General features: G+C 41.5%; 1 protein-coding gene, 1 long non-coding RNA gene and 1 pseudogene across 2 annotated transcripts; 1 reads left to right on the forward strand and 2 right to left on the reverse strand.

The window, feature by feature from the left end:
* Positions 1-18,369: 18,369 nt before the first annotated feature.
* Positions 18,370-22,641, reverse strand: LOC139435048 (uncharacterized). Its single transcript, XR_011644331.1, has 3 exons — positions 22,306-22,641; positions 19,130-19,220; positions 18,370-18,446 (listed from the first exon to the last, which is right to left on the reverse strand). It is a non-coding gene; the product is annotated as an uncharacterized lncRNA (long non-coding RNA).
* A 5,351-nt stretch (positions 22,642-27,992) lies between these two features.
* LOC117458672 (reticulon-4 receptor-like 1) lies at positions 27,993-117,115 on the forward strand. Its single transcript, XM_034099281.1, has 3 exons — positions 27,993-28,497; positions 112,349-112,803; positions 113,603-117,115. The coding sequence occupies exons 1-3, from the start codon at positions 28,485-28,487 to the stop codon at positions 114,500-114,502; spliced, it is 1,368 nt and encodes a 455-aa protein (XP_033955172.1). The 5' UTR covers positions 27,993-28,484; the 3' UTR covers positions 114,503-117,115.
* Positions 48,088-48,686, reverse strand: LOC117458673 (claudin-4-like; annotated as a pseudogene).
* Positions 117,116-126,112: the final 8,997 nt, after the last annotated feature.

Here is a 126,112-nt window from a genome sequence, read left to right on the forward strand (position 1 = left end):
GCAAAGCAGAGGGAGTAGCCGGCGAGCGCCCGTCGACCGAAATGGTTATATTTGGGTTCAGTCTGTGGACCGTTAAGCTTGTCCGGCTACTATAGAGATGTGCTCTGAAGCGAGAAGAGGTGTTTGAATGACGCATGCGTCGTGGCGCAAGCTACTTATAGGGGGTGAATTCCGGAATTCAGGATTGGCGTAATGAGATTGATGCTTCTGTTTGCTCCGCGATGAGGCGCATCCCATAGTGAGACATCGAACGGAGTGTTATGAATGAGAACAGAGGAGCGCTCTATCCACACAACTGCGCCGAGCACTTGACTTTATGCAGGAAGCCAGACAGTGGGACATTGTACGAAAAGTCAGCACACTCAGCACGGATAGTGCGCAACATGATTGCAGCGTCCAGGCAGCTCCCGTTCGAGCATATGCCTTGAGTTGCACATAGCTCCAACGATCCAACACACACACGCACACGCACACGCACACACACTTTGTATTGTATGAGAGGTTCCAGGTTGAATTGAGGCGAATATTTGTAATGTTCAGAGGTTGTTGTGTTTAATATTCATGAGAATATTTGTCATTGTTCAAATGATAATACACATTAGCATAAAGCATATTTGTCGACTCATATGTTAAGAGTATTAAAAACTTGAAAAATATTCCTCTAAGGTACATTTTAGAACAGATACAAAAATGTGCGATTAATCGCGATTAACTATGGACAATCATGCGATTAATCGCGATTACATATTTTAATCGACTGACTGCCCTAATACGAACACATCGATGTGAAGGAAAGTGTACCTGGTTTGAGTGTCTCGAGTCTACACATTATGGATGTTTGAGCCATTTTGAAAGCATAAACATAGGTTGCTTGTAATTACATAGCATGTCATGGGAACAAAACACAAATATTGACTGGTGCTGACTAATCAATACTTTTCTATTAATATTGAAGGGAATGAGGCGGCAGCATCAGAATTTGGAGCAAATGCCCTCAAACAATATGTGTGCAAATGTAGTAATTATGACTTCTGTCTATTGGATCAAGGTTGGCTTATGTTTTTTTGTAGAGACAGAGTCAGAGGAGGTTGATAAACAGATAAGCAAACATTATACTCTAGTTTCCAGTTTCAGACAGATTTTCAATGTTGTTGTTCACACCATAATGACAACAGTCCCCTTACTCTTTAAAAGGTTGTTTTATTTCTCTAAATGTGCCTAAGTATTTATTAACAAAAAACCGAAACTCTCCCTATTCCTAACCAAACAACTTTGAGTGTGTGGCTAACATTAACCACACCTGAACCATGGCGTTGTTAGATCTTTAATGAGACTTTCTTTTCAGGACTGATTTATAAATGATGCCATTCTGTATATTTCAGAAAACGTTTAATTGTAAGGATCCGTTGAAACATTATTAACATACAGTGTTTTTCAGAAGTTTGTTTGGGTTTGACTTCCCAGACAGAAACAGTTAGCTACTAGCTGGTAAGTAAAGTCATTGCATCATTTACCAAACTGAATGGTTGAAGCCGCACTGGATCTAAAAGAAGAGTGTCACATTGCTAGATACAAAAATGGATGACAGGATAATGAATGGGATGATAATGTTGCTTAATGTCTGCTAAATGGGGAATGATTTGCCAACAAGTCAGCCATAAGCTTCTGGAGTATTTCTGCCCCCTAGTAACAACAACAATAGTCATCAACAGAGCTTTAACTTAGCCACAACAAGCTAGTTTGACGTCTTTTCAATCTAATATTTTCGCTGTTGTGAAATGCATGGGAACCAATGGCTAGAATAATAGCAGCTGGTATGATTTGGAAAACTGTCATTCTGGCTGAGAGATACAGAAACACAGTAATGGCTGTCGTTAAGGCGCTGTAGAAAATCATCGAAGTGCCATAATCCCTTTTTTACCCATTTCCTGTGTCCCTTGTCAAAAGCCTTCAAATGCTCATATTAAATAGTTGATGCTTGAATGTTTAAAGGCAGATATTACTGACGGCTGGTAACAGGTAACCAGAGTGAGTTTCTTCCTGTTACCAGAGAGCCCAGCTGTGCCCTGGTTGCTAGGCAGAATTGACACCAACTGTTTAATAGATGTGGTTTCTGGACCTCCTCCAAAGCTATGCAGCTCCCTGAAGTGTTTCCTCTCAGTGATTGTTTTCTTTTTGTATTTTTCATCCTTAAAGATGTGACGCAGGTTTCAGAGAGGTGTCACATATTGGCCGTACTAGTTGAGTTTATTAAAGGTCTTTTGTTGCTGTGAAAGCACACACAGGCCTACTGTGGTGTCGTGGTGCACATGCCAATTAGGGAGAGTTAAAAAAACACACCCGGGGGACAAAGCTGCTGTTGATGTTCTCCCGCACTGATGAGGAGCCATGTGTCGATCCCCGAGGGAGGCAGAGAGGGAGAGACTGCTAATAGGAGACGGTGTCTTAAAAAGGTTGGTGGGAAGTTCCTATACTCAGGTGTAATGTGGCCCTCTCCTGTCACCGTGATTAATGAGGAACAAAGCTATTGTAATAATACTGCTGTAAGTCCGAGGAATGGGATAGAGAGGGAAGTACGGAAGTTTAAAATGTGTACGTGTTTAAGTCAAACAGGTCGAGACAATATTCCTATCAGTTTTGGAACTATTTCATAACAATAAGTGCAAACTCATGCTGATCCAGATCTATAATCTGCATCTACAAACTTTTATATGCAGAATATATGTTAACTGCACACACACACACACACACACACACACACACACACACACACACACACACACACACACACACACACACACACACACACACACACACACACACACACACACACACACACACACACACACACACACACACACACACACACACACACACACACACACACACACACACACACACACACACACACACACACACACACACACACACCAAGAAGTAAGTACCAAGATGTTTAGATGCATGTTTTGCCTTTTCTCTGCTCCTTAACTGTAGAGGTGGGCGTCATGCTAATGGATTTTTAGAGCTGTGATTCAACTTGGTGTCCTTTGGCATTTGAGCACCATTCACTTCATAGGTCAGACACCACGTAGAGTAAAAATGAAAACTATATTTGAGACTTCTTTTTCACTTTTGACTGAGAACCTTCTCTGTGGGATTTCCCTGTTTTATTGAGTTTTTGCTTCCCATGCATTGATACAGTCCTGTGTACACGTATATTTTGCTCATTAGGTGGCTTTAATTGACCTTATCACTGCAGAACATGCACAGAGAGAACGGGAGGACAGCATGAAAAGACTGATAACCTTGAGAGAAGGTTTCCCGATGTGACTCTCCACGCTTTTCCTTCTTTGAAGTATTGCTGTGCGTCCCGTCTCTCACACTCTTATCACATGCATTCATGCACCAGCACATGTCTCACCTAACAACCCCACACATACACTCCAATGTGATTATGTACTGCATAACCCGCTTGGTTTGCTTTAAACATTACGGCCCGTCTACACGCAGGCATCGGAAAATGCTTTCAACGCTTTGCCCATTCATTTGAATGGGGTGACGTAGAAGATTTTTAAACTTCGCCGAACTGCATTGTGGGGAGCATGGCATGGCTTTGCAAGCATCACGAGCATCTATCGGCATCAAAAGTTGAACAATGTTCGGGAGGGAGATTCCTGATTGGTTGTTGGTCGCCTTGGGCGCGAGAAATCGCCAAGCCTCAGACACGCCCAGCTTCAAGATTTTTTGATGCCTGTAGTGTAGACGGGCCGTTAGTGTCATGAACAGTAGTTATGAGCTTTCCACACAGGAGCTTGAGGCATTTTTAAGATTTTAATTAACATAACATTATAATAATAATTTCAAAAAATAAATTGATATTACTTTACACCAATGGGACTCTACTACTGACCTCAAGTAATGAGAATACCAAGCACAGTGAGATCCAGCAATCTTTCACTTTAGCAGAACATTTACATTTTTAGCTTACATAACTTCATACCATTTCTATTACCCAGGCTGCTCTGGGGATCTCCAGTCAGCACCACCTTTTAGCCTTCATTTTGAAAACATCATCAAAATGTTGTGCCAACAAACTGTAATGTAATTTCAAATCTGAACTATGTGTCCTAAAGACTTGTTTGCAGTTTGGCCAGAAAAAGATAATACTGACCCTGAAAAGAAACACAAACTTCCCTTTCGGTTTGATTAAAAGTGAACGTTTCAACAATGTGAAACATCACTATTGATGCCATGGTGGTAGGACAAAGTGTCATCAACAGGTCAGCCAGCCTAACTCCCACTTAGATTTGGTTCATGTGCAGCACCCCCATTAAAACAAAAGCAGACCATTATGAAACTTCCTGATGCAACACACACAAACTAATTCCACTTCAAGTAGAACATTTACAACATTGCCTCCTGTCATTAGTGATGGATAATAGGTGATGAGGACAGAGGCCAATCTTAATCATAATGGCATGCAAAGTCAGAAAGCTGAGAGATTTGTGGAGTGATGCAGGAGGAGCGAGTGAGATGAAATGAAAGGGGGCAGAGGGGGGGATTAGCTACAGCTATTAGCAGCTTCTAAAGTAATCACACTCATTAGTTGCTATCAGATTGGGTTAGATGGTTATAAAACAAAAGAGAGAGAGCGAGAAACGCGCAAAGCATATTCCTACCCACTGTTTCTTTCACATACAGAACACAACGGCAGGTTTGTCCAGATCTCAAACCAGAGCTGCACACTGTCACCCACATTTCAGAAAAACTACTACTATTACTGTCTCTGTTCATAAGTTATACATTCTTCCATCTTCTGACTCCCATATTTTAAAACATAAATCATGTAGCGTCCATCACATGTTGAGCTTTATTCCCTTTGAAAATGTGTAAGAAGCTGTTATAAATTGTATTCCTTTGAGGATGTATTTTGTCCATGAGGGAAACGTTTCCCTAAGTGTCTTGGCTTCAGAAAACAGTCACAGTTCACAGATTCGTTCACTAGTATTTTTTTATTCTGGCTCTGCTGTTGCAGGACAGTTAGAAGTGCTCATGCAGTTTATGACTGCATACAATAGAGATGCTGCATGGTTCTCATCAACACATCCTCACTCCCAGGTCGGCCTATGTTGACGTTATGTCAAGTCCCCTGCCGGCTTTTTCCAACGCAAGGGGGGGGGCCTTAGCGTCCATTTTCAACGCAAGGGGGGGGGCCTTAGCGTCCATTTTCAACTCAAGGGGGGGGGCCTTAGCGTCCATTTTCAACGCAAGGGGGGGGGCCTTAGCGTCCATTTTCAGCTTTCCGGGATGTCCATGTGCTTCTATGGACGCTCATGGAAGCACGGCATTCGTTTGTGTCGACTGCCCTTAAAGGCAATGTGAGCGTCCATTCTCATTGGATAGCGGAGAATTGTACACCCGGAAGTAAATATTCCCCTTACTGACGATTGATTTTACAGTGATATCTGCACTACTCATCGACTAAAAAACACCAGATTATCCTTGTTAATTACACAACATTGATTGGTTTAAATTGTGTGCAATACTTTTGTATTTTTCCCCTTCGATTCGGAGAAACAAATCTTTTTTCGGAGTAAAGGATGGCAGAAGACACTACACTACCCAGAATCCCCAGCTATCATTTCTCCCTGCAGAAAAAGAAAACATGGCCGAACTTCGTTTTATTCTGGGTGTAAAATGCCTATTTTAAAGTTAGTTTGGCCATTAAAATGCGTTTTGATGTCATTTGATGCGAGAAATATGAGTTGTTATTTCAGATTATGTGTGCAGTGGATGTACATGATCTTTAGTTTGCTAGTTATTACGAAGATTACTTCAGGAAATTGCGTCCAACGTTTTCATTGTTACCAAGGTGGTTGCTAGGGACGCTGCTATCGATATTATTTCTGTTATGTTGTGTAACTGTTTAATGGTGTTATCTTTATTGCTACCCCCTTCCCCGTCAATGTATAGTGTTGGTCCACAGCGCAAACATATTAGTTTAACAAAATCCGCATCTAAAGATACGTTATTTCCCCCTCTGCAATTCCAGTCTCACATCTCATTAACAAATACCGGAAACAGACCGAAAACATTTAAAACAAATAAAATAATACCTTATTCCGAGTGTGCTTGCTTTTCTCTTTGAAAGTCATCACATAACGGCATTGTAATACACGGTTCGGCTGCATTAAATAGTACATATCTGCCGTAGTTCTGTATTTATAGCCCTGATGAGAAGACAAACATGAGGAACTGAAAACGTGACGTGGATCATAAATATATCAGCCATTAAACAACATCTTACATTTCTTTTCACACAATACGTCTCCTTGCCGTATCAACACTAATTCGGCTCACTTTTATATTCGATCCAATTGGTAGATAGGCTGTATTTACACCATAAAGGTGCACAGATGATATAAAGAGACACCTGGTGGTTAAAGCATGTTATTGAATTTCATTATTTTTATTATTAGATATTAATAGGATCCCTATAAAGTATATTCATTACTCGTTATTCTCTACTAATAGTTAATTAAAGACTGTATATAATGACTATTTTGCACATCCCGTTCAAGATTTCAAGATGTTCTAAGGTTTATTGACATATCATATAGGCCTACACAACTATGGTGTAGTTCTGCACTGAATGAAAAACTTGGGTCGCAGGTTCCTCAACAGTGCATTACAAGACATCTATCAATATGTGTGCATACCTCCAGCAATGTTAACTATGTTGAAGCACTTATTTTAACTGATATTATACATAATGTATTATACTCTTATGATGTATGCAGATATTTCATCTCCGGCCTTGTCAGGTATTGAACAATCAATAAATAAAGAACACAGAATTGTTAAATATAAAACACAGAATTTGTGTGATTATACTAAATGATTTTCAAATAAACACCACTGCATATTTAACTGTTACACATGCTGATGTAACGCAAATGTTCCAACTTGGGATCAATAAAGTATATCTTATCTTAAGCTGATCGATGGCTACTGCCATATTTGCAAAATGTGCCTCTGAACCTTGACAAGTGCATGTTTCAGGCTTATCAATTAATGTAATGTTATCAATTAACAACAGGAGGGGTCACAAACATAAGTCCAGCTGTTAAATAAAGCTCTTCTGACCTTAGCTGGCGTGTGGGTATATATATTAATACTGCCCATTATGGGCACCAGCAATTTTCACCCATTTATTAATTATATGTTTTAAATGTGAGTGTTTCCTGTCCCCTAAACCTCCAGGGATGTACACAGTTTAATACTGGCAACTTCTTATTATGGAAAATACGAAAACGTCTTTTAAAACTACAACTCCCAGTAGAGACGTGCCATAGAACATGTTGCGAAACAGAATAGCCAGCATGTGTAGTTCTGGGTACGGGGTGGGGGAGGGGGGGGGACGCGGTGGACCCGTTCAAATCCAGTTTTGAACAGTCTGCCGTGGTTCCATTCCATTTCAAGTGCTGTTCGAGGCTCGGTAACCCTCGGAGCACACTCTCCAATCACAGAGCTTGAGGACTATCACGGGGTTTGTCAAACAGAGCACATGGTGTAGTCCAAACGATAGCTGGGGATTCTGGGTAGTGTAGTGTCTTCATTGCCTTTAAGGGCAGTTGACACAAACGAATGCCGTGCTTCCATGAGCGTCCATAGAAGCACATGGACATCCCGGAAAGCTGAAAATGGACGCTAAGGCCCCCCCCCCTTGCGTTGAAAATGGACGCTAAGGCCCCCCCCCCCCCTTGCGTTGAAAATGGACGCTAAGGCCCCCCCCCTTGCGTTGGAAAAAGCCGGCAGGGGACTTGACATAACGTCAACATAGGCTGACCTGGGAGTGAGGATGTGTTGTTCTCATCAGTGTTGTAGTCAAGTCACCAATTCACGAGTCCAAGTCACCCTCGAGTCACCACTCTTCAAGTCCGAGTCCAAGTCCGAGTCACCAAGGGAGAGTTATAGTCGAGTCCGAGTCCAAGTCCGAGTCACCCAAGGAGTGTCCGAGTCCGAGTCATCATTACCTGTGTCCGAGTCCAATTCCGAGTCACTTAAGAAGAGTCCAAGTCAAGTCCGAGTCACAAGTCTTCATGTAATAATCTTCGTGGATATATGTTTTGAAATGTAGCTGCTCCTCTACATTGCTGTTATCCTGTGTCTATTGAACTGCTGTGAAGCGAGTTTGGCTACAATTCTTGTAATAGGTGCTATACAAATATAAAGCTTATTTCTAATATTAATATTATTATTATATATAAATAAACTATATTTAAAATGAGTTACCTTTTTAGAGAAGTGATTTATATTTGTATGCCAATATTTTCCTATGGTAAAGTTTTCGTTTTGCACTTTTATTTTGATAGTAATAAGATCGGGACTCTTATTTTGAAGGAACTTTTACGGGTTAAATCAGTTTACGGATAAAGATTTATCCTCAGAAAGCACATGGCTACTTAGCATGCAAAATGACGTCATTCTGCATGTTACGTATGTGCTTTCGTTATCGGCTGAATCTTTATTTATTGATTAGATCACGTTACTCTGATGATAGTGTTCAAGACAGCCTATATGTCTGAACTCGATCCTTAGAGTAATGTGTTACGGAGCCTTCTCTTCTATATTGTTTCCACATAACGAGCATTTTGCGCTGCTCTTTTCCAATGTGGAAGCAGAATGTGTGAAAGCATGCAGAATGTGTGAAAGCATACAGCATGATGCGGGGTGTGTCTGTAGACATCTCTAGACTGGAATAGCGGGGCCCAGTAGGTGAACTCGCCATACAGGATAGAGGACATCAGACTCCAGAGAAATGTGCTCGAGTCCGAGTCCAAGTCGGAGCGTCAATGTACGAGTCGAGTCCGAGTCATCGTGGGGGGGGGGGGGAATTCACGAGTCCGAGTCCAAGTCATCCTGTGCGAGAATTCACGAGTCCAAGTCCGAGTCGCGTCAATCAGTGCGCGAGTCCGAGTCGAGTCCCGAAAATCGGCACTCAAGTCCGACTCGAGTCCGAGTCCAGGACTCGAGTACTCCATCTCTGGTTCTCATCATGAATAATTTTCACTTCATCCAACAGTGCAGAAAATATATTGAGACCGGGTGAGACAAGTAGAGAGTAAGTCAAGAAAGAAGGGAGTACATTAGAGCTACAGAGGACATAATGAGCTTTCAGCGACGGAAGCTCAGCTTCTCTTGTATTTGTCGGTAGTTACACATTTCTATTCCCACATAACTCACCTGACTTGGCTTCCAGGCACATTGGCTGACCCAGCTGTTTTTAGTTTGGCTGCAGAGTAGGTGTTTGTATCGATGAGCTGCCTGACTTCATGAAAGATGTGGGAGCTGGCCAATGTTGTCAATGATTATCATGAATTAGTACAATAACAATGTATCAGGAGAGGTGGCGAGCAGCAGTCAGTAGTGATAAGTGTGTTTCCAAGTAGAATTTCATATGGCAGGGATTATGTGCATATCATATTGACAGTATACCCCTCAAGAAATAAAATGACTTGGAGATTAATAATAATAAAGAAATATTCTGCATAATGAGTATTCTTTTTGTTCAACCTTTTTTTGATAACTCTTCACTTGGCCTACATTTTCAGTGTAGAAATGTTAGTATGGATGCACTGTCCTCAACTTTTGTAAGTGCAGTCCAATTTGATTATTTCTTCTTCTTTCCTAGTCAATACTTATTACTTGATTTGACTTGAAATGAGCTGGCCTCAAGTACTTCCAACAAGCTCAGTTTAAAGAAGAGTCCAATGTCTTTTTTGAGTAGAACCAATGAATCAACAGTTTGAATCTGCAACAAACAATGCTCCCCACAGGCAGAGTGAACTACAATTGCCTGATCGTATTCTTTCACGAGAAACAATGCAGTTCACTAAAAGACAGTAATAACAAAGAGGAGAGGGAACAGTAAGGAATGCTCCGTGGTCAGAGGGGAGATGTATAATTGCACAGCTACAGGTTTAAAACACGACTTTACACCTTCTCTGTACTCCACTAGGAGCGATTCTGGCATCTATCAGTGCACACAGAAAACACAGCGTTGATTACATTAAATGTGATATGGATCTGAAGCCGTTGCCACTGGGTCAATACAAATGGCAAAAGAGTATGCTAAAGAGTGTTTTTAGCACACTCGGTACACCTGTCAGATGTAGTCATCACACTTCTTTTTCTCACTGCCACTCTGTCTAACCCTAATTTGATCCTCTCCCTATTGATTGATTATATACGATTTTGCCTACAGCTCTACCACACATTGCCATTTGTTTTTCTCGACTTGTGCTCAGCAGTGTACACATAGACATACTGTATGTTGAAATTGATTGCTGGTCCTTATACAGAGAGGGATCAGAGACAAAAATGATATTCTCTTGGTAGCCAAGGATATTATAAATCAAGTTAAATGAAAAGGCTTAGACATTTAAAGAAATATGCTTAGTTGGTTTCTGGCTGAGAGTGATATGAGAAGATACCCCTCTCACCTGTGCCTGTTAAATATGAAGCTACAGCGAGGAAAGTGCTAGCTTAGCATTAAGACAGAAAGCAGGAGGAAGCTTCTCGCCCAGCCCTATACAAAGAGGAAAAAGTCCTAGTAATAAGTAAAGTAATAATCCAGTCTTCCACTCTTTATGCTAAGCTGATGTAATCGACTGGTGGCTGAATCTCTATATCCAATGTACAGACATGAGTGCTATGAATCCTCTTATCTAACTACCTAATGCATGTGTTTGTGTATCACTATCCTATCAAATGCCTCACCCCTTTAACAACAATCAAGTAATACATGTCGAACAAAGCACTGCTTTTAACACCAAAAACAACAGTGCATTTTTTAACAGTTTATGGTAATTAAAAATTCACAATTTAATGTGCTACTGCTAGTTCTTGTACTAAAAATGTTTGTTGCACAACCAAGACATTGTTGTTTTGGGAATAGATTTTCAATATAATATTCTCTTTAAAAAACAGCCAATTTTGTGTATCAACATTTATCAATTAATCAAGCAGCAATTCACAAGTAGTTGGTTCTTTAGCTAAAACATACAAATTAGTAAAAATAATGGAATGGAAAAGGAAGGTTATCAGGTAGGTGTTTTGTTAAGTATTGTTGGCTTGGAATGTCCCTGTATTTAAATAAACAATATTTGGAAATATCTTTGCTTTTGCATTAATCATGAAGCTCATTATTTGAATGACGAAAATTATCTTTTTAAGTAGGACGTTTTACATTTAAAAAAACTCTAAAATGGTATGGATGATTTTCACTGCTTAAAACCAATTGTGAAACCGCACTCGATCTGGAAATGTTATGTAGGCCTATTGCAGAGGATAAAATGGCGAGGGAGGCTAATTACAGGAGGGAGATGGGATTTATGTGAATTATAGATGTTTGCTCTGGTCTGTGATATTTTCATGTTTATGAGTAGTATAAATGTGTTGAGCGGTGAGAGGCCGAGCGGTCCCATGGCAGAGAAAGCTCTGTGGTGGGCGGTGTTCTCAGTTTCCTCTCAGTTTTCATATCAGTTAGATAATTGCGTCGTCAAGCACTTTCCCCCCCACTTTCTCTTCAATAGTGACACAGTTGGAAGCAGTGTTATTAAGTGCTACAGAAGTCCTGAAACTAAATTGGGGCTATTATAAAATACTTGAATTATTCAAATGATATCACTTATTAACCGTAAGAAAACCTGTAGTTTATTTTAATTCAATCCTGCACACCGTTCTGCTGCTGAAAATTATCTTGAGTGCAATGAACATGCATTAATCCAAAGCAAAAAATAGTACCTTAAATGTTTCATTGTCGTTTGCAAAAGACGAATGAGAAAACTTTTATTTTTATAAAATTACTAATCCTAAAAGAAATTAACTAATTGTTATCATTTTTGAATGGCTAACATTTTCAGTAGGAAAAGCCACCTTTTGAACTCCGATATTCTCTCTCTTTATGCTCCGTTTGGGTCTCCACCAACTCCTGAAAGAAATTGTTATTGTGTCAGATTAACACTGATTTGTCGGTGCACTGAAAAAACGGAAACATTTACTTGAATCATCTTAGATACAGGAAGTGCTTAAACGTTTGTGTGAGTTTATCTAATTTAGCAGTGATTCCATGTCAGCCACAGCTTGTTACAAAAAACCTGACTGATAGTATGTTTAACAAACTTAAACGAGCTTTATTAAATGTCAGGTCTTCGGCAGGAAAAACATTTTTAATCAATGATTTTATCACTGAGCACAATCTCGATTTTATGTTTTTAACAGAAACTTGGATTGAACAAAATAACAGTGCAGCTGTTCTTATCGAATTAACCCCTCCCAACTTTAGTTTTATGAGTCAGGAAAGAATGCATAAGAAAGGGGGTGGAGTTGCTATTCTGTTCAATGATTCCCTTCAATGCAGGAAGACATTGTATGGAAACTTTGATTCTTTTGAATATGTGGCCCTTCAGCTGAAATGCTCCTCTCGAGCTCTGTTCCTAAATATCTATAGACCACCCAAATACTGTGCAAGCTTTTTTGATGACTTTACTGAACTGCTGTCTATAGTGTGTATTGACTTTGACCGTCTAGTCATTGTTGGTGATTTTAACATCCATGTTGACAACCCCCAGGACAGAGGGGCAAAAGAACTGTTTTGTGTTCTTGATAGCTACAGTATGGACTGACTCAGCATGTGACGGAGCCCACGCACAATAAGGGGCACACTCTGGACTTAATTATCTCAAAGGGTCTGAATATCTCTAAGGTTGTGGTGACTGATGTTGCACTCTCTGACCATTCCTGTGTTTTCTTTGAGAGCTCTATTTTTGTTCACAAAAATGTTCAAAAAGAGATAACCACAAAGCGATATTTAACTGAAAACACTCGGGAAATCTTTACTCAGAATTTTTCTTCCACACTTGCCCCTGCTAACATCTCAGTAAATGAGCTAGTAGATCATTTTAATTCAAAAAATAAAAATGTTATAGATGCCATTGCTCCAACTAAGGTAAAGGAAGTAACTAGGAAGAAAATATCTCCATGGAGAAAGGCCATGACCGTGAAAACAGAAAAAAGAGAATGTCGAAAAGCTGAACGCAGGTGGCGAAAAACAAATCTCCAGGTTCACTTTGAAATCTATAAAGAGAGACTTGGCCTTTATAATTTGGAATTGAAAAACGCACGACAATCGTTCTTCTCTGACATCATTACCAAAAACAAAAACAACGCACGTGCCTTGTTTGCTACCGTCGACAGACTAACTAACCCCCCAGTGTCAGTAGCCTCTGAATTTCTATCCACCAGGGCGTGCAATGATTTTGCCTCCTTTTTCACTGACAACATTCAGAAAATCAGACAAGCAGTCAGTGCCTCTGCATCAGGTACAGCAAATGTGTTGTCTCTGTGTCCACTTAACATCAATTCAAGCACCATGACACAATTCCATCAGATTAATGATAAAAACCTAGAGGACATTATACAACTTCTGAAATCCTCCTCCTACTGCCTTGATATTATTCCAACAGGATTTTTCAAAGATGTTTTGCCTTGCATGGCCTCAGATCTACTTCATATAGTAAACACATCTCTTCACTCAGGTATTTTTCCACAGGCCCTGAAAACTGCATTCATTAAACCGCTCTTAAAAAAGAATAATCTAGATGCTTCAGTAATGAACAATTACAGGCCCATATCAAACCTCCCATTTCTAGGTAAAATCATTGAAAAAGTGGTTTTTCAACAGTTGAGTAATTTCTTGCATTTAAATAACTGTTTCGATGTGTTCCAGTCAGGCTTTCGTCCAAACCACAGCACTGAGACTGCTCTTGTAAAGGTCTTTAACACTAGAACCGCCAACGGGTACATTTTACCCGCAGCTGTTTTTTTATTGTATGTAACTTTTTTTCAATAAAATATTAACGTCTCCCAGTCCGTGACTTTTCCTGAAAGTGTGTTATGTAACACCCTGTGTTGTTAAAAATGGTCAATATGAAGTCAGATTGAAAAAATTGCCAAAAAAATGGATATTTATACCTATTTCCGCCAGCGGGTAATATTTACCTCATAGAAATGCAGCGCTCCTCGCGCTATTGATTTTGCGATCAAAATACTATGGAGGGAAGATATTTTCATTTGGAGGGGAAGCTCACGAGTGTGTGTATGTGTATACGTGTGTGTGTTTGTGTATTTTTGCGTTTGTGTGTATTGTGTTTGTTTCCCAGAGAAAACCCTCACGAGAAACACCGGCTGTTGTTGTGCCTGCTGCTGCCTGCTGTCAAGTTACTACGTTCTCCGCTTGTAATTATGCCGAAGCTTCAAAGTTATATTTATCATCTGAATTTGCCGAAACAAGTTTAATATTCTGAAAGCCAAGACTTTGTTTAATTTAAATCAGATGAAAACAAACTGTAACGGACCCTGCCATGTTATCTATGATTACTTTACTCTTACGTTCATAATTTCAGCCGGAGGGAGGGGGGGCGGCGCTGCTGGAAGAGCAGATTGCGAGTGAGAGGTGCCTGTCTTCGTCCCTTTACAAGCTTCAAAAATGTATTTATCGTGTGATTTTGGAAATAAAAGTTTCATATTCTGAAAGCCAAGACTTTGTTTGTTTAAAATCAAACAAAACACCCGAACCCTGAAAAAAATAGTTGTTTACGTAAATCCACGTTTACTCTGAAATGAGCCGTTGCAACTTCCGACTGATTTTGATAGAGCGGGTCACATAATATGAAAAGCTGAGAGTCCACAGATTATATTGGTATACATGTCATCCCTGTGCGATCAAAACTCACCGTTCTGTATGGTACATTGTGCATTGTGGATCTGGAAAAGTCACGGACTGGGAGACGTTAATATTTTATTGAAAAAAAGTTACATACAATAAAAAAAACAGCTGCGGGTAAAATGTACCCGTTGGCGGTTCTAGTGTTAAACACAGACAGTGGCAGAACTTCAGTGTTAGTATTATTAGATCTCAGTGCTGCGTTTGACACTGTTGACCACAGCATATTACTAGACCGACTGGAAACATGGGTGGGACTTTCGGAAACAGTTCTAAATTGGTTTGAATCCTACCTAAAGGACAGAAACAACTTTGTTTCTATAGGTACATACACATCTGAGTTGACAAGTATGACATGTGGGGTTCCTCAAGGCTCCATCTTGGGGCCTCTTCTCTTTAACGTCTACATGCTACCACTGGCTCAGATAATGAAAAACAACAAAATAAGTTACCATAGGTATGCATATGACACACAAATCTACGTAACAATTTCACCAGGAGACTATGCTCCAATTCAAACACTGAGTAAGTGCATTGAACAAATCAATGACTGGATGTGTCAGAACTTTCTCCAATTAAACAAAGATAAAACTGAGGTAATGGTTTTTGGAGCAAAGTCAGAACGTATAAAAGTGAGCGCTGAGCTTCTGTCTGCAATGTTCAAACCAACAGATAAAGCCAGAAATCTAGGTGTAGTCATGGACTCTGACCTGAGTTTCAACAGTCACATTAAAACAGTTACTAAATCAGCCGACTATCACCTAAAGAATATATCTAGGATTAAAAGACTAATGTCACAGCAGGATTTGGAAAAACTTGTCCATGCTTTTATCTTCAGTAGACTCGACTACTGCAATAGTGTCTTCACAGGTCTCACAAAAAAATCTATTAGGAAGCTGCAGCTGATTCAGAACGCCGCTGCTCGAGTCCTCACTAACACTAAGAAAGTGGATCACATCACTCCTGTTCTGAAGTCTTTACACTGGCTTCCTGTGTGTCAAAGAATAGATTTCAAAAATACTGCTGTTGGTTTATAAAGCACTGAATGGTTTAGGCCCAAATTACATTTCTGACCTCCTGCTAAATTATGAACCATCCAGAACTCTCAGGTCTTCAGGGACTGGTCGGCTTTCTGTCCCTAGAGTCAGAACTAAACATGGTAAAGCAGCGTTCAGTTATTATGCTCCAAATATCTGGAACAAACTCCCAGAAACCTGCAGGTCCGCTGTAACTCTGACTACTTTTAAATCCAGGCTGAAGACTTTTCTTTTTGTCGCTGCTTTTAATTGAACTATTCATATCTTAGACTGCACTGTAACTTTTATCCATGTATTTTTTCTTTTAATGTTTTAAATTTAAACGTAATTAATTTCTCCATGACATTTATGAGAGGGACTGCTCGAAAGTAGGATATTTGGGATATCCATCGTAGCCAGGGTTTACGATCAGTTTTTAGGTGAGTTGTACTGAGGAACAAGTATCACAGCACCGACGGGTGAAAAATAGTGTTTTGGTAACACGGGGTGTTCAGGTAACACTTAAAGACTTTGTTATGGAACGCAAAGCAGAGTAGGGGGCTCGTACACCCTCCTGAGGGTCCAATTGTGGATGTCATGCGAGCAAAACATGGTGAAAACCGTCTGAAACTCCATGACATTTATGAGAGGGACTGCTCGAAAGTAGGATATTTGAGATATCCATTGTAGCCAGGGTTTACGATCAGTTTTTGGGTGATTTGTACTGAGGAACAAGTATCACATCACCGACGGGTGAAAAATAGTGTTTTGGTAACACGGGGTGTTCAGGTAACACTTAAAGACTTTGTTATGGAACGCAAAGCAGAGTAGGGGGCTAGTACACCCTCCTGAGGGTCCGATTGTGGATGTCATGCGAGCATAACATGGTGAAAACAATCAGTCTGAATTAACAATCGGGATGGAAATGTTCGGATTTCCAAAGGGAGGTTCTGTGAATAAATAAAAAATCAACAACCGAAATAATTGAACTATTCATAGCTTAGACTGCACTGTAACTTTTATCTTTTAATGTTTATTTTATTAGCTTTTCTTTTTAATGACTGATTTTAAATGCCATTTTCTTAATGTCTTTCATTTTTTGTTTTTCTTTTAATGTTCCTTTTATTATCTTTTACTGTTTTTAAATGCCTTTGTCTGAATGTCTTTCATTTTTGTAAAGCACCTTGAATTGCCTGGTGCTGAAAGGTGCTATATAAATAAACTTGCCTTGCCTTAATTCAATGTATTATTTCAACAAATGTCACATAATTGTATTAGGTTAGTTGAAAGCAATACTATTAAAGGTGGGGTAGGTAAGTTTGAGAAACCGGCTCGAGATACACTTTTTGTTATATTCCATGGAATGCTCTTAACATCCCGATAGCAATGAATATCTTAAGTGCTTTGACAAAAAATCCATAAAAAAAATGTCATCTGTGGAAGCCGTAGCACTGTAAAAAGCACGACCAACCATTTTAGCCGGCCCGGCTAAAATAACTGGATGGCCTACCTGCCTGTCAGCCTTCCATGTGCGTGTTCGTGTGTGTTGGAGGAGGGGCTCTGTAAGGAAGTGGCAGCTTTTTTCCGGCTGTGTATTTTCAAATTCTAGCGTACTCGAGCTGGTTTCTCCAAAATTACCTACCCACACCTTTAAGTTAAACCTAATATTTGTTTATTTAAACTTAATTGTATTGCTTTCTACTAACCAAATACAATTAAGTGAAATTTGTTCACATTGAATTAAAGTTGTTCAGTGTGTCAATCTGGTGAACATTGTGGGTTTTAGAGCTTTTTTTCTGAAAACAGCTGCTAAAGAAATGATTAGATCAGTGAAAATTAACAAAACAGTAAAGTTGTGTCTGTACACCAAACAATGACCTGAAACTCGCTATAAATCCATAAAGCTAGGGGAGCAGTATATAAAGGTCATATGTTCTTAAACCTATTAAGCCCCAAGGACCCCCTCGGCGGGTCCTTTTATTTTTTTGTTCACGGTACTGTGTCTCAGGGCATCTTAATATTTAAGAACCTATTAATGTGTTTTACCAGATTAACGGGAATAATCTCAGCTAACTGACGATACAAACCATTTTTACCAAAACAAAACACAAGTCTCATAAGAAGCATCTAAATGACCCCTGAGCAAAAAATGCTTACGCACTTTGGCACAGAACTCAAGATAAAAGATACCCTTATTACTTATCGTAGCTGCACATACAATATATCCGATTAAAGCTGAGGTTCCACAGATCATTTAGGTGTATATATATCATCACTAAGTGATCCGAACTCACGACAGGGGAAGCAAACTCAGACATCACAACATGTACCTTTACGTAGCTTTTACGGGAGATCCTCTCACCGTAGCTGTCAATCTGATCAAAAGACTTGTTCAATGGCATTAAAACGAGAAAAAACGCAGCTGAATCGATTAATCCATAGGTTGATAATGTTTATGGGTAATAATTTGTTTTATTTATAATCCATAATTCCATTTTAATATAAAAATCGGAGAGTAAAAGTTAGCTGCTAATGGTAGCCACCAGAGTTATCGCAGCTTCCGGTCTTGGCTAAGCGGCAGTCTCACACACACACATTACCAAATAAGGAGTATGTGGGAGTTCCCCTCGATTCCATTGGCTCTGATGGTTAGAAAGAGATGTCAATCAGCAAAATCGAACAAGGGAGGCCAGAGATAGGTCAAATCCACCCAAATGACCCCAGAAGTGTTTTCTTTTTGCTAAATCTCTCTAAAAAGGTCACATTTCACTTGTTTTGCATCAATCTTGATACAGGGTACTTATATGTTGTAGTTTGGATTCCTAAAGCTTTTAGACCATCCCATCATTCAAGGGTGGTTTTCAATATAAGTAATTTATTTATTTTGGACGGACACAATAATTTACATGTTTTTACTGTGTTCAATCTGAATTTACTTTAAAAATAAAAACATCTATATTGATTCTGACACTTCTACATACAACTCACAGGTGTAACCTTGCTTTGAGAAAAAAGATTATTAATTTAACCCTTTTAGAAAGGAAGATATGGTCATTTGTTCTGGGAATGTCATTTTCGAGCCTGATACCTGAAAAACAGGCTTGGGGTTTAACAGGTTCATCAACAGGAACTACCCCTTTCACACGTTGCTTTGATACTTAAAGTAACAACTCAATGTTAATTAGATAAAAACACATTAACTTTGATGAACCTTTTTGATTAAGGTGCACACTGTTAATGTCTGTTTTAGACTCACTTAAACCACGTGTGCATGTTTCTGTGTATGTCAGTGTTTTAGTAGCAGCGTGTTTGTCTGCATGCACACCTCAAGGTGAAGCCAACAGGCTTACCCACAGGGACGGACACACTCCACACATCACTCCTCTCTCCCTCCCTGTATCTCATTACTCCAAACCCTGTAAAACAATAAAGACAGCGATAAAATACAACAGCGAGAGAAAGATAAACAATAGCACAAGTGAAAGATATGGATTGGGGAGATAAAATAACTTCATTTGGGGTGAGTCTCAGAGGAATACATGCAGTGTGTGGGTGGGCAGGCAATGGTGGCGGTTCACAATCCAGCTATATACTATACTGCTTTATATAATCTATGGAACATTTCCTTTGCAGCCGTGCCATTGTTCCCACTGAAATGAAGTCCAACTGGGCTGTCGATTGAGAGGAGGAAGTTGTATTGTGGGCTATATGGAGGGTCTTTTAATATGGTCTGACCAACCTTTCTTTTTATCTGCTTGATAAAAATGCCCTTTCCGTTTCCCACTGATTACCTTCCGAAGTGACTCACTGTCTCTTTGTGTTTTCCTGCGATTACAGGATTTATAATGTAACTTGAATAGTGATTTTCACGATTGAGCAATATAAAAGAAGCAAAAAAATAAGTACTGTAAAAAAAAAAGCGTGTAGGTATGGAGAGGACTCTGTGAAGACACTTTGAAATGCAGGAGAACGAAACTAGAAATTTGCTGTGGTTAACAATACAGTGGTCGATAAGCATCATCATGTTACCCTTCAGAAGCAAAAAGAGGAGATAGGAGATGGGCTGCTTGAGGTGGAGTGTTTGTGTGTGTGTGTGTGTGTGTGTGTGTGTGTGTGTGTGTGTGTGTGTGTGTGTGTGTGTGTGTGTGTGTGTGTGTGTGTGTGTGTGTGTGTGTGTGTGTGTGTGTGTGTGTGTGTGTGTGTGTGTGTGTGTGTGTGTGTGTGTGTGTGTGTGTGTGTGTGTGTGTGTGTGTGTGTGTGTGTGTGTGTGTGTGTGTGTGTGTGTGTGTGTGTGTGTGTGTGAGAATTGCTGCAATTGAAGGCGGTGAAAAATAAGTCTGGGTAAGAAGAGGGAAAGCAGAGTAGCGAGTGGACCTTTCCGCTGAAAAGGTCGTCCAAATAAGTCCAATTTCCAGGCTAATCAGAACGGGACAGGCAGGACACTAATCGGCTGGTCAGAAGGTCGTGAAAGATCACTAAAAGGTTATAGAGGTCACAGCAGCCCGGCACAGAACACCTGTCCATCATCTCTGCGAATGACCTATCCTTGCAAGGTGAGCACGAGAACGAGACGGAGAGGAGTTATTAAAGTCTCGGTGTTGCATTAATTTAGCCTAGGTGAGACCAACACAACATTTACTGAGAACAGAAACAGTCCACCTGGAAATAAAAAAATTAGCCTCACAAGAACAGATAACAAGAGGGGAAGCAAGTCATTGAGAGAGCGATGCTGATGAGACAGAGGGGCAAAGTAACAACTGGAGCAGAAGACTAAAATATATGTATAATATATATTTCTCAAGAAAGATGCAGTGGAGAATAACAAACTGCCTGTTTGGATGGAAGGAGTCTAATGGGAAATGGACCATTTCAGACGATCGATTTAAATCTAAAACAAGATCCCTGGTGACCTGTTTGACCTCTACAATACCGTACTGTATTGATACAGGCAACGGCTAAAGTTCATGAGGAAAAAAAGACAAGGAGGATATAAAACAAGCCTTGTATGATCAGGACGTGTGACAGAATCTGATCATTCCGGGTGTGTACTAAACATTTCGACTGTTTACCAACCAACATTGAGTACAATCCCCAGACAATGGCTGGTTACCTGCCAGAGCTACCGGTAAGTAGATAATACTAAACAACATTTGGCAGAGGAGGGGCTGGATGTACAGATGGTTGCCGACCGTGGTTGACATCAAAACTAGAAAGAAGAAGACCATATTCCGGCGATATATTTCACACAGAGAACACACTTAGTTATACAATATAATGTATTCACTTTATAATGTTGCATAACTGCAGATCTTATTTTGATTGAAAGTAGCAGACGCCATGAGATGTGGATGGCATGAATAAATGGATGAGATGATCTGTTGTGCTTTTCATATGAGAAGCACTTTCTTTGAGTTACTCATGCTCCACTGTCAGATACCAATACTTGTAAAATCCCCTCCAGGTATGTTTTTAAGACGTTTAAAAATATGCATTGAATGCTTTGAATAACAATTAGTGTCTGATATTCTTACATATAGTTGAAAAATACACATCTTATGAATATGCAAATATTGTTTATTTCAGAGGTTTTATCACTGCACTCGAGATCTCTCCTACTTCACTGAAAAGTCTGTTGAAATGTAAGTGCACTGGAAGTTTCAACATCACACTTGTGTAAGTTGCATGTAGGAGAAGGATTGGCTTAAAAAACGAGTAATGATGTTACGCAATAATGCTTTTATGTGAAGCTCAGACATCCAAGTGAAAATGTGGAGTCTTCAGGGGTCTGGTAAACTCACTTCTTTCTACAAACCTCCAGATTTCTTTCATTTTCTAACATCCAACAGATACTGTTTCATGACACAACATGCTTCATACAATGTGTTTCACTTATGTAAGATCTTTTCAGATTCTCCCTTCACTATCCATATTCAATATTAGATTGAAACATTCTAAATATATTATATGACTCATACACTACATTTATGATGTTCCAAAACCTCAGATGTATCCTACCCCCATATATCAAACATCAAAATGATATAACTCATCGATTCAAATATAAAGAACTGATGAAAATAGAATTGATTAAATAATAAACTACTCACAGCAACTGTGGGGGTTTGTTTATACAAAAACAAGAACAAACTGCAAGATAGTCAAAACTGGGGGGTAAAATAACTGGGATACCAATGTGCAGTATATAGTAACATTACAAACCAGAAGGAAATGAATATAAACATGTTGTTTACATGATGGAGCATGCTCAGGATGCATACAAAACGAGGCATCATATCCTTTGTATCACACAACATTCAAGCTGCTTTATGTATTATATTTAGGGCTGTCAAGTTAACGCGTTAATAACGCGTTAATAACGCGTTAATAACGCGTTAACGCAAAAAAAAATTAACGCCACTAATTATTTTAACGCGATTAACGCATGTGTATTTTTTTTCCTCGGCCGCCCCGTAGTTTCAGAGCGCATCGAGTTTAACATACCATCTACAAGCTGATGCTGACAGCCCCGCTCCTGCCGCCCGCTTGTGGCAGACCACACTTCCACGCTCACCGGCAGGCACCGACTGGCCATCGGGAGGACCGGGAGGGTGTGGGTGGCCCGAGCGAGCGAGAGAGAGACCTTACGTGCATTACCGTACCGCAGTGTGAACGCGGCTATTGTTGTTGTTAGCATCTGGTGCTAGCTAGCTGCGCTAACGGATATAAGGAGCTGTTTAAATGAAAACAGAGGAGCGCTCTATCCACACAACTGCGCCGAGCACTTGACTTGATGCAGGAAGCCAGACAGCGGGACATTGTAGGAGAAGTCAGCACACTCATGATTGCAGCAACATGATTGCAGCGTCCAGGCAGCTCCCGTTCGAGCATATGCCTTGAGTTGCACATAGCTCCAACGATCACACACACACACACACACACACACACACACACACACACACACACACACACACACACACACACACACACACACACACACACACACACACACACACACACACACACACACACACACACACACACACACACACACACACACACACACCATTTGTATTGAATGAGAGAGATTCCAGGTTGTTGTGTTTAATATTCATGAGAATATTTATCATTGTTCAAATGATAATAAACATTAGCATAAAGCATATTTGTCCACTCATATGTTGATAAGAGTATTAAAAACTTGAAAAATATTCCTTTAAGGTACATTTAGAACAGATAAAAAATGTGCGATTAATTTGCGATTAATCGCGATTAACTATGGACAATCATGTGATTAATCGCGATTAAATATTTTAATCGACTGACAGCCCTAATTATATTATGTGTTGTCATGTGTTGCTGTTGATGTTTAGATATTTTTAAATGCTATTTGTGCAAGGCATATTCCCCTTGAGGCCATAAAGGTTTCATTCATTAAATTCAACCTGGTTTTTAGACGTAAAATGCTTTTTAGTAAATCTTCAAATCCATAATCTTCTTAATTTCATGAAAATATGCACACTTAGTCTAATAGGGCCCAAAAGCACATTACTTTCAAGTTTAACATTGATGTATTCGACCAAGTATCCCGTACCCATACAAATCATGTTCTCTTCCCCATTTGTCCTGATGAGCTGCTGAACTTGTATAACATTACAACCTGGACCCAGGAGAAATGGATTTTCCTTTTTTATTACTCCTTAATGCTTTGAATTATTCCAGGGAAGAATTATAATCATGGAAGAACACAGCAGATATTTTATTAAGACACTCATACCATCGCTTCACATATTTATCTCAATGTAGCATAATGCAAAGCAATGCAGCATGATTTATGCTTTATAGATAGGCCATGCTTTACTTTAGATACAACAATTCATCAGATGTTTTGAACTGCTGTTTAAAGAAGATTCAAATTTAAAATATTCAAAGAAACAACAAATAATGGGAGCTTTTAAATAAACAGGGCCACACATTAATGTTATGCTTGTTTAATTCATTTTGCAGAAAGCTCAATTAAGTACAGAACAAAACGTCCTTCAAAACAACACATTTGCTAGTATTTGTTTTCCTTAACAATAATTTGATGTAGATTGGAGAGCTGTTTGTCCATTTGGAGCTGATTTGCTTCTAGGGCAGCTATTCATGAAGTATGTAAAAGTTAAACTAACTGATGCCATGGACTGATATAACCACTGCTGATATTTTCATTTTTACATAATTTGCATTTAGGGGCAGATAATGCTCCTCTTCCCAGTTCATACTGAGTTGAAGATGGATTTCGAAGATCTGCAAGGTCTCACTCAGTGGCATCTCACCGGGGCCCAGAGCCAGCAAGGGGCCCATGCAACAACAACAAAAAAAAAGAAAAAAAAATGTTTATACATTTTTTTATTTATAATGTACAGCAAACCAAAGCATAAGAGCAGCGCTCAAAAGAGAAAGGACCAGAGAGAACAAGGAGACGTAACAGCTAAACTGACAAATCTAGACTGTTTTTTTTGTCATACATCGTCCTCGAAATCGAGCGCTAACGTTAGCAATGTTGACGTGCAGCAGCAGTCGGAACCGGAGGCTAACGATAGCTCACCACCATCATTGCCATCTAGCTCCACATGTGAAGCTGTATCCGTGGCCGTGGCTGTGCGACCTTCTTCTCCAGCCAGCCAGGAGGAGAGGCTGGATTTGGCTGTGCCCGACGGTGGTCCAACAGTTCTCCCAAGGGCCCCAAGCGATAGGAGACTCTATGGCGATATTGAGACCCCCGACGCCAAGATCAAAAGCTATATTATAGCAACCGGTCCATGTAGGCCTACCGGCCCATTCCCCAGAGACAAATATCAAGGTGTAATCCTCTTCTTAGTTCGCTGTGCCGTTGTCAGGCTGTGGTGGTCTGAGGCCAGGGCAGGCTGTTGTTGATAGCCTACATGTGGCGCTTCTGAGTGGTTGTGTATGTCCGTGCATGTGTGAACGCATCAGCGTGCGCTTATGTTTGGGCCGGGGGGGGCAAACAATATTTGCACCGGGGCCAATCACAACCTTGTTACGCCACTGGTCTCACTACTGTATCATACATTGTATAAACAGTATGTTACTGTATATTAAGGAACCTTTATCAGCTCAATATCTTCTCTTCTGAATACTCAATTTTATTTGTATGGCTTTATCTTAAATAATGGTATTAGTTTCAACCACTCAAAAGTCATGTTATCTTGTCTATATACATTCCTGGATCTTTATTGTATCATGTTTAATAGTAAAACACTTTTTTATTTAGTTTTTGAAAGAAATCCAACTTCCACCTGCAGGAAAGTTATTTCCAAATTAATTTAAGGTCTGAAAAAGAGGTAGGTGGGAAATTGAAAGAAAGATAAGATATAGACAGACAGATACAAATCAAGAGATGGGAAGAAAGAGAGGGCCCTTCAGGCAGCAACATGTTGTGAACTTCATGTCCTTCATTAGCATCATTATCCTCCCCACACAACTGCAGTGAACCTTCACAGATCTTTATGATGCCTCTTGTAAAGACTGCGTGGGAATGCAGTTGATTGACATCCTGCTTGTTGCACCTGCTTGAGTGGGAAACCTCACTCCTCTTATAGTCCCTTGAAGCAAAATCGTGATTTGTGATACTGAGCTGTAGTATAACGATTGGCTTGAGTTGATTTTTAGTACACAGAGTTTACAGAAATCAGAATTAGGAGTTGAGCTTTAATCCCAATTTAGGATTGAAGGGTCTCTAATCAGACAGAGAGCCTTCAAGAAAGAGTGTGCAAAGTCAATATAAATGGGAGGAGGAAATCCCTTTCAACAAATATATTCTGACCAATTATTAGCTACAGCGGGTATTGCTAGTGGAGCCTCGCAGCGGCGAAATAAGCGCATATACGGTAAAGGTGCGCCGCATTTGCGCTTCAGATGCGCCCCCCTCTGCGAGGTGAGGCCACACGCAGTCTGCGTGATCTGCCAACACGTTCTCACTCCCAACCCGTCACATGTTGACGGTCGGTCAGGGCCCCTCCCCGTTACTCTATTACGGACAGAGTACCCCTTGAGTCAGTTTTCAACGGGCAGGGCGTCCCATAGACCTTCATAGACCTCCCATAGCGTTGATAATAGACACCATGAGAACGCTCCCCGGTCGTCGGTTATTATTGTCAATATTAATATAATAATTTTTATTTTTTTTTAAATTAGAGTGATAGAATAGAGTGACGGGGAGGGGCCCTGACCGACCGTCAACATGTGACGGGTTGGGAGTGAGAACGTGTTGGATCTGCGTGTATAGGGAGGGGCGGCCCTGGGCAGGACTGATACAGGGAGATAGACATGTTGCTTATTATACTCACATTGTTTTGAATCTAAAGCTTCATCCTCTGGGGACAATGAACTTCGGTACCCAAAGTCATGGAAATCCATCGTTTAGATATTTCAATCGGGACCATTGTGGATGACAAAACAGCATATAGGCCTAGCGAAAGTGTGGATAAAATGCTTATAAGAGTGTGGATGTTGAAAACAGAATAAACAGAGGGAGAAAGAATATATTTCAGATTCTAAAACCTTAATTGACACATTTAGACAGAACAAAACACACAGCAACACCAGAGACAAATCAAAGTGAGAGCGGGCAGACGCGGGACATAAAAACTGAACGATATACCAAAAGCCATAAACCTGGCGGCAGATAGAAGACAGGATGCGTCAGTTCTCCCCTTTAAAATGGGATGACAGACAAACATTTTCTTCTCCGCTGTAACAAATGTGATGCAGAAAGAGACCACGTTTTACCCATATTAATTGAAATTTCAAGAGAACGATGCCTCTTCTAACCAAATTAAATTGAAATGCCTCCTGGAAGAGAAAAGCTCTCCAGAGATAGCTAAATATATCAACCGACGAGAAACACAGTTGAGACAAACATAAAAAGGTAATTACTGTGATCAACAACGTTTTCATTATTAAAATGGTAGAAAATACTTTGTTATAAGGTTCTGTTACACATGCAACAAACCCTAACCCCCAGACACAAGAGAACACAATACAAAAAATACAGCATAAGTTTGAAAACAAAGTTTGTTTTTGTTTGCAATCTGGACCAACCAAATTAAAGCCAAAGATAAAAGAAAGGTATATCAGCCATTGGGTATTTACTTCAAAAACTCAAAGTAAACTTCACAGCAAGTGAAGCACTGAACAGACAACAGAGAGTTGCAGAACAATACCATCTGGCACATGCAGTGAGCGAGGACAAACAGAGAGAGAGAGATTGAGTGACCAACCTGGACATTGAGACTGGTGGACTCAGACAAACCTGGCAACCCAGAGAAAAAAGACTGACGGTTCTGTCAACAATAATCTACTACCAGTAGACTATTGTGTGTTGTTATAGCCAGTGGTGTTAAGTAAGTACAATTACTCAAATACTTAAGTACAATTTTGAGAGACTTGGGTTTTACTTGAGTATTTCCATTGTTACTTTGTCTACTCTACTACAATTCAGAGGTAAATATTGTATTTTTACTCCACTACATGAATTTAAGATAAGCTAAAATGGAGCTTTATTAATCCCTGTGGAGAAATTCAGTAGTTTAACTGCAACAGGGTAAGAATGAAAAACAGGACAGCACAGATTCACACAGATTAATACAATTAAAGATAAAATCAAGGATACAAATTAGAAATGATAAAATAACTATAAAATAAGAAATGAATTAAAATGAACATATATTGGGTCATTTAATAAATGTGTTTACTTTGCAGATCAGGTAATTGATAAACAAAATACACAAACATTATACATGATTGTGAAAAGGGTTTATCTGCATAATGAGTACTTTCACTTTTGGTACTTTACGTATTTTGACATTTTATATTGTGTACTTTTACTTAAGTAACATTTTGAATACAGGACCTTTACTTAACTATACACAGTATTTCTAATTTTACTTAAGCACTTCTTCCACCTTTGGTTATAGCATACCTTAAAACATTTTTTATTTAGACTAAAATGTATACTTTTTAAACACATTTACAATTATTTGTATTTTCCAGGCAGTGTGAGCCGTTCTCTGTGGGCCCCCCGGTGGAGCCCAGGCTGGGTGTAGCTGCGGCCCTGGGCTCGTAGTGGGAGGGGTTGAAGCGGCTGCTCCGAGCTTCACGGAGACAGTAGACGGCACTGACTCACTGACGATCCACACAGCGCCTTTTAGACCTGACCTGCAGCCTGACGTGAGGAACACCATCCATACACAAAGGAACTTTCCTCTTGTTTTTTGGGTTGTTTTCAATCCGCTCTTAGCAAAATATATATATATTTTTTTATTCGGGCATGAAATAAAGTCACGTTATTATTCGTATACAGCAGATGGCGGTGAGTTGAAGTGTGTTGGGACAGGACGAGGTGTTTTTCTTCACCTTTATTCACAGCAATTGCGGACGAGAAAACTTCATTACCGGTGGCGGAGCTTCTATTTTCATCTTTCATTTAGTCAAACATCATCCTTCCACCTAACAGTCCTCAAACAACAGCCAACGCGGAGACAAGACTACAGCCTGCCTGCCAACGGTCAAAGGGAATCAAAATAACAATTTAGCACCCAGCAGCTCCGGATTGGACCCTCACAAGGATGCTACTCCGGTACAGACACCAATAGACGCTCCAAACAGCCGCTGCCAACATGTTCAGGCGAGGTAAGACAATTAGGAATTCACTTGTTTTTGTTGCTGATGGTGAGCATGGGTGGCGGTGCCGTTTATCGATGTGTGTGTTTCTGTGAGTAGGTACACATTATTTGGGAGTGTTTCTCCCCCCCCCCCTAACATTTTGGCTAAAAAGAGTCCCAGAACAGCCACTCGGTGTTGCCTTAAAAAACAACAACTTACCAGCCATGCTTTATACGCGCTGCCAGCCGGGTAAGGAATGGGAATTCAATATTTATCTACTTCATATAATAATTATTCCTAAAATAGCGAACCGCTGCCGCACTGCAGTTTGTAGGACTTGCCTGCAGAGGAGGGCTGGAGCTGTTTCTGCACGCGCCAGTGTGCGTGAGAGAGAAACAGAAAGAGAGCGCTTGAGAAATAAGAGTGTAAGGGAAAAGTTCACAAGTGAGCCTTTCGTCCTAAAAAGTTTCACCCTTTTGGGCACTTTATGAGAGAGCATGCACCCATGGCGCGCGTGCGTGCGTGTGTGTGCATGCGCATGGTGTCTTTGGTGACCAACCTATAAACAACATTATATTTTGACTTGTGACAGCACTGAGGGAGAGGAAGGCTCTCCCGGTGGACGAGTAGACAAGAGAACAACATCACCTGTTTACATCACACTGACAAGCGGGCACTGTTTTGTGGTGAGAAAAGGTATTAAGTTTTACCACGATGACCTTGCCTGTGTATGTGTTGACAGGGAGGATACACCGTCAGCCTGCTTTTCTGTGCATTCATCACACACTTTTGACAAATCTTAAAAAGCCATTTCACAAATGGATGTTTCCATGTAAAAGGAGGTCATACATGTACATTTAAAATACAGAAGAACACACACCAAACACTCAGTAAGATACATTTTACAGAGTATTTGTGGATTGGTGACTCATGTATCAACCCACCCTCACAAAATAAAATAATTACATGGGCTGCCATGAAAGGCATTGTCAAGATACTGCTTTGTGATGAGTGTAGCGCTGACTGAACCCTGAGAACATAATATAAACATTTTTTAATAGAGACACTGGAGGTCTGTCATTTGTCATATCAATGCAGCACAACGCAGAGGAGGGAAAAACATGCATACATCCATGCACATCATCATCTATTAGCTCAATTGGTTAGTCCGAGTCGGGCACAAGCTGGGCGACCTCCTCATTAAGGGTGGGGCCTAATGGGCTTGACAGAGGGCTGATTAGTGCTGTCATTGTATGTATGACAGAACAAAAGAAAAAGACAGAGAGAGCTCGCTGGCTAGAGGCAGACAAGCTTTAATTTTAATCTTCCTGTAATTTCAGATGGGTAACACCCACACACGCATGTCACACAGCGATGATGGCTGATGCTTTGTATCTCCTCCTACAAATATGTGGCTGTCAGTAACAATAATACAATTCAGAGTAATTGTGCAGTCTGCCTGAGATAGGCTACAGTTATCTGTGTCTCTCACCTTTACCCACACTATCTCTCCGCGGTATGATACAACAAGAGAGGGAGACAGTGAGGAAAAGGAGGAGAAGTGTTTTGTGTAATGAAAACTCTCCCTCTCTTTGTCTGTCTTTGGTTCTTTCTCCATCTCTCTGCTTGGCCAGTTCCTGCTGCCAGCCTCAGTCTGAGAGGAGAGGGGCCTGGCAGGCTGATTGGCTGCTAGCCGCTGGTTTGGGTAGCTGCCGAAGCTTTGTTTCCCAGCTTGTTTGAAGCTGGATTTGTTTCCCTTACTTGACTTTGCCTTCGTCTTCAAGTTTCTCTCTTTATCCTTTTACAGTCACATACACACTTGACAATGTGTGAACAAAACACACTGTAAACCCTTAGAATTAGTTATGAAAAGAAAAGCTCTTTGATTAATCTAATTGGCTATACAATTTCAGAAGATCTTCACATTACAAAAACTGAAAAAAACAAGTATTTGGCCCTTTACTTGGAAAAGAGTAACTCAAATGAATAATCAATAATTAAAATACCTGCAAATAAATGTTGCAGCCACTAAGCCCATGCTTTTTTGACAGGTGCTTTTGCCAACGCTTAGCTGGTTTTGTTTTTGTTTTAGACATTATGCAGATTTGCAGCTTTTTGACATTAATAAACAATTACCCTCATAAGGCACAGCTGAGCCCATGATATCATGCTGAAAGAAACGTCTTTCTGTGCAGGGTGCAAACACTAACAAGCTGAGCAGCAGTCAGACTGTGGATGAATTGAAGTGTAAACATGACACTGGTGGATCTGACAAACAACTGGGATTGATTAAATACCTCAAAGGGTGTTGAAAGCATTTAATGGGTGGGCTTTTCTTTCAAGAATTGGAAAATGGAACAGTATCATCACACTCTCCACCATAAGCCCCATTATTCTACTTTCAAACAAGACAATAATGTAAAGCCGTTATGGAATGCCAGTCTAGACTATAATTTGCAGTAATGATGATCATTTTGAGCCAGTCTGGGGGTCTTTTGAGAGTATTTGTTAATCAGCAAACGGCTATCTTTTGCTTTATGTGTTTTAAAATAGATTCAGAACCTGTAGTGTGCAAACATTTGCAAAATGGTCTGTGATTACAAATATAGTGATAAATACCCAGATTTTAAAGACACTGGTGGTTGAATGCAGGTTGAGTTAAAGCAATGACAAGGTAAGCTTTGGTATGTTCAGATAGAGCTGTGCAGTCTGGGAACTGAAACTGTGAGCAATTGATAAAAAAAGAATGATCTTTTTCGAAATATTGTTTGTAATATCACTTCATAGTGTAATGTGTTGTTGTATCGAAAACAATTTGGAGCCTTTAGTTGTTTACATTTTGGCACATTTGCACAATTAAAAGTAATTCAACTGTTTGCAATAGTCCCTTGGTTTTAGAGAACACTCGCTGACTCACTAGATTGTTACTGAAGAAAACAATACGTAACTGCATAACTGTATAGTATTCTTGTATATTTGTGTGTAAGACACACCAGTTGTATATAAATGAAAGACAGCTTCATGTTAAAGCTTGAAAAGGAGTGTGAGTTTGACCAATAGTTCCAAATCCTTTGAGGCAAAAAGTCATGAAACTCTTGTAATTCCTTTCCATTTGAATTGGAAACTAAAACTTCTACAAGGCACGACACCATCTCCTCTTCTCCTTCTTATCATTACTTGTTAATGTGATTTCATCCTCTCGCCTACACTCTCCGTCTCACCAATGACTGTAATCCACGAAAAAATGTGCAATATCTGAAAAATGGTCTGTGATATTACCTTCAGCCATGATAATATATAACTAACTTTAGCTCAGTACTGAAATTCCATTGATCAATATCAATATAAACGATGGTAAAATTGCAAGTCACTGTTCATTCAGAGTTTTAGCCTCAACCTTGCTCGAGGCTGGACCTAAATGAATAAAGTCAGGCTTGATTATGAAACTTTTCCAGAAATATGTAGGAGCCAAACTGATCCTAAACTATTGAGAACGCTGTCCTCAGTCAACCCAACACTTTCAAACTTTATCCTAATGTAGGGAGTGTTGATCTGTTTATAAGTAATTCATGCTAATAAAGTTAAAATAATTTGTATTTTTTAAACATGCTTTCACATTGGATGCATTTCTTTGATCTGATGGCATTGTGACAAAGAGTAATGTCACAATATAACTTGTCTCACTGAGCTGACAGTTGCGTTGGCACACATACATTTTGCCTGCAGGCCATTGTCAAGTCTACAGTCAAAACAATTAGAGGCTGATGTTGCTGTTTTGTGTTGCTGCGCGTTTATATGCATTGATGATAGCCTTGCCGGAAGATAACAACATATGACAAAATGTTTATACGGGTCGTGAATCACCAAATGGCGGGGTAATTGAGTGCTTAGATTGCTCCAAATGTGTGCATTCAGTACCGTCCAGGGGCAGTGGACAGATCTGACCGATTAGGCAGAGGTACACAACATGGGGAATGTGGTTCTCTGTGTGGATATATGATATTAGAGAACTAAATCATCTTGGGATTTAACGACTGGAATGGAACTCATAATATAATCAATTAGGGTTTTTAATGAAAGTCAGAGAGTAGAAGAGGATGAAACGCATCGCCACACACACAGCGAGCGTCCGTGCGATGGTCATGCATATCAATGACCTTTGCAACCGCTCCTCCTGCCTAATCTCAAGGTCACTACAGACTCCTTCTTTCTTCTGCCGTTTCCTGAGCTCAGTGTGGTTTGCCTGCTGAATTCTATTTTATCATTAAGTTGCACAACCATTTTCTGGAACAAGCAACGTTCACAGGCGTGTTTAAATGCGTTAAAATAATTACAGAGGGGCTGTAATGTTTTACATATATATAAAACGCTGAATTCTCGCAAACAATAGGAAATAAACATTTAATGAGCAGGAGATGTTTTGATGCTAACAAACCCCAAGTGCTTCAAATTGTACTTTCCGGAGCATGAAATGGCATTTCCCCCGTGGCCCTGTGGCGTGCTATTCCAACTTTCTTTCGAAACAAAGCTTTATCCCACATTTATCATAATGTACAAACATACAATTATAATTGCTTTAACTAGATCATGGCGCAAGATAATGGAACCAGCCATAACAAAGAAAACATTACCCTTCACAACTTGAGAGTGTTCTAACAAAGTAAGAGACACAAACCATAAGGCCAGCACAGCGAAATGACATGGTTTATGACTCATACTACTTGCTGCGGCAGTAAAGTGGCTGCTGAATTGTTGGTAAATATGGCGCACTAATTGGCTTATGAATCACCTCGCTTCACCTTGACACACACACACACACACACACCCCCCCCACACACACACACACACACACACACACACACACACACACACACACACACACACACACACACACACACACACACACACACACACACACACACACACACACACACACACACACACACACACACACACACACACACACACACACACACACACACACACACACACACACACACACACACACACACACACACAGCTGGAAAGTCCTTTGTGAACCGTGTGCCAAGGCTACTCCCTATCAGGAGCCCTGCGGAGGCCTCAGATGCAGGCTCACCTAGCAACATGGCTTGTTATGTATGTACTGTGAGTTTGTGTGTGTGAGAACGTTTTCGGCTAAATGGGATACAAATGTGTGTGATCACAGAGCAACAACACAAGGATCATAAGGATTTTGTGAGGGTGTGTGTGTGTGTGTGTGTGTGTGTGTGTGTGTGTGTGTGTGTGTGTGTGTGTGTGTGTGTGTGAGCCTCAGGAATCGTTAGTGTAAATGTTAGGAGCATCCTTGTTTGCTGCGCTGAAGTGCATCAGCCACAATAACTCATGTTAACACTGGCGTGTCTGATCTTATAATGTGATTTTAAATAAGATAAGCCTTCATTGATCCCTAGAGGGGAATTGTGGGTTGTTGCCACAGCACAACAACAGAAATAAATACAGATAAATATAGACAGTACGAATAAAAATAGAAGCTAAACGAGAGCAATTAAAGACAACATGTGAGGTGTCATGCGATAAGTAGCAGCACATTTCAGCCAAATATATAACATAATTAGTAATGACATTTAGGTCGTGTCTGTTAATATTATTACATGTCACTTGTTAGACGCTTTTATCCAAAGCGACTTACATACATTCAGTACTGTGGACAATCCCCACAGGAGCACATTTGGGGTGAAGTGTCTCGCCCAGGGACACAACGACATGCTGACTGCAGTGGGACTCGAACTTGCTATCCCCTGATTCGAAGTCCAGCACACTAGCCACTGAGCCACAGCCTCCGGTAGATATAACATTCTAATCTAGTACACATTTAATAACACAGTATAACATAGTATAATACAAAAGGGGGATATAAGAGGATAGGTTGGGGCTGGTGGGGGAAGTGTGGGATGCATTGAGTTGTACAAATCCAGCAGTGGCAGTTGGCATTTTAAGATATAAACTGAAAATGTCAGTGAAATGAGAAGATGGATATGAATCTCATGTCTTTGCTTAAAGGCCCTGTCACACTGTCCCGAAATTGACACCCGATGGACACGATAAAGGAAATGTTCAAATTCGGCTGTGATCGTAGCAACATCGGGCCATTCGTAAGCCATCGTATGACCGCCGGTGGAGTTTCTCAGGCTCCGGCAGCAACTTCGTGAGCGGCAACTTCGTAAGGCACTCGTGAGGGCATCTTGTCAAATCGTGTCATCTTCGTGTTATCATCGGTGCATTCACATTCACTCTGATCGGGGTGAATGCCCGATGGCACCGAGGATAACAACATGCCCTCACGATGGCCTTACGAAGGGCAAAATTGACACACGAATTCAACACGAAAATGAACCTTCGCAAGGTCCTTCGGCAATTTTTTGGCATGCCAAAGATTTTGCCTCCGCTCACGAAGTTGCTGCCGGAGCCTGAGAAACTCCGCCAGCGGTCATACGATGGCTTAAGATGCCCTCACGAATGGCCCGATGTTGCTACGATCACAGCCGAATTTGAACATTTCCTTTATCGTGTGTCCATCGGGTTGTTTTATTGCACAACAAAATCATGTAAATATATTATGTAAATAACCCAATTTGTGTTCTGTGAAACTAAAAAGGATATAATATATTATTTTGAAGGACAGTTGACAGGAAATTGTTGTTGTTATGGAAACAACATTACGGAGAAAACGTAATATTTTCTACATATAAAGACGGAGAAAGTAAAGAACAAAGTCTGAAGATATCAGTACAGTATCATAGTACTGTAACATAATTGTTTTTGGTACTTTCATTGCAGTTGTATGTCTTAAATGTAATGTAAATGTTGCCTTCGTGTGTGGTTCGGGGCCATCTTCGTGCGAAATTCACAATTCCATATTCGTGTGTCCATCGGGTGTCAATTTCGGGACAGTGTGACAGGGCCTTAAAGCACAGAGCTAGAGTAGTGGAGCTTAGCATCTAAGCTGAAGAGAGGGGAAACATCTAACCTCCGTCCAAGGAACAACATATGCCTAAAAGCTCTAAAGCTTAGAAAAAAACTTTAGTAGCCTGCTAAATCTGTACATGCATAGAAATGTCAACATGTTTGCTTGCATGGGGAGTAAAATGTTTGCGCAGCTCATCCATCCGGCTATAACGCAGGTTGCCAGATGGAGAGCACTTTAGTCTCCGTGCAGGCACATTGATAACCTCTCAAGTTCTCTACTACAAGACTAAACCCAGGCTTTGTTTATCAAGAAAAATACCCAAGATGCAACTCCTCCTGAAAGCACAAGCTGTTTTCTCTTTACATTTCTCACCATGCAGCAGAGGTGTTGCAATGCTCAATTGTTCCCTTGGTTCATAAAGTCTACAGCTAGCCTTATTCTGAATAATACATATTTATAAATATTTCCATCCTGTTCAGAAAGCAATGAAGTGAACTTCCTCAAAATATTGTAATATTGCTTTAAACTAAAGCTTTTAATATCAACTAACTGACACAAAGCCCCAAGTCCCATGTAACACCTCACAGCACGTTATCGAACAGATTTACAAAGAGAAGCAGAAACTCAAACCTGTGTCTAACCTCCATGACTCCCATGCAGGATTTATCTCCTCCATCCCCCCTCTCCCCTCAAATCTCCTCTCCTCCCATGTCTTCTCCTCTGTAGCTGGTTCACTCTGTACCTGTTGAATAATTGATAGCTGTTTTGGTTTCGATAAGGCGTTTGGGTCTACAGCTCTCAGCAGTATGGGCTGCTTTCCTCACGGCAGATCACATAGCTCAGTCCATCCTTTCTCTCCCGTCTCTCCTCCCCTTCCTCGCTCTGCATCCCTCATGTTTTTATCTCATCTTCTCCTAGTCCACATTATTCTGACATATGCCACTCACTATCTATGTTACCTGTTTGCATGCATGTACAATGTAGTGAATTATTCCAGGTTATATTCTAGATAATCTCTTCATATCCATCTTCTCCGAGGGCGGTGGTGGCGAAGTCGATAGGGACTTGGCTTGGCAACTGGAAGTGCCACCGAGGTGTCCCTCAGCAAGGCACCGCTCCCCGGGCGCCGTTCAAAATGGCAGCACACTGCTCCTAACACTAGGATGAGTCAAATGCAGAGAAACAATTTTCCCCACGAGGGATTAATAAAAGTCCATCTTATCTACTTTTGACCAACAGCCCTGCAAACATAAATACAAATATTTATTTCTTGATATAAAAAAATCGTAGAGACTGAAATATAAGTAAAAAGGATAAGGTATACTTATAAAAAACAACATCTGCAATGCAACAATTATATCCCTGTTGGATACTTTTAACCTTTTACATTCTTAACTCAAGGGCATTATCTTGGGACTGTCCTCGAGACAAAATGACTGCATCACTTGTCTGTTCATATGCCAAAGGCTCCTGGCTCCTGTATTGGCCTTCAAATTCACTGATCTTTTACACGATTCAGGCTTCATTGAACATATGTTGTTACACAAAAACAATACGGCCCTACCAACATAGCCCCTTGCATTTTTCTTTTTAAAGCAGAGCTGTTTTTGATCTTAATGTCAACTTTTGTGGCCTATTTGTAAGCTTACTGGCAAGAAGCTCTAGTGGCCTTACAAACTGTTTTCTATCAGAAATCCTTTGTTTTGCATGTGTGGCTTTGTGGTAGCAGTGCAACACATTTTAGGGAGGAGGTAAGGTTGTTTGGCAGCGTCAAAGTGTGACTTTGACACAGGAGACTGCTTATCATTTCCTAACAAGCGGTTCTTATTATAAACAGGTTGTTTTTGTCCCTCGCCGTGTCTTAACTATTGTGGTGGCAGATGTTTATTGAAGTGATCTGGATTGCAATGACAATGATGTTGTCCCGTTAGTGGCGTCACATCGGGGAATGCAAACATGGGTCTTTGTGAAAGGCAACGCTTTTGTCTAATGTTGTTATGAATTCTGAATCTAGCAGTGTTATCTTTGACTGACGGAACTGCATTTTGGGGAGGACTTTCCCTCCATGGAGTTGTTATCATCATTCTTTTGCATTCAAAACTCTGATCCCTGTTCCTTCTTTTCTACAGTTTACAAACTCAAATGATCCATTCACATTGAGCAGTGTCTGTACATCAGTTACTTTATAGTTAAATAAATTGTCCATGTATTGTATATGTTGTTTTGTCTACACCCCTGCAAGAATTTGCAATGGGAACACTTTGATTATCCTAAAATGCATTGCTGTATTAATATGCATGTACAAAAACTGCCCTACAACCTTCCTTCTTTATTTGTTTTGCCTTGGCCTCTCAGGCTTTTTGTCTCTCTCTCCAGATCTGTGCAGTAAAGTGTTTAGAGCCCTGTACTGGCTGTTACCCAGCATGTGGGGAATTAAGGGGATGGGTTAAAGAAGGAGAAGGGTTCATCTAACTCAGGACAACAAGTCAATTCTTCCTGATTTACCACATAAATCCCCACCCGTCCTGCTGTGTTCCTACACACACGTGTGAGTGTGTCTGCACATCCAGGATTGCTAAAACAGACATGCTTTAAAAAAAAACATTTTCTCTCTCTCTCTCTCTGCTGCAGTACAGACAGACAGGAGCTTACATAACTACATCACTGCATTAACGAGCCCATCTGCCTCTGACTGGTGATTTATCTTAGAGTTAGAGCTCTGTTAAAATGATACGCACTTATAAAAGTGCACAAGATATGAGACTGTATACCTGAACTGTCCCACATCTGTATTGATTAAAAAGAGATATACCCCTCAACAAATTATGGATAAATTCACCAGATTTGTAGTTTAACTGCTTTTTAAAAATGTTACATTATAATCCAGACAAAATCTGTTACCATACAATCAGTTGCCAGTTTATAGTTACAGCTATTGCAATCCTTCAATAAATGTTACCTTTTTAAATGTTACACAATGATTTGGAATATTTAGTGTGTTAAAGATGGACAAAATAAAAGTAACATCTTTCAGTACAACCCATAGACTGACGCACAAAAGATAGCTGCTAAAATGTGAGGCAAAAACATCATGATGGCCCCCTGGTGGCACATGTTCCAAACAAACAAAGGTTTATAATAAGTGTTTTTTGTCCTTTTAAGTTATTCCTATCAAGCTGGTAAATGTTCAAATGTTGATTTCTCTGTTTGTTAGTTAGTCTGGCTCGTTGACGCCACGGCCAGCTGGTCACTGCTGGCATACTCTGGCTCCAAATGACGTCAACATCTTAAGATGGCAGCTCGGTGTCAGAGATACTTTAGCTTCACTTTATATATATAGATATTGGGCGGAAGTGGAGAGACGTCTTTCATCTATATATACACAGTATGTGTTTCAATACAATACAATTCAACTTTACCTACAAAACAATTTCAATTCAAATTAAGATATTTACCTTCATGAAGGCAGAATTAATTGCAGGACTGTTTTATAAACTGTTCAGTTAAAAGTAGGCGTACCTAACTGTCAATTGTATATTATTAGGTAAAAATGAATGCAATTGAATAAAATAAAAACGTCTATCTATCAAACTCATTGGAGCAAAGACAAACAAATTGTCTTTGGAAAAAGACATAGCAAACAGTCTAACAATTGGAATAAATGTACACATTCTCACACACACACACACACACACACACACACACACACACACGCACGCACGCACGCACGCACGCACGCACGCACGCACGCACGCACGCACGCACGCACACACACACACACACACACACACACACACACACACACACACACACACACACACACACACACAAAATGGAGCTCGTCCTGTTAATTTTTTTTCTGATGCTAAATCCAAGTCTTGACAAAATTCCTAAATTAGACGGAGAACAAATAGGGAAAATGCCAAAAATGACTTCACATTGGAAAGCCCACGCATAGGTGCATCGGCACACCAGACGAAGACAATGACGCATGAAATGGCTGAAATTAGAAGATTCTACTTTGTGGCGGACCGTATTTGATGCATGCTTCAGAGTGACGACAGGAAGTAAAGATGGAGTGATGTGAGAGAACAGGAGATGAAGGACGTGTGAGAAAGTGTTGTTTGTCTGCTGCCACAGCTTGTTTGTGTCTTCAGTCTGAGTCTCATTATAACATGAAGCCATTTGTGTGTGTGAACAAGCACTGTGTGTGTGTGTGTGTGCGTGTTAGTGTCACACTTCATCTTACATGAATGATGCTCAGCTGGGGAGACTAGATGAATCCCATGACGTTCTTTTAATGGATTTAATGTGGAGGTTTATGGAACAGAACTGAAAAAGTAATCAGACAAACTTTTTCAGGGCTAAAAAAAGTCAGAAATGTGTACTCAATCGAATATTTAAATAAATTAGCAACATTATCATACATCGCTGCACAAAACCCGCAGCTATTTTTATGACATTACATTTATATTTCAGGCAGCTCTGATGCTCTTCCCCAGAATGAGTGAGTCAGAATACTTTGGACGGGCTTTTATATAATTAGTTTTAAGCTCCTTTTTTTCTTGCCCTTCTGAATTAATGCCTGGAAGTGCTATTTTTGTAGCTGGGTAATAAAATACATAAAATGGAGTAGCCTATACAGGATAATGTTAATGGAAATGATCTGTACACGATGGGCTCACGGGTATTGGCTGCAATAATCCATAGTGAGTTTTCCTTTTATGTTGCGAACCTTGATTTTATGTCGGTAATCATTCAAGTGGTGGAACGTGGCTGGGAATGAAACATCTCCTTTATGGCATGTTAACAATTGTACAGTACATTGCCCCTTGAAATATGGAGGGATTATGAAAGGTTGATATCATAAGAACGTTCTCCCAGAGCTACACTAGGTGCTGAGAGGGACAACATTAAATATAGTGAGCTATAAATAAAAGTGTCGCGCTGGTATAGCCTTTGTTGATAGAGATGGTTTATGGAGGTGCTGCTGCCACATGTAAGTGGTGTTTATGGGAGACGTGTCCCTGCAGCATCTGTGTGGGCACCGGTAATGTTGAGGGTTAGGGTCTGTTAGAGGATGATTACTACAACGCACGGACCAACGTGGGGTTGATCGCAGTGGAAGTGAATATAACAGCGGCTGAGAGCGAGGCCGGGTGAAGACATCCACTGTGCACCCTCTAAACTCCCTCTCCCCCTTTAACCAATATGGCATTCATCTTCTTAAGCTGTCAGCATGACCTAAAACTGATGATGCACAAGTGCGCAGCGAAGAGGGGAACATCTCCCACCGAGCAGACAACAGCTTGTGACTAATAGTGAGTTTAGCGCAGCTCACCAAGTTCATAACTGAGTTGTAGCACCCTCACCTTCGCACAATTCAATTACTGCCTCGAGAAAGGTGCTTACCTCAGATGTTTCTGCTCACTCATAAGTCAGTGCATCCACCCCGATGTATGTGACCTGCCTCTGAACCAGGACGCTCCATCGACTTTTGAGTTTCTTTCCAGATGTGCATTGACTGGCTCATACGTTAATGCCGTCAGCACAACACAGGGCGATGCCGTGGTGATGCAGGTGCGGGCTAATGGAAGGTGTTAATGCAGAGGCAGTGTGAAGCTAAAGGTGTGACACTGCGAGGATGTGTGAAATAGAGAACATGTGATGAAAGGTGGGAGGGGTTTGCTGGAACAAAAACATGAAAAAAAAAGTTCACCTTTGCTTCCACCTGTTATTGAGGGATATAATGAGTTAAGTAATAATCACAACACCGCAGATGCCTGCCTAATAAGACAGTCAATCCCAAAAAAGCCTGTATGACCAGCGATGTTGTTATGATTACTGCAGTGCTACTGCCCCAATGGATCTGGCTACACTGCAGCACAGCTGTCATGAAGATGAGCTGCCTGCCCGACACCAGCTGTGCCAGCCCAACCATCACTTAATCACTCTGGGAGGGAAGGGGGGACGGAGGGGGAGGGAGCATGAGTTAGGAGGTTAAAAAAAGAAACAGCGAGTGGTGAGGGCGAAGAAGTTAAGAAAAACCGAGTTGAAGGGAAACTGCAGAAAGGTCCCATTAGGCACAACATGTGTGGGGACTGGAGTAAGTGATGATAGGGATGCAGATGGTTAAATGTAGAAAAAAAACATAAGAGGTGTGAGAAGAGAAAGAGTGGAGCAGGAAGTGAACCACAGAAGCTCCTGATGAGGGTGAGGTAAAAGGTTGGTGTTTGGGGAAGAGTGATTGCAGAGGTTTGTAAAAGAAGGTTGGGGGCCGAGGTGAAGGCAAACGGCCTAACAATGTCAAATGAGGAGAGTATATAGGGCGCAGCCATGATGGAGGACACAATGATGCCAAACATTTTCAGTTCAGGTCAGTTTCTTAGCCAGGCAGATCAATGCCGTTGCAATCAGTCAGTAATAGCAACACTGGTATGCAACCACACAAAATGTAATACACCATGTTTAGCCAATAATAGCTTCCTCTAGACTTTTAACACCTGCATTTTACAGCAGGCCTTGAGGCAGTTAACATCTGTTAATGAACTAGACCAAATTCTATTACACCGAGGATGAATCAGACAACCTTTTAAACACAACAAACATCATTTTACACCTGTCTCTTTACTTGATCTACTTATCCATCAATCTATCATACCCTTCTTTTGCCTTTTTCTCTCTCTCCCTTTTCTCTGAATACATGTGACTAACGGCATTTCAGGCGACTCTTGGAAAATCATCCATCCCCAGAGCGGATTTGTGCTGCACCATTCAAGATGTAGGGCAAACAGGATGAGTACATTTGTCTATATTTCAAAGACAGGTTGTGCTTTATCTTCACCCTGACTAGCGAAGAATCCACGCTGAAGGGAGGATCACTGATACGTGAATATTTGATTGCCAGATTGTTAAAGTGGGTGTTTTGCCCTAACCCAATCCGTCAGCGGCCATTGATCTGAGCACATGCTGGAAAGGTTTGTATTGAGCAGAATCAGCTACTCTCACATTCATTGACTCGGAACTTGGAAAAACTAATTAATGGGACAACTGAGAGGAAATGCAGTAGTGCTTCAAAGCCCCGGTTAATTTATTTACATGTTAAGTTATTACCTGAGGCCAAAAGGGCTAAACAAAAAATTGATTTAAAAATACAGCCTTTTTATGTCCAAAACGACTTCTATGTTGTTGTTGTGTCTGTTTTAGCAAGATGTTGTTCTTTTGAAAGGAGGTTTATGCAAAAGCAAAAACAAATGAAACATGAAAAGAGTCCTGTATCCTATCATGAGTGTAAAAAAACCACACATTTAAACCGTTATGAATATGACACTAATACAGAGTGTCAGGGTTCCCGCCTATACATCTCAGGATGTTTTCTGGTCTGCATTTCCCTCTGCCTCCTCTACCTACCGTCTCTTCCCATCTGTCTCTGCTGCTAGTCTTGGGGACCTTACACGCTCCATTCGGCAACAGATCAAGACAAGCTACATCTTCTCCAAATGTCACTTCACAAGCATTTCCCCAGACTTATTTACGAAAGAGGTTTTTCATGTAGTCACGTGTGAATGTGTGCTGCTGGTTGTGCAACGTGTGGGAGTTGAGACTGAACCTAAAGGCACCATTTTCTTCTGTCTGGATCCGCCGGTGTGATAACCAGCTATGTCCCATGCGTATGTCATGTGTGTGCTAAATAGATTACATATGTTTCCATTGTGAGAGGAGAAGTAGGACAGGCTGTTAATAAAGTGTTCTTAAAATGGTGGAGTCAGAGAAGGAGGGACTTAGTTCCTCCTTCATCCTTCTGAGATGTACCATAAAGAGGGTAATAGCATGTAATCCACTTCTTCAATCCTATTGCTGCTAGTTGTTGGACGCTAGTTTGGAGTTGTAATGACACCAAGGAGGCTTCAGCAAAGGAGGACACATTGGATTAAATGTGAGGAAAACATACACAAATTATAAGCACACCCAAACTCCGTTGAGCCTAATTTTATTTCCTTGATTTACACCTCCATCATAGGCCATACATCCACATTTCCGCTTCATACCACAATCTGTCCGTGTTAACCCACGAGTCCCCTGTGGTCCAGGGATGACTGAGCACAGGTTTACCTTAAAGAGTTAGCATAGTAATACCTCCTGGAATAGGAGTCAGTCATCCAGGCCAGAGCGAGTTAAGCCCTCGCTCTCCTCACATCAAAGGGGACGGGCCGCCACAGCCATGTCCCTGGGAGAGAGAGAGAGGATGGAGGGGGGAGACAGGGGGAGGGGGGGGATGTCATATATTCCCTTTATCACAGGGAATGTAATGGTTCAGACCTGTGATTCTGAGAGGAGTTCTATGGGCTCACCAAAGATGGGCAGCTTCAATTCAAAACCAGAGCTGTCTCATCACTTCCCCAAGGTGTGTGTGTTGAACACGTTTGCGTGTGTGTTTGTGAGTTTCGGCCCATTTGGGCCCACCTTACTTTTCTTTACGCATATTTTATCATCCTGACAGCTTCTTGTTTATCAATCCTGCTTTGTACAAGCAGATTGAAGCATCGTGCTGCCTCCCACTAAGATATTTCTAATTGAATGCTTTACCTCAAGATGGAAACAAAACTATTAAATCGATACATTTTGGGGGATACATTTGTTTCTCTTGCAATTAGCCAATTTTAATACCATCATTCTTCGAAAACGTAAAAAATTCACTTGTAGTGTTGTATGGGTGGATTAGCAGCGTTACGTTTGCATGCGGTTGTTTTTATAGCCTGATGGGGATATTATCACCGGATGACGGGGGCGTCATGAATGTTGGAGTAAACGCTCCAGTTACGTTGCATTAGTCAAACATGTTCTCTAGAGATTATTAATATTCACTTTTAATTAGGAAATGTTCTCACTACACAATAAGCCTCTTATCTGACTGTGAGCATCAGTTTATTTCTAAATGAGCCACTGATATCCAAAGCACTAGCATATGCGTGCCCACAAAATGTGTGTGAGTGCTCACAAGCACACACACCCCAGCACATAATGCGACCACTTCGATAAAGATTTGTATTTCATGATATCAATGTTAAAGCCCTGAAAACCTATTTTCTCAATCAGCTTACTTTAGTAAATCCTACATGAACGTTGTGTTATTTCATGACAGATTACTTTATGAGTTTTTGTTCTGTTTCCACGCTAGGTTTAAAGTGCCGTTTGCTTATGTTGACAACCTGTCAATCAAACCTGATAAAAACAGTTTTTTTTCACAGTACTGATGGATGTTATTGGGAAATATAGAAGATTTGAATTTGAGTTTTTAGGGGATAATATAAATTTTTGGAAAATGGAACAAATACATTTTATTCAGATCCTGAATATGAAGATTTTTGAACATGTGCAATATGTTTACTGTCTTAGAAAAATGACATTGATCTTCTTTAAAGAGACAAGGAGATAAGGTCCTTGTCCATAACTTGAACATGTGATCTCATACACATGAATAACGTGACTTATCCTTGCGGTCATCGTGGTTTATTTCCACTTCAGCTGTTTCAAATCACAAGTCAATAGCACATGTTTAAATATGTTACCACATCATTTGATTAACACAAGCTTTGACGATGCACATTGCGTCACCAATAACAACAACTTTCACAGATGCATGACCTTTCCTCGATGAAGTAATGTCTCATTGCAGTTTTTTCAAACAAAACTCAACTTAATGAAGTTTCGGTTTATGAACAAGAGCTTCCTACTACAGCTGCCATTTTAACCAAGATTCAACAAGGTAAAATAAGGTTGTAAATGAGGCACAGCTTTTTTAAATTGTAGTTTTAAAGCATGAACACACCATGCTGTATCAAAATGCAGCAACAGATGTAAAAAGAAATGTAAAGTTTATGTTTGTATGTGTTATCAACACTGCAAACCATAACTGAACCTTGTATTGACAGGATGCCAAGCACTGTAGTTTAATAAGACGGCAAGAATAAGAAAAATAGCAAAAGTCCAAGGAAATATATCTTCAACAGTCTTGTTTATCTGATCAGCACTCCAAAACCACAGATATTCGGTTTAGAGCGATATAAGGGATATACAAACAGAGGCTCCTTATTGGAGGAGAGGTCATTTTGTGGCATTTATCCCAGAAAAATGATTTGAATGATAAACTGTGATGTTGATGTTTCTGATGGCCCACGTGAGCTTATTACATTAAACCCACTCAAATAGTTTCACCTTTGCTTACTTGTACAGCTGGTGATGCTTAAATAAAGGCTATTCTACCATAATGGTAATTGCTAAGTACTCAGTGTAAGAGCGTCACCATCGTAAATATTAAATGCACTCTGTTTATAGAACAGGCTGAACCCAAAAATGTTCTGCAATATTTTGAGTCTCTCAACTTGCAAACACTCCATCAATCTCAGCTGCAGTGCTGGCCCTATTGAATAAAGTTAATTGTACTTTGTTCATTTACTGTGTCACCGTTGTATCTGGGATACACCAGTCCATTCTCCTTCATCTACAAAGATACCAGAGAGGCACAAAGCCTGTCTACCGAGTGGCATTATGCATTATGGACAGGCTAATTAGGAATAGGAGACAGGAGTCCGGATAGAGACGAGACGCAGAGGCAAAATACTGAAATATGGGAAGACAACTACTCAGAGAGACTATGCATGAAGTCATATTGATGGTGTTGAATAAAAGAAGTGATGGAAAAAGAATACGTAGAATGGAGAAAAAAAGAAAGTGACTCAAGCCAACAGAAAGAGATCGATGCAGATGAGCATCGTGAAAGTCTGGAGTGTATTGGAGCAGAAAGTGAGTTTTTGCAGTGATATAAAGATCAGTCTGATAACTATCACTCATCCGGAAGATAGAGGGATGGTAGAGTGGAATAGACGCTGCTGGTTTAGAATATATAAGCACAGCTGTCGCCTACAGCTAAAGCAGAACGATTATAGCTTAACTCTGTAACATCTGCTGCACCCGAACCAGGGGGAGCAGACGCTGGAATACACCGTAGAGAGAATACTAAAAGACAAAGGTTGGAGCAGGGCAGAGGGTTCTTTAAACCATGTCACAGTGTCTATCCTATAATGCGCCACCTCTTCCTGTGACCTCTGGCGTTGTCCCACTTTTTAGAGGTGGAAACCAAGGCAGCAAGAGGCGGGAGAAAGAGGGTGAAATGTGTTAAACATTGACAGCTGGAGATGGATTTTGCACCAAAGCAACAAGGGCCGGCACACATGCATGTCTTGTATGAAAACAGTGGTTTGGCCTCATTAGGAGGTTGTTTGGGTAGAAAAGGGCAATGCTACCGTGAGAAGGAGGATCAAGAGGGAGCTAAGAGGAAGCTTGAAGTACAGCGGGGATTGAAGTCAGATTGAAGGCTAGTCTCTGCAAAGACTGCGTGAGAAGCACATCAAACAAATGCAAGGAATACAAAGTTAATGGGCTCACTCGTATGTGCAGGGTCATTCATATAGCCTTGGCTGAAGAAAACCTTTTAGATGAGCGGGAAAGCAATAGTGAAAGGAAATAATTTCATGTATTAATCAGGGTTATGTTTCCCATAAAGAATACATATAATAGCTACTTTGAATGCATCAATGAAACAGCACAGGTTGAAGTCTAAAATTCAACATCATTAGAAAAGTGTTGGGTTGACTATAACCCCCGCCTAATTGTTCCTACTGAGAGTGGGGCTTAAGGAGAGGATGAGTGGTCAAAGAAATCTAAAAGGTTTATCCCCACGAGACCATGAATGTTTGACTTTAGCCCACTTGCCAACAGTTTTTGGAGCTCTCCGACAAAATCTCTGGATCAGAGGCAAGTCCTAACTTGAACCGTATGTGTGATCTGTTCAAAGACGCAAGCTGAGAGGTGCCTGAAAGGGTGTGCTATGTGCAATTGCAACACCGCCCAGAGTTGTTGTTGCACCTGAAGACAACATGCTGGAACGTGGAAAAAAGTATTTTGTGTGAACATATAATAAAACAGTTTGACTGCCTGTGTGGAAGTACGTCATTGTGTGTATCTCCTTTTTTCATGACCAACCATGTTGTCATGAGATGATGTGACTGGTCAGTAATGTAGTGTTGAATCCTTCAACAATCAGTACAGCAATCTGAAGATCTTTAAACTCTTTACTCTATGACCATTTAATTCTGGGGAACACGTGGATGAGAATACTGTACAGAAACAAATAATGCTCCTCATATCATTTTTAATCCATTTTAGTAGTCCAAGTGAGAACTTATTTCTAATTAATTATTTTTGGGTCAGAAATGATTTTTTAAATAGTTAAACACATTTATTTTAATAAGCAAAAGATATATATGCCGTTAGACTTTAAGGTGAGTCACATTGTTATTTTACTGCACATAGGTTAATTTTTTGTTACTAAATTAGACTCATAATGACATTTCATATTGACATGGCTTTGACAGGTGCAACATTTTAAAACAATTTGCTACACAATTTCATAATAAGCCAGCTAAAAATTGGGATTTTCTTTAAAAAAAAATTGTGAACTTTACCCAAAGTAAAATTTCAAGCAGTATTTATTGATCAATGGCACTCCCCTCCATACCTAAATCTCAAGAGGCGACAACTGCTGATCCCTAAAAGGCTGATACAACAAATTATCCTATTTTCCACATCTACCTGTCAGGCACTTCTGTTCAAACATAGTCTTTCCTGTCATACCCTCCCCTGCGGGGATGAGTACCCCATTGGCTTGTACCTATTCTCTCTTGGTGGGCAGCGGCTGCAAAGCAATGCCCCGCCAATCAGGAGCAAGGCGGCCGCGCCCCAGCCGATGTAGAGCGAGGCCCCAATCTCCATATTCTGTGCGCTGACCAGGAGGGGGTTGTAGAAATCACGGATGACGACGCTGGCTGTCCAGGAGACGGGGATGAGGACCAGAAGGCCACCCAGGACAAAGAAGATTCCAGAGATGATCATCACTTTGGCCTTGGCTCCCTCGTCTTCGATGCAGTTGGTGCACTTGGCGCCGACGATGGAGATCAAGACCCCAAGAATCAAGTATGATGGCGATGCTCATCATGGCCCGGGAGGCCTGCAGCTCCTGAGCCAGGGCCAGCATGGAGTCGTACATCTTGCACTGCATCTGGCCCGTGCTCTGGGTCACACAGTTCATCCACAGGCCCTCCATGATGGTCTGAGCGGTGATGATGTTGGCACCGATGAAAGCCGTCACCCTCCACATTGGCAGAGCGCATGTCACTATTGCTAAGATAAAACCAAAGACTCCAAGGGCAGGAGTCCCCCGGTGATGATGTCAACTGAAGGCAGTCTTCACACATTTAAAACATATAATGGAGGAGGTGAGCTGGAGGCAGGTGGGAGAAGAGGGATGTGATGTTGGGAGGGTGTGTCTAAGGTTGGTGGGGGTTGGTCCCTGGTAAAATGGCAACCTCATCTCAAGGGAAGGAGAAGTTCTGTTTAAAATATTCACAAAAAAACAATTGCTATAGTTCCTTAAACATAAATACAGAGTTACATCATACATGCCATGGCTAACCGTGCTTGAGAACAAAGAGGTAGCTTCAGGCTGCTTAGAGAGCTTGTTGTGCAAGCATAGGAACACAAACACACACACAATGGTGAAAAAACACACTCAGGCTATAGACTTACTGTCTCATACTATTGAGCTTTGTTACTTCCTGGTTCTGGTCGTGTGGGTTTCTTAAACAGTGAGGATTCGGTGTTAGGAAAACAATCCCAAAAGCTCTCCATGGAAACCGGTATAACTGTAACCAGAGCTAATAGGACCAGAGGGAAAACACAATAGGCCGATTCTCTGACACCTTGAGCATACAGACAGCATGATCTTCACAGTATCGGTTAAACCTGTTAAAGAGCCTGTGACAGCATCCCAACAACTGTTGTGCAATGAAATATTGGGCTACTAGTCATCTCGAACAGTCAGTTTAAAAAAGAAAAAGCGATACCGTTCCGTTAAATATCAATAATTTCGAACATCGTGGGGAAATTCCTTCGACTCATTTTGAAGTTTTGGGGGAAGCCGGAAGTGACGTCAATGCGGGAACGCTTCTCTGTGCGGCGAGAGAGCCAAACACGGACAAAGTGTGTTGTCATGCGTAGAACTGGTGAATTACTGAGTTTAGGCACGTTAATAACGTTTTAATGAAGTTGACTACAGTATATTCATATTTGTCAGTGCTTTCATGTCAATTCGGCGAACATAAACATAAATGATCGTGGTGAAGATGAGGATTAAATTAGGATTAAAAATCGGTAGTGAGAGCTGCTGGATTTCCTCCCGTAGGATGTGATATAAAAACAAATAACATATGATACATTAAATGATCGTGAGAATGATGATTAAAAATCGTTTGTTTGTGCCGGTCTGCATTTCCTGATGAGAAAACAAACTGATGCTTTTTGTAGTTGTAGTACAACATGGATTAAACGTGTGGTTTTTTTACCACAATGTTGGGGAAATTAATGGATAAAATGCACGGATTATTATTATTATTATTATTCCCACTCCGATCAGGACACTAGGTCCACCGTTTCCCCGCAGCGAGGTTCCCCCCGTTGACAGTTTACGTGGGCTCGGTGCAGTGGCGGACTGGCCATCGGGACGAATCCCGATGGGTCGGTACCGAAGTGGGCCGGTCCGATAAGTCACTAGCACATCCCCCATAGGCGGCGCGTGAGGCTCAGGTTTGGGAAGGCTAAATAACTTTTTTTACCTGACGCTGCCCGCCTCCGGCGTCTATAGAAAAGAGATCAACTCAGTGTGCGGAGTTTAAATCTCTCAAGTCATATTACAGGATAAAGGAAATACAGTTTGAACTGCCGTATGCAGAGGAGACGCCGACGTGTCGCACTTATCATTCATATCAGATCATCGATCATATAATATCATAATATATCATATATTTTCTTATCTGAGTCAGCTTCTCCAGCCGTATCTGGCCGTGCAACACTTACAGTGTCACATACTGTATGCAGAAGTATTATTTTAAGCAACACATTATGTTGACGAAACACTCGAGTCAAATGTAATTAAAGTCAGATCCACTCGTGTCTTAGACGTGAACGCGTTCTCAGCTGGAGAGAGAAACCCTGGCTTGATTTACCGAGTTCATAACCAGCGTCGTAGGACCGCTTAGCGAGATCTCGTTTGTTAGTTTGTTGTTGTTAGTTTGTTTGTTACTCAAACCAAACATATTCAGGGTATGTTGAACTGGCTTCGTAGTACAGGGCACAGGTGGCTAGCAGCGCTAATGTCAAAGACACAGACATTATACATTATATTTGTATTTTACCAGGATGCAGTGACACAATTATTTACATATTTACATTTACTATCTACAGCACCCGCCGCCCCTGACATCCCCCACTCCCCCCGTTGACAATTTACTAGCGGTACCGAAGTGGGCCGGTCGAGAGTCCCGGGATGATTTTTAGTCCCATTCCACCACTGGCTACATGACCGTATGATCGCCCATATTGACGCACCTCATTCCTAAACTTCTAACAGATACAACATAAACCGATCCTTCAGCCTCATATGAGCTCTCAGACACGTTCAACATTAACCTGTCATCGCTGTCTGAGCTTGCTGCTGTGTGCGCCGTCGTGCGTTTGCATGCAGATGCTGGGATCCTGGACGGTGCAGCTGGAGCGCTGTGCCCGCAATGACGTCACACATCATTTGGCGGGACTTGAAGAATCCCCGAGAAGATCCAGAAAATGGTCAACATTGAAGGGCAGATTAATGGTTATCAAAGTACAAATATCCAAAATCAGTTCAGTAACGGTTTTCAAGGGGACAATATTTACTCAAATTGATGGGTTTGGATAATGGGGAAACTCGTGTCACAGGCTCTTTAAGCCCCAAGCTTGTTTTTTCGAGAGGGGTCTGCCTGCAGACCTCCACTCTCAGGACAGTTCCGGTGCAGACCTCCACTCTCAGGACACCTCCATTGTCAGTACAGGAAGTGACGATTCTGACGTGTGCTAGCTAATAGTGATGCTAATGATAGCTAATTCCTAATAGTAGTATGTGTGTCGTTTGTACAGTGCTACTTATATGTTATGTAAAGCCTGCATACTTATATGTGTTTTATTTCTGTATTGTTACAGTTTTACAAAGTAAAAGAAGAACAGTAAAGTCAAGAAAGAAAACCTTGCATCTTTATTGGAGGACTTTTAAATGTTAGCTAACTGTCTAGCTACGCATAGGGATACACGCTGTAAGGGCAGAACAGTTCAATCAATCTAAGTGATGAAAAGTGATACTGATATTAACTACAATACAAGGTGTCCCTATATATATATATATATACGCGGCGGAGGTGGGGAGGTTCCAGCTGGGAACCTCCACCCCGCTGCGGGACCCGTGGGACCCCTGGACGGTGCGTCTTGGTCACGCTTCATATCGGCCAGCCTGGGAAGGAAGAGACACGCAGAGTGGGGGAAGTCCCCCACCCCAACGCAGCATACCCTCCATAAGAGTCGAACCCGCAGTTCGGAGGAACCAACCGCCAGAGCACCGGCACTAGGCCGGGCTGGCGCGGAGGCCCTCCGACAGTGGGTCGCGTTCGCCATTCGATCAGTGAGAGGAGAGGAGAAAAATGCAATACAAATTGTCAAAATCCGTTAATATATGGATGGGGGGGGTGGACACAGGCCGTGGGGGGACACCCGAGACCGGGCAATGTCCCCGGTAGAAACCGGGTGAAATAGCCACAAAAAAAAATAATAATAATAAAACCGGAGAAAATAGGAGGGAAAGTGAAAAAAAGTGTCCGAAAATAGGCACTCGTGAGGCGGGCAGAGTCCCCTGTTAACTCCCGTTACATTCCTCCATGGTGTCATTTGAGCGAAAAACTTTTACGAGAACCAGGCTGGGGGGGTCAAAAGGGCTCATCACCTCCGTGATGAATCTCCATTGTGATTTGAAAAATTCCATCAAACGAGTCCTTCGGTGGGCGGGAAAAAAAACGTGTTCGTCAGAATCGTCACTTCCTGTACTGACAGTGGAGGTGTCCTGAGAGTGGAGGTCTGCAGGCAGGCTCCCATGGTTTTTTCAGGTCTCAGGCTCGAAAAGGACATTCCCAGAACAAATGACTAAATCTTCATTTCTAAAAAGGGGTAAATTAATAATCTTTTTTCTCAAAGGAAGCAATGATAAACCTGTGAGTTGGATGTAGAAAAGTCAGAATCAATATAGATGTTTTTATTTTAAAGTAAATTCAGATTGAACATAGTAAAAAAATGTAAATTATGGTCCAAAAGAAACGCATTACTTACAGTGAAAACCACCCTTGAATGATGGGTTAGTAGACTAAAAGCTTTAGGAATCCAAACTATAACATAATAAATACCCTGTATCACGATTGATGCAAAACAAGTGACATTCGACCTTTTAGAGAGTTTTAGAAAAAATAACCCACTTCTGGGGTCATTTGGATGGATTTTCCATATCTCTGGAACCCATCGGTCAATTTTGATGATTGACACCTCTTTTTAACCGTTAGAGCCAATAGAACCGAGGGGAAGTTCCTGAATCCATCTAAACATGACCAATGGTGAATGAGTGATGCGTAGCCAGAATGCCCAAAACCGGAAGCTCTCACACACTCTCGTAGCCTTCACAGCAGCTATATATGAAAGCTACTCTTATTGACATAAATGTTTGAAATGATTACTGATAATCCATCATAAGTGACACAGAGACATTGGATTAACCTTCAGCAGCGTTTTTATGCGTTTCAATGCCATTGAACACAACTTTTGATCAGAAAACAGCAAAAGGTAAGACGTATTTGCCGTTTTGGCCCCGTAAAGCTAAGTTGTGTGTTGTCTTTGCTTGCCTTCGCTGCCCTGAATCTGTGGAATCTCAGCTTTCATGATATCTTGTTTGTGCAGATACGATTAAATATACAATATTTGTACCGTGAGTTATGTGCTAAGTGCGTTAGCAATCTTTCGCTTAGTGCTAATTCAGACGCTTGGTGTTAGAGCTGTGTTTTGTTTCGGTAAAAATGTTCATATCGTCAGGTAGCTGAGTTTCTTCCCGTTAAGTGGGTATGACACATTCATAGTTTGTTAAATGTTAAGAAGCCCTCAGACGTTGTTTCTTGAAAGATGTTGCTCCCGGGCTTAACAGGTTAAAAGGTCAAGAAATGGGAACTTGGCTTCAAATATGTATTTAGTTCAGTGTTGATATTTTAGCCTGGAGGTACTTCAACCCCTAACCCCAAACCCACAAGGGAAAAGTCCAAATATAAGAATGTATTTTCTGGGGTGCAAGAATGTAACCAGTACATGTCATGTCATTATGGTTTGTTTTTGATATATGGTCTCTTGTGTAGTTGACAGTTTGACCTGTGAAGCTAAATAACATTGTGTGAGATTGCAAAAGACACCCTTTGTCTGGGCAAATAAACAGGAAATGTACGGGAAATAGATTTAGTCATGTACCAAGTTGACAATTTGACCTGAGGGAAACACTAGATTTCAAACTATCCCTCCTCTAGGTTTGACATTTCTTTTGTACAAGTGGACATGTTTGCCCTGTGGTGGCACTACAGGAAAGAGACTATTTAATAAACTAATATCAGGATGATTCTCCTAGGGGCTATCAGCAATACATTACAAGTCAAGTAACTGTTTAGATACCTAGTCATGAATTTCATTAAGTAGCAAAAATCTGTATTATTATTATTATTATTATTATTATATTATCCACATAAGAATTCAAGTCAATAGGATTACTAGTTAGGAAAATATGTTATGGCTTGGTCTTGGTGGGGCAGATGAATTTACACCTCCATCCTTTAACAGGATTAACAAATAACAAACAAGTGCTGACGATTCATCAGTAACACAGTATCAAAGTGTAATGCAGTCATATTACACACATACTGTAAGGATGTTATTCAACTTCTGCTTTAACTACTTGAAAGTTAATTAGATGCAATATAAAACAAGCAATATGTTACTGTGAGACTTTCCTTTGTGCCGATTTCTGAAATAGGCTGTTAGGTTGTGGTGTTACGACTTCCACACCTACAAACTTTCACACACACACATACATCCCAGATGGGCAGGAAAAATAGATGCACACATACTGTAACAGGTTTCAGCTTAACCTTGATTTGGTTTGCTACGTGAAGGAAATAAATCAGCAAACGTGGAATAATATATTTTTAGAAGAACAACGCTTTGTTATTTAAACCCCTGTTGGTTAACATTCCTCTTAATGTAGCCGTTTGTATTCATGTTAAAGTATACAGTACTATGGTATAGTGATCGCATAGTGTTTGTCATAACTTGGCTATTAGACCATTGTGCAGATCATAATACTTTTACTATGAGCACAGTGAGATCAAATTCAAGTCTAGTAATCTTTGTCACAGACACTAAGTAGACCGCAAATTAAAAAGCACAGCGAGAGAAGAGAGTAAAAAAAGAATTTGGAGCAGAATTGATGAGGTGTAAAAAGAAAATGGGGCTGCAGTGGCTTTGATGTTTTTCGCACAGCATCCCTGACAGCTATGCTGCATTGGGACTAACACTTTTTCTCATAATTTAATCCATGAATGTGGAGAGTCTACCTAGTTAACATGGAGGAAAACAGAAAATAACCATACAGGAGCGAGCAGTGGTTAGTCTAAAGTGTGATTGAGTCCGAGTGACTGCAGAGGTGACTCACATACTGTATTCCATCTGTGTACTCATACCTAAATAGTTTTCAGAGTAAGGTAGTGTAGCATTACCATATTTGTTTACATCATTGTATCAGACAGTTGGCGGCAGACATACGGTATAAAGCAGCTCGCCAACAGTATTCCTTTCCCAGGTGGATTTAATATAACAACAATTATTCTGTTCTTTCTGTATGTCCTTATCACAGTTATATTATATTTTATTATAATGTTATGTTCATTGTGAAGCACTTTGGCAAACCCTCTGTTTTTAAACTGTGCTATACAAATAAAGTGGATTGGATTGGATTGGAGTTAACCTGCATTGTTCCTTTTAAAAGTATCATAAAGGCACACATATTCTCAAGAGCGCACACACACAAGTAGACAGAAGAATGAAAACTAAAAATGTCTCTTTCCACACACAAACACACACAGTCCTATGGAGGTCAAAGAGGACAAACGGCTGATTACAAGGAGGAGGTTTCATAACACTTTCCACTGCCAGAGTACACAGAATTAGACACACAGTCCGTGGGGCTTATGTTCTGGAATAAGGAGCGGGGTAAACACAAAACAGAATCACTCTGTTTCTTTCTGTGTACAGAAAATCAGTGTTTTGATAAAGATGTTCACCTTTACATTGAACTGTAAAGGTCTAAGAGTTACAGGTTGACAGGCTTTTTACTATAACAAATTAGCAGAGGTATAACTTGAACTAGTGATAATATATCATGAACTAACAGAATATTCAATAACAAATAGGGGTGTAACGGTATCCGTATTCGTCCCGTACCGTCACGGTTCGGGACATCTTTTTGATGGTTGGGTTGTCGAATCCTGGATTTTGCATTCATTCGTCACTTATTTTTCAGTTAATTCTTTATTTAATATATGTTTTTATTTAATTGTGACGTCCTGTCTGTATACTTGTGCTTTACAATGTATTGTTTATTTTTAAATCAAGTGCTTGAGGGTGGAATTAATAGAAACATTTTTATTTTGGGGGGTGCTTTTTATGAACAGCGCGGTTGCCACGATATGCACCCCTTGCTATCTCTAACAATAAATGTGACACATACATGAAACTTGCTTCATTTATTGGTACTAGTCCTACAACTATACCCTCCAAAGTGCTTGAGGGTGGGATTAATAGAAGCATCTTTTTTGGGGGGGTGCTTTTTGCGGCAGGCTAGGGGGTGCATTTCACGACGGGGGTGCATAATTTGACACAACACCGGCGTTGTTCGACAGCGGTGCGGTATGCTAATGGTAACACAAGCCAAACATGCTAAATCATATCAGAAGGCATCACCCAGATTTGGCAATCACCGGAGCCCGGCAAAAGACAACAGCAGTTCAACAGCTTATCCCCTTAGCCAATAGACATGAAAGCCGAGAGACCAAAATAAATAACGGAAGCTTTTGGCATATGTTTTTCAACGGCTATGCTGCGCCCTTATGCAATAGTAGACTTAGAGAACCGAGATGCTGTGGGTCATTGTGCAATCATTACCTGGGAGGAGTCATTTTTCAAGGAAAATTAGACTGAAAGATACATGGGTAAAGGTTCTACTTGAGCCCAATTTGAATACCATAAAGAAAGTATTAAAGCCAGCTCAAGCTAAATGTCAAGTTGTACATATTTCAAAACGCGAAATGTAATAACTACGGTTGCCTCCCTGTCACTGAGAATGACAAAGATCCTCAGTGAAGCACAAGCCCATGTTTCTCACTAAATTGTAAGTACAAGTTATTAAAAAGATCAGTTCAATGCAACTAATGTCGTCTTAGTGTTATTGCATGATGTTAAAATTAGTTTGCCATGAATTTAGTGATGGATTGTAAACATTTGAAATGTAGCATTTAAGTGTTTCTCAGTTACAAGGTTGTTGAATCAGACACTGATGGTGCAGCGCTGTAATGTACCTCTTTACTGTATATAGGCTTTTTGTCCCTAACAAATAGTTTTTGCGCTGATCAGGGGGTACTTGGCTGACATTTCTTTTCAAAGGGGGTACATTATTGAAAAAAGTTTGAGAACCACTGCAGTAGAGGACCTCGGCTTTTATTGATTGTGATTGAAAGTGATTGAAACACTAACTTATTAAATATTTTGTAATATTTTCAAGACATTCTTTTTAGTTTTATTGAACCTTTTTGTTTGACATCAGCCATTATAGATAATATAATATGGCCATCTGAGTGTGTGTGGTACTGTTTGCAGTTTGTTTTGAACTGTGTAATAAAGTTAATTATTCAAAATGTTAGAGTTCCTTGTTTTTAAACTGAAACTTGCACTATTGTAAAAAATAAATAAAAAACAAACCTGGAATTATGCATTTGGGACTTTTTTTTGCTTTTTCTTGTTGTACCGAACCCGTACCGAACCGTGACCCCCAAACCGAGGTACATACCGAACCATGAATACTGTGAACCGTTACACCCCTAATAACAAATGAATAGGCATGACTGTGTATTTCCAATCAATACAAAATACCCATTTGTCACTCCATTCAAGGCAGTTTGTCAATATGGGTTTTCCTTGGTATTGGCATCAATGTGACTTCAAAGGCACACTATGGAGACCTCTATTACCTTGTGTACACACACACACCCACACACACACACACACACACACACACACACACACACACACACACACACACACACACACACACACACACACACACACACACACACACACACACACACACACACACACACACACACCACACACACACACACACACACACACACACACACACACCCAATTGACATAATCCCCATTCCTGCCAATAGTTCCACATTATTTAATAATCGACAGGTGGTGCCTATATTCGGCAACACGCTGGCAAAGGCAGGAAGAAAAATTGCCCAAAAATGTTATTAGCGATGTTTTAATGAGAAAGGAAATGCATTTGTTACACCTCAAGGATATGCACAATATATTTTGGTGTGAACACTGTGTGTATGTGTGTGACGGAGGGTGTTTTCTTTTACACAGATGCTTAACTCAGCTCAACTTGTAGCCGCTGACTGAATCCTCCTTATGTAACTCTGTTTCATATTTCATACTCTTCTCTTCGAGCACCTCCGCCCGGCGTTAGAGGCTTGGTAGATATAAGGCACATAATTGTGACAGACGTTTGGATAAAAATGGAGGCAAGGGAGGAGGAAGAGGGTGGAAGCGACCGAGGCAGACAGCAGACATGGGAGTGGGCTGAAATTACTTAATGAAATACTCAGACTGCACAGACTATGGTCAAACTGCATTTAGAGAAACTTTTCATTGTCTCCCATGCCTATCCGTGATGCCACATTTAGATGTTACCACTCAGAGGAAATTATTTGAAAGGCATTTCAGCAAACTTTTCCATGACTGACTGCTTACCTAATTTGACTTGACGGCCGTTTGCCAGGTATTTAGGCGTTTTAAGTTGAACTTGTCTATGTGACGTGACGTAATGCCTGTTATCATATAAAGACACAAGCAGGAAGAGGCGTAACCTTCAAACCCTTTGCGAACATTGTTCAGCTGTCATACTCATCACAGTTTGATCCCATTTGTGGGGATCAACGCCGCGGGAACATAATATCACAATAATCTCTCTCTGTTTATAAACACAACCATCCCAGTGTTTCAATCAAATTTATTTTGTGTAAAAAGACAGAATGGACTCACATTTAATTTTAATGGAGCGACCCTGTCCAAATCAAAAGCAGCCCTTCTCCAAAACAGTAATATTGGCTATTGAATGCCTTTGTGTGAGATGCTCTCTCATCATTTCTTAGTCTTTATCGCCTGGGGGGTCACATTAAATCGTTTCCCCATATGCCTCACACAACAGACACACACACAAACACAGGCACACTCAGAACACAATCTAATCCTCCTTTATTGTTCCAATCCACATCTCCTTTCACAGGGCCGCAGGAGGAAGGCATTTATGCAAAATAACCACAGTGCACTAACATGGATACACACAGACAAGTGCAATCGCACGTATGTGTAATATATTGAGTTTATGTGTTGGAGCCAGTGAGGATATATCAGATTACTTATATTGTATCATGCTTGATCCGTCCACCAGACTCTAAACTACTTTCTGCTGGTCTACAAGTAAGCTGTCCCCTGAAGATAAATATTTTCCGTATATGATAAATACCGTGGCAACCGTCCCTGCACAGGATTTGTCAATGAAATACCAGTAGAACATGTTGAATTTTCGCCTTGAGAACTTACATGAATGCCATATCAGCCCTGATCTCTGAGGACAAATGGAGCAGTTTTGCGACTTGAGAATTGATGAATTAAATAAATAAATGCCACATTCTTTGTTGCAATCAGCCCGCTGCCACACACACACACACACACACACACACACACACACACACACACACACACACACACACACACACACACACACACACACACACACACACACACACACACACACACACACACACACACACACACACACACACACACACACACACACACACACACACACACACACACACACACACACACACACACACACACACACACACACACACACACACACACACACACACAGGTGCCAATTATCACTGCAGTCTTACAAGAGATGTCATGGCTCTCACTGTGTGCACCTATCAAACTTGTTTGAAATAAATGCCTTTCCATCAAGAAAATAATTTGCTTTTTACCTCCCTCTATTTTTGTCACATGCATGCACCTGCGACACAATCAGAAACACTCAAGCACACAAACACGTCAACACTGACAAACTATGAGAGGAAGCAGCAAAAGAAATCTGTCCAAACTGGAATTGATGAGACAGCTGTGGAGTGGCACGTTCATTTGTGAGTCGCCTGCAGAGACTCAGGGAGATGAGGGAAGTCTGCATGTAGTTAGAATATGCATGTACACAGGTGTGTTGTGTGACTTGAAAGGATTCATAGATTAAAATGTATTACAATAGGCTGAGTAGGTCTGCAGCAATCCTTTTTGGGTTGGAAAACAAGGCAATTAAAAGAGAGAACGATGACAGCGCAGTTGCAATCACAATTCAATTTTAGTGTCAGGAATTTCAATTTGAAATGACTGACGATTACAGTTTTCTCTCCACTGAGGAACAACTAAACTGAAAGTACAAAACATCAGGGACATTTTCCTTATTTCCAGCTGCAGTCACATTTTAATTATCATAAGCGTTTTAGAGTTTCTCATCAGCCTCTGTTTGTCAGCCTGTTTACATGTTCCGTTTCACTTTGTGATTGATATTTAATAAGTGGGACTCCATAAGAGATAATGACTTTTTGCCTGGATTCACCTCATCAGTGTACTTGATGGAAACAGCTACCTTCCCTAATGTGTTGCACAGCTCCTGTGACTTCAGGAATATATACAAGATCCCGACAGCAGTGGCAGCTCTTTCCAGTCCCGTACATCAGCAAATGACACTCTGGAAATCCTTTTCTATTACAGCTGACAAATATAACTCGTGTCGGGATTTCCTTCACAGCAAAACAGACACAGTTCCTGGAGCCAAACGCCCCTCTCCTTCATCTTCTCCACCCCTGTCAGCTTTCACATCTGTAACAAACCTCTCCTGTTCTCAAATCTGTGAGATCTCAGCCACTGACTACGCCAGACTGGTTGCAGAGGACGTGAGAGGATGCCCAATACGGTGGTGATCTCTAGCTGAGTCACACAGCCCCCAGCACTGCTCAGAAGAAAACTGCAAAAGGAAATTGCGAGAAATTGCAAATTCAGCCTTGATTTGAGCGGCCCTCCACCCCAAACTTTTAGTCTCATGCATGGCCTCAAGCAATCTGCATCTCAAGTACACAGCCCCATTTCCCAAAAGTTTTTAAACATGTTAGCTCTGAAACTTTCCTTAACTACAGCTTCATCTCCACACTTGAATTCAGCTAATCCAATTTCAAAGTTAAACATAGCACCCAATCTAATCCCATTTAACACAAGCTTTCAGTTCAACATGTTCACAGATGTGGAATTGGTCAAATTAAAAGCAAATTGGTAGATATGTGGTAAACAACTTGTTTAGGCAAAACAACTATTAATGTATGAGCTCTGCGAAGGAAGATAAATGTCAGGCACAAACAGTGCGGGCTGGTAGGTTGAAGTGTGGGAGGTGTTACAGTAAGTTTCAGGATAACGTTTTTAACAGTTAAGACAGGTCTGCTGAAAAACAATAAAATATTAAGAGCACATAAATATCTTGACTCTGCACTTGTTCTTTAAAGCCCTAACTGAGGTGACAGGGAGTTTTACTTTGCTTTAATAAACTCAACTAGATGATATCAAATGTATCAGATAGGGATGTCCCGATCACCTTTTTTTGCTCCCGATCCGATTCCGATCATTTGATTTTGACAATCTGCCGATACCGATTTTTCCCGATCCGATCTTTATGCAATGCATTAAGAGAAAAAAAAGGTAACAGATAACGGCTGGTCATCCAACGCGATGAATTCAGCTATCTCGGCTGTTATTGTGTTGGCCTTTTCTCTGTTCTGGGGCAGTTTCTCTTTCCTTTTGAAAGTCTCTGAAAGTGTCGGTTGTTTCAGTGCCGTTACCTGAGTGGCCGCTGTGTACTCGCCGTGTTGTTGTTGGTGTTTGTTTCTCAGGTGGCGTATTAGATTGGTCGTGTTGAACGTAGCTCTGTTCTTTCCACCACGCGGAACCTCTGCCTTCCAAACATTGCATCTGGCTGTTACACTGCCTTCGCTTTCAATTTTATAATACTTCCAAACTCCTGACATTTTCTCTGTCCCGACTCCCAAGTCACCAGCTGAACGTAGCCTCTCGTTAGCTTACTGCTACTATTAGACACTGCGCCCACTCTGTTGCCAGATTTGAGAGAAATAAGCAACCAGGTCTATGAAAACAAGCCCAAAGAAAGCAACACATACATGATGTTGTGTAATTTTAAACCAAAACTAAGTCCTCAGGATGACTTTAAGACATGAACATGGTCATTTTTGTTTTGTAATATTAAATAAAAAATATATATTTTCTAAAAAAAAAAAAATCCCGATCCCCGATTTTTTTCTCCCGATCCCCGATTTGTTGAAAATCACGTGATCGGCTCCGATCCCCGATCACGTGATCGGATCTGGACATCTCTAGTATCAGATAATACATTTGCAGTTTAAATGACTCATGTTTGTAGTTAGAAAAATAATAAAAAGCATATTGCAAACATTGTGAAGAAAACCCTTTGATGTTGTGATAAAAATGATGAAAGATCTTTCCGCATTCGAGGGTTAGACACAAGGCCAAAGCTATCTGAGGGTTTCAGACAATTTCATAATGACCTTTACATCACACGAAAAGAGTTCCATCTGCTGGCAAAATTGAAAGCTATGAAGCACAAAGCCTGAAGTGGACAATGCAAAGTGGGCAATTGTAGATCAAGGAAGATCACATTTCACACGGTCAGGGTACACAAAATAATCTTAATATGTTTGCGACACAATTGTTAGAAGGAGCTGCTACACAGTAGTTTAAATGTAAGCATTTTATTCTCAGACCAAGCAGTGCACGAGGCACAGATTCTCCGGGCCATCAACACGTTTTTATCAAATTTCATATTCAACTCAGGCTTAGACTACTCTAACATTCATGAGCAAATGTTTCCAGACGCTGAACTTGCAAAGTTAAATTCATGTTGTGCAACAAAAACAGCTTCCCTTTCATGTTTTGGTCTGTCACTTCAGAGGATAGGCACTCAGCGATATAAGGTTGTCAAAAAGTGATGTCATATCTTTTGAAGAAGGTTAAAACAAAGTGACACTGTCTGAAAAGATGGTTTTACATTGCCTGGAGTGTTAAAGAATGAAACGTCGTGGTAATGTTATTCTTTAAATATTGCAATATGCACATAAATATACACAGATACTCCAGTTGCTCTACTTCTGTTGTATCTGTAACTGCTCAAAAATGGTTGTCGTGTTAAACCACATTTATTTTTATCGTGTTTAAACACAAGCATGGCCAAATCAACAAGGACTCAAATCTTCAAAAGTTTCAAGACATACAGTATGCTGTTTCTTTGTAATTAAAAAGCAGGCTGTGAATGCCACTGCAGTGGGGTTGCATTCGGTCTAAATATGTAGGTCAGTTCAGATGGATGAGAGCAACTCTCTTAGAGCTTTTCATCAACCAGAGACAGTGAGAGTCCTGAGAGCCCCTCTCAACTTTTCACTGATGCACCACTAGATGTTTTTGCACAGCACTATTTCCTTTCAAAATTCCTTCAAAGTGTTGCGTCTATGGATGGTTGAAACACTTAACAGTTGAGGAGCATGCAGGAAGAGATTCACAGCAAGGGGCAAATACAATTTGCAAAGCAGAAGATGTCAAAGGGCCTTCAGACATCTCATCAGCATCCTACAGTACTTTGGAAAAGGCCACTGCTGCGTATGCATAAGAGTGGCATGACAGCAGGCCCCCCATGTGCACATCCCTTTGAGTCAAGGCCAAAGTTATTTCCTTTGTTGGAGTGCAGCCTCCACATTTCTGAAATTTGAAAAAGTTGCCCCTGTGGTAGCCTTTCTGGTTAGAGACCTGCACACTTAGAGAAAGTATCCTATTATCACTGGTACGAGAACACAATGGTGAAGTCGGACCACCTTGATCAACCAGTGTAATGAAGCCATCAAATACTTTGCATAAAAGTAATCATCATGAAATCAGAAGAGCTTTGAGTAGATGAAGACAGAGTGCTTCCCCCCCGACTGCCACCTTCAATGAGAAGTGGATTGAGAGAGCGGCTGTGATGTGGGCCGCTGTCAGATGCCTGAGCTCCCTTGATCCGGTGTTCATGATGCAGAATGCCAAACAGTTGGAGAACGTCCTATAGATTCTTCTTAATGTGTTGATCTGCTTCCCAGCATAGCTCAATACAGACCCTTTGTGACGGAGATGATTACAAATTACAAAGCCCCATTTCATTTTGTTCACGTTTCCTGCTGATTTGGACGATTGAATAGTGGGAAGGTGCAGTCTGTACATCCTGATGGGCTTTTGAAATCATGCATGATGCATTCAATTCAAAGTAGAGGTTACCACCAGCCACCTACACACAATCATGTCTCGTTATACAATTTTAGGGGGAAGAAGCTCATCTGGCGCTCTCGCTTTGAGGGTGATTCATCAATAATTGGTTCAGTCTGAATCAGTCTTGTTAGTGGATTTGTTGCGGTAATGATATCTGTGTGAGAGTTATATATTTACTCCGCAGAGAGACCGCTGTGCTCCATCTGTCCATCTTTAGTCTAGACCCCGTCCATCGACCAACGGTACAGGTGTGTATGCTTTCTCAACATTTAAGCACAATGTTGCACGCACCAAACTAAGCCAGGATTCATTATGCATGTTCTCCTTATGAAAGCAGAACCATAATTACTCATCGACATGGCAGCAGAACATTGCTAATGAATCATGTGTTTTGTAACGAGCTCTTTGTCAAGAAAATCAGAACATCCTTTTTTTAAACCAACATGTTCTTTTTGAAAACGGCTCTTGAACATATATATTCAGGTCGGTGATGTGCACAGAATAACTGCAGCCCTTTTCTGTTGTTCCTCCTGATGTTACTTGTTTTCAAGGTGTATCCTTCCTTTAAAGCACCTACATACGAGGCCAGTATTCATTTTCAAATGGTACACCGTGTAATTTATCGATTCATCTATTTCTAAAGTCCTCCTCAAAAGAATTTCATTTCATATTGTTACATAACCTGTATGTTTGAGCTTTATTTTGCAAAATGATGTACGTGCAGTGTTTGACACTACAGTAACTAGAGGGATATATACTCATCTGATGAAAAGGGAAACTTTATTCTTCTCTCCTTAATTAAATATTTTAACATATATATATATATATATATATATACAAAAGTCTAATTTTGTGACAGATACATTTTATTTGTATATTTGTGGAAACAAAGGTTTTAGTGCGAGTAAACATCTGCCTTTGCAGTGTAGTAGGAGATATTAGTAGGAGTTTATCAATCCAACATCAATAGTATTATATATTGAACAATTTTCTATATTAAACATTTTTGGATAATGGATGGGTTGCCATTTTACAAAGTAAATGTTGATAAAACATTTCAGAAACAAATGATCTGCAATGAAGAAACTAATGATCTGCTAAGTACGTGTGCAGTGAGGTGTAGCAGCAACACATTGACCTATAGAGTCCCTTAATCTAATCAAATGATGCTTCAAAATGAGAGTCACAAGCTCGGATTGACTCCACCTCTCTGCCAATGGACTACAAATTCACTTTTATCCAACAGTTACTGCTTTTGGCACAATGTATGTTTCCACTACTTCATCTCTTACTCCACTCTTAAAAGGAAACATGGCCTCCAGCTATAGAGCAAATCTTTGAAACCACTGCCCTCCATCTGCATTCTTGATATGTGAGTTGATGTATGAGTTATCTTTGCGAGTATTTTCCATTTCAAATGCTCCTCATTGTTAAAGCTGTCACACATGAAGTCCTCAGGGTGTCTTGGTGGCTCAGTTTGCTCAGCAGTTAACATATACCATTTGTCTCATGTCATCACTCAGCCCGTTTTTTATCTGTCTCACTCTACTGTACATTGTCAAAAAAGAAAAGAATAAAGGCTATAAGTTAGCTGCCTCTTGTGCTAAAACATGCAAAGTTAACATATTGGACTTGCTGAACTGTCTTTTTAAACTTCAAAAGGATACTGCGGTCTTTTCTGTTCCCTCTCTATTACTGTCATGCTCTACAAGAACCCTGCATTTAGCACTGTCAATGCCGCTGTAAGCAGTGACCTTTTAAAGCCCATTTCCAATCTGTGGATCTGTATCTTCAGTGGTTAGTGTGCATGCCTCGTGGAGCAGAAACTCTACTCCCACAATAAAGCAGAGAAACGGCACAACAGCCAATCTCAAGATTGTGTTTACTGTGCACTTTATAATTTGTGGTCACAAACATTTGCGGTGATTTATGTTTATACTTTGTTGTGCTCTAGATTGATCAAAAAGTATGTGGTCAAAACTTTAGGCTGAACTTAAATGAAATAAAAGGATTATTTATGACAAGAGTAAACATATAACAATGTTGACAACAGTTTATAGATTAAATAATTTATTTTCTGGTTTCAGCTTCTCAAATGGGAGAGCCCATTTATCATTGTATATCTTTAAGTTTGGTCTGCAGGAATAATGTTTTTTTAGCGCAGCGCTAACAATAACGATATTGTTCCAACACAGTCTCACGGCATTTCGTGTTATAGTCACGAAATTAATCTATTGATTCGTGTTCACCAACACGATTTCGCCATTTTTTTCGTGTCACACAGAACGATTTTAAAAGCAATGTAAATAATAACAAATTAGAAGGAAAAACAGATATTTATTTTCCTCATGGACAGCAACAAATCTCAGACATTATACAATTTAAAATAAAAGGGATAGGGTTAGATATTGAGTAAGAAAATGTTTTTATGAACCACACAGCTTCCGGTCTTCCAAGACCCGACCGGACAAAAAGACGTGGTGCAGGCACGAAACACACTACCAATAGAAATACATTGCTTTTAAAATCATTCTGTGTGACATGAAAAAAATGCGAAAATCGTGTTGGTGAACACGAATCAATAGATTAAATTAATTTTGTGACTATAACAGGAAATGCTGTGAGACTGGATTGATTGTTCAGTTGGTCCACCATTTTGGTCCAAACTGAAATATCTCAATCATTTTTAAATGTATTGCCATAATGTTTGGTACAGACAGATCCCCAGAGAATAAAGATCCACTAACTCCCTCCTAGGACATCAATTGGTGGACATTTGTGGTCCAAAATGTCACAAGTAAAATGTCACAATAACTTTGAGATCAATTGCCAATAAATCGCTTTTAGGTATTACTTGTTATGACTTTAATGACTTTTACTCTTGTGCTCATTTTTCACCAACTTCTTGAAAAACGAATGGCATTACTCACATCTATACCTGCTCTTTATAGTAATTAGCAAATGCTGGATAAGATGCTGGATGTAGTGAATATTACTTTATAAACACGCACATGTTAGCATTATCATTGTTAGCATTAAGCTCACAGCACTGTTGGGCCTCAGGACAAGCTCACATGGCTATTTACCATTTTCTGACATTTCCTAAATTAAACTAATTATTTATTAATCAAAATAATAGAGAGAAATTAATCATCAACCACAGCCTTAGTTTAGGAAATGCACAACTCAGTTTTCCTGCTGTGATTATGGTCTCGGCTCCGGCTCCTTCTGTGCAGTTTCATTGTTAATGTGACCGTGCCTCTGTTTACATGAACACTGCACCTCATTGACCTGTTTGTGTTTTTTATCTTTCTCACCTTTCTCTCTCCCTGCTCCCCTCCTGTCCTGCTATTAAATGCGTCTCCCTGTTGCCCCTCAGCTCTTAGCACTCAGGTACACTCATTATATTGCAAGGCCAGCTGGTAATTAGAGGTATTTTAACAAGCTTGTGAATTGCTCCCAGTCCCACCCCTCGACACCTCTCTCTTTCTCTCCAATTCCCAACACTCTCCCCCCTTCAGCTTCACCATTTTCCTCTAGTCTCGTGTCCCAATTTCACATTAGAGCTTAAATCAGATAAACACCACAGATTGAGAGTGGCTGAGCCTAAGCTTCTTTCTATCCTCTTCTGACTGTTCAATTAGCATGCTACTTCCGTGCTTCTGCATTTAAAAACAGGGGTGGGAATTGTCCAACACATCCGCAGTATTTCATGTCACATTTTCATTTGGCTCACTTCAGCCAATCAACACTGTGTTGGCCACCTTGCTCCTTGTTCGATCTGATCTAATCTAATGGCCCGGTGCTGTTCTAGTATTTGGCTCATCATCATCATGCCTCCCCTGACTAATCCCCCCCCCCCCATCTTCCTGTGGCTCCTTCATCATTCTGCTTGCTATGCCGCTCACACAGACCTGTCTTATTAAGGTGGAAAGAAGGAAACAAAGAAAGAGAAGGAACAAGAAGCTACCTCCTCTCCTTCCTTCCAAGCCTTCTTCCTCTAGTTTGCTCTGTGCTTGCTTTGATTTTATCCTATGCTTTTTCACCTCGCAATAGTTTACAAAATCATCATGTATTTAAGAGCAACCACACTTTAAGTTTCACAATGTGCACATATTGTCCAGATGGTGAGGAAGCTGAAGACCTGAGCTGTTGTCATCAGCAGATTTGAGAATAAGAAAAAACAGAAAGAAAAACCAGTGAGGGGAACAAGGAGTGTGTGTGTGTGTGTGTGTGTGTGTGTGTGTGTGTGTGTGTGTGTGTGTGTGTGTGTGTGTGTGTGTGTGTGTGTGTGCCCACAAGTCACTTATTGTTAAACTTTGTGCAAACGAATAAATTGCAAAATACAGCAAAATCATCGAAAACATATTTTCAAACTGACTCTCCTTCTCGCACACACTCAAGCACACACAAACACACCTACTGAAGTGTCCTTGAGCTAAACATTGTATCTCTACAAGCTCGAGGCAGCCTGTTCAGTTCTGAGCTTTCCACTCTGACCTTTATGTGCTGAGAAATATTAAAAGGTTTCCCTGCAGGAGTGAATAAACCCTCTCAGTTATATTAACCCTCACCATCACGAGTGACTAACGCTCCTGTGCATCCAGCGGTTTGGAGTCCGATGATCCAGATGTGTGTTGAACCTGCTTTTGTTGCCTTTTGAGCAAAACAGACAGATCCTGAGTGGCTCGATTAGCTTGGCCTCTGTTTCACATGGGAGACCTCAATTAATTTAGGCTGCTTGGCCAGGGCTGGTTGCCATGCCGATTGGTGATCAAATCACACTGTTGCTTTTATAACCTCTGTTCTTTTCATTGCTGCCGATATGCTACATTTAGCCCGACGGGGCGGCGGTTATTGTGTTTCTCGGTTTCTATTTGCCGTGAACAGACAACATGTTCTCTTAGGAATGCTGCTCATTTATTTTCTCCTGGGAGGATGTATACTGTAAGTAAAGCCAAACACTAAAAGAGAAGAGATGAAAACAAGTGATTTGTTTCTCCCCTAAACCAGAGTTCTGTTCATTGATGAGCTAATTGTGGGCTCATTATTTTCAGATTTTATTTTTCAAAACAAACTATCAGTGGGGAGATTGGATCAGGGTTTAAGCATTTAGTTTAGTGTAATTTTATTTTTAATGAAGCATTCTGCCGCACAATCATCGCATTTGCCTTTTCTCTATCTTGCTTTTGATTGCGTGAAGAGTGTTGCAAGCTCTAAAGAGAGCCCAAGTTCCTGTAAACAGTGAACGGTGTCTTCTTGCAGCCTTAAACACAAGACAATTAGTCATTCAGTGATCGCCATAAAATCCAGGTAGAAAGCATTCCAAGGAAATATCACAACATTTTATAAAGTAAGTAAGATGTGATGAACATATTTGATTTCACGAGGATCTATTGGATCTATTCCAACTGTTCATCAATCCAGATATGGCACAGGTTGCCAGATACAGTTGTGAGAAAATCCCTGCCGCTTTTGTGTCAGCTTACAGTTGTCATTAGCTAAAACTCTTACTTCAAGCCATTACGCACATTCAAAAATATGATTATTTTTCAGTGAAGTCTTCTGTTGATACAAGGAGGTATCATCATCATGTGTGTGTTGTATCCCCAGAAATTTTATTATGATGTATTTAAATTAATGGTTTAGCCTCTCTTACTTTCTGTCACTACTAGCAGGTCACAAAGATAGCAGTATGGGTGCTTGTTTTTCGGTTACGGCGGGATGGCAGAAGTGCTGAAGATGAAGTTGAGGGCAGAGCTAATGGTCGTTAAAGGCCCCAGTGTTTATCTTGTCCTTGTTGAAGAGTTTATCGCCGGCCACAAGAGGGCAGCGTCACTGCTGTCGCTGCCCGGATATGCCGTGCTTTGACCCGGTAGTGCTTAGCGGCCATTTTAGTTCACATGTTGTTCATTCACTCCGCCTCGAGTTGAGACGTTCATCCACTCACTCATGTAAGACTGTTTCCACTGCTGTTTAGTGTGTCTTTAATATATGTAATTTAATATATGTGTATTGGTCATGACATGCATGTATGTAATACTTTGTCAGCTTATCCTGCGGCATTGCTCTGTTTCAGGGTGTCGTCATCTTTGTCAATAAAGTACCAAGACTGACATTGAGGAGTGTGTTTCTTCATGACAACACCATGGTCATTGTTGGATGCCCTGTCCCCGGCTGCGAGTTCGAATCCCAAGATTTGTCTGAAGCACTCGTCATTGCTATATTGACGATTCATGGATTTAGCCACCAGCACGCAGCGCCTGTCATGGCCGCGCCAGCCCAGGCCCCAGCCCCTCACGGCCCGAGACTCGATCGGCCCAAAGTTGATGTGGGCGTGTCGATAGAGGAATGGAACGTGTTCATCCGCCGATGGGACGTATTCCGCGCCGGCTCAGGCATAGGGGATGCCCAGGCCCCCTTCCAGCTGTTTCAGTGCGCTGGACCTGTACTTGGAGACAGCCTGTTGAAAGCCGCTCCCGACGCCGCTTCCGGACCCTTGCCAGACCTAATCACCGTCATGCGTTCCCTAGCTGTCATCCCAGTCGCTACATGCGTCCTGCGCACCGAGCTACTTCAGCTCCGCCAGGAACGCGATGAGACATTCCGTGCATTCGCTGCCAGAGTGCGGGGTAAAGCAGAGACATGTGCATATAATGCGGTATGCGAGTGTGGTAAGGACGTGGACTATACCGACCACATCATCCGTGATGTTCTGCTCAATGGCATTTATGACTCGGACATACGCCGCGAGACGCTGGGGACACCTGACGTCCTGGTTAAGCCAGTTAATAACGTAATTGCACTCGTCGAGAACAGAGAGATGGCCCGTAACGCTCTCCCGTCGTCCTCCCTATCAGCCATGTCGTCATTCCGGCGCCTGAAGACGACTCCACAGACGAGCCCCGCCCCGAGCCCTGCGGACGGGGCTAAACGTGCCTCGTGCCCGGAATGTAAGAGCGTCTTTAACGTCTTCACGGAGGGGCCTCGCGGGTGGAATCCTAAGCCTCACCAGGTGTGCATCGGCTGCTATAGGGCCCGCCGACGACAGAGGCGTCAACAGCCGTCGTCCGACAGTCAACAGGCCGCCATGGGGTCGGAGCCGGTCTCCCAGGTCTCATCGGTGCAAGCTGGGGCCCGCCCTGGCCGACGTCACAGGAGCCATCGCCGACGCCGCGCCCCGACGTCGCACGGATGTGTCAACAGACAAGCACCTATCAGACTCGAGCACCACATCTTCTCCAAGGGCGAATGGAGACGGGCCAGGCTGAGAGACCACCCCCGAGCATTAATCACCATCTCGATGGACATGCCAGTCGGGCTGAGGGATGGCACCGGCAACCGGGGCTCGGCCGACGGAGCTCGGATATCCGCCGTCGCGGACACTGGCGCGCAGTCGGACCTTTGGTCGCTGGAGGAGTTCCTGGCCTGCGGTTTCTCGCGGGACGACCTGCGACCCGTCAGCCTCAGCCTGTCAGCCACCAACCGCTCCCCTATATCCATCGAGGGGGCGTTCTTCGCTAGGCTCTCGACAACCTGCAGTGGGGGGCGTGTCACATCCTGCCGTTCCATGGTATATGTGAGCAGCTCGGTCCGGGCCATGTACCTCTCCTACGAGTCGTTGCTCAACCTCGGCCTATTGCCCGTGAACTTCCCATCGGACGACGTTGCAGGGGGGCACAAGGAAAGGCGTAGCCCTGACACGGCTGACACGCCAGACCAGCCCTTGTCCGTCAATGCGACGAGGTCAGCCAACGGCGGCTGTGTGGGGCCAGGTGACCCCCGGGACGCCCAGTGCACATGTCCTCAGCGTACGGTCCCCCCGGCACGCCCCGTAGCACTGCCGTTCCCTTGTAAGCCAGAGAACAATAACAGGATGAAAGATTGGCTACTCGGGAGATATGCCTCGTCAACGTTCAATACTTGACCCCATCGAGCACTACCATGCATGGAGGGGCCACCTATCGAGATGCACGTGGACCCCGCAGCTACGCCTAGGGCATGTCACACGCGGCTACAGTGCCTCTACACTGGCAGCGGAGGGTCCACGATGACCTACTGCGGGACGAAGCCCTTGGGGTCATTGAACGTGTGCCATACGGCGAGCCTGTGACGTGGTGCCATCGTATGGTAGTCACTCGGAAGCACGACGGCTCCCCACGCAGGACCGTGGACCTCTCCCCCCTTAACAAGTTCTGCCAACGTGAGACCTTCGCCACTGAGTCCCCGTTCCACCTTGCACGCCGCGTCCCTAAGGGCACCTGGAAGACCGTCACGGACGCCTGGAACGGCTACCACAGTGTCCCCCTGCGTGAGTCGGATCGCCACCTCACTACCTTCATCACACCCTTCGGCCGTTGGCGCTACACCAGGGCACCACAGGGTTTCCTGTCATCAGGGGATGGCTACAACCGTCGGTTTGATGCCGTCCTCTCGGACTATGAACGCAAGGAACGTTGCGTGGATGATACCATCCACTATGACACCGACCTGGAGCAACACTGGTGGAGGACCATCGACTTCCTGACGCGTGTCGGCCGGTCAGGAATCGTGTTGAACTCAGACAAGTTTCAGTTCGCGGAGAGGTGCGTCGATTTTGCTGGCTTCAGGGTGTCGGAATCTACCATCGAACCGCTCCCGAAATACTTGGACGCCATCCGGGACTTCCCCACCCCTAGCTCCACGACGGACATCAGGAGTTGGTTCGGCCTTGTCAACCAGGTGGCCAACTACGCCCAGTTGCGTGACACGATGGCTCCATTTAAGCCGTTCCTCAGCCCACGCTGTGTGTTCCTATGGTCCCCCGTTCTGGAGGAGGCCTTCCAGGCGTCCAAGCAAGCCATAATGGAGGCCATCCGTGAGGGCGTGGAGATCTACGACATGCAGAAGCGTACCTGCCTCCGCCCTGACTGGTCCATGCGTAGCATTGGCTACTTCCTGCTCCAGCAACATTGTCACTGTGCCTCGGGCATACCGGACTGCTGTCCAGGTGGATGGAGGATCACCCTCGCGGGCTCGCGTTTCCTGTCCCCTGCGGAGCAGCGCTATGCGGCCGTCGAGGGAGAGGCCCTAGCTGTGGCCTGGGGTCTGGAACAGACGCGGTACTTCACGCAGGGGTCCGACAACCTCGTCGTGGTCACCGACCATAAGCCGTTGGTGAAGATCTTTGGCGACCGTACGCTGGATGAGATCACAAACTCGCGTCTGTTTAGACTCAAGCAGCGCACCCTCCCATGGCGCTTTGACATTGTGCATCTGCCTGGCAAGAGCAACTATGCCGCTGATGCCACGTCGAGGCATCCTTCCCCCTCGGGCTCAGCGAACGGCCTCTCATTGGGGCTGCCGAGCGGGCCTGACGCCGTGGAGTCAGCACTCATGGCCTCCATCCGCGACGACGCACGGGAGCTCGGAGCCGTCTCTTGGCCCCTCCTCGCACGGGAGACAGCAGCTGACGGATGCCTCGGCCACCTCCTCCAACTCATCGAGCAGGAGGGTGGGATTGACGTAAATGACCCTGCCCTGGCGAGTCTGTCATCGGTCTGTGAGTCCATCTACGCACAGGACGGCGTCCTGCTCTATTGGGACCGCGTCGTGGTCCCCCCATCCCTCCGTGGGAGAGTCCTTCAGCATCTCCATGACGCCCACCAGGGAACCTCAGCGATGGGGCAGCATGCCCGAGCCATAGCTTACTGGCCCGGGATGTCCGGGGACATTCAGGCCACCAGGGACGGATGTGCAGACTGCAACCGCAATGCTCGGTCACAGGCGGCTACACCCCCCCTGCCGTCCTCACCCCCGTCCACGCCATTCGAGGCGGTGTTTGCTGACTTCTTCGACTATGGGGGCCGCCACTACCTAGTTGTCGGGGACCGTCTCTCGGGCTGGGTAGAGGTCCTGAGCTCTACGGCAGGTACTGCCCTGGCGGGCTCAGCTGGCCTGGTCCAACACCTCCGTTCATTCTTCGCCACCTTCGGCGTACCGGAGGAGCTCTCGAGCGACGGTGGTCCGGAATTCAAGGCGAGCCACACTGAGGATTTCCTCCGCTTATGGCACGTCAAACACCGTGTGTCGTCCGTTAGCTTCCCGCAGTCTAATGGGAGGGCAGAAGTTGCGGTTAAGACCGCTAAGCGCCTCCTTATGTCCAACACCGGCCCGTCGGGCGGCCTTGATCAGGACCGCTTCCTGCGTGCTATGCTGCAGCTGCGAAACACGCCTGACCCCGAATGCAACCTCTCGCCAGCGCAGATCATCTTCGGCCGCCCCCTTCGTGGCTCGCTCTCCTTCGTGAACCGCCTCGAGAAGTTCTCGAACCCGCACATCCGCCTGCTATGGCGCGAGGCATGGGCGGCGAAGGAGGACGCCCTTCGGACCCGTATGTCCCGTACCACCGAGTCTCTGGGGACTCACTCAAGACCGCTCCGCCCATTGGCACTCGGCGAAAGGGTATTCCTCCAGAACCAGCAAGGCCCAAGCCCCCATAAATGGGACAGGTCAGGGATCGTGGTGGAGTCGCCGGGCCACGACCAGTATCGGATCAGGGTTGACGGTTCGGGACGTTTGACACTGCGCAACCGGCGCTTCCTCCGTGCCTATACGCCGGCCACACCCTGCGCCCGTGAGCAGCCGGCTGCGCCCTTGCTGCCGCCCGCTGCTCTGGACCATCAGCCCCCACCTATCCACCCGGGCTGGGCGACGCCCCAGGGGATCGCTCAGCGGCCGGCTGTTGGGCCCCGCGACTCGGCTATGGGCGCTTCCCTACCGGCACCTGCCGGTGAGGCGTCTTCTGACCTCACCGTTCCTACGGGTGCCTTCCTGGGCGCACCGGTGCCGCAGTCGCCGCCGATGCTGCCCCAGCCTACTCGGCCAGGCCGCGTGAGGAGGCCGCCTGCACGTTACGAGCCCGAGTCCGGCAGCTGGATTTAGACCGTTAACCTATTCCGTCCCATAGCTTTCCGGTCTGGGGGGGATGAAGAGTTTATCGCCGGCCACAAGAGGGCAGCGTCGCTGCCCGGATATGCCGTGCTTTGACCCGGTAGTGCTTAGCGGCCATTTTAGTTCACATGTTGTTCATTCACTCCGCCTCGAGTTGAGACGTTCATCCACTCACTCATGTAAGACTGTTTCCACTGCTGTTTAGTGTGTCTTTAATATATGTAATTTAATATATGTGTATTGGTCATGACATGCATGTATGTAATACTTTGTCAGCTTATCCTGCGGCATTGCTCTGTTTCAGGGTGTCGTCATCTTTGTCAATAAAGTACCAAGACTGACATTGAGGAGTGTGTTTCTTCACTTGTCAACATGAAATATAACCTCTCTCTCTGTGCGTGTGTGTGTGTGTGTGTGTGTGTGTGTGTGTGTGTGTGTGTGTGTGTGTGTGTGTGTGTGTGTGTGTGTGTGTGTGTGTGTGTGTGTGTGTGTGTGTGTGTGTGTGTGTGTGTGTGTGTGTGTGTGTGTGTGTGTGTGTGTGTGTGTGTGTGTGTGTGTGTGTGTGTGTGTGTGGCAGTAGCTGTGTGTTATTGTTGTGGGCTTTGGTCGTCTGCTCACCTCTGAAAGCCGGATTCGTGTGTAGCCACCGCAGCGGATCATTGGGAAATTTAATTACCCATCTGAAAGCTCATTCAATCAGACAGATTACCCGCTATGTGTGTGTGCCCCTGTGTTTGTGAGTGTGCACCGGGGTGTGTATGTGCATGTTTGCCGGTGTATACGGCTGCTGCGTTTGCGTGTGTTAGCTCAGGCTGCCCACTGAGAACCGCTCCTGGGAGCCGGAGCGCAGAGAGGCAGCGAGCGCGGAGAGAAACAGGTTTTTTGATTTCTTTCCCACACAAGTGAGAGTAAGATTAATGGCGGGTGTATTTGATCGATTTCCGACACGCAGAGACAGATTTCTCACAAAGGAAATCAAAAGAAAACTGAACCTTTGATATTATAAACCCCAGACATAGTTTTATTTTATAAAAGCGCTGGATGGATGGAAAATTAAACACTAATCAGTCTGTTATTGAAGTCGTAGCACTATATTCTTTATTATTGAGCTGCAGTTTTAAACTCCTCCCTGGCCCTGCATAGCTTTCCTTACCCATTCTGCTCAGACCTAATCCCTAAGTCATGTGGACTGACGACATGATGTGTTATTTATTTTTCTCAACTGGACCAAATCATTCCTGTGATTATGCAAAAACACAATACAGGCAAAGTGTTCAGTTCCAGTGCAACAAAGACAGCACGGAGGCCGGGGAAAGGGATTTAGTATTTGTGTGCTCGCTTTCAACACCAGAGATCTGCGGCCATATGTACAAACAATGTGTCTGCAAAAAAGATAATGAATATGCCATTGCTCTACAAAAAATATTGTGTTTGTTTTACACACACTGCAAATCAGACAGACATTATGCGGTATGATACTTCCGCAAATACATGTTTCTACAGTTGTATATATAGTCAAAGCTCTTAATTTAACTTTATTGTGTATTTACTTTGGATCCATCATTTATCTGTGTTTATGTTCTTGTTATGATGGGATTCATGATAAAGTTGATTCCAATACTTTATTAATTGTGAACAACCCTTCTGACGTTTAATAATAATGGAGATTGATATGTTGCCACCAAATGTACTCAAATCATTACCTAATCATTACTAATTAAAAGTCTCCTAAACTTAATAGCTTACAAAGTTTCTAAACATCAACCTTAAACCTTAGTAATACACGTGGTCACATCCTACTAAACTGATAGATTTTAACACTGACTTTCAAGGCCATAGCATGATTCACTTCATTTTAATATTCATTGCATCATCCACTAAGCCCAGCTGTGTTGGAAAATCTACATTTGTTATGTTTCCCGAATTATTCAGCTTTTTCCCTACCCTTTGTTTCCTGCTCTGAGCTAGAGAGAAAACACAATGTTTGTAGCACAGCATGTCCCGAACATTATTTACACCATTAAAAAGGTAGTTTTATTTACCTCCGCTCACTGGTTGCCAGTTATTTTAAACCTGTGTTTCTGATTGTTTTGAAACCATTTAGCAGCACAGGTTGTCCTCCTGCTGCAGAGCCAGTCGGTGCCTCCACTCCACAGGGAGGATGGTTTTCTAAAGTCAAAGACAAAAGGTGACCAGGTTTTTAGGAGTCAGAGCCCAGGAGCTTTGGTAGAAAAGTCTGAAGAACAAAAGGAAAAGCTGAAATAAATTATTTATTTTATCAAAAGGTACCTTCATGACCAGAGGCCTGTACTACGAAGCCGGATTTTTGCTTAGCGAGGTAACTTCAGGGTTAACTCTGGGTTTCCGGTCCTACGACGCTGGTTCACTTCTTACCGGGGTAGATCTCCATGGTAACTTATACTGAACGGCAAACCTGGTTCCAGGATAAGAGAACAACTCAGTAAAAGTACCGCCTGCTGTCCAATCAGAGCTCCGTGTGCAGAATTTAAAGCTATCAAGTCATATTACAGCATAAAAGAAATACAGAAAAACTGCAGTTGCAGGAAAGACGGCCGGCAAAAATCAACTGACTGTGTGAACGTGAAAATAAATAGAATATCAACTCCCATCTTCAGAGCAATCTGACAAATATAACATTAGCGTTAAGAAAGCTTACTTAAATATCTGCCACAAGTTAACACAAGTAACCGGATCAAAGTAACATTACGTTCAGTCCGCGGCACTGTGAGTGCAGACTTCGATGTGTCCCATTATCATTCATATCACATCATAATGTATCATATATTTACTTATCTGAGTCAGCTTCTTGAGCCGTATCTGGCCGTGCAACACTCACAGTGTCACATACTGTATGCAGAAGTATTATTTTAAGCAACACATTAAGTTGACGAAACACTTGAGTCAAATGCAATTAAAGTCAGATCCACTCGTGTCTTAGCTTTTATCAGCTGTTCTGTATTCACCTTGCAGGTGGCTTTTATCCTGGATAAAGTGTTTAAGTCATGGATATTTAAAGTTTAACTTCTTTATATTTGTCGAATATTATAGTTTACCGAGTTGATAACCAGCGTTGTAGGACCGCTTAGCGAGATTGCGTTTGTTTTGGGTTAGTTAAGCCAGATAACTCAAACATATCCAGGGTATGTTGAACTGGATTCGTAGTACAGGCCTCAGATCTCTTCAGAGCTGTGAATTTGAGAATCCATTTGTCTTTGATTCTTCGTACAACTTTAAAAAAATTGTTTTAATATATTATAGGTTACTTAATTTACCTGTAGATATATTCAGTTTATTCATTCATTTATGTAAGGGCTACACAAATGAAAACATTATGCAGTATTTCATTTTATTATTATGATTATTGTGAATATCATTATGCGGAAGAGTAATAGCAGCACTGTGTCTTTTATTTTGTCTGTCTTGATTAGTCTTCTCAAACACTTTTAATTAGGCTTCCATTAAACTTGGAGGACAGACAAACCTTAAAAGAAGAATAGTTGATTACACATTTCAACTTACAAATAATGCACTGTTTTGTTGTTTTTGTTTTTTAATCCATTGTATTTATAGTTGGGAGTTGTCAATCAAGCATGTTTGTTGTGGTTTTGTTTTGAAGATTTCTGTATTCTCCTATTATTGAGCTTAATTAAAACTTTCCCTGGCAGGGGATTGTAATAATAATTATAATAATTACAGGGTAAACTAGACAAGGACAATATTGCAAGTGGAAATATTGTAGAAACAATTTATATGTGCAGTACCCAAGCGGTTATTCATCACCTAAAATGTAAAAGATGGTCTTTGGTGTGACATCCATTGATCAGCATTGGTGTAGAAGTGCAGTTTAGGTAATCATTTGATTGATAGTGGGAGATTTTATGGAGGACACAAGTTGATCAATATCTTTGCACTTCAACAAAAAGGTCTTCTGAGGTTTTTCTTCAAGATTAAAAGATTTATCTTACAGCAGACTGACAGTGTTGAACCATGAGCTGGTGCTTTAATGTATAAGCACACTCTACTATATGGCTCTGATTGAGTGAGCAAGGTAGGTGTTCAATCTTACTCAAGGACACTTTGACAGGACAGTGAGGACACACTGTGGTTTGGAAACAGTTCGGCAGCAGCAGGATTTTTGTTGATGTGAAGTTACTTAGTTTGGCCAGGAAGCAGACAACGTCCACAACGTCCATGTGAGAGGAGATGGAACGGACAAGCGGCACCACAATAACAAAATAACTCTGCACTGTCACTGGATGGACCACGAGCAGGAAAAACTCAGGAATACCAAATATCTTCGCTGTGCCTGACTGATCTACAGTTTGCATCCTTCTGTTGCCTTGGGCACACACAGAACAGTGCAGATCAAAGAGTAAGCTAATGCGCAATGGTGCAAAAAGATTTTAAACAAGATTGTTCATGACTTCTCACTTGGACTCGTTGATAACATACCATCATCTTGTGACAGTGAGAGAAATACAATCAGAGCAGTTTGATTTATTGAAAGATAGCAACAAGACATGATTGACAAAAAATGTTTTGGTAAAAATGTTGACTACTGATCTGAGACCGTCGGGGAGAGAAAACACACTTGCACTGAAAATGTTCAACTGATGATATACTAGTGAACCATTTTTAATCTATTTTGTATTAAAGAAACATATTTTAGTGCTCACAATTAACTGAGGCAATGATAAGCAGAAGGCTCTCAAAGTTAATGAGGTTCATCGTTAATAATTTGATGCCACATTTAGAATATCCCCTTTTACAGCTCCGGAGAGCTCCAAAACTCCTGGAGGTACACTTACCCCAGTTTGGGAATAGTGGAACTAGATACAATACGCTCTTCAGCACAGAGGGAAAATCCCTGAAAAGATCCAGGGGCCTCATTTCAGTTTCTGACTGATCCAAAACGGTGATTCGTGCTGCCGCTAACTACTGAAATGGATTGTTTTTCCCAAATTTCCGGACTTTATTTTTCTCAAAAGTTCTACTTTTATAAGGTTGCCTGCTGAGCCGCTGCTTCCTCCCAGAGGAAAACAACAACAAGGGTGTAGTAGCTTTACTGTATGTTGATACTGCAAGCTTATATGATGCCAAAATGTAGCAAAAGCAGCCTTCTGCAAGATGGATGCATAAAAGAGGGAAGACGGATCATTTCTCATTCATTAAGATTACCAATTCACTTTCACAAGCAAGATATTCTCAGAGAGGGTATTCAAACCAAAGGACTTGTTTCTGAAACATTTTTGTCGCGATCATCCACTGCAATCACCAATAAAATCAAAAATATTTGATGAAAGATGAGCCCACCATCGACAGTGTGACAGCAGTCTGGCATGAGCGAGTGCTGTAATAGGAGAACAGGGAACTGTTAAGAGATGGATATTATAGAAATATTATTGTTCAGAACATGCACTGTTGCATAATGCAAGAGTCAACTCTTTGATTCTTCCAACTGTCGGTGTGCCTTAACTTAGAGAAGTACAGAGGCTGTCTTTCAGCTTTAACCAGTATGCAAATGTAGACTGGGAATCTCGTTCTCTTTTTCCTGCATAAAAACAAGCTTGTTCTTGTTCACGCCTGCATTAATTTCACACTTACACTTGAATTAATTTTTCCTTCAACCTGTCTCAAACTGGAGCGCAGAATTCCTTTAATTGTTATACAATGACATATTTGAATTGTTTCCCATTTCCATATTCACATCCCTACTCTTATCCGGTTTCCATAATTATGACTTGTACAGTAGCATATTCCCTTGTCAATATGCATGCCATTGGCCTCTGCCTGCAGCTCCGCACTACTATATGAGGAAGTGCAAGTGTAATGAGTGGACAGTGGTGTTGAAATGACAGCATACTCTAATGATATGTACATATTTGTGTTTGTATGAATTATTCTTGTACAATATTTATGCACAGGCCTCTTGCTTTAGTCCACAGTCCCTTCACATCCTGTCTGACCCACAAGAGTCAGTTTGCATATTATCAGTGTGTGTTGCTGTTGTACATTTTAATGATGTACAGTCAGGACCAGTCTTATTTCAGCCATGGAGTTTGATGCTCAGTACGGGTGAGTCACATCACTGCTGGTTCCCGTCTGACACGGTTAGCTTCTCCAGCTCTGCCGCGGCACACTTAAATGTTGACCGATTTTCAGTGGATAAAACAGCGGAAATTAGGCCTAAAGAGGTTAAAAGTTCAGAATTAAAATGGCAGATAAGATAAGACATCATTTTGTGTAGAAGAAAAGCAATTATTGATCCTCTTCTAACTTGTTATTAAGTGTTAGCCTTCACATTGCTATTAGTAAGGCCTGCCACTTTGATCCAAATAAAAAATGTTTAACGCCGCCAACACATTTTCAATTAACCATCAAGTGTTGTGCTAACTTTGATGATCCAAGGTGCTAAATTCGTTATAACTGTCAAAAGCTCTCTTAGTTCAGTATTTCCTTTTGGAGCAAGCACTCTCCCAACCAATGACATAACAATCATCCACCAGGTGCACTAGTTGGTAATAACAATAGAAATTGTGAATATGGTAAATATGTTGAACGTCAGTAATGTAGAGCATCACAGCTACTGTATTATTTTAAAAAGCACAACATTTCTTACCATTGCTTTGCAGATGATCTGCAGTTATACCTGCCTATAACAGCAAATAAGGAATCTAGGATTGCCTTGCTTAGCTGTCTGAAAGACATAAAATCATGGATGGAAATCAACTTCTTGACTCTTAATGAAAAGAAGACAGAGATTATAATATTTGGACAGTCTGAACTCCTGGATGGCTTTAATAGTGTACTCGGCCCATTAGCCTCCTACAGCCGTCCCTCTGTCAGAAATCTTGGAGTCATCTTTGACAACTGTTTTAAATTTGACAAACAGATAAGCTCAGTTGTCAAGACAAGCTTCTTCCAGCTGCGGCTTCTGGGGAAGGTAAAAGCCTATCTTCCTAGTAAGGAATTTGAACAGCTAATCCACTTATTTATCACGTCTCGTTTAGACTACTGTAACTCCCTCTATATTGGTGTTGACAAGTGCTTGATCCGTCGCCTGCAGCTGGTCCAAAATGCGGCTGCACGCCTTCTTACTGGGAAGAGACGTTATGACCACATCACACCCGTTCTGGCAGACCTTCATTGGCTTCCTGTCAGTTACAGGATCCAGTTCAAGTACTTACTTGTTGTTTTTAAATCATTGCATGGACTGGCACCACATTACCTGTCTGAGTTGTTGCACCGCCATGCTCCTGCTAGAGCATTGCACTCAGCTCAGCAGAATATGTTGGTGGTTCCTCGGAGCAGGAAGAAAACCAGAGGTGACAGGGCTGTTGAGTCTATTGAACTTTTTAAATCCCAGCTAAAATCTCACCTCTTTGCAATGGCTTTTAATACTAGTTGAGCATTACATTTTTATATTTGTATGTGTTTTTTAATTTATTTATTTTTTTATATGTTTCTAGTTATTATGCTTTTTATTATGTTTTTAATTATTGTTTTTATTATCGTACTCCCATTGGGCTATTCACTATTGTAGTTACTGCCTGCCCTGTACAGCACTTTGGTCAGCCGAAGGTTGTTTTAAATGTGCTATATAAATAAATAAAGATTGAGATTGAGATTAAAAATAGTTGTCGGAATACAGATACAATACTGAACAAAATACAGCTTAAAAACACTACTACTATTTATTCCCTTCAGTGGTTTGTTACACAAAAATATTCACTTTGTAATTTGTCATGGCCCACATGTGATCTAGTTGAACAAAATCCACTTGACATCGGTTATAGAGTCGTAAAAATACAAACAACTTTTATTCCACATGTGTCACAAGGTTTAGTTCACAGAGATTTCTTTACGATATTAAACAAAAACATGACGGGACACGTTGAGAAAACAATGTGACAGTAACTGTAGAAGATACACCAGGGAGAGAGCTCTTAAAGTAACAGTACACAATAAAATCTTAATAAAAAAACATTCTTATTCGCTATGATTACTTTACTTTTGATGTACTAAAATTCAAAAGTTCTAACTCCAAATGTTCCTCTTCTCAGAAAAGTATAAGAAAATAATGATAAAAGATAAGCAGCTAATTCTCGTCTCATACACATTGAATTCTGGGATGTTTTTGCACCAACATCTGGCACATGGATGCAGTTGATGTAGTGTGACCTGGACATCTTTACTGGGGAGCTGAGCTGCACCATTATGGAACACATGTTTCATGCCCTCAGCGCTGCACAATTACCATATTCTCTTTCCACGTCACTGAGTAGGTTGAAACTTTTAAACATGCTGGTACTGCGTGAGCATTTTACAGCTCGGTGCGTCGTCTGATGACTTTGTTGCTTATTCTTGCACATTTTCTCAAGGCAATATGTATAAATACTGTAGTCACATTCTGAGATTGTGTTTATGCGACTCCTGCTCATTGGGTTTTACTCTGAGGCTGACCTACTTGACATCATGTTGAATAATACATAGCATGCCCTGCTCTCCATCTTGTCTCCTTACATTCTTCCGTCCTCTCTCTCCATCCCGTCTCTCCCCACCTCTATCCTCCTGGTTGCTGCGTGACCATCCGATAACCAATGACACGCTTCATTAAGTGATCATTTGAGTGTGTGGAGGAACATCTCCTGTTCTTCCAGGCATCGTTAGGTTTGACCTCTACTATCTACTATCTCTAACATTCGCCCCTTTTTTAATCTCATGGGCTCAGAACAAAAGACAGATTTGCTCACAATGTGATTTTCACATACGCAGAGTTGTATTAGAATGTTTTTAAAACCTTTGTATTTCTCTCAGTGTCCCTTGTTGGTGTAAAATAATGACTTCTTACAATGTTTTAATTGAAAAAAATGGTAATAGTTTTTTCAGTGGGGTTTAAGTAGTGAATTTTATAGAGAATTATCTTCATGCTCTCAAGGAACAATGTCTGCACACAGAACAAGCAGTGCAATTAACAGGAACATTATGTGCCTCGGCCTCATGTGCTTCGTCGTACGGGGAACTTTCCATGTTGGCAACTTATTTATAAAGCATTATCTAATATTTGATCATAGCAGTTCATCTTACTCCACTAATACCCACATACGTCAACTATTATATCAGAGTATATTTAAAGCTTATGGATTAATCAAAGCTTCTCTTTTTTAAGTCTTCCTTCCACTGAACAAAAATCACCCTAATAAACAACAGGAGGCTTTGCTTGCATTAGATTTAAAAAAGGCAGGTACGTAGGTAGATGTTTCCTGACCTGAAGATAGCACAGGTTAAAGTACGGCTAACAGGATGCACTCACATGATGTGGTTATTTGTTGATGCCATGTTAAGTGAACTTCTTCCTCACAGTTCAAATGAAGGAGCTGTTAGAGATTAGAAAAGGAAACCTGTTTACATGTGACCTCTCACAGTGTTGTACATTTTAATCCTGCCCTAATTGCTGTCTTCGCCTCTCTTAAAGGTAGAAAACATCGCCATACTAAATCCAATTTTCCCATATCCCAGAGCCTTCTGGGAAAGGAAACATAAAGCCAGTTATTTGATGCTGTTTTGCACACGCACGCAACGCACGTGCGCGCACACATGCACACGCGCGCGCACACACACACACACACACACACACACACACACACACACACACACACACACACACACACACACACACACACACACACACACACACACACACACACACACACACGGCTCTAAGACTAACCATTTAACATGAAGAGGACCCTGTGACCCTGATGTAACATCGACGGTCAATCGTACATATTGATGCCCGGTTTTAGCAGAGGACTTTGATAGCAGGACTGTGTGAAGAAGACTTGGGGGGGGGTCTTTATCCCTGAGGGAGCAGTTATTCTGAGAGGCAATGGATGGTGTGTCACAATGTGCTGCGTTTTGCAGAAACACAACAGTTTTAGTAATGGCAACCCACTGACCTTTCCACTAATGCTTCCCACCCCGCCTCCCTTCACAGAATCCCAACTTCCAACACCTCAGAAAAAAGCATAGTCTGGTCAAATGTAATGAAATGCAGGAATTAAGCAAGCTCTGAAATACAGATTTTGAACTTTGGGGGAAACTGAAAACAAATGCCTCCACTCCGTCTTAGACAACCAGTTTGTGGTTTCTCAAAAACCGGATCCTTTGTTATTCATTATGTCAGCATTGCTAATGCTGCAATGCATCATAGCTTTGGAAACAAATAAAGATATTATTTTAATGTGCATCCCTGCCATATAAATCACTTAAGAGAGTGTTTAGTGCTACAGTACAAGTGCTTAAGTATAAACAAAAAGTATTCATTATTAATGAAGTGAGATATATCCACCCGCCACACCTTTACTTTTTATTTATAAAACAACCGCCTGTTTCTACTCGTCTTTGATATTCATTGCTATGCTGGTATAATATAATTATCTCACTGCTCACTCACATGTTGAAGCTGTCATATTAGACAGCCGTGTAAGGAGTGCAAATCACAGGTAGGCATATTTTAGCATGGTTTTAGAAGGCCGTGGTTCAAACCCAATTATTATGACGCATTTTAAATTATTTGACTAAGATACTCAGACAATCACAAATCCTCAGATTGTGTCCCTGATTAACTGAGCTGAGCGGCACCAGGATGTGAATCACTGCAACATCGCAAAGTCTTGATTTCCAGCTGTGTGCGAGCAAGAGAGATGCACACAGCTAAAATAAATGTATCTATGATTACTGTTAGCCTTGAAATGGCAAATTTGCACCATCATTATTATTGTTCTGTAGGCTTTGGATTGAATTTCCTCCTACTTACTCTCACATCCACGCTGAGGTCGGCTTTGATCATTACCATTTTATAAAATGCCTTGACTTTTGCCAATAGGCAGGAAATCGAACATTGCTGTAATAATAATCATCTCTGGGCAAACACTGTGTCTGTTGGTCTCCTCTCAAGGTAACACATTGGCAGGGATTGGTGGACAAAAAGGTTTTGGAGTTACATTTCTGACTGCAGTGACCAACACTCATCCAGCATTTTGAGTAATATTTTATAATGCATCACGGTAAACAACAAACAAGCAGTACCTTAAAATGACTTGAGCGATAATGGCATTATTCATAGTTTTTAATTATTTAAAAATACATGTTACATCAGTAAAAGCACAGGTGTTCATAATAAATTAATGATAACATTTAGCTGCTTCGGTTCAGGGTCGTGGTATCGTACATGCTGGCTCAATGGCCATCAATGGAGTCATGGATTAGTAATAACTGCTTTTCCTTCTTAACAAGTCAAATCATCTGCTGTGAAAAAAGGACATTCACTGAACTGAAATCCATTATACTATTTCTTATTCATTAAGTAATAACAACTATGATTATGTAACACTTTACTAATGCTTGTTTCAGTCAAGTTTAAGCCATTTATTGCAGCAAAGATAAACTTTAGGAGATCACAGATAGAGTAGTAGTTGTTGATGTATACAGTACATATTGAGCCAACATATTGTAAGAGCAGATTCCTGTTAGAAATATTACTTTGCAGAGCTATGTAAATAGTCAGAAGATGTCCGAAATAGCTGTTAGTATGGACATTTTCTGCTTTTATGTCAGATTTCTTATCAATAAACTGAATATCTTGGGTTTAGGACTGGCAAAAAGAGACAATCAAATAAATTGGCTTGGACTCCTCACAATTTTGTTACGTTGTATACAGTAGACCAAACAATAGATAGATCCATTTAGAATACAATCTGAAGATGAATGGGTAATGAAAATAATCAATGTTGTTGTAAATGACTTTTGTACCTGCTCGTAGTGCCACAAAGCTCTATGTGTGGTAGCAATTCCTAAATGGAAAAACAAAGACAAGCAGAAGAAGAGGTAAAATGTAAAATCTTGCATTTTACTCAACTGCTGCAAAATAATACATACATCTTTCAAAATAGACCGCCCTCGTCTGTATATACAACCTGTTTAAGGTGTTTACAATATGAACATAAGAGCAAGTTGGCTGCGTATTCCTTCAAAACTGCTCCTCATCCACCACAGACACCTCTGACATTACTTTGATGTTATAACTATCAGGGAATTGGGCCAATCTTGTCAGAATAAAAGTTAAACCTGCTTCAAACTAATCATTACAAGAAACCATCATCTTCCAAGGGCATCCATTTTCCTATTGTCTGATTTTCACACAAAATGTTTTCAAAGCTCATGCCAGATGTAAAGGCTCAAATAGTTTTCCTTCATCCTGGTCCCATTCTGCCCTTATGGCTTCAGCAGCATGTCAAATAGATAATCAATATCCTCCTGTGGCTTTGTTCCCCTGCCTGCTAGATACTAGTTAGAGTTGCTGGTGCACTGCACACACCTCATTAACCACTGGTTGCAGTGGTTAAGCTTTTTCAAGGGCAGCCTCTAGTAAACAGAGTGACTAATGCACCTGACAGTAATGGCAATGACACACATACTTCAGCCACTTCATGGGTGACGAATCCCATCATACTCGCTCACTCACTCCAAGTCAAGTCATGAAAAACAGATGATTTCTTTTTGTTTTTCTTTCATATATAATTATGTGCATATATATGGCTTCTCGCAAGTATGGTTGTATGCATAGAGGGGTTAAAAATCAATCTGAAGGTGTGATAAGTATTCAGAAATGTGCTGGGTGAAAGTCCAATCCTCTGTACATCACACATACAGAACCTACACACACACACACACACACACACACACACACACACACACACACACACACACACACACACACACACACACACACACACACACACACACACACACACACACACACACACACACACACACACACACACACACACACACACACACACACACACACACACACACACACACACACACACACACACACACACACACACACACACACACACACCATGTAAATACACATTATTATGAGAGGTCGGGTGCAAAATGAGAAGGGGAGACAAAGAGGATGGAGGAATGGACGGAGAGAGACAGCAATGGTTGTGTGAATCATAAAGAAGGATGGAGAAGCTCAGAGATAATCCAGAGACTGCTGTCAGCAGTTCTGCCTCACTGTGTGTGTGTGTGTGTGTGTGTGTGTGTGTGTGTGTGTGTGTGTGTGTGTGTGTGTGTGTGTGTGTGTGTGTGTGTGTGTGTGTGTGTGTGTGTGTGTGTGTGTGTGTGTGTGTGTGTGAGACAGATACAGAGACCTTCATGTTATTTTAAGTCACACGTGTAAAGAGACAAACATCTCCTCAACAGCGTGTGCTATGCTGAACCTCTGGCTTTATATCAACAAATCAATACATTTATATGTCGGGGGAATGTGAAATGTCTGCTGTTCTGCACCGTGAATCTAAATGTGAAAACTCTGCAGTGCTAATGGTTTATTTACACATTATATTGCACATTCACACATCCAAAACCCCAGAACAGACGGGGAAGTAACAAATGCAGACCGTTCAATACAAACAGTCAACATGAAGAGAGAGCCAATTACAAGATGGAGTTAGCAGAATGGAACTGACAGGACATCATTATTATCCCTTTTTATTGGGGATAAATTATGGGTAACGTTTTTTATTTGCATTTAAATTATTATGTTTCAATGAGAGAACTTGAAGATGTTTTGTTAGCTCTACGCCTCATATCTTTAGAGTGCAAACCCCTCTCTTTCTCTCGGTTATTTCCCCACCACCTCATATTCCACCTCTTCCTTGATTGGTCTGGCCTCCTAACTGGAGGTTGTGATTGGCTCAGAGAATATTGTCGTGCGGGCTCTGTGTCATACTGAGACAAGGCTGCAGTGTCTCTATTTCAGACACTTGTTGAGATGCAAGGTGTGTGCACAAATGCTCTTGCATGCGCGCGCACACACACAATGCATTTATTAACATGCAAATGCTAACTGTATCGCAGACATGTATGTGTACAGAAAAACAAGATTTCAACTATGACATGAATATATTCATCCGTGTGTGTCTAAATACATAAATGTGCACATATAAATGCACAGTCAGCATATTAATATTTGATTCAGTATTCCCTGTGACCTCTGCATGTTTCAGAAATGTACAGTATGACGCATGAGCTGAGAGATGGGTGGAAAAAATACTAAAAGCAGAATATCCTCTCAAAACATGTTATGCTGCATTCAGGAACAAGCATTCCCTACTGAATGTAGAGCAGGTTGGGAAATTGGATTTTGAAGTAATTTGGTTCACGTCTTTAACTCCATAGATTTCTCTGCTCCATGTATTCACTGCACAGGGATTTGTTCCTGAGGTGCAGAGCATTATATGTCTCTCTCTGCTTGGCCTAACAAAACATACAGCGATTACACTTTGACTCTGCAAATGCGTATAACACTAGAGAGAGAGAGAGAGAGAGAGAGAGAGAGAGAGAGAGACTAATTTCTCTTCTCTTTTAACCCAAACACTCCAATGTGACGTTATTGAATCTAAATGATTGAAATGGAGTCATATCTTCACTCTATTCCCCGAAGTAATTATGTGAAGCGGAGATGGAGGCTGTGTGCATCGGGGTCATCATGTTAGTCATCTTGTTCATTCCATCTCATTTCCTACAAGCCATAACATTTTAGATTTGATGCTATCCTTCAGCACAGAAAACGCTCAACTCAAGACATTACTTAGTTACTCAGACCATTTCATTGTAATAATAATAATAATAATGTATTTTGGTGGAATTGCAATCGCTAGAAAAAACATAAAAAACTAAAGTACACAAAAAGTACTTTAAGGCATGAAATGTCTTTTTCAAGGAATGATATTTACTTCCTCCCAGCTGGAGCACAGTAACTCTTTCCTCCTCTTCTGGTAATATAGTTGATAATCAAACACGTCTGCAGTTGTGTGAAGTATAAAAGGTGCTAGTGTCACAGCTCTGTACTCTACGACTTTTTAGAGAACATTTCTAGTTACGACTTGTTCCTCGTTGATTGGTTATCGCCATCATCTGTTGATGTCGATTGCCTGCAACATTATTCCCTCTGCCAAAAAATCCTGCCGCACATACATCATAAAACTACTCCTCTACCTTAAAACACTCAAGTGTTTTGACTGATTCAAATAATCATTGTCATTGTTCAGCAGTAGTTTTAGTTTGTCGCAGTAATAAAGCAGTGGCAATGCATCCACAGCACAGATGCCTCATGAAACACTGTGGGTAGTTGTTGTTGACAAGTCATAGTTGTCATGTGTGAGCTAGAAAGAAACGTGGGTCTATGTCCCAATGCTCAACTTATCCGACAAAAGGGGTTGTTGTTGAACAAACATGTCTTTGAGCTATAATGTTCTTCTTAATGCTGTGTGAATTAAACAGAACTTAAGATATTTAGAACAGAAAAGATTGCAAAAAAGCACAGGTGTTGTCACTGCAGTTAAAATATCTCTGTCGGGGGTTTTGGTCCAATCAGATCGCTGCTCGTTGGTAAACAGCCTCTTAGAGCCAATTAAGGATTCTGCAGTTTCCACTACCTCAGATCGGTCCCGTTTACATTTGTTTAGCTTTAACTGGTTGTGTTTTAAACCTTTTATATGATAATCTATCATTGATGTATTGTGATGGCTCCCATCATTTGTCAACTAAATCTACCTTTATTTACGGACATTAGATTTGTATCAGTCTTCTTATTTAACTCTAATTCTTTGATGCAATACATACAAAAGGTCAGTACATTTCCCTCATGGTTATTTTTAAAGTTGTAATCAAAAACCTGTCACATTGTTTGATAGGGATTTTTAATTAATATAATTTCTTAATATAATGATATAAATCTAGAGCATGCATCTCTTTTAATAACTATGTATCTGCATGTAAAAAATGTCTATTTAAAACCGTTCAAAGGACTGTACAGCCTTGGCAGAGGTATGCGCTCTCTTAATATTTTCTACTTTGAAAACCAGTACCGTTTCATAACAGGCCTCCCTGCTTAGCAAAAGTTACAGACACAGCATAAAATAAATGGAGACTGAGCAGAAACCAAAGCAAACAGGATTCAACTGTGTACGATCGTAAGCCCACACCAAAACATAATTTGAAAATGTGACCTTGATATGTCACTGCGAGAATGCTAGAGGCACGTGCCTCCGCTGAATCGTGACTTATATTCATTTTGAGCCATAAAGAGAACCTACTGAACTTGAAAAGAGAAATATACCAAACGTGAAATGATGAATTATTTCTACCCCCAGATAAGTTGCTCTATTGAATTTCTCCCACTTATCATTTATCACTGGAGTCCCAGGCGGCTTAGCTGAGCATGTTTCACTCTGCTGTACATCAGATCGTCTGAGCTGTTCCGTTACTTACGCTGTACATCACATTAATTTATATAATCCCTGCCCTGCCACCCTCCACATTAACATTTCCAGCACAATGATAGCACAGACTGAACCTGCAGATTACAGATGACTTTCACATAGCTGGACTTAAAACAACATGACAGGAGAGAGACAACAGACTTCAGAGAGAGGTGGAATGAGATGAAGGTAGAAAGGGTGATGGAAGAGGAGGGGATGCACAGATGGGTCCATGATGAGGAGAGAGAAGGTAACAGTGATTTTCTATTTTAATGCCAGACGAAGCAGAGGGAAAGAGGTGGAGAGAAGGGAGAGAAGGGAGGGGAAAAGTGCAAGGCTACGTCAGGGAAGTATAAATATTTCATCAAACTTGTGAAGATCAGGAACACAGAGTAATGGAGGGAGAGAGAGAGAGAGATTAAAAATACCCTACAGAGAAAAAGGAAATATATATAAATGTTTTACCTTTCCTTTTTTCCTGATGCTTGTTTTTGTGTCATGTGACTTGTTGCCGGAAGAAAATGGTAGAAGTGTGAGTGAGATTTTGAAAGATGAGTGCCGGTGTTGTCAGAGTTTGTTGTGTTAGGGCAGAGAAAGTAGTGATAGCTAAAAGATTTTCAATGAAAGGGTTGATTATAACGCCGCCTTCTACGTTGTGAATGCATCGCTAGATTTATGATAAGGAATTGTCCTCGAGTGAGCCTATGAAAAAAGTAAAAGGTAAAGATATTTTTTTATTTCTCTATAGGTATCCTTCCGTGATGCTGTCGGACTTTTAGTGGACGTCCAATCACAGCTTGCATTTTCCCCAATTACGATGCAGGCTGTTTTTAAAAACATAGGAAATAGGGTCCCTTTTGAATACTACCCGTTAGCCCTTTAATACAAAAAAAAACAATTCACCTTAAGTTTTGCTGAACGATTTCAGAAACAATAGATTTATTAGATCAAAAGTTTCCTAGGTTGGGTTATCAGACAAGCCTCTGTTATTCTTTACATTATAGATAAGTACGTTTGTTACAGCTCATGAATACTTCCTGTTGATACCGTGCTGAAGATGCTCCTTTCTGAATTAAACATTAAGATCTTAGGGCTACTAGAGACATTCCTACAACCTGTATCCAACGATTCTTTTTTAGCCATAGGGTCTGAGCAGCAAGCAAGCTGTCAACACAACGTTGACACATTATCAATGTATACATTTATATCGCGAAAACACAGACACATCAAAATGGATTTGAGGTTGTGTTTACGTCCACCACCACCAACTCCTGAGGTACATTTCGGGCTCCACTATGTTCACCAACTAGTTGCCAACTATTGTCTGCTCGGCCTCTCATTTTCTTGCCATTTGTTTTGCACCACACTCTCCCTGCTCTCAAACAACACTTACTTCTCCCTCCCCTCAGCCTCCCTCTCTCTCCCCTTTAAACTCTTCTTTCTCCGTCCTCACACTCAATCAAAAATGGTTTCTTCTCTCACCTCTGCTCAGTTTATTTTGGTCCTGTGCCTGTTAGCACATCGTTGTCACCCTTACCCACCACCACTTCTCTCCCCTCCCCTCACTCTTCTCCTCCCTCCACTTTACCCTGCCCTAAATAATTTTCTTCCTGGTTATCTTTTTTGATCACTTTTTCCATCGTGGTTTATCTGCTCAGTCTGGACCCAGTTGTGCGCCTTCATCCTCGTGTTTATCTCCCCTTTCTCCCTCCTCTTCCTCTGTCTGTCCGTATCTTCCCTCGCGGTAATTTAGTGGGTTTATTTTCAGCAAGGGGAAGCGTACGTTTTGGCATTAGCCTCCGTGCTGGGGTTCATCACAGCCGGGGTGCGGAGACTCAGCCAGAGAGGTTGCGCGGGGGTTACTGCCACTGTGGAACTATAATTACCTCAGCTGTCAGTCAAATAGAAGCGCGTGCGCACACACACACACACACACACACACACACACACACACACACACACACACACACACACACACACACACACACACACACACACACACACACACACACACACACACACACACACACACACACACACACACACACACACACACACACACACACACACACACAGACTCTTGTGACGTTAATTGTACGTTTGGATCTTTCACTTCATGTAGGAACATACTGCTGCTTCTGCCCAACATCCTGCTGTGTGCTCCACTTCTGGTGCCAACTAAAGCAGACTTACAGTATGAGTCGTAACTAAAAGGAGAATTATCTAGTGTTCGTTAATATTTGTGTTTCTGCTTGATTTTTATTTTATAAAACTCTGTGGGGCAGTTTTGTCTCTGCTGACTCATGATTAAGCTCACGTGGGTCACCAAAGGGCGTCTTTTTAAATTCCCCTCCTGCATGGGATTGCGTCGCTTGAGGAGACCTTGAGACATCAGAAGAATACTGAGTTAATTAGGGGATCTAGCTGCATTTTTGAAGGGATTTTCCTATATAAGGCTGTGCAGGGATAGTAGTGGGCGTACCAAAATATTAAACAAAATATCTGGAGGCCAGGGATTCGGAAATAACCTAATGATGTGCAGGATTTTACACACAGACGTCTTTGGGGTATGGTATTTACAACAGCAAATGTAAAATGAAATTAAAACCCATTTCTAAACGGATTGCAAAACAACCCGTCAGTCACCCGAACGATCTATCGTGCAAAATTATTTGTTTATTTGCTAAAAATATTATTTCCATATTGTTTGGCATGAGAACAAAATCAATGAATTTCAGCTGTTTCTAAATACAAGTGAAAAACAAACTAATAACCAATTAATTTGTTATGCGGCAACAATCTGCAGATGTGTCTAAAATATGTATTTACCTTTCACTAAAGACTGTGTGTGCCTTCGATCAAGCTTGGACGTACCGTGTATCAAATGGGTGTTATTGTGTGTTAGTTGCAGCTAATTGGAAAACAAAGTCAAAATCATTTTTTCAATCAAGTTTTGACCTCGTAAACTTTGAAGCATGCCAATTAGCGATGGGTTGTGCGCTCGACACAGCTGAGACAACATCAACAATGTTTGGAGTTTCGCTTAATGCTGCTTACATGCTGCCGCCTGCCTTGTGGATTCAAGGAGAGATGTGTTACATGTTTCAGCTGATGTCCTCGCAGGCTTCTGCTGTACTCAGAGAGAGACTATTGATGATGTTAACAGCTAAAAGATGGATGGAGGACACTAAAGTAGCAATACAAAATAATGCAATAACAGTTTACTATCTTTGCTTCTCACTGTAAAATGATGCAGTTCAGACTACAGATTGAGAGTGTGAGCTGTAAAAACTCAAAATGCTTTAGACTGAGATGGAGTGATGGAACAATTGAGCGTGTCCAATGGGGGCCGCCGAGTGTTTGGATCCCAGCTGACTCTTCTTACACCAACAGGGAGTAGTGGTTGTGGACAAATAAATCACCTCAGCTGTTTCTCTTAAACTATGTTTTCCCACGTGCTTTTCTCATCGTCATCTTTATCTAATCTCTTCTTATCTTCGCCGCTATGCCTTCTGTTTTGGCATCTAAGACGGTGCATCTTTGTTCAAATATGGCATTCAAATCCAATAACAAGCAACTCATCTTCTCTAAAAACAAGGATCCTTTTCCACCTCTTGAATGAACGCTGCCAGCCTCTTTCCCGTCATTGTCGTAACAACAAGGTGGATTTCGTCTTAAATACCCACACACAAAGCGCGGAGAAGCCGTACATGTTTCCCTGCCCATTATTTCCAGCTCTCTTCCATGTGGTAATATGCTCAGTCCTCGTTTTTGATGTATACAATAAACTTATCACAGTAACACAACGGGAGGTCTGTGCAACACTGGGAGTGGCGCAGTAGGGAAGGCAGCTTAGGAGCTTATGGACAACATCCACAGCTGTTACTGCATAGACTAAACAACACAGAGCCGAGCATTTCTACATCCTGCTTGCTGCCAAGCATGGAAATCAAGCAGCGAAGCTTTCTTGTAACAGGTGAAAATGTTTACGTCTGACAATGATATAATAAAGAAATAAAATGTAGAAAAATATGTCAAAAACATCAATTCAAACCTGCCTCACCTCACCAAGTGTCTCTTTCTGCATTCATAGAGAGGTTTCATCATTACAAAGAGTGGAGGCAATAACAAATGATTTTTACAACTGTGTTAAAGCTTTCACCTATTTCATGAACGCTGCATAAATGCATCCATTTGTCAATTTTGTTGTTAGATAAATGGCACTGCTTTGTGTTAAGTGCAAAAGAACAAACCGGTGCCAAATGTTGCACCCCAGAATGTCTCTACCCATTTACACAGTTTCCTGTTTTACATTCTTGCTCAAATATATATATATATATATATATATTTCTATATTTTTTATATATATATATATATATATATTTCCTTAATTGTTCCTCCTTCCTCTCTCCCCTATCTCCTTGTTGCCTAAATCTGACTTTTTTGAGAAAGTAGAAGTGAGAGACTGCTCCAGGAGATTTGAGAAGCCCATGCAGTAAAGCGGCTCTTTTCCAAAAGCAGCTAAGAGGCTCAGGGGAGGATGGCAGTCGTCTTCTTCTTCCAGAACATGTGCCTCAGAGCAGTGACATGGTGTCACAGTGAGAGAGGAGCACAGAGGAAGAGAGGAGGGAGGAGGAAACAAAAGAGAGAGAGAGAGAACTTGGTCAGCTTGCCATCCATTATAGATTGCCTATTATTCATTCAGCCCTACTCTCCTAATGCTGTGCTGTTCTCTCGCTTTCATCTCTGCTCTCTTACTCAATCTCTCCGTGTGTCTGTCTCTAGGCAGAAAACCCACTGTGCAGTATTTTAGGATATCCATAAGAGCAGCGTTACTTCTTACAGTAAAGTGTAGCGCTGTGCACTTCCTTCAATACACACACACACACACACACACACACACACACACACACACACACACACACACACACACACACACACACACACACACACACACACACACACACACACACACACACACACACACACACACACACACACACACACACACACACACACACACACACACACACACACACCCAGCATATGTACAAGTACGATCTCAAAGAGAAATAGCACACAAGAACAAACGACATTCCAACTCAACATGGAGTACAGAAAAAACTCGCTACAGTAGAAATCATTTTACTTGACAAGACTTTTCTTGCCAAACTGTACAGCACTTTATAACCGAGTGTTAGAAGAGTGGCATATACATGAACACTATGATTGCAGGAACTTTGACATTTTCATGATTATCATTGTAGACCCTGATTGCTTACATTTTTCAAAAATTAGACTTTATTTCTGTGTCTGCTTTTTCCAAAACTTCCTTTCAGTATTCTGCTACGCAGAGTTTGGATGCCAAGTGTTTGATGACAGCACATAGCACGTTTAGCAGATTTGGTTTTCCAATCTTCAACCTGACTTAATATGCAGTATCTTTGTAAAGATGACATTCATGTTAACAAAGTGTGGAGCTGCTCGGTGCTCGGAACATGTTGCTGCTGTGTAGTCGCCATAAAACTGCTTCAGAAGGTCAGAAGAGAGGGTTGGTGATAATGTTGCTTTAGAAACCTGACCAGCTGTTGATGGAGAGCTAAGTGCTAAAGTGATTTTATAGAGCAAGCACATAAATACCAAACTATTGCAAGACCTGATAAATACATATAAAGATCATAATATACCGCAATAATCTACATTTCACAGATGTATAACCTTACACTAGAACTGGTGTTAGACGTGTTGGTTTAATGGAAGACATTATGCTATCTGTAGGTGTAAATGAACACTGCATTGACCAATGAAATAATGTCTACACCTCACATACACAACATTTGTTATTAATACCTTTTTAAGACATTGAGAGCATATTTTTCATGAAAGAAATTAAATTATTGAATTCATATCTTCAAAATAACCTGCCAAAAATACATGACGTCTTAAAATGAGATAGCAAATGTTTTCTTGTACAATATATGGAAAAACATCACAACTTTTAAGTGTCAAGGCCACATTAAGTCAAAATAATATTTTTTAGGACATCAAGTAAAGAGGTTTCTTTAGCAGGTTAAATGATAATTAAACCTGACCAACACAGAAACTGGTAGATTGATAGGGAAGACATCTATTAATTGACAAGTTTAACACATGAAAGCTTTGTCTTTTGCAGTAATGAGATACTGAATACTGAATTTCTCACAGAATCTGGTTTCTGGCCTGCATGTAAATGTAGTCAGCGAGGAGAAGTAAGTCCTGTCAACAGGCGGGTGTGATTCAGTGCTCTGCAGTGTCAGTTTGAATATACTGTACGTACCAAAGTTTCCTAAATCCTCTCATTCTGGATTTCTTTCTATTGTGGCATGCATTATTCATTCTCACAGTCAAATCAGGGTCCCTATTGCACCTGAGCTGACAGGTGGGAGCAGTTGATTACATGGACGGAACTGGATGTGAGGATGGCTGACACACGCCTACATACATTTGGACACGTGAAACATGCACACCCACGCAGGCACGAGTCATTTCACACTGCTCCCTACTCAATTTTTGTCACTCAAATTCCTTCCATAAAGGCCATAAAACTAGGCACCACTAAAACCCAACATACAAATTGTTTATTGAAGAACATGAGAAAAAATTGCCCTCTCTGCTCCTGAAGTGCCGTCAGACGTTGTTCCCTGGAGACAGAAAAGTTGCTCTTGAATTTGGCGGTGCAGGGGCTTAGAGGAGCACAAGGTTTTCTCTGTGGCAGTTTAGTCTAACATTTCAGGTCCGTTCTTTGTCATCTTTTTGTCTTTTTTCCACCGAGCCTCAGGTTAGAAAGGAGAATTCTTGTTCACAGATTCTTCTGGTTTCAACGTTTTGGCCATCATTTCTATTAGTTCACCAAAGGGATTCATCCTCAAATCCTTTGTCATGTAAAACTGGAGTATACCGTTAATAATAATACTGTACTCCTGTAGATTACCATCTCCACTGCCTGCATTTGACTACATACTGTTGGCAGGTCATACACAATAACCAACCACCGTCACGGTACGTCCACACGGTTCCGTCGCGTTGAAGCTTGCCGGTGGGCATGTCTGGTGCGCGACCAACAACCAATCACATTAATCTCCCGACCCGGACACACAAGCACACGGTTTGATTGGCTAGCGCTTGTACTGGCATATGATTTGATTAGCTGGTGCTTTCGTCGACGCTTGAAAAGTTGAACTTTTTTCAACTTTCGAAGCGAGCAACGGAGGCAAAGCGACGCGACGGAACAACAATGCAGTTCGGCAAAGCTTGATGTCACCCCATTTAAAGTGTGATTGATCAAATCTACTGTTGTTGGATAAAAAATGTAAGCCTATTTAGTTAACTTCTGTGTGAAAATCAAACAAACATTGATTCAAAAGTTTGTGTAATCTGCTGTGATATATCTTCCATTGTAGACAGGCATAGCAACAGCAAACTAATTCGGAAAAGTGTTATTATCCTTAAAACGAGTAACGTCATTATTTAAAAAACTATTTCAATTAATTCAAAATGCATTTCACATATTTCGCAATATTCGTGTCGATGTGTGTGTACTTGTTAGCGTGTATGTGGTTGGTATCATCCACCCCAGTGAGACACATTCCCGTTAATTACTTAGTTGTTCAAAATTGCGAGGGCTATCCCAAGGCCTTATGAACACAGTAATGTAACAGTGTGTGTGTGTGTGTGTGTGTGTGTGTGTGTGTGTGTGTGTGTGTGTGTGTGTGTGTGTGTGTGTGTGTGTGTGTGTGTGTGTGTGTGTGTGTGTGTGTGTGTGTGTGTGTGTGTGTGTGTGTGTGTGTGTCTCTCTCTCTCCGTAGTGTTATACGCATTTGCAGAGTCAAAGTGTAATCGCTGTATGTTTTGTTAGGCCAAGCAGAGAGAGACATATAATGCTCTGCACCTCAGGAACAAATCCCTGTGCAGTGAATACATGGAGCAGAGAAATCTATGAAGTTAAAGACGTGAACCAAATTACTTCAAAATCCAATTTCCCAACCTGCTCTACATTCAGTAGGGAATGCTTGTTCCTGAATGCAGCATAACATGTTTTGAGAGGATATTCTGCTTTTAGTATTTTTTCCACCCATCTCTCAGCTCATGCGTCATACTGTATATTTCTGAAACATGCAGAGGTCACAGGGAATACTGAATCAAATATTAATATGCTGACTGTGCATTTATATGTGCACATTTATGTATTTAGACACACACGGATGAATATATTCATGTCATAGTTGAAATCTTGTTTTTCTGTACACATACATGTCGGCGATACAGTTAGCATTTGCATGTTAATAAATGCATTTCTGGGAATTTGTGTATATTTGAATGTGTGTAGCCTTACTCTCAGCTCTGAAAAATGCTCATTTACGGTATTCCAAATGTTGTTTTTTTTAATCTACTTCACTTCAAAGGGGCACATGGAGAGCTCGCGGCCTTCTAGCATATGGGCTTTAATTGAAGGAGAGACAGACAAACAGAGAGATAAAGAAAGAGAGAGAGAGAGAGAAGGATGGTTGAGAGAGAGAGAATGTGTGTCCGTGTGTGTGTGTGTGTGTGTCTACGGCGTGGGAGAGGTACTGGCATATGGTTTACCTCTTTGCAAGGCATTTTACTGTCATGCTGAACCCTGCAGTAGAGAACATGTGTGTGTGTGTGTGTGTGTGTGTGTGTGTGTGTGTGTGTGTGTGTGTGTGTGTGTGGGTGTGTGTGTGTGTGTGTGTGTGTGTGTGTGTGTGTGTGTGTGTGTGTGTGTGTGTGTGTGTGTGTGTGTGTGTGTGTGTGTGTTTCTGATTTCTTCAGGGCTGCCATAAGCTGGCATTAGAAAGTACTATTTGTAAGATGTACAAGGACACACAAACACACAGACTTGTGTTACTGGCGTTTTCTACCAGCCTTCTATTAGTTGCAGCGAAAATGTCAACCAGCAAACACACGTGCAAACGCACTCACACAGATTAACGTGTGCATCAGAATTCAGATCCACCCTGCATGAGTCAATCTTCATTCAGAAACTAAAACTAATTTGGGAGTCGGGCAGGAAGAAGCATGATGAAGAGAAGGAATTGAGGAGGGAAAGGGGTCAGAGAAAGGTGGTATAAGAGAGTGAGAAATGGAGAGGATTATGTAGCCCAGGTGGAGGTGGATCGAGTGGACAGACTTTGTGAGTCTGGAAGGAGGGTGGAGTCGAAGATATGCATTCATAATTCATTTCCAAGCTGCTCTGTGAGGTTTTCTGTGTGAAGTACAATGTGTGTGTCCGTGGGGTGGTGTGTGTTTGTGAAACCGTCCAAGGAGTACACCTTTGTGGAAGCAAAAGTGTGTGTGTTCACGCATGCTTTATGGCATTTAGATACAGTATAAAGAAGTGTGTGTTTGCACGTTACGGCAAGTGTTAGTGAAGAGTGTGCCTGTGAATGAATGATTTTCAGTTTTCTGTGTTTTTCCAATGGGTCCTCAAACGTGTGCGTGGTTGTAGGTGTGTTTGTGTGGCCTTGAGGAAGAACATCTAAACATTAATGGAATTGTGACGAGTGCTGTGGCCCCCATGCTGGAAAATGTCAGGGACACACTGCACTGTGGGTCTTTATTCGCCTCGGGTGAGGGGAGAGAGCGGAGTCACTCTGCCTGGAATAAAATGTTTCAATTCCAAATCACGAATTGCCAAGATGTATTTTGACGAATAATGCTTGTCCTTGAGCATGTGAAAAAAGATTAGTCGTGGAATAAAAAGAAGCCAAAAATAAAGAAAAAGTTCAAGGAATTATTTTTGAGTTTAAACCAAATATTTTCTCATTTGTCCCCTTGTGGGTGTGTCACGATGCAGTTTTTAGATTGAAATGCCAATGCTTACATATATCCAACTCTGGAAACTGTCCCCACCGGAAACTAGAGGTGAATCAAATTTCACATTGTGATGTTCAAAGCACCGAGAATCGACATCTGAAAACCTCAACAGTGACGTGTGTTACCAAAAGAAACGTGTCCCAGTTAGACTAGATAATCCACAGACCTCAATGTGAGCTGTTCTCATTTAAACTCCCAAAAAAACAAATAGTGGCAATGAACTGAAAGGTACTGCAATCAACAGAACAAGTACAACAAACTGAGGGAAGCAGGAAACCAGAGGAAATTAGGATGAAAAGACACTAAAGCACAAAATAAAAAGGACCAAGTAAACAGCAAGTGGAGGTCAAGGAACATGACAAATACAGGAATGGAGTTAGTGAATTATAGTGGCTGAATGCATCTTTAACATAGCCTGAATCATCAAAACTGATGCCATGCCATATTATTTCTGGGTTGCAGCCATTTTGATGTTTCAACAAAGCAAAAAAACAGCTTTCCACTTTAATCTTGTTCAAACTAAATGAGGAACGGAATATCAAAAAGGCACGCGCTCAACATTACAAATCCTGACCCTTGTGTCATAGTCATACCTACATTTAGAATGGATTGCATGTGGTGTGGACACAGAGAATAAAACATTTTCTTAAATATAAAGATTTTTTTAAATTGTAGTTCAAGTCACAAACTTCTCTATTTGGCCATTTTAGGCTCAACACATTCGTACCACTCCATTGTATTTGGCCTGCACTGTTTAAGATGTAGAGAGTGGTTTTAGCATTACACTGTACATTTTAGAGAGAATTAAATGAAGAACCTTGCTCTGAAAGCTTTTTATGCAAAGCAATATTTATACTACAGAAACAGTGTCTAATGTATACAGCACTACTGCTGTTCTTCTCTTATTCCCTCTTGCACTGCACCACAGAAGGTATTTATAGAGTGAATCTGAAGTTGGTTTATTTTTAGAAATATCAGATTTACAAAAACAGAATGCCAGTGAGCCGTCTTTTGACTTTGTTGTATCCGTCTTCTATCCTCTCAGATCACCAATAAAACACAGGCAGAGATGTAATGTCAAAGTGAGGACAGAGAGCATGAAGCTCAAGAGAAGAGAAGACGGTTGTATTGCAGGAGTGGTTTCAGAGGCTTCTGTGAATGTGTTGAGAAATGATTATGCTGGGACTGAGTCGTCACTGGAATCCAATGTACCTGCTGTGAAGGCAAGCTGAAAAGCTGCCATTGAAGCTGCAAACTTTTCAAAGCCACTCTTAAATCATACAGGTGAGAGAGATATATTCAGAGGAGTGCAGTGATGCTAATAGGTTCTCAATGTAGTGAGTCCTTGAGACCCACAGGTGAGTATTTTAGTGAAATTAAGATTATGTTGAGGTTGGATCTAATATAATTCATTTGTTGAAGAAGTATCTGAAAATGTAAAACATGAAGTGTATTTTCAAAACATTTAACTAATGTCAAAAACCTCTCCGGCATGGCTAACTAAGACAGTTTTCAAATGAGGTCATTTTAAAAGAGGTAGGACGCAATCTGATAAGATCAGCTGTTGGCGGTAGCTGCAGAAAAATAAACAAGCAGTCAAGTTGTCGGGTGTTAATAAATGTACAAACACACGCCTCTGAATAGAATCTGGAGCCTCCTATTATCAGGGAGTAAATAGGGTGCATCCGCTACACAAATCAATGGTGAGTTTACTGCATCCTTTATTATTTTAATGTGTCAAGAGATGCAGGACGTGTACCTATCATCATCCCGGGGAGTTTATATTATACAAATAGAAAAACAAGCCCTCGAAAATTGGAGAGCAAACAGGTTCATGATCAAAACCAAAAAGGTAGTTAGGAAATAAACAGCGCAGGAGCCACAGAGGAAATACAGTGCATCAAATTAGATAACAGAAGAAGAGCCGGACGAAATATTTCCAGATGATTCTAACCTTCACAGGAGCCAAACACTATGACAGGTGCGAGAGTTTAACCAGCAACCTTCAGATTAGACCGCTCCGATGACTGATTGAGGAAGTTTAACCGACATGCTCTTCTCGCTTCATTCATCCCTCTTTAGCTGATGGAGCAGAGCTGTGACGCCGCCTGTTCGCCTGTCATACATCCCTCCTCTCCCTTTCGCTGCCCTTCTCATATTTCCTGACGGATGTCATCCCTCCACTATTTCATTGTCATTCCACCCGAGTGTATTTTCCTCCAGCGCCACAGTGTGAAAAACGTCAAAAAGTAAAAAGCGAGCCGGACAGGGAAAGTGTAGCACTTTGCTCCACTAATATCGTGCTAATGGTGAGAACGCTTAAAACTGCAGTCAGCTGTAAGCCATTAGAAACATTTCAGTGTGACACTCTGGATTTAGATAGACAGGGTTGATCAGGCAATTTCATTCCAGCACAATACACTGTATATGCAGTCGTGACTTCAAGTCATTCATCTTTTTGTTGCTGGAGGTTTCACATCTGTCAGCTGCTGGATAACTCATTTTGGAACGAAACTGATCGCATCAAGCTCTGACAGTTCTATAGTCCTTCAAATTATTCTCTATGGGGAGCCTGTTTAATGAGGGACTTGAAGCCCATCTCCCCCGCTTGCTTTGGCCAATCAGACTGAAAGATGGCCCATGCCTGCCTGTAAAAGGCCCAGTCGAAGGCAAGTGTGCTGCAACAGCGTGTGATCCAACAAAACAGCCCGTTGACGGATGATCTCTTGGACATGTCACTGTGCTGAGATCGCTCACTTCACGTGTCATTCTGGAGATTTGGATTTGTAACACTTCGTCTTGTTCGCCTTCTGCCTCCTTCCTGCTCTCTTTTCTTAAATCACTCTGCGTTTCATTTACAAGTGTAACCCGAGAGCATGACGGAAATGTCTCGCTCCGAGAGCCTGAAAAACAAATAGTGTGCAAACAAGGTGCGGGAGCGCAGACAGTCATCGCCGTGAAAGATTCATGCAATAATAAGTCCTGATGTACTTTTAGCAGTGTTTGTAATCGAGACAGATCACTAAACGAACAACAGGGAGGAGAGCGGGGGAGGGTGACAAAGGGTGATTCATACCTGCAGTGTAGAGGAGAGAGCAGGGAAGGATGTAGTCACAATAACAGGAACATACATTTTCCTCATGCTGGGGAAATTGGCCCAACAGCTATTAAGAGAAGAGCCCACTCGGACCCCATGCTGCACTTCTCATTGGCCGGTTGGACAGGCTCATTTCTCCTCGCTCTCCACTGAGGGCTTCTGCCAAGAAAACGTTCCAGATCCAGTCATCGCAAGCCACAGGAGGGCAACCAGCACCTCGACTACATCTGCTGTGGAGAGAGTGAGTGCACGCTCATTCACACACTCCACAGATGTTAAAACTGACACTCATACACACCATCTCGGCAGACACAGATGCCTCCTTCCAGATCAGGGTCAGTCAGCTGTAACATCCCTGTGAATTAGCTCCAATGGGGGTGCACCTCTGTGTGTGTGTGTGTGTGTGTGTGTGTGTGTGTGTGTGTGTGTGTGTGTGTGTGTGTGTGTGTGTGTGTGTGTGTGTGTGTGTGTGTGTGTGTGTGTGTGTGTGTGTGTGTGTGTGTGTGTGTGTGTGTGTGTGTGTGTGTGTGTGTGTGTGTGTGTGTGTGTGTGTGTGTGTGTGTGTGTGTGTGTGTGTGTGTGTGTGTGTGTGTGTGTGTGTGTGTGTGTGTGTGTGTGTGTGTGTGTGTGTGTGTGTCACGTTGCATCTGCATTTATGCTTGAAAACTTGTGTGTTATGGTTTTGAATAGTGTACTTTTTCATCATTTTCAGTGTGCTCATTGTTATCCACGAAATACTTACACACAGACTGTGTTCCCCTACCAAGCAGCACTGAAGCCTTTGTGGAAATGCAGGTCATTATGTGGCAGCAAATAGGATCAATCTCCAGAGACCCCTATGTTAAAATGCCCAACTTTACGAATGAACAAAACATTTTATAGCTCATTTCAATTACATTAGCAGTTAAAGTGAAGCACTCTCAGGGGTATAGCCCCTTTGAGTCACAGGTGGGTGCTGTCTTGGGTCGATGTAACGGTGTTACTGCTAACGTGGCCGAGGCTCCACACTTTGAGCTTCACAATGACTTCTCAGAAACCTACAGGTGACGTCAAAGAAACAACTTTCAGATGTTATAGATTGTTATGTTACCACGCACCCAAAGTATTGGGTAAGTAGTGTTTATTGTTTTATGAGGACTCTAATCACATTATTTATTTTACAAAAAACAAGGTTCACTTTTAATGAGTAGCTCAAGACTCAGATAATATGCCAAGGAATACAAAGTGAGAGAAAAGTGGCACAAATTAGCATTTAATCATCAACCTCTTAGTATTTCCGAAATAAGCAGTTAAATGCAGTTCTCGTATTCTTAGATCAAATATTTTCCTCTTCATTTTCGTAATAAACAGTTTTTGAGTTATTTCATGATCAAAATAATGTGTACATTCTGTTTCTGTGCCAAGCAAGGATTGTGTGGGTCTCAGCTTCCTGTGTCCTGGTGTGCCTGAGTGCATTAGGGTTTCATGTCTGAGGAGGAGCACCTCCTCCTTGAAGTCAGAACATCGGCCCTGTTTCCCATTGACACATGTCACCCTGTCGGCCTGTGTTTGTCAGCGTGGTTTCAGTGAAGCAGGACGAAACAGAGTGCAGCACAACTGTACTCTCGCTCACATCTTTCCTCCGCTAATAGGCAGGAGTTAAATAGGGAAAGCTGTGACCTGCATCATCTGATTATTCATGTGCAGAGTGTGTGTATATGGGAGGGAGGGGTGGGCAAAGTTTCTCCGAGTATAATTAGAGCTTGATTAGTGTTGAGATAAGCTTAGCCTTTCAAATGACCCAATTACTGCATGCAAAGAGGGTAGAGGTTATTTTTGCATTTTCTCTCTCGGTCGCTCAACAGTGTGTGCATCTGCCTCCGCCCTTAACATTTATTTTTACTGGGCCAGTATGTTGAGTGCTGAACAGATGTCGGAAAGCTGGACTGCAAAAGAGAACAAGACCAGACGGCAAGAATAGACTAAACAGGGCTGGTGCTAATTGTGCGATTCCTAGATACCTTTTAAAACAGCTTTTTAAGCAAGTCCGCTCAGATCTGGGTGCACTGGGACCACTTAGGGTGCTTCGTGATAATGAACATCGACTTTTCTTTCAACTTTTAGCACTTTGCTTCACTGCTGCTTAAAGGCTGACACCATGATGTCAGCCTTGATGGTGGGGATACTGAGGTCTGCAGTTTCCTATTATTATACAAAATAAAAAAGACTAAAGGTGCATGTGCACTAATGACAAGATTACATTTAAAAGACTATTAATGAATTGGGATGAATATATTCTTATTGGGGCTTTCGTATTCTGTCTTGATTGCATCTTTAAAGATGTTACCCGTACTCGGCCTGGGAGTTTTCCGTCAGCTTGATTTGAATTGTTCTAGTTTTTGGGTCGTAAAAGTAGGGCTTTAAATAAAAGAAACTTACAAGGCTACAAAATAGTCATTCCTAGGCCACAGAGGATCAATGGTGCGGAGCCGGCCATATTGACCTGATTTGTCTGCAATATGAAGATGGATGTAATGGTTATGTACTATATTACATGAGAGGGAAGGATTATGTAGTGCACAGATATTTCAGCTGTGTCTTTGAGGCAATGACGCCGTTTAAATCTCTCATTAACTCAGCCAGAGATTTATCACCATTTCAATGAGCAGCGCTAAATGATCTTTGGGATTATGCTAAGCTAAATCAACCACCAACAAGAGAGCAGCCGCATCTATATGGGGTGTCTGAGCTAGCCGTCGTCCCTCCCAAACCCCTTCTCTTTTCCTCCTCATTTTTGTAAAATTCCACTTTTGTGTTTTCTCCTTTCTTACTCAGTTTTCCACCAGCTTTTTTGAGGTTGAATCCTTCCACTGCTGTTTAATTTGTTGTGATTATCTGTCTCTGTATGTGGGTGTGTGCGCCTGCGGCCTGCGTGCATGTGTGTGCGCACCTAGGTGCAAAAGAGAGTGTTTCAGTGTCACTGAGTTTTTCTGCAAGTTGAGTATTCATTTGTGTCAATCAGCTTGCGATTGTTTATCTGACTCGCGTCACAGAAGGTCATAGAATTAGTTAGCGATTTGTTAGAAGTCACAGTTGTGTTCTGTGCAGACAGACATTTCCACAGCTAACTATATAATGGTCTACGCTTCGCAGTAGATCCGCGTCACCCCCATCTTCCTCTTTTAGCTCAGTCTCACTCGCTGCGCTCACTTCCTCCCACAACGCCATGCTGTGCCTCTCTTGCCTAGTCTTGGCTTTCATGTTTTAGGAGCTCCTCATTCCCTTTAAGTAAGATATTGCCCCTTCCTCTCCTCTCTGGATCCCCTCCTCTCCTTTTCCCTCCCCCTCTCACATTCCCTGCTCCGTTACCTTCTCCCTGTGATTGCCAGAATGAGTGGCAGGTGTCTCCCCCAGATGCCAAGTTGCAGTTGAGGCAATTTGGTGATGATGGCATGACAAGCAGAATGTGTGTGTGCTTAAGTGGGGTTTATTTTTATTTTCTCCGTGTATGTGTGCGTTTGTGTTCACTTTACGACTGGTGTGGAGTGATACGAGGAAGACAGAGGAGGGAGATGGCTATTGTAATTGAACCCTGGCTCTGCTTGATGAAGCTTTCGACAAATATCTAACCAAGAGGCTAAGATTAGAATTCAGACAAACAACCAGCAGGGAACAAATGCAGAGGCAGAGAGAGAAGGAGAAAATGAGAGGGAGAGTTGTGATTAAAAAGGCATCACCTGCTGAAATGGACAATTACTGGTATAAAGTAGAAGCTGCGTTTGTATACCAGCCCCGGAGGACAAAAGGACATCGACAGCAGAATAATTATGATCCAATCAAGCTGGAATACGATCAGCGAACCACCTTCGTCTGTGTGGCGTAAAAGACAGTATCACTTTCTAATGTAAATATTACGTAACATGCCATGAAGTGTGTTGGATACATTTAGGTGACACCCCTACAGTGTCCATACAGGAAATATTTTTCACGCTTTTGTATAAGGTATTATAAACTAAAAGTATTCTGCTGATGTGTTTTTCATATAGGATAACATTTGGGAGGACCAATATTGCTATTAAATTTGTATTTTGCTCAAAAAGTCAAAGCTTTAACCCAGCGTTCTAACATTAGCACCGATTCCCAGCAGACTTTTCACTTGTAACAGCCAAATGTAACAGCTAACAGCTTTGAATCTTAATATCACATGTAGTGATATTATGTAACTGCCACATGACTGAGTTTACTGTGAATGTCTGGGGTTATTGTTCAGGTATCTCATATAAATATGAGCTTAGACAGTATTTATTTTTTGTTTGATCGCTGCCTTTTTCGCTCTTCCCTTGTTTGAGTAATCACATTTGCAAATGATTTAACACCTTAGACAATTCAGCTGCAGCCCACATACTTCTTTTAATCTTTGTTCTGAGAGCCATGCCTGACAAAATCCTGTAAAATATTTCAATCTTAAGAAGGTATTCGGTATCAAATGAGCTTTGAAACATTACTCCCCTTCACCAGAGATTCACGGCAGGCACAAATCACTTTTATAGCAACTCCTCGTGATTCAGTTCCCTATTTACCGGAGTACTCGGGGAAATGCGTTATGAAGAACTGCGGGTGATTTTTATGTAACCTACAGTTCTACATCTTGGCTTAATGCCAGCTTAACGCCTCAAGATAATTGCTGATCTGCAATTAGTTGTCTATTCAAGTATTGCAGACTGCGCCAGTGCAGCAGGGCTGAAATCAGATTTCAGCACAGAATCTGAGATGGTTCCTAACTGTTGTAGAGAGAAATACAATATATACACTTCCTTTTTGCTACTTAGAATATTCACACTATGAACTTTAAACCTAATTTCTCGTTTTCCGCCTTGCTATCAAAAGCAGACCTCCATGTCAATCCAGATGATTTCCTTTTAACCAGGCAATAGATGAATACAATGTTTGAGTGACTGGATGATGGTGGGAGATTTGCTGCCCCCATGTCATCCATATGGCAGTCAGTACAATTCTGTCATCACTTCCATCTCTACAGCCATCTAAACACCCACATCTGTGCATACTCTGAATAGTTGTGCGTGTTTACATTTCAACCCTTTTGATGGAAATGTAAACACGCACAACTATTCAGAGTACCCACTATAATGCACTATGGAAAGCAAAACAAAAAAATAGAGGATATAATTGCAAAAAATCAAAGAGGCAATGTGGAGGGAGAGGAAAGTCAGATAAAAAGCAATGATGAGAGACTGCAGGGGTAAACAAAAGGCAACGGCAAAGCAATTGGAAATGCAAACTAATGCTGGAAGCACTATTAGATGTATGTGTCAGCCAGACTGAAGACAATTTGAATGTACAAAAAGATAATGAGGCCAGTGGGGACACCCCCTTGGTGCGTTTACTAAATGTAAACTTACACTAACAGCTGAGAAAATCTAAATTGTACTTTGTAAAGCAGTTGAGGCTTAAGCAAAGAAAATGCATAAGTCTAATCTATGAAACCCTAAGTCAAGCTTATATTTTATGTAAAATATATGCAATAAAATCTAAAAGCTCAATATAATACAAATGGAGACAAAAGGTTAATACAAGATACTTTAAGAAATAGACTTCAGTCGAGAGCCAAAAAGTGAACCAAGAAAGAACACAAAGTCACAGATACAGAAATGCACATTTGTACACATGTCAACACACTCACATACAGAGAAGCAAACAGCAGCCTTTTAGCTAATTAACGGATACATTAGGCGGCGCTGAGCAGCACAGGAAGATAGAGATGTGGAGGAAGGAGGCAGAGGAGCATGAAGCAAAAGGGCAACAAAGATGGCTCAGATAAAGCAGAGGAGTAGAGAAGGGGCAGGAAAGAAATGGAGATACAAATCATTTGGATTACCCGAGGCACTGATTACAGTACATGTTGTACAGTATGTTACAGCGTATAACCATTAGACCAATCAAAGCTGGGAGAAGAATCAGTGTGAAACAGATAACAGTTAAAGAGGAGGGAGTGAGACACGAGCGCATATACAATAATACATGTACAAGAGCCCTTCAGCATAAGCATCAATAATAAATGTGAATGTATCAGGGTTTAATGTTTATTATTCAACCTTCCTCCAACCACACAGTAGATAAGGTGTTTCTGAATCAGATATCACACAAAAGATAAACAAACATGATATTATCGCAATAGTCAAATCGAAAGTGCTTTCAGTTAAATTCATCTTTAACTTTGTTTATTGTAGGTTTGTGTATTATTTGATCAATGTATGCAAGTGTAGAAGGTGGACAGAAAGTCTGCAACCATAGCTGTACAAAAGGAACACATACTTTAATAGATATTTAAAAAGGCAAACGGATAAACACAAATCCACCTTACATCTACCGATTACCAAGTCTAATATAATTAAAGGTTGCAATCAAGGTTTGAATAAGTGATAAGAAAATGATGTATTGTTTTAGTCACACGTCATAAAAAAAGGTGTTTCATAAAATGATAAGTGATGATGATTATTCATGATTAAATAGTAAAAACATGCTAAAATCCACAAATAATTAAGTACTTGCTGCTAAACCATCCATATTTATAAATGTTAAATATTCATCCATTCATAAAGTATTTACGAAGAGTGCACTATTGATTTGCTGTTAGTACAACAGGACAGAAGATGGTTAATCACGACGGCAGCTGTGTTTTTGATGAAAAGGTCAGCCTTGACAACAGACACTGCTCTCATAATATGTTCCAGATAAATGCCACACACACACAAGGAGACAAACACATACGCACCGGTGTGTACGTGGCTGCACAAATGTACAGAGCCATATAGACACAAGTGGACTACACCGGTAATACTGCTCCGTCCTCTGCTGACATTTCAGAACATGTTGTTCTTTACACAGCGGAGCGACGGTTTCCTGCACAAACTGACATCTGTCCATCACATCTGTCCCTGCCACTTACACAACCACACGAGGCTGTACACAGCACATGATGTTCATATTGAATCGTCACTCTCTCCGTCTAGAAGTTGCTCTGGATCAGCATGCCTCCACCCTCTACCCTTTTTTTGTTTTTTTTACCCCTCTGGCCATATAATACATCAAACACTGGAGTGATCCAACGCGGGGGGAAAACAATCTAATAAAAGATACAAGTGAGACGAGAGGGATCAAAAAACTAAAAGTAATATCCACTTCACAGGCATGCTGCAGATGATTCCCGCCTCATCCTGCACCTCCCTCTCTCACTTCCCCTTATTGTGGGAATGTATTACAGCGTGTTCACTTGTAAGCAGGAGAAACATCGATTTTCTGTCGCCTTTAGAGGATAACCAAAGGATATAACACTGTGTAGCGGTAGATGGGATGCTGTCGATGGGGGTGTGCGTGTGTGCGTGTGTGCGTGTGTGCGTTCATCAAAATTGGTCCAAGGAACTCATGAATACAAATGTGACAATCATACTCCCGCACCCACACACACACTCTGCTCCTTTGTTGTTTTGAGTGATTCTACAAATCTGTGTGTGGTGTTGAAGGGGACGCTTGGTATTCGGGACTTCCAAGGTTTTTGTAAAACATCATGGTGGTCTTTATTTGAGTTGAGAGTTTGAGGCAAGGTTAAGGTACAGAGTAAACAGTAAGAAAAATTGAGTCATAAAACCATACCTGAATGTGTGTGTGTGTGTGTGTGTGTGTGTGTGTGTGTGTGTGTGTGTGTGTGTGTGTGAGATTTGTGTCGTCGTTGTAATTTGTCTTCACTGAACCATCCCTATTGTTGTCCTTGTAAACTGAGAGCAATGAGTGTTTCATTTAAGATGTGTCTGATAACAGGAGCTCTGCTGTATGCATTCAATTAACTCTGCTTGTCCTTCTCTCATGCTCTCTTCCCCTTCATCTCTTTGCTTCTCTCAGGTTATGGCGGGGTGGAGTTACTGTTGGTGCTGTGTGGCCTGGATCTCTCTCTGCCTTGCCCTCGTCACTGCATCTGCTACACCTCACCTAGCACGGTCTCCTGCCAGGCCCACAACTTCTATGCTGTGCCTGAGGGCATCCCGGCCCAGAGCGAGCGAGTCTTCCTGCAAAACAACAAGATCCAGCGGCTGCTCCGCGGCCACTTCTCGCCCACCACCACCATGTTGTGGCTTTACTCCAACAACATCTCCTACATACAACCCTCCACCTTCCACGGCTTCGACCGCCTGGAGGAGGTGGACCTGGGGGACAACCGGCACCTGCAGGCCGTGGCCTCGGACACCTTCCAGGGCCTGGGCCGGCTCCACGCCCTGCACCTGTACCACTGCGGCCTGATCACGCTGCCTCCAGGGATCTTTGCAGGCCTCACTAATCTCCAATATCTCTACCTACAGGTACACGGATAACAGCCTCATTTTATCTCTACTGTACATTGCATCTGCCACCGCAAGCGCATTATGGTTTAATCCGTCCATCAGCCTGGCTCAGCACTTAATGCCTTTTCTGATTACCTTTATTTTAATTGGACACAGAACGCAGCCCTCGTACTAAAGTAACCCCACAGGATAGCTCAACCACTGTTGGAAAACAATACATAAATTAAAATAGACATTTTGAAATGATTTTCTTTACATGGTGTTGAGGATAAAAGTTTGCATTATACATTATATACTTAAGGATCTCATATCCATATAGCTAATGGTTATATAAATTGACACTGACGCTCAGTGGGGTTAAGGTTACGGCTTAAACGGCATCATCCCTACATCATCTACTGTATTACCACTTGTCAGATTTACAGAAAACCATAGATAGTGGTGATGGGATCATCAACCGTGATTATTGGCAACTGGCCCAATTCCTCAGAATCCTTGACAGGAACCCTTCCTGACCCCTCATACACAGTTTTATTTAGCTACAAGCCTATAAAACACATACAGATCATCAACTAGTTCTGCATACAATTAAAATAAAAGGTTTTTAATCCTATGCCTAGTCCAGCTGTTTCCAGCGCACACTGTACAAGGGCATTCTACTGCGGAAATGAGTGAAAGTGATCATAACGTTTTTTAAATAACACATCACAAGACAGCAAATTAATGTAAACATGAAATAATCAAAGTGATGTTCAGTGCACTGCACCCCTTTTAAGCCTTTGTTTTTAACTTGTATTCTTCCCCTACATCCTTGCAGGACAACCAGCTGGAGTTCCTGGAGGACGATCTGTTCATCGACCTCCTGAACCTCAGCCATCTCTTCCTGCATGGCAATAAACTGTGGAGCCTTCGTCAGAACACTTTCCGTGGTCTGGGGGTTTTAGACCGCCTGCTTCTCCACCAGAACCGAATCCAGTGGGTCGACCGCCAGGCTTTCCATGACCTGCGGCACCTCACCACCCTCTACCTGTTCAACAACTCTCTGACCGAGCTCTCCGGATCCAGCCTGACTCTCCTGCCGGAGCTGGAGTACCTTCGACTCAACGACAACCCCTGGGAGTGTGACTGCAAGGCGCTGTCACTCTGGGATTGGCTGCGGAGGTTCAGAGGCTCCACCTCCTCTCTGATGTGCGTTTCACCACCAGAGCTGGTGGACAAGGACCTGAAAACACTGAAGAAAGAGGAGCTGCCCAGTTGCCTGTCCACCGAGGGTCACGCACAGGGTGGGCCGGGCAGAGATATGGAGAACGGCGACTCTTTGAACCACCTGAATCGCCACAGAAACCATCACAACCCCCACCAGCGGCCGTACCTGCCCCATGGGGATCAGTACAGCTTACCAACCCCCTCCCCACTGCCGCGCCCACCTAAGGGAAGCCGCAGAAACTGTACCCGCCGGGGCCGCAAGGCAAAAGGGGGGCTCAATGAGGTGCAGGTACTACGGGAGGCGGGTGAGAAAGACTATACTCCAGACGACGGTAAATATGACCTGTCTGGAAATGGAAGGAGGAAGAACAAGTGCATCCCCAGAACTTCCATCGGCCCACCAAGTGGGGTCATGAGAGCCAATAATAAAGCAGGGTCACACTTTGCAGATTACATTTTCTGTTTACCATCAGCTCTGTTGCTGTCACTCATCCCCGTCATCCTACGCTGAGACAGGAAATGGACACTTTTGTGCTGGTGATGCAGAGTTGTGATTCATTCCCCTGAACCACCCTGCCCTGGCTCTTTAACTGAGGCATGGGTGCATTACTGTGTGTGTACATAACATAATCAAATCTACTGTCGAAGTATCCCTGTGGTATTTAGGCAGCCATCTTTACAAGTCATAATCAAAACATGGAAGTCAGGGAAAGCAATTCAGCCCATTTCTTTGATGATGTCACCAAGAGAAACATCAGGAAAACTTTACATTTGTCTCTGTGGCATTAATGGCTTTACTGAATTCATAAACTTATGAAAACTGTACAGATGCATTAGATAACAAGCCAACAATGATTGAAGTAACAATGATTAATTCAAGTAACAGCGAGAAGAACGCACAATAAGGATCAGAACAGTTCACAGCTCAGCCTCTGTTTAGCCCTCTTGACACAAAATGCACCCTCCGTCTCTCACTCATGCTGAGACAAAGACCGTTATTAATAACTGTCACACTGCTCACTCAACAGCACCTTCAGATCCAGAAACTAAATGCTACAGACACAAGTGGCATTACAAATGTGTCATCTTAGATGCATTCATAAATACATTCACGAAATGTCTCATAAAAAGGGTTTTATTTGCATGTCTCACAGGAAGGTGAACCTTAAACATATTGACGCACAAATGTATCCTTGCCTATTTGTCTGAACTAACACTGGAGCTGTGAACAGTCTATTTAACTGATATTTCTTCAATCTAGTCCTATTTGTTGTTCATCCAACCCATGAACTGAAAAGCCATTCAGAACCAACATTTCATTATAAGAGCCAAGCCATCAAAGTCAGTGTAAATGAGTGAATGAGTCTGTGTCACTGTTTGTACGAGTGTGTCCACTAAGAAAAAAGACAATTCTAAAGCCATGCGAGTAGAACGACACTAGATACGAGTGCCTAATTAGAGCCAGTGGCCAACGAGGACCAACCATGGAGGTAGAGGATGGCTTTGTTCACTCTTCGACCTAACGGCAATGACACATGATGCTTCAACGAGCTTGAAGGGTCAACACATGCAGGCCAAGGACAATCTGAAGACAGGGCCTGGCTCACAACAAATTATGTACTTTCCTCTGTAATTCTGTGGAGAATTATTGGTAAACAAAATATATATATTTGAAGCCGTGATGATTCAATCCAAATGAACACAGGAGGGTTTTGATTGCTAGAGAAAAAGCCATCAGGAAGGAGTTACTGAGGATCAACACAATATCTCCTGCAGTGGTCTAAACAACTGCTTTTACTGGAAAACAAAAGCAGTTGATAATCTGTGAAGTTCCCACAGTGCAAAGGGACGGACTCCCCTCGACTGCATTCCCTGGTCTTGTCCTTGTGATGTGTTCAGGGTGCTCCAAAACAGACGGACTTGAGGATCTGTAAACCCTGATTGGAGAGTTGGATATTTATGCTGCTACGTCCGGCAAAGTGGGAACTTTCTGTGTCTTGGGATTCTTCTTCAGGAAATAACAAGGACAGAGAGGACTATGGGACATGGAGCGGTTCAAGCACACAAACAAACCTAACAAAGCCCGGTCACCTTCACGGCCTGCCTGTCACACACATCTAACCCTTATCAGTCCGGGGCTTTCAAATCCCACAGCAGAGCACCACAGGTTTGACTTTAGACCTCTAGAACTACTTCAGAGTCACTCACCCAAAGTCTCAAAGGCACAACTCCAATGAGGTCAACCTGTACAGAAACACACGGGCCTCCGGGTATACTTAACTAGCCAGTAATGCTAAAAGTCTTTATTTCCTTTAGCATTGAAATGTTGTATTTTAAGAAGGATGCCTGTATGCAACGATTGACCTAGCTATAACAAGCTAAAATCATGACATGCTGACAAAAAGCACAAGAAATGAATAGTGTGGTTTTGCGGGCAACTTTAAAGTGTTTGGATGGGGACCAGAGAGCAGGGGCCACATCATCATGCTTGTGTGTTTCCTGCTGAGCCCTGCCTTTTCATGTCTATCTATCTAGATGTTGGGAACAGACAGAGGCCTGTCACTGGTGTCATTCCCCTGACATGTAGGATTAGAGACCCCCTTCTGGTAAACTTGTTTGTGCTGCTGTGAACCCAGAGGTGATGTAAATTGTGTCTGTTTATTCCTGTGAGGATTTTCTTTGTAAAAAAAAACAAAGAAAGTACAACAAAATTAAGAAAAAAGAAAGAGAAATTCTCTGTTTTGTCTCGGTACTTCAATAAAAAAAATAAACAGGGAGCCAGGGGCTGGCACTTTTTTTTATTTAATACGATTATTATCATATATGTTTTTCAGTTCTGTCTTTTACGCTGACTCATTCAAGATAAACGGTAAGCTGCACTGTCCCTTTCCTGCGCCTCCTCTTTTCTTTTCTCCTGTTCACCCCTCTCTTTTCTCCCTTCCTCATCCTCTCCTCCTCCCTCTCTCCCATATGCTTTTTTCTTCCACCCTCATTGCTCCCTCCTTCCCCCACTCCTCCTTATTCTTCCTCTCCTTTCTTCCTTTGTGCAACCCAAATGTTTTGTATGTGGTTATCAAACAATGCCAGACTCAAAAGCTGTTTATAAATAACATTAAACAGAAAGTGTCCTCAAATGGCTGATGTGGTCTGTTTTTTGTTCACCTTCTTTTGGAAGTGCATATGCACATCTGTGTGCGCATGCGTGCGTGAATGTGTCTAATAGACACACCTTCAAAACGAGCCCTGAGGCTGAATGATAAGGCAATGAAAAGGAAAGAGAAATAGACATACTTTATTGTCATTTCAACAAGACACAGAGTGTACTATTACAACGAAATTTCGTTGTACTGGCTTACAGGAACAGGACAATATAAAAACGTACTAAAATTGTACATATAAATAAATAATAGTGACGTGGTGCTGATAAAATTAAAGATAAAGTGTGAAATGGTTAGAAAGTTAAAAAAAAGGTAATGGAATAAGTATGCACATTCATCTACTGCAGGTAGAGAAACACAGCCACATTTAACCATCATGCCCTAGTTTCACTCATACATTCAGCAGCCTCGCATAAAATATGCATCAGTGTAAGCACACGCACAACCTCACAAATACACACACCTGTCGAGCAGCATTAGCACAGGGTGAGGATTTGAGGGAGGTGTCTTCTGTCAGGTCAAGGTGAGGTCAAATGGAGCGCTGGCACGTCTACCTTTTGCTCACATTTTGAGTTTGCCCGCGGCACTGCATAGTTCTACGTCTGTGTGTGTTTGTGTATTATATGTGCGTGTCCACCGGTGTACCGAGGATGCCCGCTGTCACGGCAGATCCAGCCTGACAGCCGGCCAGGGCATGGGAGGTGTGCCTCTGAGAGACAGTATCACTGCTCCGTTTGTAAAACAAAGCTGACAATTGGGAGAGAGAGGGAGAGAAAAGCACAAGGATTTAAAGGCAGAGGGGTGGAGATATCTGCGGAAGATATCCATGAAGTAGTTATCAGCACCAAACAGACCAGCAGCCAGGGGAGAGGAAACAGGAATAATATGGGTGGCTGCAGCATCAGCACTGACTTGTGTTCAGTCAATAACTACATGTGTCCCAAACTAAGCCTGTATCACGCGTGTGTTCACCCATGCAGAAACTCTACATGTGATGAGGAGCAGAGGCTGTAACGGAGTTCTGAGTCCATTTCATAGAGTTCAGGGAGAATATGAAATATGGACCTGTTTCTAAAATAGAAGCAACATGGGTAAAGGAACATTAATTATGGAGGAACTACTAAATATATCATGTGTATGTAAGAACAATAAAGAATGGCCGGTGAGGTTTTCAAGTAATGGAAAGAGGGTCGAAACTAATATTGTTAAAAAGGAGGATGAAAGAAATAATAAAACGTTTAAATAGAAAGCAACAATAAAGATACAAAAATAAAAGGTAAAGATGGAGGAAAGGAAGAAGAGGGGCAAAGTGATAAAATAACAAATATTGCAGAAAGTATAGTAGAAGAGTGAAAGCTATGAAGAAAGACAAAGAGGATATGATAATAAGTGAGAATGGGTGAAAGTATGAGGGAAGAAACAAGGAAGAACAAATTATGGAAAGCAAGAAAGTCTAGATGGGAAAGAGGTAGGAAGCTAAATAAAATAAAATCAATAGATATGCTCTTAAGGACGATAAGAGGAATGTGAGAAGCATTTTAGGATAGAAAACAAAGTAGTAAGGAAGGAGAGAATGTATCCATAGACACATGTATACAGGCTCCATGATCAAACAGAAGAACAGCTCATCCACTAGTTCAGTCCCTAAGCTGAGGATCTGAAATAGCCGCATGTGAATATTTATATATGCCTATCCCTTCCAAAGGCAAAGAGGCCAAGCAAAATTGATTTCTCTGTGTGAATCCCCGAAGAGTTGAGACTCAGCAATAGAAGAGCAGAAGAGAGCCAGGGAGAGAAAAGAAATAAATAAAAACAGTGCTCGAAAGAACAGTGGGAGACTTTGTGAAACAAGCGGGAAACTGGGAAATGAGAAACACCTTCAATGAATTGCAAATGTATGATGATTCCACTAAACTGATGCATACAACATTTGTCCTGTACTCACTCGCTCTCAGAAGCCAATGTTCCCTCTACTTGATTTGATTTTCGTTACCGACGCCATCCAAGCGCATGGCGTCCCATCATGCACCAGCTCACATGCCTCACAGTACCTTTCTGTAAGCACCATTTAACAGCAGCCGTCTTTTCAGTACCATAACTCAGACTGGCTTCATTACACACATTACAGCCGGATATCTGATTCTAATTAGGAAGAAGGTCAAAGTGTGGGGCTGTAATGGAGGAAAGCGGACTCACAGCCATGAACCCACAGGCCTAAATCCTGTTAGATAAGAAACATCTAACAGCCTTTCTGCTCAAATCAAAACTCATCACAATCAATCGCACTTTTACATTTAATTGCGTCTCATTTTACTATTTGTAGCCTTCACCTGCCATTCTGTGAAGTTCCATTATTCAATACATCTTCATCTTCTTAAAAAGGGTATCAAAAGTTAATGCGCACTTGAACAGTCAGCCACAGTGAAAGACATTTTCAACCTTTCAGCAGCTAATCTGACACAAGGAAGTAATAGAAATGACATTCAAGTACACGGCTTTATCGTCTGTTGTGTCGGCAATGCTGAATCAAAACGTGTCAGTGTGTTTTCATCAGTTTTAGAGTCTTGCTGCAGCTTTATTGAATGTTTCATCATCCGCAACACGGCCCCCTCGGCTGTGTCAGATACAATATTTGTGTTGCTAACTACATTTCTGCACTGTTCCCTTGTCAAAAAAAACAGATCGAACAAATCAATCGAGACACATAAATGACACTCGTTACCATGATGGTTCCCACCAGGATTACATATAATTTATTGTGTTTTGTTTTTGTCATACTGTGAACGAAAGTATGCTACTTAGCTTATTGAGAACAAATGTTGGTGACCTGATGTTGGCAATATAGAAAAATTCAGTGGGAGGTCACCAAAGTCATTGAAACTCATCTCCTGGGGACCATGAATGCCTGTCAAAAATGTCATATTAATAAAATGTAGTAGTTTTGGGATATTTCCCTGTGGATCAAAGTGGTGGAACAACCAACAGGCATGAAATCCCTCGAGCCACAGCGCTAGAACTGCTAAAATGTGTCATCGGTGGTCAATAGTTGTAAATTGTGTGTGGAAATGTTTGACTTGAACACCTTTGGCTGCACATGAATATGCCGTTATCTCACAGCTCTGCCGGTCGTCCCCCGCAGGCTGCCCGCGGGGGACGACCTTCATGCGACTCTCTGCTGCCTCATCACCAGGGTGTTTTCAGTATTTTTCGTGGGAAACTCTACAGAAAAGGCTCAACTGTCCTTCATTAAAAAGCACCAAGATCCTAAATCAGGTCAGACACAAGTCAAGCAGCAATGTCCACTGACCCCTGTAGACCGCTCACTTTGAGACCAAGGTGCAAACAGGAAAGCATCATCACGCCAAGAATCACCACAGTCTGAGTGCTCTTCAGTCTGACGCCGGTTACTTTAAGCTCCTCCCACTCAAAACTGTCCCTGAGGGATATGAAAATACTTTATTTTTTCCTACTTTTTCTCAGAAAGAGAAAAAACAGTCTGGAACATTACCCAGAGCTTCTGCACTAATGGGATCCTATCTATTATTTCTCAGTGCTGTGCTGTGCTGGATTCCTCGAGGAGACAGCGTCTGACTTTCAGTGCTCTACCTGTCAAAGATGCTGTCATGACTTAATTCCTACACCATAAAACTTTCTATATGATTAATTATTTGCAGCTTTTTTTTTTACTGTAGCAGTGAGTAATTCTCCTTTCAGTTTTGAGATAGTTACGTTCAGTTTTGTGGGATTATTCATTTTCCCCTGTTTGCTGAGGGTGATTTTCTTTCTTTCGTCTTGTTATTCGTTTAATGGTAATTAAAAGCCTTGATTGGCTAAACAGCAAAACTATACAGCAACTCTAAAAAGTAGAAAGTGTAAATATAATATAAGCATTTACTGCATGAATTGAAATGTTTTCAACTTCCTCATTAAGGGTCCAACTGGATTTGCTCTGAATCAGTCATGTCATGTCAAATAGAAGTTTTGTGTTTGTTTATTTACTTTGAGGTTAATTTTGTGGCAAGCTAGATAATTCATAATATGCATCAATATATTTGATTGAACTTTCCATTTTAAACTGGTTCTGAACGCATAAAGGTACAGACGTAAACACATGGGTTTCGCAAACACAGCACACATATAGTCAGAAGATTCACACAGACTTGATTGGTGTGAATATAGAAGATGAAGAGTAGATATTTGACATCTTTGCTGTGATCTCATATTTTCCACAAGCACACATCACGCTCAGCTCAGTAGAGATCACACAGTGATGATACACTTCCTTGATAACCACATTAGATACAGAGCCAAGATATTATTTAGATATATGGATGCCGTGTGGTTATTCCCCTACAGAGTAACTCCAACCAATGCAGGGAAAATACTAATTAGTGCACTGATATGGACTGATCTAAAACCAGCGGTCAACCTGATTTGTAGAAGCAGGTTAAAACACATCACCTGCACACACAGTAATTATTCACTAGCTGACACAAGCACATGAACATATCAAACATACTTATGGCTCAGACAATGATAAGCAGCAGGCCATCAACACATGGAAACAAGTGCATTAAACTGAAACCATACAGTATGAAAGCATCAAAAAGCACCAGCCAAAACAATGAAAAGAAATAAGACATACCAAGAAAGAAAATACATACAGATGCAGATAATGAACAGAAATAGACTGCAGCAGTAAACAGACACAAAGATATCAACCACAACAGATCAACACTTTAGCCCGCCCGACCAATACGGGATACAGAATTTCAAATATCCAATACCAAAATTCATTTTTAAGATAAAAAAACTCAGTCAAACTTCTTCGCAGCAGATGTATGAGCAAGAGTGTTAAAGTTTAGGAAGTGCCTCAATTATCCATTTACATTCATTCTTGACAAGCTTTTTTTTAAGCTGAACGTTTTAATTGGCAACTCAATTTCACTCGCAGAAATGATAACTTTGAAATGTGTTCAACTGTAGTGAAGATATATTAGCCATACACTTCATGATATTTCCTACTTCCACGCGTTGGCCAAACTACAACTTTAACCGTATGTTTGGTCAAAGATAGTTTAATGAAACACGACACTCCACTCTGTTTCATTTTCATGTTTAAGTACTAAAGAGTGTCTTTTTTACCATAGATTGTATTCAAAAACACGAACGAAGCGGCCACTCTTTTTTATAGACGATCTACGTGATAGCGTCAGTTCATTCGGGTTGTTAGAAGAAAATGTAAAATCAAACGATTCAAAAGTAAAAGTGCTCATTGTTCAGATAATTGCTTCTTTAATAGGCTACATTATCATAGTATTGGATGTGCTTTTGTGTCTACGTGTAAGCAGCACTTATTGGTGTAGCTGGTCAAGTTCAGCTAATTTAAACATGCATTACCATTGTATTATAATGAATGGCCTCATTATAGTTTCCCAACATGCAAAGTAACTAGCGACAACAGCTTGTATGTAGTAAAAAAAATGTTTCCTCAAAAAAAATGTTTCCTCAAATTTCAAGCATATTGTAGCAGGGAATAGCATTAGCACCTCAACATTGTTCTTGTAAGGTACAATTTTTGAGTAAATGAATGTACTTCTCTACCATTATTATACAGAAATGATATGTCAGTGAACGTCAGAAAGAAAACTTGCTTCATGTCCCAGAAGTTTTATCCAGATGACTTAAAGCATTGATCCACCTAAACATCATGCAACTAAATGTTTTTGCATTATTCATAGCTGTTGTATAAATTACTACGTAGATCACGTGTTTGGTTCATTACAAATAATTGCAATGTATCTCCATGCATGGCAGGTACATTATAATATGTTTCTCTCTGTGTTCACTCCTGAATGGCAGACTTCTGTTGAAAGTAACTCTCTCTTTGCCGGAGCTCCAGCACATCGAGAACAGTACATACATGGGTAGTGATCATCTGGTTGCAGAAGGCAAATGAACCATCTGTTGACATCATCTACTGCTCTGAAATCTATGAATGATTAAGAATCTGTATTCAGACAGCACAGTGTGATGTTCAGATGCAATCCTCTTAGCACAAGGATCAATACTGTACCAAACCACTGTGAACTCTCTCATGAACTTGGCAGACCTTGCCAGTATTGCACGTCTGATGAATTGGCACATTTAACGTAAAAATCTATAGATAATACAGAGAGAATTGACTGTATGAGAGAGGAATAAACAGCATGACAATATAAGTATACATTCCCAGTTGGGGAGCAGCAGGGTTGTGAGTCTCTCAAAGTGCAGTGTGCAAATGTACAATAGGGCGCTCAGGCCTCAGAACACACAATAGTGAGACTGTCCTTCTTAAAGTGAAGAATGACTTTCGTCTGTCCGCAGACGCTGGATAACGTTCAGCTGTAATCCTCTTAGCCCCGAGTGCAGGTTTCAACTCTTCACCGCTCCATTTCGATCGGCTGTGTCAGAATCTGTCCGTAAGGTTACTTACATGGCTTCTGTTATTGTGTCCTACTTAACCGCTCGGGGTCAAAAGGCCAACACACTTATCATGCGTACGTCACATCACACACATGTATTGTTTTTGTAAATGTTTTAATCATTTATCATGTTATTCTAAATGTCTAGTAGTGCATTATGTAATATAAAGCTGGTATGAAATGTGTGATGTTGTAGCATTAGGAATGTTGAGAGGGAATAAATGGAGCCGTCCTCATGAGAAGTAGATGATATTCTCAGGAATGCTTTCAATTAATGGCTTCTCTCTTTCTCTTATTAATTAAAGCCTAAGCATTTGGCAAATTAAAACCACATGGAGGGAGAGAGAACAATGGCAGAGTGTAGGTGGCTTGTGCCTTGAGCTTTTTGTGTGTGCGAGTGCACATTTCTAGTGTTCACATAATGACAGACAACACTCTGGAGATGGGAGAAAGCAGAGTGGGAGAAGAAAATAAGGAGGAACAAAAGTGTTTCTCGTCATTCTCGTTCTTATTTTCGTCTCCTCACATCCCGACTCTGTTTATGTGACTTGTGTTGCAGATTACCTGATCCATCATGGTTTAATCTGTTTTTTATGAGCCTGTGTGTGTGTGTGTGTGTGTGTGTGTGTGTGTGTGTGTGTGTGTGTGTGTGTGTGTGTGTGTGTGTGTGTGTGTGTGTGTGTGTGTGTGTGTGTGTGTGTGTGTGTGTGTGTGTGTGTGTGTGTGTGTGTGTGTGTGTGTGTGTGTGTGTGTGTGTGTGTGTGTGTGTGTGTGTGTAGCAGGGGGCTGATTACAACAAAGAATGTGGCATTTATTTATTTAATTCATCAATTCTCAAGTCGCAAAACTGCTCCATTTGTCCTCAGAGATCAGGGCTGATATGGCATTCATGTAAGTTCTCAAGGCGAGAATTCAACATGTTCTACTGGTATTTCATTGACAAATCCTGTGCAGGGACGGTTGCCACGGTATTTATCATATACAGATAATATTTATCTTCAGGGGACAGCTTACTTGTAGACCAGCAGAAAGTAGTTTAGAGTCTGGTGGACGGATCAAGCATGATACAATATAAGTAATCTGATATATCCTCACTGGCTCCAATACATAAACTCAATATATTACACATATTATATATTACCACAGTGTAAAACCAACGCCGTGTGCAACATCCGCAGTCATGTATCCAAGGATCAGAACAAAACAAACAACAACAAATGAGATTAATACAATATAATAAACAAGTCATGAGAAAATGCTCAACACTAAATACACCCTATTACAGCATAAGAAATACGTTGTACAGTTCAACTTTTAAAATGAATTTGAATTCTTACATGACCATCCAAATAAACTAGAGTAGAAACCGTTGACTGGGGGAGTTTGGCTAAATCAGTTTTTAAAAACTGATTTAAATTCATGGATAGTAATCAGACAATTTCTAGTTGAGGGAGCCACATATTTAACCCCCCAAATTGCTGCCGGTGGGTCATTAGTTGCAAACCCACAGAAGTTTATTTTAAATTCCAGTAAAAATCCAATAGTTTCCAAAATATGTCAGGCTGAAATATTTGGGGAAATTAGCATAACATGAATCTTTCTTTTGATGGAAATATTCCATCCATAATAACTTGGACGTTGAATATTTCACTAGACAGCAGCTTTAATGAGAAGTTCAGTAACATGCATGACACTGTCAGACAGTGTGGAAAAAGGGGATTTAAAAAAACAGATTTTAAACTGTGTGCGTAGGGTTAGGGTTAGATATATCAGAACAAAACACAATGCGTCAAATAAATATCTGTGGTGAAAGAATATTTAAACCCTGCATTATCTTGGTGCTGTATTGACCGAAATTGTGAAACATCATGATTTAGAAACAACTCGAGAATATATTAATAACCGAAAAAACCGAACCTTAACTCACCTTATAATAAGCAGAACCTGCAGAGAACCCTGTGTTCTTGCTCAGAAAACATAAACAACATTATCAGTTTAAATATGACTCAGCTGTAAAAGCTTACCTTAAATGTCTTTATCGTCTGCAACAGAGTGAAAAGGGATATATCTGGATATGAATCTATCCATAACGGACTGGCTCATACATTAGTAAAAACTCCCCTGAAAAAAGCGATTTAAAACTCATTGTCACTCAATGTTTCTCTCTAAAGGTTTTCTCAGCTCCCTGCATGTGTGAGAGCCCATTAATATCTGAAAAAAATGATGGAATTGAAATGTTTTTTTCTTCTATTTTTTTTCTAACTGGGCAGAAAAGCTGTCAGCAGATTATGTGGGAGGACAGCAAGTTGACAAGATTTGTCAGTTTCCCTACCACCCTCCTGCTCTCACACACACACACTCACAGACAGACAGACACACACACACACACACACACACACACACACACACACACACACACACACACACACACACACACACACACACACACACACACACACACACACACACACACACACACATACACACACACACACACAC

The sequence above is a fragment of the Pseudochaenichthys georgianus genome, chromosome 14 (genome assembly GCF_902827115.2).
Source record: "Pseudochaenichthys georgianus chromosome 14, fPseGeo1.2, whole genome shotgun sequence".
Taxonomy (NCBI): domain Eukaryota; kingdom Metazoa; phylum Chordata; class Actinopteri; order Perciformes; family Channichthyidae; genus Pseudochaenichthys; species Pseudochaenichthys georgianus.

What these genes read in the sequence shown, in the direction of transcription:
- LOC117458672 (XM_034099281.1), top strand. An exon ending in TCCAATATCTCTACCTACAG is followed by an intron (nt 112,804 to 113,602) that starts GTACACGGATAA and finishes ACATCCTTGCAG; the next exon opens with GACAACCAGCTGGAGTTCCT.